Source organism: Saccoglossus kowalevskii, chromosome 18 (assembly GCF_978046115.1).
Source record: "Saccoglossus kowalevskii chromosome 18, keSacKowa6.1, whole genome shotgun sequence".
Classification (NCBI taxonomy): domain Eukaryota; kingdom Metazoa; phylum Hemichordata; class Enteropneusta; family Harrimaniidae; genus Saccoglossus; species Saccoglossus kowalevskii.
The window spans coordinates 29,359,766-29,503,944 of NC_140658.1; the positions used below are offsets into that span (position 1 = coordinate 29,359,766).

The 144,179-nt window shown below is 33.2% G+C and overlaps 7 protein-coding genes and 2 long non-coding RNA genes across 11 annotated transcripts; 4 read left to right on the plus strand and 5 right to left on the minus strand.

Annotated features, from left to right (window-relative positions):
- Positions 1–3,366: 3,366 nt before the first annotated feature.
- Positions 3,367–8,042, minus strand: LOC100369483 (2-iminobutanoate/2-iminopropanoate deaminase-like). The gene is made up of 6 exons (XM_002737532.4): positions 7,942–8,042; positions 7,752–7,854; positions 5,014–5,068; positions 4,129–4,197; positions 3,940–3,995; positions 3,367–3,761 (listed from the first exon to the last, which is right to left on the minus strand). The coding sequence occupies exons 1-6, from the start codon at positions 8,001–8,003 to the stop codon at positions 3,684–3,686; spliced, it is 423 nt and encodes a 140-aa protein (XP_002737578.1). The 5' UTR covers positions 8,004–8,042; the 3' UTR covers positions 3,367–3,683.
- Positions 8,043–9,025: 983 nt separating this feature from the next.
- On the plus strand, positions 9,026–9,603 carry LOC146732019 (uncharacterized). Its single transcript, XR_014926964.1, has 2 exons — positions 9,026–9,200; positions 9,468–9,603. It is a non-coding gene; the product is annotated as an uncharacterized LOC146732019 (long non-coding RNA).
- A 1,095-nt stretch (positions 9,604–10,698) lies between these two features.
- Positions 10,699–16,393, minus strand: LOC144362896 (2-iminobutanoate/2-iminopropanoate deaminase-like). Its single transcript, XM_085492691.1, has 6 exons — positions 16,224–16,393; positions 12,830–12,932; positions 12,240–12,294; positions 11,826–11,894; positions 11,225–11,280; positions 10,699–10,871 (listed from the first exon to the last, which is right to left on the minus strand). Exons 1-6 carry the CDS (start codon positions 16,286–16,288, stop codon positions 10,803–10,805), a joined length of 417 nt encoding a protein of 138 aa, XP_085348817.1. The 5' UTR covers positions 16,289–16,393; the 3' UTR covers positions 10,699–10,802.
- A 624-nt stretch (positions 16,394–17,017) lies between these two features.
- LOC146732020 (2-iminobutanoate/2-iminopropanoate deaminase-like) lies at positions 17,018–25,609 on the minus strand. Its single transcript, XM_085492678.1, has 6 exons — positions 25,429–25,609; positions 23,998–24,100; positions 21,423–21,477; positions 21,027–21,095; positions 19,868–19,923; positions 17,018–18,140 (listed from the first exon to the last, which is right to left on the minus strand). Exons 1-6 carry the CDS (start codon positions 25,491–25,493, stop codon positions 18,072–18,074), a joined length of 417 nt encoding a protein of 138 aa, XP_085348804.1. The 5' UTR covers positions 25,494–25,609; the 3' UTR covers positions 17,018–18,071.
- Positions 25,610–25,764: 155 nt separating this feature from the next.
- Positions 25,765–35,925, plus strand: LOC100369630 (ribonucleases P/MRP protein subunit POP1-like). Of its 3 annotated transcripts, none has more exons than XM_078011625.2 (8): positions 25,765–25,947; positions 27,007–27,174; positions 28,422–28,606; positions 29,137–29,391; positions 30,957–31,044; positions 31,477–32,039; positions 32,752–32,929; positions 33,713–35,925. In XM_078011625.2, exons 2-8 carry the CDS (start codon positions 27,018–27,020, stop codon positions 35,032–35,034), a joined length of 2,748 nt encoding a protein of 915 aa, XP_077867751.1. In that variant the 5' UTR covers positions 25,765–25,947; positions 27,007–27,017; the 3' UTR covers positions 35,035–35,925. The 3 variants fall into 3 exon arrangements, with proteins under 3 accessions (XP_077867751.1, XP_002737579.1, XP_077867750.1); XM_002737533.4 differs by having other exon boundaries at positions 27,012–27,174; XM_078011624.1 differs by having other exon boundaries at positions 25,775–25,839; positions 27,012–27,174.
- Positions 35,926–39,194: 3,269 nt separating this feature from the next.
- On the plus strand, positions 39,195–65,810 carry LOC100369781 (ATP-dependent DNA/RNA helicase DHX36-like). Its single transcript, XM_002737534.4, has 20 exons — positions 39,195–39,692; positions 49,356–49,640; positions 51,406–51,480; positions 52,965–53,060; positions 53,835–53,989; positions 54,630–54,731; positions 55,720–55,866; positions 56,340–56,483; positions 57,808–57,910; positions 58,163–58,306; positions 58,930–59,138; positions 60,351–60,468; positions 60,817–60,915; positions 61,349–61,522; positions 62,312–62,482; positions 62,695–62,794; positions 63,417–63,513; positions 63,710–63,830; positions 64,607–64,759; positions 65,136–65,810. Exons 1-20 carry the CDS (start codon positions 39,363–39,365, stop codon positions 65,355–65,357), a joined length of 3,045 nt encoding a protein of 1,014 aa, XP_002737580.2. The 5' UTR covers positions 39,195–39,362; the 3' UTR covers positions 65,358–65,810.
- Positions 65,811–69,429: 3,619 nt separating this feature from the next.
- On the minus strand, positions 69,430–88,691 carry LOC100369930 (PITH domain-containing protein 1-like). The gene is made up of 6 exons (XM_002737535.4): positions 88,369–88,691; positions 79,462–79,505; positions 78,609–78,686; positions 76,592–76,696; positions 75,794–75,902; positions 69,430–71,918 (listed from the first exon to the last, which is right to left on the minus strand). The coding sequence occupies exons 1-6, from the start codon at positions 88,570–88,572 to the stop codon at positions 71,817–71,819; spliced, it is 642 nt and encodes a 213-aa protein (XP_002737581.2). The 5' UTR covers positions 88,573–88,691; the 3' UTR covers positions 69,430–71,816.
- On the plus strand, positions 77,857–78,457 carry LOC146732021 (uncharacterized). Its single transcript, XR_014926975.1, has 2 exons — positions 77,857–77,944; positions 78,392–78,457. It is a non-coding gene; the product is annotated as an uncharacterized LOC146732021 (long non-coding RNA).
- A 2,063-nt stretch (positions 88,692–90,754) lies between the features above and the next one.
- On the minus strand, positions 90,755–94,471 carry LOC100368338 (large ribosomal subunit protein uL15m-like). The gene is made up of 4 exons (XM_002737524.4): positions 94,332–94,471; positions 92,570–92,724; positions 92,150–92,315; positions 90,755–91,701 (listed from the first exon to the last, which is right to left on the minus strand). The coding sequence occupies exons 1-4, from the start codon at positions 94,431–94,433 to the stop codon at positions 91,240–91,242; spliced, it is 885 nt and encodes a 294-aa protein (XP_002737570.2). The 5' UTR covers positions 94,434–94,471; the 3' UTR covers positions 90,755–91,239.
- Positions 94,472–144,179: the final 49,708 nt, after the last annotated feature.

A 144,179-nucleotide genomic window follows, 5' to 3' on the forward strand; every position in this document is an offset into this window, starting at 1 on the left:
TCACGAGAATATTTATGTACACACGTATGCTTGATATTGTCATTGATGGAGTCTGTTAATTGGAACACAGGATAATGGTCAGATATGTCAGAAAATAAGATCCCTGATGTAATATTGTTGTCAACAACATTCGTGAATATGTTGTTAATAATTGTGGCTGTATTTGATGTTATTCGAGTTGGCTCGGTAACTAAGAGTTCATTACATTCAAGAAATTTTGTGATATAACATTTGTTTCAATTTTTAACAGGTCGATATTGAAATCGACAAGAATGTAGCAAGTTTTATTTTCTTTGCTTAAGTTTTTTAGGTATTTTGTCTAACTGCTTTACAAAATTGTCTGTGTTATTATTTGGTGGTCTAGAAACGAGACCTAATATGACATTTTTGTTTTTAATTTGTGGAATTTCAATGAATAATGATTCTATACTGTATGAAAAATAGATATCATCTCTCCCTTTGTACTGCAAATTTTCTTTCAGGTAAATAGCAACACCACCGCCCTTTTTTATTTTCTCTGTTTATTATTAAATAATTGTATTCTGGGAATTAGGGGGGGGTCAGTTTCACTGAATCCGATAACAGTGAATTTATGTTTTAAAGATGCCAGATAGTCCTGTATATTATTTGCATTCTTATTCAGACTTCTTGAGTTTAAGTGAAATATGGAAAAAGTGTTTTCGTTTAGATTATCACACAACTTATTGAAATCATCTTCTAATAAATAGTTTTTTGAAATTATTGTTACAACCAATATTATCATTATTGTTTATATTGGTAATTAATGGATTGTATTTTAAAGAGTTTAAATGATCTACATTGATATTTAGATCAGTTTTAAATGTTAGTATGTTTAGAAGAAATTCATCATTATCATTAACGTGGTTAAATGGAAATCATTCCTAAATACATACTTTGCAGTACCAGTGACTATTATCTTCAGATAATTAGGATAATCAGTATCATTTATATCGGCACATTTATGGTGAATCCATTTGTGGCATATGTCACAAAATAAACCCTTTTGGCCCGGCCTCACCTGCTTACTACAATTAGAACAAGGATATTTCATTAAACTAAAATTAAACAGACGTTAGGATAAAATTAAACAAATGAATAAACAAACAAACAAACAAACAAACAAACAAAATGAATAAAATAAATAAATTATAGCTGTATTTCAAGTAACTTAAACGAACAAATTTTAATTTGTTCCGGGCTATCGTATTTTAATGTACGTATTTAGGCTCAGTATTAAATTTCATTTATTTGCACCTATACTAACACCAGGGCAGTTTATAATTTGTAGCACAGATATCTATTCTTGAATCTGTGCGCTTTATGTAACATATATGTTTTAAAGTTCGAGTGCACGAGAATTTCAGATGTGAAAATGCGTGACCGCTGAATATATACTTTGTACATTGTGGTCTCATTTGCCCTTGTTTACAGTACGGGCACCTGGTCGCATAGATCACGGGTGTTGTATGGATTGAAATCATTTACAGCTTTGTAGTTTAACGGTAACATTTTGTAACCAATGATTGTGATTACTGATCCGATAAACCGGATATAGCAGTTTATTGAGTTACATAAACAGGTATACAACACAGGTATAAAACAGAAGTTTAAAACATGAGAACAAATAACGGTTTAGCTGGTGTAATTGGTGCAACTGACTTGTATAGGTTTGTTAAATTGAAGATGATGAATAGCTAAACTGGGTTCGAATGAGGAAAACCTATAATTTAAAATAACTCAGCTGATAGGTGTGTTGTGTCATCTATAGCTTTATATCACTACATTGGTTATTACGCACGGTTGTCATGGATAACGTTTCGATAATTAACAAGATGACCGTGGATAGATGTAATAGTAGGATACCAAATTCTGAGATAAAATGAAAATTTCACATGCTGCAAAGTATAGCCACCCACAAATCATTTTGTGACCTTGACAAAAGATGTATTTCGATCTGGGCTTGTTGGAGATCAGGATTGTATTGATACGCAGAAGTTAGTACTTGATCCGAAAAAAAATTAGATAAAATGAATATTCAATTTTGCTCAAACATGTCTGCATACGGCGTAACCAGTATACAGTGTAATTTTTACATCATATATTCATGGCAGAGTGCACGTTATTGTCATAAAAAGTGAAAAACTTTCTGACACTTTGGCAATTTAAAGCAGGTCATCTCGTGAATTTGGGGTTCCGTACTCTATTGACCTTACTTTCAAGATATTCCATCTTCAGTTGAACAACGTAATGTGAAAATGTATGTGGACGTCACAATGTGTGTAGACGACACAATTGACTTTTTCCACCAATCAATGTAGACACTGTTGTCTCTACACCTAATTTAGATGGATTAACTGCTTGTTTGGGTATTAAAACAATATTATGCAGTATTGAATTTTTTTAATATTATTTATCTCATTCGATACTAGTTACACTGTCTTTAACATTAGCTAATTTCGCTGAATTAAGATGTCGCTAATTAGAATAGAGTATATTCTCACATTAAGATTATTGGCACTTTAGTTAAATTAAGATTCAGTTAATTCATGCATTGAGTCAAATTCGCCAAAATGATATGTAGCTATTTCAAAATATATATAGAAATATTTACCGAGCGTTTCATTCAAATCCAATTGAGACAACTGGATTGGCTATAATAATCCGTGCAGTGTTCAACGTTGTGCCACATACCAATCAGATTCTGGTCGATACGTCTACGCACACGCTCTGATTGCGTAGTTCTTTTCAGCAGCGTCTATTCATCCGCGGTGTTTGTTTTCAAATTTATGTTCGACAATTATAATTGTGCTACCAGACAACGCCGAATTATACGCTAATACTCTGATGTGCGTCTTGGGCAATGTATTACTGATGGGAATAACTAACTCTCTGGGTAAGGCAACTATAATTCAGAATATGATAAAATGGTAAATGTGACACGAGGGATACGATTTCATTCTTTGTCTAAAAACTGTACGTGAATTTTTATAACATCATTCAGATGAAATTGTGTATTATTTTGGATGTATAACACACGCATGTTCGAGACCCCTGGATAAATGAAGTGATTACACTTGTGATGCTTTACGCAAATGGGAATGTTATTGATTTGCAATCAACATAGCACGATTAGCGTTGGTAAAATTGGAATCCCAACGTCCATGGTTGAGTACACGACTGTCCCCTGTCGCAATTAATAGTTGTATGACTAATCCCGGCGTGTAGGTGTCTTTATTGGATATTATTTTTAGCTCGCGTACAAAGGGAATGTGCAATAATGTGCAATGGAAGTATATACGGGCAAGTTCGAAGCGATGAGGGCACATGGCACATATATAGTACGCATTTATATTTATATGTTTAATCACATAGCATCAATTGACATGAGTGACAATGGATACAATGCACAAAAAACGAAAAGTTACATGAAAAGGCCAAAAAAATCCCAGCGAGTGTATTTAATCATAGACAGTAAGTATATTGACGAACGTAACATCTATACAGCATTCTGTTCTATAGTTAGAGTCGCATTTCGTAACATGTATATTTCGTCTTAGTGATAGTCACTTATTTGAGCATGTTTTTAATTAATGCACGATATGCAATTCAGGTATATTCAGTCATTCATTCATTCATTCATTCCCGGTCACATTTTGATTGGTCTATAACTTTGACTGTATGGCAGCGGCGTCCACAATCGGTCCTACAATCGCAATGGCTTCTATTTCAACACGGGCGTTCTGAAAAAACAAAAAAAACAAAATACGTGTATTTCAGTACGTACTGAACAACACTCTTTGATAAACTTCTCTCTATAACGATTGACTTGGTACACGACACGATCGACCCCCCCCCCACTCTTCACTAGTATTTCATTGTATAAATAAACAACGACCTAGATATAGTAGCAACACCTACCATTGGTAATACGGAAACTTGAAAAGCAGAACGAGCAGGGAAATCACTGGGAAAATCTAGAGAGATAAAACATTACAAATACTGTAGTGATGTATCGCAATGAAATGTCGTATAATATAAAAAAACATATTCTGATCTGAGCATGCGCATGCAAAGTAGGTAATGTTTAACAAACTAATTCCAACTCACATTTCCTGTACACTTCATTGACCTGTGCAAATTCCTTGATGTCAGCCATAAACACAGTGGTTTTAACGACTAAATAAGATAAAATAAAGTATACACATACATAACACGAATGTGAATCCAAATAAAGATACTTAAGTGGATAGCACTGATTTATAGACAAATTTTAAAAAATATAGTAGTAAATCAGAGCCTGTGTTATCATTCAAGGCAGGTAACATATCAGTGACACATTTAGCGTAATTAACTTATTATAATTTTCCTCTCCATGTAATATATATTAGGAACTTACAGTTTATTTATTTTATTTTTTTCATTTTTGAGAACAGTCACAGTCTTTGGGGTTCTTAGCAACATGAATGTTATATGTTAATGTGTCGTGGTGTGCATTGATTTCATACTAGCCCCATGCGTAACAATGTATTCAAGTTATCCATGATACTGTAGGGCAAACGAAATATTATACTTAACTGTTACATATCACTGGTAATTTTAAACAAAGATACTATTAATTAAAGGTATATTTAGCGGGAAGACCTAAAGATTTAATTGTTTACTTTTTGGTTTTAACTTTGCAATACAGTGACGAATTTTAAATTATTATTTTAAATAAAAAAAACGGTGAAAAATCATATTTTCATATATGAAATGAGTTTATTATATACAGAAGAATTTCAGGAATACATTGCTATAGTAATTAAACATAACACACAAAGCAGATTTAGTCATATCAAGTAAAATACATTTTAGAAACCGTAGTATGATAAAACTATTTTGTTTTGAATCGTATCAGATACAATTCAGTCTGTCATTAACAATATAAATGTTACAACTCTTAAGTATTTAGTAATTAAAGACGTGAATAATGAACTTAGAAATCATTCTTACCATTGGAATAATCACAGCCATGTCTTTTCAATATATCTCTCATATTCCTCAAAACCTAGCAAAAAAATATAATATTGAAACTGTTCGTTATGTATAGTTTGTTTTATTGTGATGAATTTGTTCACGCATAACTGTTAATCGACTTAATTAGCTGATTACTAGTGAATGGCTATGTTATGTCTGTCATCGTTTCGGCCCATTTGAGGTTCTGGACGAAACTTGGTTCAGTGATTTGGAACTAATTACGAGATAACCGTCGCTATTCGAACTACTATTTCTGACAGTTTAGTATTTGTGGTTATTAATGTAGTGAACGATTAATCAAAAGATATGACGTATTCAGTACTTAGTGTGATTGGCTGTATGATTGAAGGTTACGCCCTAGAGTCTTTTTACTGCTTTGTAATTGGTTAAGATTTTGAAAATGAATAAAGTTGTTTTAGTTGGTTTTGGCGAGTACATCAGGACAGATGCAGTCCTGCAGAGTCTTGGAGAATCTAAGGCAGTCTAAGGGCAGTCTTGGGCGAGTCTTGGGTCAGCCTTGCGATAGTCATGGGGACTTTTCCCCAGGGCGCTGTGTCTTATAGAGTGCTCGACTGATCGAATAAGACGAGAGTTGAAACGTATTTCGTTGTGTGTGTCTTATTTGACTGTAAGGTTTAAGTGACTTTCTCGATCCCGCATCTCAAGGGGACGCGATATAGAGAGATGAGACGAGATTTACCCCCGACACGTGTGGAGAACCCAGAGAGAAGAATTTCCCCCTGATATTATCATTATGCGAAATATTTCCAAATATTAAAGTAACTATTGCATGCACGTTGACATAGCAACTTGATAAGAATTTCAAACTATCCGCTTTCATAGAAATAACTGTGACATGTACCTATGGTTTTTCAATTTAACGAAACTAGTATTTTTCAGAATGAACCAAATATATGTAAATTGTATTCCTGGTCAATATAAGGGCAGTGAATATAAAAGTGTTTGTGGCCAAAGGTCGATTTTTGAGAAAATAATGGTTGTATTTTAGTGAATGACGGTTATTTCGTCAGTATTAGTTCCTATGGTGGAGATATTATCTGAAAGTGTAGTTATATTTGGACAAATGTTGCAATATATTAATGTAACATACATTACAATGTAGTTTTATGTTACCATAGAAATAAAGCTTCATGTTTGTACATAATAAACCAATGAATGTTGTCATGCGATTTATGAAAATTTTCTTTTTAGTCCCCGTTCGGACGCAGTCCGAAAACGGGGACTTATGTTTTGCCCTGTGTGCGTCCGTCCGTCCGTGCGTCCGTGATCGCCTTCATCTCGAACATGCATGGACCGATTAAGTTCAAACTTCACTCATACATCACACATTATATGGACATATGCACATGCATTTTTTTCATGATCTGATTAACGATAGCCGAATAGCGGCCATTTTAAGGCCGAAAATGCATTGAAATCGCACATTTTCACCATTCCGGACCCGTATCTCAGTTATGCATGGATGGATTTTGTTCAAATTTGGTACATACATTAAACATAATAGGACCTTGATGCACGTCTTTTTTTTTCGGATCAAGTTCGAAATGGCCGACTGGCGGCCATTTTGTTAAAGAATTCAGTTCTGGATCCGTATCCAAGACATGTCTGGATTGATCAAGTTCAAACTTCACACACACATGGTACATCATGTCACAAATAGATATGTGCATTTGTTTCATGATCTGCTTAACAATAGTGGAATGATGGCCATTTTAAGGCCGAACATGCATCAAAATCACGTATTTTCACAATTCCAGAACCGGATCTCAGTCATGCATGTATGGATTTTGTTCAGATTTAGCACAATGTGTTGTACATATGCAGGTGCATTTCGGTCATGATCTGCTTTGAATGTATATGTCACTCAAATATGAACGGAACGGGGACGTGTCATTGACAATGACTTGTTCAAAATTGATATGTAGGGTTCTCTCATCTTGTAAGGCAATATCATTTACATATAAGTCGCTAGGTATTGAATGTCAAGGTCAAAATATTTGTCATCCTGTAGTAAATATACATAGAACACAGTTTTATACTACTGACCAAAATATATAGGTAGTAAGAAAAAATATGTTCATTTGGTTCAAAATGAAGAAAGAAAATGTTTATGTAAAGAAAAATACATAAATATTTGGACAAAAGGTGCTAAAAAATGTTGTTGGTAAGAACAAATCGAACTGACACTTCATGTAGGGCTCTGTGCATTTTTTGTCTAGTAACTCTGAATTCAGTGCCAACTATATATAATGTTGAGTCGCTAACGGATTCTACACATAAATAATATGTTCATAAGCCTTAGTCTCACTATTTTATGAACGATATATCAATTATGCTGGGTGGTTAGATTATTTGTTTTCATATAGGGGTGGTTCATTTCACGTTATGGCGGCACTGCAACACAGTGCATATGTTATGTATCGTGTACCGCCTCCACCACGTACTTCGTCCTTTTCTGTCCAGCTACTTGTCCACCCCTTACTCATAACGTGTCTTCCTTAGTGTAGAATAATTTCTTTCTATTCATTCGATAGCCTCGGAAAAATGGCCTGTTCCCTTAGCACCTTATCTAGTCCTTTTGTTACAACGTGGCTGTCCCGTAGATATGACCTTTTCCTATACAAATATAACTATAGACAAATATATATATATATATATATGTGTATTACATATGTTATATTATATACATATACCTGATGTGTTTGATCCTTGATATCACTTGAAACCAGTTTTCCGGTGGAATCCTGACCAATTTGACCCGATATATACATTGTTTTGTCAACCACAACAGCGGCACTGAACGGAATGAATACAATCATTTCAATAGTTAGATCAATTCGATATTGTGTAGAATATGTAACAATTACTGTTGTTATCACCTACCTAATTGGAATACTACGTAGTGTCTTTGGTGCTTCCAGTATTTTGCGAACTGTTCCAGCCATGGTTACAACGTTCAACTCGTTACTTGTACCAATGAGTGTACACATACAGAACCCCTGGATGACCTTTGTATGTTACTGTGTGACATTTCGATGACCTTACAATATTCCGTTGTTAAAGGCTGGCCGTTTGAAATCATCATGGGGCATATAATTTTGTGTAATAAAACTATTAAGTATTGATATGACTATTAATTATTGGATAATTATAATATGACTAATAATCATCTACAATTGTGGAAGGCCAGGTTAGGTTTATTTATTACAATAAGGACAACGAGTATTAAATTGAAGACTAACAGCATTATCTACCTGTACCATTTCATTATAATAGCTCACATCACAGTACTGGTGACTTTAATATAATGCTGTGATATGTTCAAAAAATTTTGTGAACGAATTGAACCATTATTGATTTTTTGCATATAATGCTAAATTAGAAAGATATAAAGTGTCTTGCTCATGGTAGAAATTCCTCAATGAGTACATTTTGACTATTTCACTCTGGTTAAAATAACATTGTTCTTATTTTTAAATACTTTTCACATTTATAAATGAAATTCAAAGTCATGTTGAGACAATATCGTATTGTTGTGAAATCTGCATAAAATCGAAACCTCCTGCTTATTTACGACGGATAGTATGATAAGACAGAGAATTCAGTGTGTTTCAAAAATTAATGGGCAGTGCAACAAATGGTACAATCTGATTAAAATCTGATGTAGTGTACGGGCTTTAATTATTTTGGCTATAAACTTATTTTAATTTTATTTTTTATTACTTTTGTTATTAATGCCTTTTTATTTTATTATTTTACTTTGATTTTGATTTTGTGATTCTTTTAATTCCGCCCTACATACATCTGACTCGATGCCTATGTAACGAGATTTCAACGAGACCCACTATCGACGATTTTAGTCAACGAATCACATACCTCCTTCTATAGCGCACATGATGACGTCACCGGGCAGAGTCAGATGGCAAACACACTCAAATAAAATGGCGGATTATATTGTTTATATTGTGGCACGAATGATTCGAGTTTCGATCGTTATTTTGCGTAGTTATTCTGGGAGTGACAATTTTTTTTCCACCGGTTCGACCGAACACCGGTGTTTTTTTCCAGTCGCTTGCCCTGGAGACGGGTGATGTTTTGTTGACGATGGGGCCAAAATAGTCTATGGTATTGAAGGCGTAGATGTAAATATTCATCAAATTGTATCAACATTTTGTACATTATACAATAACTCTTTATTAAAGTAATTGAGGTGATTTGGACTGGAATAAAATATTTTTTATTTGGAACACATCGCAATTGATCAGGAAATATTTTATTGCTCCAGTTTTCTGCGTCGATGCCGTGGGCCGCTGACCGTTATACAATTTAAAATCAGTTTGCATTGTTTACTATAGCTGTTTACAGTGTTCTAATCATTACAATTTACTTATTTTTTGCTTCCATTCTAGATAATTATGCTCAGTGTTTGATGTAAAATTGAAGTGATGACGAATAAACGAACCTTGGCTGGCGAAGATGTATCAGGAAGTGTACACATTTGTTGGAAGTGAAAACAAATATTCAATGTAATGACAAAAATTGTAAAATGCTGTGGAATTTCTTTTGTAAATAGAAATATACTAGCAATTTTCTATTAATGGTTTATTCATGTGGGCAAAATATAATATGCCCGTAGAGTATCGCTACACTGAAAAGTAAGCAACCGACAGCTTGTATAAAAGGAGGGCTGTGATTGGCTGTTACTTACGCGAGATTTGAATGGAACTTACATTGGCGTCGGATCAGTTGTATGTAGGGCGGAATTAAAAAAAAACACAAAGTAAAAGTAAAAAGGCATTAATAACAAAAGTAATAAAAATTAAAATAAGTTTATAGCCAAAATAAATTAAAGCCCGTACACTACATCAGATTGCGAATGGTATGACGTATCGGGAAAATGAGAATCAATCAACGTTCAACTGTGCAAATTATTTTTTTTTGTTTTAAGCTTAATTTTTCAGGACGAGATTGCTGCAAGTGTGTTCTTTCCCCATATGTTATTTCTATAAATATTCATTTCTTCCGGCTAATTCCTCAAAATCTACGCCCCCCCCCCCTTACCGAATTTCTAAAGCCCAGGTGGATATAGGTGTCATTGGATATTTAATATTATTATGCATGGTTCAGTGCTATTCGAAATTTGATTTCGATTACTCTCGATTCTTGTGCGATGCGATTGGTCACGGATTACAATTGATTGTTACACACATCTTCATGTTATTTCGTTCCAGAAAAATTCGTACTGTCAAGATTGTTACTTCAAAATTGAAATCACAAATGTCTACATGTTTACATAATTGGAATATTGCAATTATTTGGCCCGCTTAAAAGATGATACTCCCGAAACTCGTACACCTATCGTTAGTGTACCCAGGGCGTCTCTCTTGATAAATGTTCTCCATTTTGTACCACCAAATATCCAGGATGGGTATTTTATAGCTGTGGCGTATCGTATCTAGTGGCAACCACAGGAACAGTTACATCGCATTCAATTGACACCGAGTTTATAAATGTGTTGAAGATTTGTAAATTAATATCCACAAGTAATCAAAAACGATTTTAGATTTTGGTGATTTCAACAATTTCCCAGGCGAAGATATAAACTATAAACATATTATAAATATATTAATATATAACTACTTTATTTGCCAAACTGGATTTTTATTCAATGATAACAATAACAATCAATTTTACAAAGCAACATACACAAATCCATAACAATGATTGATCAATTCAATGTCGAGTCAATCTTCGAACTGAACATCTTCTACAGGTCCTAATATAGCAATACCTTCTATTTCAATAAGTGCATCCTGCAAACATAAATAACGGTAAATCAACGGATGGCATTGACATGTCAAAGTTTTGATGGTCACTACTTAAAAATTTAATACGAGATAATTTGGAAACCCGCCAGACCAGAAAGTCAAAGATAATCATCAGAAACTTCATTGATTATGATGTGAATAATATGTAATTAATTATTAATTAATTATCTGATCAAGAATCGGACATTACATATTACAAATGAATGTGGGAATGTTATATAGACTTTAAGGGGGCACCAAACATTCATCAATTTGAATTATAACAGTTTTTTGTAAATTCTTAATTTCAGACACGTGGAATGAATGACATTGTGTAAAGGATTCGTAATACTATGTACCTTTGGCAATGCAGTTACTTGATATGCAGCACGTGTTGGGAAATTGCTCGGGAAAACTGAAATAAACAATTACATTTCAAATATGAGAAATTGAAGGTGGACATTGACCGACAACATTTATGAATTGCAAGTTTCAATCCTCTGTTGTGTTGTATTTGATATGTTCGTTTGTCTGTAAATAAATTAATATACATACTATATACTTGCTTGTAATAACGGTTTAATCTTAAACAACGAAGTCTTACACTGATTTGAGAATGGGCTATAAGCACCTAAATATAAAGAAGAGACCCCAAATTCTCCCTAATTGTGAAGATGGTGAATGAATACAATATATTCGTTTTCGAATGTATGTTACATTCGAATGAAGTATTAATTTGAATATTATGCAATCCTGATTGAAAATGATTTCTGAATCAGAACAATTTTTTGGCAACGAAAAGCGTACATAAAAAAGGTTTTCCTAACGTTGTTTGGGTGGGGGTATTATAGCTGACACGATTCACTTATAATGGTTGACCATCTTTTAGTCTGTCCCAGTGTTACGTGACAATTCCCAATTTTTGAATATTACAATTACCACACTTCAAATGTATCTTACATTTCTTGTATACTTCATTGACAGCTGGGTAATTCTTCATATCTGATAATAATACAGTGGTCTTAATAACTAATACAAATTACAAAAAAACATCAATTAGAGTATAATCTGACCCTGGTTGAATCGTATTTTGTTTACTTGTATGCACTAATTTTTTTGAAAACACTACTTTCCCATTGGTACACAACATCTAAACACCCTAATAATTCGGTTAAGCTTCGACAACGCCATACGTAACAAGCGATATAGTTGCAGAGTTCTGTAACACTTAATTCAAATAGTACTTTTGATTTTAATGTCACATTTTGAACTAGCAATGGGTGTAGCCTGTGATTTTGTTCGTAGATTACTATATTTCCTGTGCTAATCAAGGTTCTATAGTCAATAAAACATACTGGGAAATTGTATGCTCACCATTTGAAAAATCAGCACCCTGACTGTTCAGAATACCACCCATATTTTTCAGTGTCTGTACAAATAATCAGAATCATCAATACAATTAATCATACATTTCTCAAACAACACTGATTTTATTTTTTTTAATTTCATTTTATTGTATGTGCCTGGAATATCTTGATTGTTAAAGCGGGAGAGTCGTCACCTGCGCACGCGCGGGAATTGGGTCCCAAGCGATAACAACACACGTAAAAGCTCATGGGCAGACGCTTGTTTGTAAACAATGACACACTATGGCCATCTGATGCATACGCAGGTGACGACTCCCTCGCGTTAACATAAGGGTCCAAATATATACTAGTATTTTAAGGTTGAGTTCTGCACTCACATGGTTATTCCATATACACATGTACATATACATACATTTTCTATTAAAGGTGATTCAACTTATAGAATCTTGAACTGTCGGCAAGCACTCCGGTGGAATGTCTGAGCGGAACAACATCGTGACGGCGGATGATGACTTTTATATTCAGTCTATGCTGAATTGATGTTTTAAAACGATATAGTGTTTTATTCATTTCATAATCAGACAACAATATACATACTTGTTCAGTCTGTTCACGTATGTTATCAGACACAAGCTTTCCACTAAAATCTTGACCAATCTGTCCAGAAATATACATTGTTCTATCGACAACTATGGCTTGACTGAAAGAAAAATTAAACGACCCAGCAATGATTACAGTGTGTGGTAGTCAATATTGCTTTTCAGGAAGTAAACTTCACATTAATTATGTTCATATAAGAATTATTTTAAACCATATCAATTAAACTACTGTAAAATACTTTATTTTCGCTTGGAATATTCGCTATTTTCGCTGCAGGAATGACTCAATGAAAATAAAGCAGGAATGACTCAATGAAAATAAAATCCAGCGAATATACCTTTTTTCCCTATATTTTACACTCATTTCGCCAAAAATCAGTGAAAAAACAAAACACCTAAAATGTCTTTTCGGCGAAAATTAATTCCAGCAAAAATATATACATTTTATGGAAGCTCGTAATTTACATTAATTAAAAATCGATGTTAGATTATAGACAACCTCCATTGTATCTAACGTATGTTAAGTCACTATTTTGCTACTATTGTGAATTATGGGCTTTCATGAAATACATTATAGTTTGTTGATGTTTGAAAATTCAACCATGATATTTATTAATTTTACTTCCTGAAATCCTCAAGTTCAAGCCAAATTCATTGTTTTCACTACTAAGCATGTTACTGCGCATATATATTTATGATTTATTTCACCAATAATAATAACAATTCTAGTAATCTTATTATTATTATTATTATTATTATTATTATTATTATTATTATTATTATAATAATAATAATAATAATAATAATAATAATTTCTTGGTGTGGACCACAGAGGTAGTTCATCCGAACTAATCTAGTCTGTGGCCCAATCCTAACCAATATACATTTCTATGCAGGCCACACATATATACATATATATACATATACATATATATATACATATATATATATATATATATATATATATATATATATATATATATATATATATATATATATATATATATATATATATATATATATATATACACACATACACATGCATACATACGTGCACACACATACATATATACACATACAAACAAAAAACAAAATCTCCAGAAATAAATAAGTAAAATAATAATAATAAAAAAAAATGAGAGAAAAAAAGAAAAAAAAATGGAGCTGTTAATGCGCTACTCTGCACATCATATTATTAGTGGAACAATCGTGGGCAAGTACAAATAAAGTTTAGCTGCAAATAATATTTGTATCATACATATGATAAAGCTAGTATTTAAATATTAAAGTACGGTGTTCAGTATATGTTGTTTTAGGGAACTTTTGAAAGGTATTCTATTAGTAATTTGTTTGATTGGCTCAGGTAGAGAATTCCAATGTTTTACGGCTGTATATTTTAAAGTATGTTGGGAAAGTGAAAGATTCATCCTGGGGACATAGTAGTTATTACCTGACGCAAGTCGTGTTGAATATAAATGAGGTAGAGGGGAGAGATAGTCATTGATAGTATATGGGCATAGCGGTTGCTTTTCAGATCATAAATGAACAGACATATCTTAAATTTACACAACTTGTGAATATCAAGTATGCCCAGTTTTTTAAATAGAGGGGCAGTATGTGCATTGTAAACAGCAAATGAGATAAGCCGTACAACTTTCTTTTGCAAAAGAAGGATAGGCTCTAATAGTGTATGATAGGCGTTTCCCCATACTTCTAAACAATAACTAATATGCGGGAGAATCAGGGAATTGTATAACAAAAGTAAAACTGATTTGGGCACATAATGTCTGATCTGAGAGATAATACCAACTTTGGGGGCAATTATTTTTTTTACTTTTTCAATGTGAGGTTTCCAGTTGAGGTGCTGGTCAATGGACACGCCAAGATAATTGATTGAACAAACGCCCTCTATCTCAAACCCATTTATATCCAAGCTGCCCTCAATGCCCAGGTGTTTATGAGGCGTTTTAATAGTCATGCATTTGGTTTTTTCTACATTGACTGTAAGTTTGTTGGCACTGCACCATTCACAGACTCTTTGAAAATCGTTGTTAGTATGTGCAAGTTTGATTGTGTTACTTTTAATATACTGAAAGAGGTTAGTATCGTCTGCAAATAGGCGAAAGTCAAAAGCATTAGTTGAGTTATTGATATCATTTATGTAAATTAGGAATAAAAGTGGGCCAAGAATCGATCCTTGTGGAACAGCACACTTTATTGGTTTATATGTAGATGTAATATTGTTAATTTTCACTGATTGATAACGGACAGAAAGGTAGTTTTTAAACCAGAGTAGCGGGAGCCCTCTGATCCCATAATATTGTAATTTGTGGAACAGAATATTGTGATCTATAGTATCAAAGGCTTTTTTCACAGTGCATTATGGGAAAGAACATACTCTATGGAAAGAAAGAAATGAACACATTGGGCAATTACTAAATTAAATGCTAATATTATAAAATGTGTCGCTAATATTATGATTTATTGCACTATGCGACTTTTTCATTCAATTTTACCAAGCAAAATTTTGAGCTTTGAAGAAACAGCTTTGCCACAGTAAGCAGTGCAAACCATTTTTACCATTACCATTTTTATGACATTTCATAATCTTCCATTACCATTTTTATGACATTTCATAATCTTCAATTCGGTCCAAGCCGAACACGACTGTTATTTCCAGGATGCCATGATGCTATTAGCTTTATGTGTGTGTGTGTGTGGAAGGGTCTTCTGTCTTTTATTTATACCTTTCCCTGTTATTTAATATTCTTATCTATAGGAATTTAATATTTAATGTCATATCTGATATAAACGCAGTTTTTTTCCAAGGATGTAATCATAATCATGACGTAGAATGTAGCTTGTAAACTTAGTTTCTATATCATGCATGCCTGATTTACTGGTGAGCCATATCCCATCCAAGGTCAAAAGTTCAAACTCAATCATCAATGACTTTTCAGACCTTTGTGATCAGCGACGGGGGTTAGCGAGTTCTACTCCCGTGGTCGGCTGTCCACATATCCAAAACCGCTCCTTAGCTACCGATAAATATGGAAGTTGGGGGTACGTACTGCCCGCTCAGCAGTCAACAAAAAGAATACATACTGATCATTTGGCAGATTCGCGGTATTACATGTAAATACAGAGCTGTAAAAGTCCACTGTCGAATTCTTGGGATTTCCCCGTCCTCGGTGAACTGTGGCACGTGCAAAATCGCTGTATCTTCGTCGCAATGAGTAGCGGACTACAACAGGGTAACTTGAACTAACCCTCTCAGGGCCACGTGAAAGATGTACTTTAAAATTTGGTCTCTCAATAAATAAGGTTTAAAAACATTAAGGTCGATTATGATTATGAGGTCACCAGATAAACAGATTACTCCGGCTACCTACCTGAATGGAGCTGCGCCGGCCGGTGATTTGGACGTTTTGACGAATTTCCGAACTATTCCTGCCATGGTTTGGAGTCGACTTGCAAAACACGTGGGTGTAGTTACTAATAAAGGAAGAACCTCGTCGATGGTGCAAACAGATATTAATAACCTATGACCTAGTCAAAAGTCAGGTGACTATATCAAACCGGTGACGTCAGGTAACACCCGCACTTGCTCAGTGACAGGGATAACCCCGAACTCCGCACAGTTCGATGCGCGTTATCATATTGCGTAAAGCGCAAAGGCCTCTGGGAAGGAGATTGGGATAACCTTCCTTGCGGCTAGAACACCGAAAGTACATATTCATAGAAATAGAACTCTGCTCGGGAGATTGGGATAACCCAATAATTTGTAGTCTGGTCCCCTGCCCCAATTTCAACGCTGAGGTCGGTTAAGAACCTATTTTCTTAACCGCCCTCAGCGTTGAAATTGGGGCAGGGGACCAGACTAGATATTTTGCAGGACAAAAAACGCAAACGTGACCTATAAAAAGTTGTTTTAAAAATTATAAACATTAAATTTTTAAAAATAATATGGTATTTTGATTTTTACCAATTTACCCTAGTTTAGACATTGCTTGCTAGAGCTTTTTTAATACAATAGATATCACAAACCATGATTATCCGTGGAGATGTTCAGTAGTGTGTCATTATTTTTGTAGTTGCCATTCTGGAAAGGGTTGCACACTTGCTGCTGAAAATAAAATGGTATACTAAAATGTTCAGAATTATTAAATAATTCGCACGAACAAAGTGCAGTTAGAAACACCATGATTTATTTTCATAACAGCAGAAATTTCTCAAATTAATAAATATTCAACAAGAAGCTCCAGGTCATTCCAAAACGTACATATAGCGACTTTTTTAAAATTGATTTAATCAAAATAATAAATAATACCCCACAACCGTAAAGATTAAATAATTACACAGTTAATGGGCATGATTTAAGATTGTATTGTCTAATGGTTATACATACTCTATATGTAGGCATTTAGCAATTAATACTACATCTCATGTGCCATTGAATCTCCAATAATTCAATTTCATAAAGCACAGAATGGATTCGTTTATAAAAATCTATGGTACATTATATCAATGTAATATTGTAATATAGGTAATATCAAGGCAGGATGAGTGCATTAAATGGAATGTGGAGGTAAAAGCCTTAAAAAGCTGATAAAGATAACAATTATCAGTAGTAATATATCATTACAACAATAAAAGATTGTTTGAAGACAGTGCCCTTCCTGTTTGCAATGATTTTCACAAGCACAAACAGGTTTATTTAGGGTCAAATCAAGGTTTTTTCTGATATTCAACAATTTTTAGAGGACAGTATTATTTGGTGATTGTCAAATGAATTTAGGCATCACCAATATGGAGTGCATGGTGCTGGGATAACTTGTGAACAGTGATTAAGATATTGACTGGCATTCAAGAAATTAAGCATTCATGGTATAAACATAAAGTAAACATAAATGATAATATGAAATCAAGGCAGTGACAATCCATATTATTCTGAATAGTGAGTGCACCATACCCATAGAATAACCAATGCTATTATTTCAAAACAAAGAGTCATCTTTAAATCTAAAAATAATCCATAATAAAATTTGCTGAAGAAACAAACAATATGTTCACTGGAAATGCTAAGTTACTTCATGCATTTGAATTGAACATATTTCACTCAAAATTATTTACATGTATAACAGAATTATATTCAATTAAACAATTTATTTAGATATGATTATTTGGTAGTCTATATTTATTAGTATATTTTGAATTGTTATTTATAATCTACTGTCCAGTCAATCTTTGTTCTCTGTATCTGTTATTGGTCCAAGTACTGCAATGGCTTCAATTTCAATACGAGCATTCTGAAACGAGAAAGAAAAAAAGACTGTGTTATAAGTATCACAAAGTGATGCTAGTTTCATAATATGTTCATAACATGTTGTCTTTGATGCAGTGATTTTATGGTTAAACATGACACTTGCATAGACATATGCATGAACATGACAAAATACCATATTAAGAGGTACTAGGTGGCAGAATTAGCATACCATATTAACAGGAATAATTCCCATATTAGGAGGTGAAAATACCATATTAGGAGGAAAAATTACTATAATATTAAAAGGTGAAAATACCAGATTAGGAGGTACTAGGTGGCAGAATTAGCATACCATATTAACAGAAATAATTCCCATATTAGGAGGTGAAAATACCATATTAGGAGGTGAAAATACCATATTAGGAGGAAGAATTACTATAATATTAAAAGCTGAAAATACCAGATTAGACGGTACAATTACCATAATATTAGGAAGTAAAAATAGTACATTGTAGAATTGCCACATATTATGAAGAAGAATTACTATGCCCGAAAATTGTCAAGAGAAAAACATTTCGCTCACTGAATGCAGCCATAGCAGGTAATTATACGAAAGATGTCAACTGAAATATGTAAATGAGATCGATGCCAACTAAAATATGTAAATGAAATTGATGCCAACTGAAATATGTAAATGAGATTGATGCCAACTGAAATATGTAAAGGGCCATTCCAGTTTATATCTGCACCCCCCTGTTGATGAGCTTGTGTGTTTACTTCATACAGGGTATAATTTCCATGAATGTATAACCCATACAAAGTTTTATTTTCAAATCACCATTCACCATACAGTAATGGCAATCCAAAACTATAGTTCCTACTTATGGTGTTGATGAGTTTCATTGTGCCACCATACAGAGTAGGATTTCCTAATGTAACTCTCATCATATGCTAATTTACCAAGTTCAAAATTTTATATTTGATAATGGAAATCCAAACTAGTCCTGATTCATGGTGTTGATGAGCTCATTCGTGCCACCATCCTTATTTAATTTCAGTAATAACTATTTTATACTGGCCCAATTTTTTACCATATACAGTCAGAATTCCAAGTTTTTTTAGTCATACTGTTGGAAATCCAACCTCATCAACCGTTATGTGGCGAGATAAACTAGGCCATATTTTATTTAGTAGCCATAACTGCCTGGATTTCCAGGAATTTTTTTCCATACTCGTCTGGATTACCAGATTCTGTTTCTCCATATACAGTTGGAATTCCGGGGTATTTTCCCTATCATACAGTGCTGGAAATCCGACCACATCAACAGGGGGGGGGGGGGGGGGGGGGTGCAGATATAAACTGGAATGGCCCAAATGAGATAGATTGAACCCCTGGTGCAGCTTATATTAGTTGTTATTCCTTCACCATTAGACAATTTACCAAAATAGCTCATCAGGAGTGTGGCCCCTGATTTCTTTTGCATTTCCACTTAATTTGTTAATAAAATATGAATTTTATCAAATTGTATTTTTCATAACTATATTAAGATGTTTTTCAAGATCACTTAATCAAAATATGATTTTCTGTCGCAGCAATGATGCACAATAAATAAGCACAACTATAGTTGCATCACAGCAAATCTTTATGCATTAGTGATGCATAATATAGGCTTAAAGGGCACACTGCTTACCAGATAACAAAGCAAACCCAACAAATGACATCTTGTCACAGTCATTATCTGAAATTTTAGTCTCTAAATAAGTAAATACCTTTGGTAATCCAGCTGCTTGGTAAGCCGCACGGGCTGGCTGATTGGTTGTAAAATCTAACAATAAAACAAAGAATTAATTCCATAATATTAATATGAAAGAGATTACGCTAAACATAAAAACTTTCCTTTATAATCTTAGCGAAAATAAAGATTTTACACACAGTAAATGTATCTTAAACAATCTATGGGTGTCTGATATATCATCATATTTAGCTTCATGAGTTTGTTCGGTTATCATTTGTGGTTGACTGAATACTGCAGGGGATTAAGGAAACAAGGGCTCAAGATCCACACACCTACAGTGCTCTCAAATAATCATCTTGAAATATCTTTTGTTTTACTGCATGCAGAAGTATTAATTTTCACTCATATTAAATTTTATTATTATACATCTGTCACCTTAACGCCATAAGTTACAGCGTGCCGTAATTTTGAGGTATTTTACGGGGTATTTTCATACTACCATATTTGGAAATGCGAATTCCAAATATGGAATGATTACGCACGTAAGCGTCCTCTAATAATAAAAAAACATGGCTGCCACCTGGATTTGACCGGACTCCATACAAAGAAGTTCGCTGATTCTGTTCTAAACTTTTTTGGATTTCGGCATTTCCATGATGTATCCTTGAAGGGAAAAGATGTATAATAATAAGATTATTACGAAGATACCTCAAAGTATGCACTCAGACAGTACGCTGTCGCATCGACCTCCGCTGCGCGTCGGTCGATACTGCCGCTGTACTGTCTTCGTGCATACTTTGAGGTATCTTCGTAATAACCTTATAGTATATTGATAATTTGCATTTTACAGATAATTCACAGATTTTACTGTGAAATAAAATTCTATTATAATTTTATATGTTTACATGGATTTAATTGAGCAGTTTTTATTTTTAAAATGAAAATTAAAACCCAGCAAATACCCAGTATTCACAGTATTTTGTTAAAATACCATAATTGGAATTTTCTTAGTTATTTCTGTGTTAATTTGCATACAAATGCAACTAGATGTTAAAACTATTTTTTTTACTTTCAAATACATTTTGTTTTCAATGAAAAAAAAAAACAAGATTGAAGAGTGATTTGTGAACACATTCGATGTAAAGTTGAGCATTCAATCTTTCAGCTGATTATTAACAATCATTCGTACTTACATTTCCTGTAGACATCATTCACTGCTACAAAGTCAGCCATATCGGCTAATAAAACTGTTGTCTTGACAACTGTATTAACCCAAACAAAAAGCAGTTAGTGTCATTGGAATTCTGCTTCACTACATTGAGGGGAAACAAATGCACAATGAGTCCAATTACAGATTGGCATATTTTTTTTTAGCAGCATGGAATGCAGTAGTACTTTAGTGGCTGCCAGACATTGATAGACAGCTGTTTTTTATACTGAATTTAGTTTTATCACAGTTAACCGTACATATTAGTGTTGTGTGCCTAAATTTTTTTGACATTGGTCACAAGCCTGTTTGATAAACAAAAACATTTGAGAGTACAAAGACTACTACCAACATATTTACTTCATAAGGGAAGTGTACTTACCATTGGAGTAATCACAACCTTGACTGTTCAGAATTGCACCCATGTTTTTTAAAGCCTAAAAATATAAGCATTAGGTATCAACACAAAATAAAATTAATGGTTCTCTTTAATTCCTTTTTCTTAGAAATCTCAAACACTACTTGCAATAAACATAGTTGAACTCTGGTGACCTTGCCCTTTGTTATATAATATAATTCCCTTTATCATAGTTTGTTTCAATATAAATATGCATTGTCATAATTAATTTTGAATACAAACAAGTTTTGGGGTTGAACCAACAGTGGGGAATCAGTCTACCGAATGTCCTTAAAAGATGTAAATATCTTACAAAAACATTGGTGCCTTATTTGTTTAATTATTTTAAGGAACATAATTTCCAGCTTTATTGAAAGTAATTGAGATATTTAGAATAAAAACAAATGTCTCATTGCAAAAAAAAGTGCTGCATTTAGATGTGAATAGATTCATAAAACATGCAAGATAACAGAAAAATTTAGCTGGCTTTAGTTCAAGTATTTTGTACAGGTGTCTGTCAAAAATGAATGATTCACTGAGACAAATATGAACTGCCTCATTGTGTGACTACTGTATTATATGAAAGGTAAAAAAAACACCCTTTATGAATAGCTATCATGTTGCAAGCTCTGCTTTGTATGCAAATCAACTTAAATAGTTGGTGTCCAGTGGAGGGAGAAGTCAACAGTACTGTTGCCTCCTGAGAAACTACATCTTCAAACACTGCAATCTCTGAAGTGCATTTTTAAACTAGTATTATAAAAACTCTATCATTCTGTTCTAATAGCTGAAACATATTCCTGTGAGTTTTCATTTGTCGAATGAACTGTTTGTCAAATACAGAATACATATATTTTAGAATAATTTTCTTTTTAAAATGTGGATGAAATGTTTTGCTTTTAATGTATTTTTTATGTATTGTTTTTGATTTGATAACTTTTGACTAAACAGATTTTCTATTAGCTTCAGATCTTGATCAAAGTTTTGCACCCAGTTCATAGCAGTGCTTATATTGATTTTCTGACATCTTGTTTTCTGTAAAGATTTTATTGGTAGGTTTGCAAATGTGTATCCGACTGTGCAATCTCTCCATGAGTTGGTTTTGAAAAACAGTATGGGATTCTGAGATACATTACCAAGGATATTATTACAAGATAAATCATTTGCTTCATTGAACACATACAACAATGCATATTTCCACTGAGATCAGTGACCTTTGATGTGTATCACCAGTGATCAGTCAAGTAGAAACAGTCAAAATATTTTATCAGATTTTCTCAATTTTTGCATGATATTTTCATACAGGACATCTGTTGTTCAAACTCAGGGAAGACTTTATACTGATGAATAAGGTGACCAAGTTTGATAAAGTTTGGAATAGAATTAGTAAAGTTATTATGCACACAATAACAATTATTAACGACGACAACAACAACGACAACAACGACGACGACGACAACGCCGGACAAAATTTTCCCCTTAATATACCTTTCCCTTCCATCTTTGATGGTACGGGCAAGGTAAAAACCACCTGGGGTAGTATCATATCCTGCTAGCAAACAGGATGTGCTCTTGAAAAGAGATTTAAAAGTTCTGTGCATGGTAAATATCTTTTTTAGTTAACCATCACATTATGGGATGGCATTGTTCAAACTATTTGTTTTTCTTCATTTATTCTGAGCAAGACATTTCTTCATGATGGTGCTGTACTTTTTTTTCAATAAAAATATCTTCCATTAAAAATGTTCCCTGTAGAATATTTCTTTCAAAATTTTCTTTTTCTCAATTGTCACTTAATTTAACTTTTCCAGTTATATCATATGTGCTTTCATTGAAGCAAATTTGCATTTGTGCTGCTTCATTTATTTTGATCATAGTCACTTACATGTACATGAACTAGTGAGTCATTTACATAATGCTCTAGTAATCTAACAAATATGGTGAATCAAAATGTTTTGTAGTCAAACTGTGATTTGAATGTTTTGTTTGTCAAACTGTGACTTGAATGTTTTGTAGTCAGACTTTGATTTGAATGTTCCTGTAGTCAGGCTGTGATTTTATTTGTAGTCAGTGATTTTGTTTGTGGTCAGGCTGTGATTTGAATGTTTTGTTGCAAGACTGTGATTTGAATGTTCCTGTAGCCAGAGTGTGATTTAAATGTTCTGTAGTTACTGTAATTTGAATGTTCATGTAGTCTGACTGATTTGAATGTTCCTATAGTCAGACTATAATTTGAATATTCATGTAGCCTGACTGTGATTTGAATGTTTTTTGTAGTCAGGTTGTGACTTGAATGTTCCTGTGGCCAGGACTGTGATTTGAATGTTCATGTAGTCAGACTGTGATTTTATTTGTAGTCAGCGATGTTATTTGTAGTCAGACTGATTTGAATGTTTCTGTAGTCGGATTTTGATTTGAAATGTTTTGTAGTTGGATTGTGATTTGAATGTTCATGTAGTCAGACTGAGATTTGAATGTTCCTGTAGCTAGACTGTGATTTGAATGTTCATGATATATGGTAGACAGAATATCACTTCTAAGTAATATTATCTGTATTTACCTGTTCTGCTTGAGCCAGAACATCTTCTGCAACAAGGTTACCAGTCAAATCCATACCAATTTGACCAGAGATATACATAGTTCTATCAACAATGACAGCTTGACTAAAAGATTAAAAATAAAATAACATACAAGTACCTAAAAGTTTATACATACCTTAGTAAATTACTATATGGGTTGAGTCACATAGGATCAATTGGCAAGTGGGGAAACGATATCATAAAAAACTGAAATATATAAATATAAATATAAATATATGATCCAGATGTCTATTAATTCTTCCTCTCTGTCAGTGATAACAGTTTGTTTAAATTTTATGATAATTTATTCAGAATATTAAATTTTGAGATTTGCAGTAGCCATCGGTGGCTATAACTTGCTGTAGTCAAATCTTAATTTGTCAACTCTAGCAATGGTGGATTGATTTAATCAGACTGGAAAAATAATAATTTATTCAACACTGAGAAACACTCATGAAATACCATTTAGTATTTTAATGGTTGTGAAAAAAAAAAAACACTGAGAAAACACACAACAAGAAAACAAAAAGACTGATTAGTTATAAAAACAAAAAAGTTACAAAAAATTTAAAAAGAATTGTTTTTATGAAATGGCAATCATACAAATGTGGCTGTTTTTTATGCACGTTTTTATGCATACAAATCTACAAATAAAGCTAGCCATCTATTCATATGTGATTATGCTTTTACATGGAGAAGACACTGATGTCACTCTGTTAACGACATGGACACGGAACGCACATGAGTGGATAACTAACTTTATAGACCTATTAAATATATGGACCATTATTCTCGACCCCGGACAACCGGGTGCACACCTCTACCACAGAGTGAAGTAAATTAGCTAATTGTTGATTTGCCATGTTACTTTTCGTCTTTTTGTTTGCGTGCGTTGTATCCATGATCATCCATTCCAATTGATGTTAAAGGGCAGTGGTCGTCACGCATAGCGCGTCTTATGTAAACAAACAATGTATTTTACACGCGCTGTGTACGTCGCTACGAGTGTTATTACGAACAGGACGCGGCGCGATAACCCCCACCCTTTAAGTCCTTAAATATATCATTTTCGTCGGTATTACTAGCATAATCGAGGAAAAAATAATGAAAAATATAATTGATCGACTTTGGATTTTCAGCCCTGAAGTGACTGTGTATAAAACTGCAGTTCCCCCAGTAGGGCCACAGGCACTCGGTACCACGGGCGCTTGCAACAGGATTCATGGTTAAGGGAGATAGGCTTGGGTAGGGTTATATACTAGTATAGAAATAAAGACTACCCAAGCCTATCTCCCTTAACCATAAATCCTGTTGCAAGCGCCCGTGCTCGGTACTTTTCTTGGATAATAAAAAGGACCCATTGTAAAGTAGTAGAGCGCAATCACAAATAACACACAACAAAATATACATACTTGTACGGTCCAATTGCAGCCGGTGCTTTTGCTGTTTGTACAATTCGTCGAACTATTCCAGCCATGACTGAGAAGGCACGTGCAATAAGCTACAGTATGATTAAGAAGAAGAGATGAGATCTCTGGTGAGCGAGGCTGAAGACGATTCTGTTACACTGTGACCTCACCCCTACGTGTCAAATGTCGGATTTCTAAGTCAGGTGACAGCGTCACGAGCTGTATATGAATACATAATTATATTATCATATTAATACAAATCTGTGATGCAATTATCAAATTGATCAACTTAATTTAAGTCAAAGCAACTTTAAATGATGAATTTTCTACACATTAGCAACAATTACATATGAACTCTCGCGAGAATGCTTTTGAATTTCAAAGATGGCTGCGCCCACGAAAAAACGTGCCCGGGTGAGATTTACTGAGTTTATGATGTTTTCATTTGAGGCACTGTTGAGTGGATGTACTATCGTCATTTAAACTGATAAACTAGTACAGAAATACTAAAGAAGATAGTGCGTGAGTTTTTGCTTTTTTTCAAAGAAGAAATTACTTTGGTTTACAAAGTTACAATCCACAACTTTCATGCATGGTGGTTCCTCCATGTTTCATGTTAGGTGTGTTGACAGTGACGGTGTATATTTTAAGCTCATTTTAAGACCGTCCAAATGTTTGGTCGCTTAAAATGCTGCTAGAGTCGTTGCACTGAGTAATATCCCTATGGGTATTTCCCAAGTGATGTTAGAATCAAATTTAAATAAAGTCTGTATAGCGACTGTAGAGAAAAATTATTAATAAGATTTTTTTATTTTTTGCAACTGAAAAAATGTATTAATATAAAAATGAAACTAGCAAAATAGTGGAATATATATATAACACTTTCTTTTATGATCAGTGCTCTATTAGATTTTACGTATTTTCTAATAAGCAAATTTAGTATACTAGTGTACTACATATTCAGAAAAGTAGTTTCCAAGATTTAAGTTTCATAATCATGCAATATTTGAAAATTGATGTACTTGACCAATCAGAACAATCACCATGATGTTACCATGAATAAATACACACCTCTAAAACGAAGGACTAAGTCTGCACATGTACATGCATTGTAAAGTGAATGTCAATCAATCAGTCAGCGAGCTGACTTGATCAGAATCTGATTGGCGTTGCGGCACATCATGGAACATCATATTATTATAGCAAATCCAATTGTTTCAATTGGATTTGAAAGAAATATTTGATTGACTGTTATAAATTAATATGGAAACTGCTTTTCTGTATCGCTGCTGCAAAACTTTTTTATAAATATTTATTATAAATATTTATAAAATTCAAACTGAGACAAATTTCTATCAGCCGATGAATAACATTGAGAAACATTTTCAAATCTTTCATTGGTTCCCCATGTGATCTGAAGCCATTCATGAGACTGGCTTATCTTGTATGTTAGACTCATTCTTTTATTAATGGCGTAACATCGTTGTGGTCAACTGGTTGGATTCAACTGCCATTGAGGCAAGAAAACAGATTTGTTGTTGTGATTATAAATGTAAACTAATTAATGTGTACTACTTGAAGTATAGGTCGAGATGGAGTCTGAAACTAAATCTAATCCTGGTCAATATATCAGTGAAAAGGCAAAAGAATCAGAAAAAAGAGGACACAAGAGAAAAAGAGCGCAAGACAGTTTTATAAAAATGAAACCAAATGAACAAGAAGATGATTGGTTGTCTCTAGCACCTAGATGTAAGTTGTCATTGACTAATAATTGACTACTAAAAAAAGTTAGTTCCCCGACATTAGGTATTTTAATAAAAAAATGTTGTATATACATTGAATGTTATACGAACTTGATGCACATCATTCTGTTTTTCAGATAAGATTCAAAATGGCCGACTGTCGGCCATTTTGTTTTAATGAATGGGCTTCTAGAGCCATACCTCTGACATGCTTTGACTGATTATGTTCAAATTTTTAATATTCATTATACATCATGTCATAGATATACAGATATATTGGTTTAACAATCCTATTCAAAGTGGCCGAATGGTAGCTATTTTTGTGCTAAAAATATCATCAAATATCAAGCATTTCTGGCATTTATGGATGGATTTTGTTCAAACTTGGAAAATACATTAGACATTACTAGTTCCTGATTTTATTTTTCAGATCGGATTCAAAATTGCTGACTGGCGGCCATTTTGTTTTAATGAATGGGCTTCTAAGGCCATATCTCTGACATGCTTTGACTGATTATGTTGAAATTTTATATATTCATTATACGTCATGTTATAGATATATACATGTATTCAAAATGGCTGATTTTGTTTTAATGAATGCTGTTCCAGAGCAATATCTCCCAATGTGGACAAGTACTCGTTTGACAATCAGATACAAATGTCAATGATTTTAATGTTAAACAATCATCATAATCATATTCCTGACATGGTTATTTTCCAGCTAGGTATATTACTATAAACAAAACTATATATCTTAAATTTGATAGTTAATTATTGCATGATCACATGGCTAATTTGCATAGTTATTTCATTGCCTGTGATAATCTTATTTGTGCAAGAAATGTTTCTGAAAATTGTAATATTCATTAAGGTATAGATGTACAGGTTCATGGCCACTTGGAATGATTTTTTTTTCCATTTAATTATATTAACATTAAACAATATGAACAAATTGTTGAAAAGCACCAAGGCAATTCAAGTTGTACATCAACTGCCAAGAAAACTCAACTTTAGAAAGGACTATTTTTTTCTCATTTGTATATATTTGCAGTCAATACCAATGTTATCGAGCAAGCTTGTAACTACGAGTACCCCAGTGTATATAATAATATCATGTTTACCACAGAAATTTGGTCTGTCACCTCAGTTTTTTCCCCCCATGTATGACTTTCTAAAGCATTCACAAAATTTTAGCAATTTCCAAGAACTGTAATGTAACTGCCAGGATGTTTTTTAACCTGATTCAAATGTTAGGTATCAACGTAGCTGACTTTGCTGAGGCACGGGCCACTGAAATCAACACAATGATGAAAGCAATGAATAATATCTCTGGTGGCAGAAGAATATTCCAAAAACTTCCCAGGCACATGAGAAGACGGGCTATGAGTCACAATGTAAAAAGATTGCCCAGAAGACTACGGGCAAGAGCTGAAGCAGAGGTAAGGTATTGATGAAGTTGTATGGTTGAACAACATAATATTTCTGTAATATTTGCGCATTTTTATTTGTTTTTTACAAATTCAATGTTTATTTTTAACCAATAATTTCTCATAGGGAACAGGTCTTGGTAAAAACATTTTCAATTATTAATGTTTTTTGTTTTGGAATGGTCTGATTTTTGTTACATTTTGCACATATTTATGTATTTTTCTGTAATTAATTTTTGTAGTGAGGTGGCTGACCATTGCTGACAATTTGTGTTTCAAGCCTTGTTTTCATATTGACGGAATGTATAAACAGTGGATGGTATGAAGCATAGCAGAGGACCCGTAAGCGAGGCTTGTAATGCAAATTAGCTAGCAATGGCCACTGCATGATAAAAGTATATTTTCTGTAATTTTTAGTTATTGACCAATTAAACTTAATTTTGCATTGGGTACAGGCCAAAATGTAGAAAAGAATTACAGGTATGTGCATGTCTTTTTTCTTTATGAAAGGTAAAAAAAAATTGAATTTCTCATCTTCACAGGTGCAGAAACACAAACGTGCTAACAAACAAGACAGTGGGGCTGCCAAGCGGTCTAGACGACATCGAAGAAGACCAAAGAATCTATTTGCAGAGTATGAAAGAAGAAAACGGAAACACATATGGTTGGAAACCCATATATGGCATGCTAAACGATTTCACATGTCAGAAAAATGGGGATACAAAATACCTCACCATCCAAATGAAAAGAGTGTAAGAGCCTCGTATCGAGCTTTAGCAAAGCATTGTCTTATTCAGGTATTAGTAGTGTACTGTATAATTACTCCCCTGTTTGAGTGTAGGCTGAAAATGAGGGATTTGTGTATTCAACTCCTCCATACCTGCATGCATCAAGAGTTCCTTTTGTACCCCCTAACCCTAACCCTAACACTCACTTCCAGTTACCAAATTCATTTATATAATATGCCCCCTCTAGATAACTATAGATGTCCTTAGGAGGGGCATGTACAATTAAATGGGGAGTGCTGGAGGGTAGGGTTAGGGATGGGGGTACAAAAGGAACTCTAACCATGTCTCGCACATGTTAGACCAATCAGGTACAACAGTTACTTCACACATACATCAGACATATGCATATGCATTTGTTCCATAATCCGATTCAAGATGGCCAAATTTTAGTCATTTTAAAGTTTTCACCATTCTGGAACCAGATATCCGTCGTGTTTGGACAGATTTGCTTTAAACTTACATTCATTTAACACAATGGGACATTTCTGCATGTCATTTTATTTTTCTGATCAACTTCAAAATCGGCCATTTAGTTTCATATATCTGACATGCCAAGTTTTCAACCTTCACATATACAATGTACATCATATAGGGCACATGCATTTGTTGTATGCTCCTATTTAAGAAGGTCAACCATTTTAATACCAAAAATGAACAGAATCACACATTTTCACCATTTGCATTAAAACTGCATCTTAGTCATGTTTGGACAGATTTGGTTTAAACTTGGGGAAAAATGGGTCCATGATGATGTATGTAGCACATTTTTTGGATCTAGTTGAAAATGGTCAAATTGTGGCCATTTTGTTTTGAGGAATGTAGTTTTGATCGATAAATTTGAACTTCACACATAGTGACCAAATGGCAGTCATTTTAAGGCCAAAAATGTATCAATATCACACATGCTCACATTTTTGTACCATCAAATCCTGAATGGCTAACAGGTGACTGTCTTGTTTAAACGTTTATAGTTTAGCAGAGGCATGTCTCATACATGTTCAGTATGTGAAATACCGTTAGTACTCGTTTGTATTCAAATATTGCTAATAATTTCAACTCGTTCAATCTTTGGGTTTGATCCATTTCTGTTGGCTAGTTTTGGGCTAAACCTCTTCTAGATCTCTAGTGTTCATGGCTAAAACATACTTACATAATAATGTTGTCCAAGCTGGCAGCTTCAGATATTATCTTTGGATCAACAAATATTTTTTAACTTTTGAATCACAATCTTGTAGATTGACTGCTTGATTATATATACTTGTCAATTTTTTTTTAATTTGCATATTCTAAATTAATATCTAATAACTTTTTTATTCATCACTGTACAATAAGATTTCTCGGTCAATGAACTACTGTATAATACTTTATTTTAGCTTGAAATTAATTTTCGCTATTTTCACTGAAGCAATGAATCAGAGAAAATAAAATCCAGCGATTACACCATTTTCCCTATATTTTACATTCAACTCGTCAAAAATCTGTGAAAATAAACTCCATACAAAACACCCAAAAAGTCTTTTTAGCGAAAATTAAATCCAGTATTTTACAGTAATCAACCCTGTATTTTATTTCAGGATATATCTTACTATGGTGTAATAGAAGTTACCGGACCTCAGGGATATTTACTGAAATCACTAGCACATCTCACAAATACAGACTCAGGTGTGTACATTCATTTCTTTTTCATTCACTAAAAAATCTGCAGAATTTAAAACCTGATAAATACATTGTACGATTGAAAATCAAAATAATGAAATTAAAATTAAATCATTAAAAATCATTTTTTTATATGTTCCATGTGATGTATAAAAAAACTTGGATGCAATATAAAGTGGGGATAGCTGTACATGTCACAGGAAATAAAAACTGCATTTTACGTTTTTACAGGAAATAAAATTTAAAGTAAAAAATAGGCTTTTACACTTTACAGATAAAGCAAATTCCTAATTACATTTTACATTTTTATAATATTTTTGATAATTTGTGTTTAACAATCAAAATTGGAAATTGTGTACGAATTACGACATTTAATTTGGAAAATGCTTTTATGCTTACAAAAAATAACACATGACAACATTATTTTATTTTCTGAAGGACTTACATTTGCATCGTTAAGCTACCTTGGAGGTAAACGGCATGGTACTACCATGCTTTACCAGTATGATAAATACCCCTACAGTGCTATATCTGTCGTCAATTTCCTATGGAAGTGTCTATCATGTGAATGTGATGATAGAGTAGCCATTAAAGAAGAAACTAACACTGATGCAGCTGATAAGTTTTCCTCTACGGAATCCAGACAATTATGGATGTGGGTTCATCCATCAAGTTATGAAACTGTACTTAATGAAATAGTGAAAATGTTTCATGCTAAACCAGTGATGGAGAAGATGAAAAAAAAGAGAACGCAAATTGATAAAGGAAGTGATGGAGTGGAGGATACAGGAGATGAGTCATCACTTGATTTTACTAAAACAGACAGACAGTTTAAGAATTCATGTGTTCATATAAGAACATTGAAGTTTGACCTGTTGCGCTTTCGTTTACAAGGCCCATTATCACATTCTGTTCTTCTTGATGTGTTGCAGTCTGCGGAGGTTAAGTGCAGTGACATTGAGGAATGTGAAAAGATGAAATGGTGGGAGTCCTATTATGAGGTTTGTATAAAATATTTGTGTATGTAAGTTAAGACAGCCAAAATAAATAACTCTTGTTTTCTGTTTGTTGAATGTGGTAGTTCATTTTTTAAATGAAAGTCATGCAATAGTATACTTCTACAAAAGAGGAATATTATCAGCTGCAACCTTAAATACCTGGGTATTCTAATTGAGGAACATTTCAATCTAACTATCAATCTTTTTTCTCTAATTTTTATTTTTACTAAAACATTTCCTGTGTCTTTAGTGCCAATTTGTAACGGCCATTGCCATAATGTGGATACTGAAAGCATAGCGTATATGCTACATTGTATATATCAACGTTGTACCGTACATTAAATCACATGCAAGTGAAACAAAATGGTCACTGAGTTGTGTCCAGTTTTCCAAAGGGCGCCATTCAGTTTCGTCACACAAACCACAGGGATTACAAGATGACAATTTATTGAACACCGGGGATGAAATCATGACAAATACTTTGATGACTTCTCACTGATGATTTTATGTGTCACTAATCATAATAGTGTGCATCAAAATTGTTTACAGTTCGTATCACATTATAGAATTTTACAATGGCGTCTACTTGATTTTTTTTTATGTGATATAGTGTCACTTTGTGTCTAAAACAATATTTTCGACAAGATTTTGGTCATCTCTATGTTCAAAGTCACAGCTATTTTCACTTTAACTCCCACTGTTAATTTATTTTCAGGACACCCAGAATGCCGCAGTTCATGATAGACAGAAAGAAGTTTGGAAGAATCTTAAAAACATTCGTACATCCAGTGAGTTGTCTCCAGGGTGTGTATTATCGCTTACCGTCAAGGATCCCCGACTTCTACTGCCTCAGAAAAAGACAAAAGTCATGACCGCAGTTGAAAATACAACAGGTGTGTATATACAACCAATCACTTTTCATATCACAGTGCCTGTATTACATTATTTTTGGTCGTGATTTAGGCTGCTATAGATTCTGTTGACTAAACAACTAGTATTTAGTTCCCATTCAGATGAAGTGTATGTATGTATGTATGTATGTATGTATGTATGTATGCATGCATGTGTGTGTGTCTGTCTACACATGTATTTTGTGTCAATGATTGCCATTCCAGAGACGACTCTGTGATGTTAATCATGGGGATTTTATATACACTCCTATAGAAACTTGTTTTGAAAACGGACAAGGCTCCTGTCAGATCATGACTTCTTAATAATTTAAATGCCAAAGTCAACTTTTGTTACTTTTCACAGAATAAACTACAAATGTACCATTATAATTTGTTTTCCATATTTAATAAAACAATGTTCATCAAGACGTATATGCAATAGGAAATTATGTTCATCAGATCAAAATTAGCAAAGAAAATTATATGAAATGCATACCATATATGTAATATAATTCTTTGTAATGATTTGTGCACTGTCACTGTAATTTTTCTATACTTTTAGCAAATTGTCAAGTCTTGATCAAAATTGTTGAAAATAATAAAAAAGTAGGCACCAACAATACTGACTTTTCACAGAGTATTGGATATTAATTATCACTGAACTTACCCACGATGTCCTTAATTTTTATTAAATTTCTTCATCTTTATAACATCAAATATCACATAATATAAAAATATTAAAAGAAAATCATTCTGACTTTTTAGTAATGTTTTCTTTCTTCACAGAACCCTTAGCAAATGAAAGAATTGATCTGTGTAGACGTTTCCCAGATGGCATCAGCCAGTCACCAATATGGGAAAAGAAAGCTAGAAAGAAAGCATCGGTAGAAAAATTCTCCATCGATGAGCTGAACAAAAAACGTGCCGAACACCTCATTCCTGGTACTGTACTCCAACTGGGAAGAGAAGAATCAAGAATTCCCATACTCCTCTTGCACAATCCTGGAAAACTAGAGGACGTTAAAGAGCAGATGAGTTGTCAGGAGATGCAGAATTCCCTTGGGTTTGGAGGTGGGTGGGATATTGTGATTCCGAGTGGGTGGGGAATGGCTTTCTGGATTGCGTTGATTTATCGTGGAGCCAGAGCAGGAGGGGAGAGAGAAGCGCAAAGTGCATCGGCCCAGCAAGGGTTACCATATTTCCCGTATGATTTCCCAGACACCCTGGCTTACAATGAAACAAGTAACCTGAGAAAAAATGAGTTGGAAAGCAAATACAGTCGATATCCACCCGATAAAAGAACCAATTATGCAAAGTTTGGAGTTGTGGCACCGTTTTGTTCCCCATGGGAGCAATTAGTTGTTGAGTGGAATGATACATCAGTTTCAATTTCTGCGAAGGAACAAACATCATCAATAGATGTGGATGCTAGTGAAATGGTGCTTAACGAGTTGAAGGTAGATGACATGGCAGTCACTGATTCTGTACCCAGGGATGCAGTATATGTACTCAGGTCAAGGTCACGGTTAAGACATCTTGCAAAATCATGTCATAGATATAAAAATATGGGTAAAGATTGCATTACGAGTTCTTTGTCATCAGTTCTCAAAGGGGATAGTCATGCACTGGTATGTGTGTCACTCCGAATGGTGCACAGAGGGGTGCCAGCACTGTTTGGAATGGTCTGTCTGGCAGATTCAGATGATCTCCAGCAGCTTTACAGGGACAAGAATTACGGAGGTCCCTTAGAGACATTGCATAAAGATCCTTCCTTAATTCTGAAAAAGCTAGACAAAAAATGTAAGAAAAGGAAAACCAAGCTGGATACTGAGGTGAAAGCAGCGTTAGTGGCAGAAATAAATGCATCAAACAGTCTAGTATCAAGTGTAAAAAATTCCTGCAATCGTCAGATAATTGGTTACGTTTGTAAAGGCAGCCATACTTTCAGCACAGGGACTGGTTGCGCATTGGCATATTGTACGATTCCTGGTTTAATAAAGATGTTGGGAGACAAACCTGCCAGCTGCCATGCCGTGGTTTTAGTAAGAAACATAAAATCGCTGCAATATAGATTCGCATATTTATCAGTACTTACTAAATGTTGGTAAGAATAATGTAGTTTTCAGAAGTTGTATATAATGAGGTTGTTGCAATTTAATTTGTCCTTCCAAATCACTGAGGGATATCACTTATGTTGTTGACTTTAGTAATCCAGGGTCTGATAGTTTAATAGTCAGAGCCTGAGTAAAATGAGACCAGTCACAAACATTGCTAAACCATTACAGCAGTTCAGAGAATTATTCAGACAGTCAGTTAGCAAGATGGCTTGCAACTTTGAAAAATCCTTTAAATTATCAAATATCAATTATTGAGAGTATTAATTCCAAGTAAATGATTCTGGAGTTTATTAACCCATTGCCTGCTAACACCATTTTTTTCGCATTCATTTTGGCTATTCCCAGTAATAAGGTGGGACCCTTATATTGTGAATTGTTGAGGTCATTCTGCAATGACATTGTATAATTCTGCATTTTTTGTTTATTAATGTAATATATTTTGTCAATAAAACTTAAATTGACTAAAATGACATATTGATATCAAATCATACTTTGATGTTAATCGTACATTACATGTATAAATATGCCATATATTTTTTTTTTTAAATTGCTTTTGTGCCAGGCAACAGTTCTGGACATTGAGTGTCACTGTTGTCTCTCCTGACTTTTTTTTGCATGTGTACATTGCAAATACTAATGCTGACACATAGTGCATTAATATGGCATTATTATGCCATATTAACCCAACAGGAACTGTAAGTGCAGGAATGTCAGTTTTAGCATCAGATACATGTAATTAACTTTCTGATTTTTATATTAATTTTATATATTAAATATAATGACATTTGAATTGCAATGTATGGTCCTTTCATCAAATTGTAAATCTTACACAACCAATAGATGAATATTAATTGTTATTGAATATATATCATCAGTACTGAATATATTCTGATAATTTGTTATTGCATTTTTACAATAGATGCGTTTCAGTTTTTCTGATTGCAACAATACATACTCATGACAGAAGGGGAGGTTGATTTTATAACCAATCAATTGTGAGTCTGTTTGGCTGTTGAAAAGACATCTCTGTCTGTTGTCTCCCTGAGATACCTTACAATAATATGCATGGATACCAGGACAGGATGTTATATAACTTCATTGGTATTACAGTAAAATATCTGTCCAAAATTGCATACTTGTAGTAATTAACATAAATTCAACCCTTTCCTTTTCGTGTGCATGTTAGCTTAGTAACTCGGAACTAGTCAATTCCTAGTAACAGTATTTTTGAATGTTTTTGGAAAGGCGCGGAACACAAATTTGTCTTGCCTGCATTTTTGCAGCTTCTTCCTAGCAAAAAGTGCCTTTCATATTTCAGCACATAAAAATGTGTCAACCAAGTGAGTTTGAATCTCAGGTGATCACCACCAATTGAATTGCATTTGAGATACTGAGAGTTTGATATGAATGTAAGCATTCAAATCATTGTGATTTGTGGTTTGCATTGCATTGCATTTTCGTCGCTACTTCCAAGCTAAAAAATTGACTTTCATATTTCAGAACATTGTGTCACCCTCACTATGTTCATAATTTATTTTAATATTTAATCAAATTTATGTTAAGTTTGCATAGATTAGGTTTAGTAAAGGGGGACAGTATGGTTCAATTTATATTAATATTACCCTGGTAATATAATTGTTACCATACCTACCCCCTTTACTAAATTTGTGTGGGTGCATACATGTGTGTGTTCATCTGTTCCACTGATATCTCAAGAACATTATGTTGGTTTTTGATAAAACTTGATGCTCTAGGCTAATGCACAGATTTGATTAGATTTAGGTTAAAATCCATGCATATTAATTACCTAATTTGCATGATAATTAGCTAATTTTTAGCTGTTACACGTGACGACTGTTCCACTGATTTCTAAAGAATACCACTCATTGGTACATAGATGGTCTGGACTAATGTACAGATTTGAGTATTCTGTGTAACCATCCATGCTTATTAAGTACATAATTTGCATAATGATTAGTCAGTTTTTGGCTTTTGCACTGATATCCTGAGTACAAATCACATTTCACATGAAACTTGGTACACAGATTCTATAGGACAATGCACAGACCTGTTTAGTTTTTTGGTTAAAATCTGTGTGCTTATTACTTAATTTGCATAATAATTCATAATTTGTTGGTTCTAATCGCATTTTAATAAACTTGGTCTCTAACATATTAATTACAAGATTTGCATATAATTAGTCAGCTTTTCCATCAATATTTCAAGTACTTGTCTTACTTCAATGAATCTTGATACATATATACAGTACTCTATGACAATGTGGCGATCTAATGAGTTTTGAGTCTATATATCCATAATTGATTAATTTGCATAATTCATTTGGCTCATTGGGATAATAATTTAATGTTGAAAAACGTGCATATTGATTATCTAATTATTATTAGCTCATTTCTGATTTAAATTGAATTTGTCACAGAGTTGCTCTGGAATCAGACTGAAAACCACAAATGTAAAATCGAATGCATCTCTAAGTATTATAAATTTCAATATTTCATGTTGTAAATGTACATCTTACATAGCAGGCAAATATAAGTTGCCAAGCTTCTTGTTTGAAAAGCTTATGTAAAATTTTGAATTAATTGTAATGTGTCTTCAATACTCTCTCAGTACACGGTTTATTCTAAGCTTTCTTTGATTCAGAATGGATTCAAAATGGTCGCCTGGTGGCTATTTGCTTTTAATGTATGCTATTCCAGGGCCATATCTCTGACACACCTTGACCAATACTCAAACTTTATATACATGTCATACATACGAATGTTTGATGCAAGATGGCCGCCATTTTAATGTTGACAATTTATCAAAATAAAGCATTTCTGCCATTCTAGAGCCAGGTTGTGTACATAATGGGACCTTCAAGTTTCAAATAGCTGCCTGTTGGCCATTTTTTTAACACATTTTGGTTTGTTTAATGTTTAAAATTCATCAAAATCAGATTTTGATCATGTATGGATTGTTCAAACTTGGTTACTAGCATTTGACAATATGGAACCCCGATACATGTCTGTTTTCAGATCCGATTCGAAATGGCTGACTCGTGACAAGTTTGTAATAAATGCAGTTCCATATAGCTATATCTCTGCCATGTTCAAACTTCACTTACACATCACATATACATGGCACATATACATGTTTATTCATTTTGTTATCTGATTCAAGATGGCCAAATTGCATTTGTTTTAATGATAAAAATCATCAAAATCAAACATTTCTGCAATTCCAGATCTGGATCCCTGTTAATTGTGCATTGACACACTGGTGGCCATTTTTTTTAGTGAATGCAGTTTTAGAGCCATATTTCTGATCTTCTCTGACTGTTAAAAGTTTATTTCTTAAACTTGAGAACTGCAATAACTTTTGAATATTATTTGGAGCCCTACTTTTATCGTTCAGTTCCGTTCTTCTTCCACCATTTTGTTTTCATGAGTCTGTTTAAATTGAGTTGAAGCGTTGCATGTAGATTGGGGTTTATGCGAACTGGTGGAGTTTTGATTAGTCATGTGGTTTTGCAGCCATATTGGTTATCAGTAATCTGAAAGTTATGTTGTGGCATCATACCAATATAAATAAAATGAATAAAAACTATATCATGTCACTATAATTAATTTATTGAAAAATTGCTCAACACATTCAGAATTGTTTTGTCTCAAAAACAAGTTGTCCAATTGATCTGAAATTTAGGGTGAAAACATGTCACATATGGCAAAAAAACAACTTTTTTCTTCTCAGAACCACTTTCTCCAATTGCTCTGAAATGTAGTTGAATGAGTACCAATTTAGCAGCTTATTGCGATTCAGAATAATTTCTTGAAAAATTCAATAGGAAAATAGATTTTCCCAGCAGCCTTTTTAATTCCCTTGAGTACACTGACATCTTAATTGGATGCAGCTGATACCATTATTTAAAAATCTCTTGATGGAGATGATTTTGATTTCCACTGCTTGTGCAATTTGCAGAGAAAATGTATTTATAAAGAAAAACACACACTTGATAGAGAAAAGCTAAAATTTAAATATCGTGAACAAAATCTAAAAATAACTAAGTGTAGAAAAAAATAAGTTTTAGTTCTGCACCCAGAGTTTCGAATGGTCAACCCCTTAAGCCCTCGCACGATATTTTTTAGGAAGGTTAGGGGGTCTTACAAAATGGCTGCGCCCACGGAAATCTTGATTCCATAGTTGATTTTCTGACAGTTTTCTAAGATTGCAACGCAATATGTCGTAAGCAGTCAAGCTAAACAACTCGCATGACACACAGTGTTAAATGTGTATGCTAGTTAGTGTGGTTATTGCAACACATGCGTCTATTGACCTGGCGACGTTTTCTCGATCTGTTGTCAGTCAACGCTCGTCCTGCTCAAATTACAATCCCCCTCGCATATTCCTTGGAACAAAACAAGCCAATGTCGTCGTACCAAAACAGACGAGGGAGGCGTTACATGAGAGGCGGCGGAAGGAGAAACTTCGGAAGTAGTACTGGTGCCGGCGGCGACGGCGACGGGGACAAAGGAGGAGAGATTGATCATGCTAGGGGCTACGGACCACCCCCTGGGTTGAAAGGGAGAGATATAGGGATGTGGTATGCCCAAAGAGGTCGGCAAAGAAAAAGACAGCAAGAACTAATAGAGGTGAGGGAAAGGGTTCCTTAAGCCCCGCCCATCTGTAAAAGTTTTTTAGAGCCCGGCCCTCACCTATAACTTTAATCCTAATCCTGCCCCTCCAGTGTCCCTCATCCATTTCAATGTACCTTGTATATACCCCATTTTGGGTCGTTTATAACTATTTCGAGGGACATGCATATGGAATTGCATTTGGGGGCTAGAATGTGAGGGTGAGTGTTATGGTTGAAGGGGGCCTTAAGGAACTCGCACCACATACAAAATGTACCTATGTAATTGTATTTGCCCCTCATATAACTACATTTGTCTTAAAGAGGAACATATAAACATAATTTATTAACATAATTTTACAATGTAATACCTAATAGTTGTTAGTGTTATCTGTTTTAACATTTTATTGTATTTTTAATATCTGTATTTCTTGTTATTGTGTTGTTGTTGTTTTTTTGTGTGTGTATGATTATTGACCATGGTTAATGTATTTCCAATTCATTAATTTGAGTCAAATAAACTATACTATACTATACTATACTATACTATACTATACTATACTATACTATACTATACTATACTATACTATACTATACTATACTATACTATACTATACTATACTATACTATACTATACTATACTATACTATACTATACTATACTATACTATACTATACTATACTATACTATACTATACTATACTATACTATACTATACTATACTATACTATACTATACTATACTATACTATACTATACTATACTATACTATACTATACTATACTATACTATACTATACTATACTATACTATACTATACTATACTATACTATACTATACTATACTATACTATACTATACTATACTATACTATACTATACTATACTATACTATACTATACTATACTATACTATACTATACTATACTATACTATACTATACTATACTATACTATACTATACTATACTATACTATACTATACTATACTATACTATACTATACTATACTATACTATACTATACTATACTATACTATACTATACTATACTATACTATACTATACTATACTATACTATACTATACTATACTATACTATACTATACTATACTATACTATACTATACTATACTATACTATACTATACTATACTATACTATACTATACTATACTATACTATACTATACTATACTATACTATACTATACTATACTATACTATACTATACTATACTATACTATACTATACTATACTATACTATACTATACTATACTATACTATACTATACTATACTATACTATACTATACTATACTATACTATACTATACTATACTATACTATACTATACTATACTATACTATACTATACTATACTATACTATACTATACTATACTATACTATACTATACTATACTATACTATACTATACTATACTATACTATACTATACTATACTATACTATACTATACTATACTATACTATACTATACTATACTATACTATACTATACTATACTATACTATACTATACTATACTATACTATACTATACTATACTATACTATACTATACTATACTATACTATACTATACTATACTATACTATACTATACTATACTATACTATACTATACTATACTATACTATACTATACTATACTATACTATACTATACTATACTATACTATACTATACTATACTATACTATACTATACTATACTATACTATACTATACTATACTATACTATACTATACTATACTATACTATACTATACTATACTATACTATACTATACTATACTATACTATACTATACTATACTATACTATACTATACTATACTATACTATACTATACTATACTATACTATACTATACTATACTATACTATACTATACTATACTATACTATACTATACTATACTATACTATACTATACTATACTATACTATACTATACTATACTATACTATACTATACTATACTATACTATACTATACTATACTATACTATACTATACTATACTATACTATACTATACTATACTATACTATACTATACTATACTATACTATACTATACTATACTATACTATACTATACTATACTATACTATACTATACTATACTATACTATACTATACTATACTATACTATACTATACTATACTATACTATACTATACTATACTATACTATACTATACTATACTATACTATACTATACTATACTATACTATACTATACTATACTATACTATACTATACTATACTATACTATACTATACTATACTATACTATTTTAATGGACGATGACAGTGAATTTAGGCTAACTTCGAAAGTGACCATTTAGCTGAACTTGTCTTCACAACATCTGTTCAGATAAAAGCTTATAAAGTAATAATAATTATATAAAGGAATTTATTTGTTTATACGTTTTGATGCTGTTCTTATACATTTAGGTATTGTTCTCATATTACATGCATTATGCATTTATTCCTGCTGGTAATCAAGTTTTAAAATATATTATCGTTAGCCAATAATGTTTTTTTCATAAACACACTGAAAAGGTGAAATAGTTATAATTTAATTAAGCACATAATTTCATCATGGAATAACATTGATGTGTTATTCGGTTCATCAAGCTGACTGTTCTATCAATCAAAACAAGATTCTCACTTTCAAAACAGTCAGAATATACAAACAGTGTGTATGCTTTTGTTGGGTTCGAAAATTGAACACCTGCATGGCAATGTTTTGGTGGGCATTTTTCAATGTAGTACCACTGTGATGCATTGACCAATCAATGCAGGGATATATTCATAGAGGCAGAACTCGTGGGGATTGGAAACCTTGGTAAAAGCCACTGTGACATCATAGAAGCCCAGTGAAAGTCGCTGAACTTGTACAGAAACCTAGTGAAAGTCGCTGTGAGTTCCTAGAATCCAAATGCAAGTCACTGTGTCTCCCTTTTGGAGTCCCAGTGGTTCTCTAAATGATGTACATTTACTTTGCATAACATACTCAATAAAATGTACACAATAAACAGAAACAAAGCACTGTGTCAGTCCAGATACTGACTATGGTGGTGTCAGGGCAACATGGCAGTAAAACAAAGCACTGTGTCAGTCCAGATACTGACTATGGTGGTGTCAGGGCAACATGACAGTAAACCAAAGCACTGTGGCAGTCCAGATACTGACTATGTGGTGTCAAGGCAACATGGCAGTAAAACAAAACACTGTGTCAGTCCAGATACTGACTATGGTGGTGTCAGGGCAACATGGCAGTAAAACAAAGCACTGTGTCAGTCCAGATACTGACTATGGTGGTGTCAAGGCAACATGACAGTAAAACAAAACACTGTCAGTCCAGATACTGACTATGGTGGTGTCAGGGCAACATGGCAGTAAACCAAAGAACTGTGTCAGTCCAGATGCTGACTATGGTGGTGTCAAGGCAACATGGCAGTAAAACAAAACACTGTCAGTCCAGATACTGACTATGGTGGTGTCAGGGCAGCATGGCAGTAAAACAAAGCACTGTGTCAGTCCAGATACTGACTATGGTGGTGTCAAGGCAACATGACAGTAAAACAAAACACTGTCAGTCCAGATACTGACTATGGTGGTGTCAGGGCAGCATGGCAGTAAAACAAAGCACTATGCCAGTCCAGATACTGACTATGGTGGTGTCAGGGCAACATGGCAGTAAACCAAAGAACTGTGTCAGTCCAGATACTGACTATGGTGGTGTCAAGGCAACATGACAGTAAACCAAAGCACTGTGTCAGTCCAGATACTGACTATGGTGGTGTCAGGGCAACATGACAGTAAACCAAAGCACTGTGTCAGTCCAGATACTGACTATGGTGGTGTCAGGGCAACATGGCAATAAAACAAAGCACTGTGTCAGTCCAGATACTGACTATGGTGGTGTCAGGGCAACATGGCAGTAAACCAAAGCACTGTGTCAGTCCAGATACTGACTATGGTGGTGTCAAGGCAACATGGCTGTAAAACAAAGCACTGTGTCAGTCCAGATACTGACTATGGTGGTGTCGGGGCAACATGGCTGTAAAACAAAGCACTGTGGCAGTCCAGATACTGACTATGGTGGTGTCGGGGCAACATGGCAGTAAAACAAAGCACTATGCCAGTCTAGATACTGACTATGGTGGTGTCAGGGCAACATGGCAGTAAAACAAAGCACTGTGTCAGTCTAGATACTGACTATGGTGGTGTCAATGCAACATGGCTGTAAAACAAAGCACTGTGGCAGTCCAGATACTGACTATGGTGGTGTCAGGGCAACATGGCAGTAAAACAAAGCACTGTGTCAGTCTAGATACTGACTATGGTGGTGTCAGGGCAACATGGCAGTAAAACAAAGCACTGTGTCAGTCCAGATACTGACTATGGTGGTGTCAAGGCAACATGGCTGTAAAACAAAGCACTGTGGCAGTCCAGATACTGACTATGGTGGTGTCGAGGCAACATGGCAGTAAAACAAAGCACTATGCCAGTCTAGATACTGACTATGGTGGTGTCAGGGCAACATGGCAGTAAAACAAAGCACTGTGTCAGTCTAGATACTGACTATGGTGGTGTCAATGCAACATGGCTGTAAAACAAAGCACTGTGGCAGTCCAGATACTGACTATGGTGGTGTCAGGGCAACATGGCAGTAAAACAAAGCACTGTGTCAGTCTAGATACTGACTATGGTGGTGTCAGGGCAACATGGCAGTAAAACAAAGCACTGTGTCAGTCCAGATACTGACTATGGTGGTGTCAGAGCAACATAGCAGTAAAACAAAGCACTATTTCAGTCCAGATACTGACTATGGTGATGTCAGGGCAACATGGCAGTAAAACAAAGCACTGTGGTAGTCCAGATACTGACTATGGTGGTGTCGGGGCAACATAACAGTGAAACAAAGCACTATGGCAGTCCAGATACTGACTTTGGTGGTGTCGGGGCAACATGACAGTGTGTCAGTCCAGATATTGACTATGGTGGTGTCAGGGCAACATGACAGTAAACCAAAGCACTGTGTCAGTCCAGATACTGACTATGGTGGTGTCAGGGCAACATGGCAATAAAACAAAGCACTGTGTCAGTCCAGATACTGACTATGGTGGTGTCAGGGCAACATGGCAGTAAACCAAAGCACTGTGTCAGTCCAGATACTGACTATGGTGGTGTCAAGGCAACATGGCTGTAAAACAAAGCACTGTGTCAGTCCAGATACTGACTATGGTGGTGTCGGGGCAACATGGCTGTAAAACAAAGCACTGTGGCAGTCCAGATACTGACTATGGTGGTGTCGGGGCAACATGGCAGTAAAACAAAGCACTATGCCAGTCTAGATACTGACTATGGTGGTGTCAGGGCAACATGGCAGTAAAACAAAGCACTGTGTCAGTCTAGATACTGACTATGGTGGTGTCAATGCAACATGGCTGTAAAACAAAGCACTGTGGCAGTCCAGATACTGACTATGGTGGTGTCAGGGCAACATGGCAGTAAAACAAAGCACTGTGTCAGTCTAGATACTGACTATGGTGGTGTCAGGGCAACATGGCAATAAAACAAAGCACTGTGTCAGTCCAGATACTGACTATGGTGGTGTCAGGGCAACATGGCAGTAAACCAAAGCACTGTGTCAGTCTAGATACTGACTATGGTGGTGTCAATGCAACATGGCTGTAAAACAAAGCACTGTGGCAGTCCAGATACTGACTATGGTGGTGTCAGGGCAACATGGCAGTAAAACAAAGCACTGTGTCAGTCTAGATACTGACTATGGTGGTGTCAGGGCAACATGGCAGTAAAACAAAGCACTGTGTCAGTCCAGATACTGACTATGGTGGTGTCAGAGCAACATAGCAGTAAAACAAAGCACTATTTCAGTCCAGATACTGACTATGGTGATGTCAGGGCAACATGGCAGTAAAACAAAGCACTGTGGTAGTCCAGATACTGACTATGGTGGTGTCGGGGCAACATAACAGTGAAACAAAGCACTATGGCAGTCCAGATACTGACTTTGGTGGTGTCGGGGCAACATGACAGTGTGTCAGTCCAGATATTGACTATGGTGGTGTCAGGGCAACATGACAGTAAAACAAAGCACTGTGTCAGTCTAGATACTGACTATGGTGGTGTCAGGGCAACATGGCAGTAAAACAAAGCACTGTGTCAGTCCAGATACTGACTATGGTGGTGTCAAGGCAACATGGCTGTAAAACAAAGCACTGTGGCAGTCCAGATACTGACTATGGTGGTGTCGAGGCAACATGGCAGTAAAACAAAGCACTATGCCAGTCTAGATACTGACTATGGTGGTGTCAGGGCAACATGGCAGTAAAACAAAGCACTGTGTCAGTCTAGATACTGACTATGGTGGTGTCAATGCAACATGGCTGTAAAACAAAGCACTGTGGCAGTCCAGATACTGACTATGGTGGTGTCAGGGCAACATGGCAGTAAAACAAAGCACTGTGTCAGTCTAGATACTGACTATGGTGGTGTCAGGGCAACATGGCAGTAAAACAAAGCACTGTGTCAGTCCAGATACTGACTATGGTGGTGTCAGAGCAACATAGCAGTAAAACAAAGCACTATTTCAGTCCAGATACTGACTATGGTGATGTCAGGGCAACATGGCAGTAAAACAAAGCACTGTGGTAGTCCAGATACTGACTATGGTGGTGTCAGGGCAACATAACAGTGAAACAAAGCACTATGGCAGTCCAGATACTGACTTTGGTGGTGTCGGGGCAACATGACAGTGTGTCAGTCCAGATATTGACTATGGTGGTGTCAGGGCAACATGACAGTAAACCAAAGCACTGTGTCAGTCCAGATACTGACTATGGTGGTGTCAGGGCAACATGGCAATAAAACAAAGCACTGTGTCAGTCCAGATACTGACTATGGTGGTGTCAGGGCAACATGGCAGTAAACCAAAGCACTGTGTCAGTCCAGATACTGACTATGGTGGTGTCAAGGCAACATGGCTGTAAAACAAAGCACTGTGTCAGTCCAGATACTGACTATGGTGGTGTCGGGGCAACATGGCTGTAAAACAAAGCACTGTGGCAGTCCAGATACTGACTATGGTGGTGTCGGGGCAACATGGCAGTAAAACAAAGCACTATGCCAGTCTAGATACTGACTATGGTGGTGTCAGGGCAACATGGCAGTAAAACAAAGCACTGTGTCAGTCTAGATACTGACTATGGTGGTGTCAATGCAACATGGCTGTAAAACAAAGCACTGTGGCAGTCCAGATACTGACTATGGTGGTGTCAGGGCAACATGGCAGTAAAACAAAGCACTGTGTCAGTCTAGATACTGACTATGGTGGTGTCAGGGCAACATGGCAGTAAAACAAAGCACTGTGTCAGTCCAGATACTGACTATGGTGGTGTCAAGGCAACATGGCTGTAAAACAAAGCACTGTGGCAGTCCAGATACTGACTATGGTGGTGTCGAGGCAACATGGCAGTAAAACAAAGCACTATGCCAGTCTAGATACTGACTATGGTGGTGTCAGGGCAACATGGCAGTAAAACAAAGCACTGTGTCAGTCTAGATACTGACTATGGTGGTGTCAATGCAACATGGCTGTAAAACAAAGCACTGTGGCAGTCCAGATACTGACTATGGTGGTGTCAGGGCAACATGGCAGTAAAACAAAGCACTGTGTCAGTCTAGATACTGACTATGGTGGTGTCAGGGCAACATGGCAGTAAAACAAAGCACTGTGGCAGTCCAGATACTGACTATGGTGGTGTCAGGGCAACATGGCAGTAAAACAAAGCACTGTGTCAGTCTAGATACTGACTATGGTGGTGTCAGGGCAACATGGCAGTAAAACAAAGCACTGTGTCAGTCTAGATACTGACTATGGTGGTGTCAGGGCAACATGGCAGTAAATCAAAGCACTGTGGCAGTCCCAGATACTGACTATGGTGGTGTCAGGGCAACATGACAGTAAAACAAAACACTGTCAGTCCAGATACTGACTATGGTGGTGTCAGGGCAGCATGGCAGTAAAACAAAGCACTATGGCAGTCCAGATGCTGACTATGGTGGTGTCAGGGCAACATGACAGTAAAACAAAACACTGTGTCAGTCTACTTACTGACTATGGTGATGTCAGGGCAACATGGCAGTGTGTCATTCCAGATATTGACTATGGTGGTGTCAGGGCAACATGGCAGTAAAACAAAACACTGTGTCAGTCTACTTACTGACTATGGTGGTGTTGGGGCAACATGGCAGTAAAACAAAGCACTGTGTCAGTCCAGATACTGACTATGGTGGTGTCAGAGCAACATAGCAGTAAAACAAAGCACTATTTCAGTCCAGATACTGACTATGGTGATGTCAGGGCAACATGGCAGTAAAACAAAGCACTGTGGTAGTCCAGATACTGACTATGGTGGTGTCGGGGCAACATAACAGTGAAACAAAGCACTATGGCAGTCCAGATACTGACTTTGGTGGTGTCGGGGCAACATGACAGTGTGTCAGTCCAGATATTGACTATGGTGGTGTCAGGGCAACATGGCAGTAAAACAAAGCACTGTGTCAGTCCAGATACTGACTATGGTGGTGTCAAGGCAACATGACAGTAAAACAAAACACTGTCAGTCCAGATACTGACTATGGTGGTGTCAGGGCAGCATGGCAGTAAAACAAAGCACTGTGTCAGTCCAGATACTGACTATGGTGGTGTCGGGGCAACATGGCAGTAAAACAAAGCATTGTGTCAGTCTAGATACTGACTATGGTGGTGTCGAGGCAACATGGCAGTAAAACAATACATTGTGTCAGTCCAGATACTGACTATAGTGGTGTCAGGGCAACATGGCAGTAAAACAATACATTGTGTCAGTCCAGATACTGACTATGGTGGTGTCAGGGCAACATGGCAGTAAAACAAAGCACTGTGTCAGTCTAGATACTGACTATGGTGGTGTCAGGGCAACATGGCAGTAAAACAAAACACTGTCAGTCCAGATACTGTCTATGGTGGTGTCAGGGCAACATGGCAGTGTGTCAGTCCAGATATTGACTATGGTGGTGTCAGGGCAACATGGCAGTAAAACAAAGCACTGTGTCAGTCCAGATACTGACTATGGTGGTGTCAGAGCAACATAGCAGTAAAACAAAGCACTATTTCAGTCCAGATACTGACTATGGTGATGTCAGGGCAACATGGCAGTAAAACAAAGCACTGTGGTAGTCCAGATACTGACTATGGTGGTGTCGGGGCAACATGACAGTGAAACAAAGCACTATGGCAGTCCAGATACTGACTATGGTGGTGTCAGGGCAACATGGCAGTGTGTCAGTCCAGATATTGACTATGGTGGTGTCAGGGCAACATGACAGTGAAACAAAGCACTGTGTCAGTCCAGATACTGACTATGGTGGTGTCGGGGCAACATGGCAGTAAAACAATACATTGTGTCAGTCCAGATACTGACTATAGTGGTGTCAGGGCAACATGGCAGTAAAACAATACATTGTGTCAGTCCAGATACTGACTATGGTGGTGTCAGGGCAACATGGCAGTAAAACAAAACATTGTTTGTTTCAGTCTACATACTTTGTGATTTCCCCTGACTTGTGAAATAACGTATAAATACATACAGTATACATGTAATTGATCACATTCTTTTATGTTTCCCAAAGAGACCAACTGTACAAATGGACATGCATAGAGTAGAACATATTGAAAAACTACTACATGATGTACAGACTGAAAAGGATAGAAAGACAAGACCACAGAAATCCATGTCTATTATTCCACCAGCTGAAGATGATATCACCTTTAGTTATTATGGTCGATCCTTGGAAAAAAATGATAGAGTTGATGAAGATTTGAAAGATGCATTGGCTGAAAAGAAACTACGTAATCAACGATATAAGAAAATGATGCAGTTTCGGGAAAAGTTACCAGCATTCAAAAAGAAACAGGTACTTTTTTTAGAAAATATGTTACAAGTCTTAGTAAGATGATGCCATCTTTTTAAAAATGATTTTGAAAATACATAAATTTGAATTTTATAACTTTCCCAATACTTCAGAGTCAGTAATTAATTATTAAAAATTTCACAGAATAAAATTGATTGCATGATTGATTTCCCAAATTCATAATGAAGTAAATATAAGTACATTGGTGGTGATACAGTGTGTTTGCTTCTCATAAGGAAGGTTGGGGTTCGATTCCCAGAGCTGAATAAATCAGAGTAGTCTGCCCTGCTTTCCAAAAATGTAACAAAAACAAAACAAAAAACGTCAAGAGAAACAGCAATGACGTCAATATCAGGAAATGTGACTTGCATGAATGTATATCCAATAAAATAGACCAAATAAAAGAAAAATAGTGTCTTTTTCTGTTACCTGACCTTACCTAGAATTTACATACCAACTCTATATGGCTTAGTCTTTTCCACGAAACGAAATGAAACAAAATAAAACGAAACGAAACCCTAACCCTAACCTTAGATTTTGAACGACCTCAAACATCGTCACGTCCGTATTTCACAGTGTAAAATTTTCTCCGACATTATTGGGTTAATGAAAAAAAAAATGCGAGTTAGGGTTAGGGTTAGGGTTTGGGTTTCGTTTCGTTTTGTTTTGTTTCGTTTCGTGGAAAAGACTAAGCCACTCTATATCTAAAGTTGCCACTAGAGGGTGCTCACTTCCTGTTTCTAGCTAAATATGCATGACTAATTCTTCCCACATGCTTGCAGGGCTCATACCACTAATTTAAACTCCATAGACAACAATGTTAACATATGACGAGATTGCTATATGAAAATGATAAACAAGTTGAAAACATGGCTCAAAATGGGAAATCAACATGACAGTAATCAACCACATGAAAAAAACTAACAAGTTGGCCAGCTCAAACTCTTGCAAATCTCAGGTAAACAAGACACGCCTACTGTATTTAGATTGCACCTAGAGAAATCACTGGAAAAACACCAAGATTAGAACATCCAAATACACACAGAATAAACCCACAGGTACACAGCCGCTAAGTAGTAAACAAAGGACCACATGTTGGTCTCACCTTTGACCCAGGTGATCACGCTCTCAAACAGGGAGCACCTGAGAAAAAAAATATTTAAAAAATTTCATTGGTTCTTGCAAGGCATTTAAATCGGGGGCTACGAGCAGCCATTGGTTGATTAGTGGCAACCATTGCATTATAAGAAAATGAAAAGCTGTACATACCCTATTTTTGTTTTTCAATGTTACCAGAGACACACTATGTTATTTGGTCTAACTATTACTACCGCACTGGTACATGTATATTGCTCCTAAGTGTTGTCTTGGCGATTAAAGCTGCACTTGGGCATCTATTTATAATGCATGATCTTTCAAACTCAGATAAAGTGTCATGTATGTTAATAGGTCTCTAGGTGGTAGTTGAGCGTGGTAACTGAGTGTCTCAGTTTTTATGAAGATACGAGTTGAACGTACACTCACTTTCAAAAGTAAGTGTGGTGCTAAACAACTCAAGTTACCACGCTGAACCACCTAGAGACTCATTTACATACCTCAAAGTGTTGGACAAAATACAAGTGGCTTTGTCATTAACATTGTGTGTGTGTGTGTGTGTGTGTGTGTGTGTGTGTGTGTGATATTTCTACTATTATCAGATACCTGTTATCTGTGCTATATATGTACTCTCTGCTTTTATGCATACAGTTCCATGTCCAATTCATTGTAGGATTTACTTGATCTGATCGAGTCCAGTCAAGTCGTGGTCATTAGTGGTGAGACTGGATGTGGTAAAACTACACAGGTATATTGTCAGTTAATTTGATTTACTACTCGGTCATAACAGGACTAATTTTATTGTCATTCTTAATTAAAATGGAATCTCCAAAAATCAAGTTGAGTCAGCTTGTTGATTGCTGGGATGTATGTATGTGATTGGCTTAGTCTTTTTCATGAAACGAAACGTGAAAAAAAACGAAATGATATTAAACCAAAATTTTGAACGACTTCAAACATCGCCACGTCACAAAAATAAATTTGTCGAGAATATTTAATTTCCACCTCTTTTTCGCCTACTTTGTAGCTCGATTGATTTGTGCTGACATGACGTGACAGCCATTTTGAAATTGTTGAACACTGATGGCGCTATCCATTTTGTGTTTCACAGTGTGAAATTTTCTCAGATATTATTAGGCCAATGAAAAAAATGCGAGTTAGGGTTAACGTTTAGTTTCGTGAAAAAGACTAAGCCTATGTGATCATATAGGCACAAACAAATTTGATGATGAAATTTGATTTGGCATGATTACCATCCATTGTACGCCTACTTTGTTTATAAAATGTGAATTTCATTTCACCAAATTACAAAACTAAGATGTTTTTCAAGATCACTATATCAATGTACAAATTTCTGTTGCATCAATGACATCCCAGTGAATTAGCACTAGTTGCATCACAGAAAATCATTATGCATCAGTGACGCATCATATAATATAAGGTTATTACGAAGATACCTCAAAGTATGCACGAAGACAGTACAGCGGGAGTATCGACCGACGCGCAGCGGAGGTCGATACGACAGCCTACTCTCTGAGTGCATACTTTGAGGTATCTTCGTAATAACATTATTATACGTCTTTTCCTACCAAGGATACATCATGGGAATGCCGAAATCTAAAAAGTTTAGAACAGAATCAGCGAACTTCTTTGTACGGAGTCCGGTCAAACCCTGGTGGCAGCCATGTTTGTTTTTATTATTAGACGACGCTTACGCACGTAATCATTCCATATTTGGAATTCGCATTTCCTAATATGGTAGGATGAAAATACCCCCAAAAAATACCCGAAAATTACGGCACGCTGTAACTTATGGCGTTACCATGACAGATGTATAATAATATCATATCATATAATATCATATTTATCATTGACTCTCAGAATTTCATCCAGTTTTGTAATGTAAAAAAAAACATGTACATGATGAATACTATTGGTTGTCAGGAATTATTAGGAAATATTATTTTTTTTTATAAAATAATATTTAACATCGATTTGTATAGAAATTGTTGCATAAAGGTTTGTATCAGACTTGGTAAATATCTGAATGTTGATGACACATGTTCCAATCAAGAATTATGCAACAATGTTAAAACCAAAAAATGTGATTCAATTTTCATCCATATTTATTATGTAAAACAACCTTACACAAATTAAGTTGAGCATTTGGCATCAACCAGTACTTTAATTCATTGTGAATATAATTTTATTCTTTCATCTTATTATTGTCAGGTGGCTCAGTTTATACTAGATGATTATATTGAAAAAGGAAAAGGTTCTATGTGTCGTGTAGTGTGTACGCAGCCTAGGAGAATTAGTGCTGTATCTGTAAGTGCAAACAACAACAAATAACAATGTCTAAACAGTTTTAGCTTCAAAGTTAGTATTTAGAGTATCATTGATGGGGACTCTAATTTTGATAAATGTCAACTGCGAGTTCTGGTCTAAAAAATAGTGAGATGATCAGTGCTATAAAATGTTATTATTTAGTTTTATACCATACCATAGAATTTGTACCCATCAATGTAATTCTCTTTATTTTGAAAAGAATACCAGAATGTGAAAGCCATTTAGCTTTTAGTTTTGAAATTGCAGATTGATAGATTTGTCTTGTATTCTGAATACCAATTCATTTATGTAGATGCTATTTACTATTGGATGTTAAAAAATGTACAAATCACTATATGGTTTTTTGCTCCACTGTTGACTTTGTCAAGTGAGCTTATCATACGAGCGATTGTCCGTCATCGTACGTGGTCGTTGTCCATGTCAACTTTTTACTTTTTCAACTTCTTCTTGTAAACTACCTGCCTTGTTGTTTTGATACTTGGTGCATACATGGCTGCTTTTTAATTTTTCAAAATGTTTGATACTTAAATCATTGCTTGTATGTGTAAAAAAGTTCTGCGTTTCAAGTTACATTGTTGTTTATGTGGAGTTCAATTATAGTACTTTTATACTAATACATATAATTCATAAAAGTAAGAAATCCATGCAACCATAATATTTGGATAATACATCTGCAAGCTGTCATCCGCCCAGGCGAGTCTTAAATCATGGATCTGAAGCTGATGCCATGCTGTTTTGTTTAATGTCTGTTAGGTAGCTGAGAGAGTTGCTGAAGAGAGAGGGGAAACAGTTGGTAGTGGTATGAGTGTTGGATACCAGATCAGATTAGATTGTAAACTGCCACGAAATCAGGCATCCATACTCTACTGTACAACAGGAATATTGTTAAAATGGCTTCAAGGTGATCCGTAAGTGTGTTAGTAATTATTCCATTGTCAAACTGATCTCTTTCACATTTATTTGACATTTTGTACAGCATTTGCCTCAAACGATATCAACTAGCATTACGTAATATGATTAATTTTATATTAAAATAAGGCAAAAACAAAAAATTTCACAATTCAGTTTATAGTTTACTCAGCATGCAAACTTTAATTACTGCTCACCATTACCTGATTGATGAAGTCAGAAAATATAAAATGTTGAAGCCAAAAATAACATAATTTAAAGCTGGATAACACTTTACTTATGCTTGTAATGTCTTAGAACATTAGCAGCACTGCCAAAGCTTAGTGGTCGAATTTTACACATTTTTTTTGTATCTTTCATAATTCAACAACATTTCTAGAAAATAATCTGGAAAAAATGATGTACTTTTCATTAGTGAATGGTGCAGAAGTTGACTTAGGCTTTCCATGGGTAATTGCTTTTTTCCATATTTCATTAAAATGTTGATCAAAAATGCCAATAAGTCAAAATAAGTAAAAATGTGAGCGAGAAAATTAAAAAATAATAAATAAATCAAACCCTTTTAATGTATGTACCCTACTTGACAGTATATAATATTTCAAACTAACATGGAAAGATTGTGATTATCTTTTTTGACAGGTTATTGAATGGTCTGAGTCATGTAATCTTAGATGAAGTTCATGAGCAAAATATTATTTGTGACTTTCTGATAATTATCTTACGGGATCTGTTACCACTCAGGTTGGTGTATTTTTTTTAGCTCCGCTGTCGACTTTGTCGAGCGGAGCTTATCATATGAGTGATTGTCTGTCGTCCATGTCAATGTTTTACTTTTTCGACTTCTTCTTGAAAACTACAATCCTGAATGCTTTGATACTTGGTGTATATGTACCTTGGGTAGACCTCTCTTAGGTTTGTTCATTTCATGTTGATATCTTCAATTCTCTAATTTTGGTGAATATTTTTGTCATTTTTGGTAAAAAGTGATATTTTCGACTTCTTGTTAAAAACCGCAAGTGCAAATGCTTTGATAATACATATATAGGTACTACATGTGGACCTCTCTCAGATTTGTTCATTTTGTGATAATATCTTCAATTCTCTAATTTCGGTGAATATTTTTGTCATTTTTGGTAGAAAGTGATATTTTCGACTTCTTGTTAAAAACTGTAAGTCCGATTGCTTTGATACTATACATATTGTTCATTTTCTAATGATGTCTTCAGTTCTTTAATTGAAATGTGCATTGCTAACAGCGGAGCTATCTCAGCCAATAGGCTGCTTGTATTACTAAAACTGTAAGAATGTTACTGTTAGCCTTGTGGTTCTTGTACTGTGTGTCTGTGCCACAGACTGATTGACAAGGCCAAAGCCATTGGCTAAGATTCATTCACTAATGGATATGAGCGTCAGCGAATATCTCTATGTGACTGTTTGACTTTGCTGAGATAGTTCATTAAATTGGTATTACCGATATGATTGGCAACACATTCGTGTAGTCGTAAACATGGAATATTTTCATTCTGTGGCAAAATATGCTAATGGCTATAAGCAGTTGCCATTTGCATGTGAAAAAAAAAATAATCAGAAGAGACAACCAAGTGGCAATCAACGTTAGAAACTGTTACCTGGAGCAAAATATTATTTGAAAATAAAAACAAACGTTTTGAGGCTCACATGCATTTCTTCTAATACAATACTGTATGTTTTGTTTCTTTATTATTTCCAGGCCTGACATGAAGTTGATTCTTATGAGTGCAACCGTGAATGCTGAACAGTTTTCTAGTTATTATGGCAATTGTCCTATGGAAACCATTCCAGGATTCACATTCCCAGTAACTGAATACTGGGTGGAAGATGTACTGGAATTCACAAAGTAATATAGATAATATAACCTTGAAAGTACTATTTGGTGGCTTTGTTGCCTAGGAAATAGTTCCTTAAATCTCCCTCCAACTCCTAACCCTAACCCTAACCTGAACCCTAACCTTAACCCTAACCCTAACCCTAACCTGAACCCTAACCCTAACCCTAACCCGAACCCGAACCCGAACCCTAACCCTAACCCTAACCCTAACCCTAACCCTTCAGCCCTCTAATGTAATTCAATATGCTCCTCCAAATAACTATACATATCCTGAAGAGGGGCATAAATAAATAAAATAGGGGAGCAGCCCTGAACTCTTACGATTGCCGATAACAGAAAGTCCAATATTTTTCTCAGTCAAAATTTGCCATTTTTGTTTGACGAAAATGTAATATGTCTATCTTTCCCACAATGCAAATCATGTTTCAATGTTGCATGCTTGCATTTGTATTCATCTTGATCTTATCATTTGTGTTTTGTAGATACCGTCCAGCACCAAAACCAGAGAGATTTAAAAAGAAACACTGGAGGTTTATTCGAGGTAAGAGGAAGCGAGAAGAAGAACTGAAGATGGAGCAAGAGTATGAGGCCAATTTTAATGAATATTTACAGTCAATTGAAGGAAGGTAAGGGAAAGTGAACTAAAATCATGTGATAATTCATTTGTAATTTAATCATTGTCAATTCACTCTCTTAAATTAAAGGGACATAAGCTGCTTTTTTGTTAGTTCCTGTTGACAGTCAATATGAACAAATGTTGTGGTGATGTCTGTATGTTTGTCTGTGCAGCAAATGCGTGAATGCTATCTCAAGAATCAGTGATCAGATGAAACTGAGCAATTGCAAAACCTGATTAGGTTTGGGTACAAGGTTTTTAACAATTATCGGTACAAAAATTTGCATACGAATGGAATTTTCATTTTAATTACCGAGTATATTACAAGAACCAGTGCTCAGATTCACATGAAACTCATGTTATATACTATGAAACAATTGCAAGATATTACAAGTGTTGTTGATAATGTGTGTTATTAATATCTTTAATTAGTATCTGAATTGAATTCTTGTTAACAATGTTCAATACATATTGCACTTAGTGTAAGTTTCAAAGAGTCAGAAATAATTAATATACAGTCATACATTATGAAACAATTGCAAGACGTGTTATTGTTGTTGGTAATATGTGCATAATTAATTAGCTTAATTTAGTATCTGAATCAAATTCTTGTAGGCACATTTCAATATATATTGTAAGTTTTAAAGAGTATCACAGGCAGCTCTGAAACTTTCATTTAGCTTCGTTTTTTGTGTTCCCAGCATCCTTTGCATGCCTTCTTGTCTGTGAGTTTCTTTTTCCACATGTACATTGTACGTACAATTAATGTTTTCCCATAATGCACTTGCATGGCATAAATATTTGATAATGGTCCATCTTTCGTTGGAGTGGGAAGAAATTTGTTTATCATCTCGTACTATTTTTAACAGGAATTGTCAAATTTTTAACTGAATATGATTGTAATTGTAATTGGTTTTTAATTTGATCTCTCATGATCAGGAACCAATGAGAATTTGTGTTACAGGTTGTTTTTTTAGTAAAACAACCCATCTCATTCAGAGAAAAGCTACATGAACGTGACTTGCATAGGTCATCATTCAGATGTAGTTGAAAGTTTTCAATCAGACTGTCAATGACTGATTCCAATCTCTGTATTTACCAATAGTTAGGAAAACAGATTTCGTAATTGTAAAGTTAAATTATTTTGCTATGAAACAATAAATAAGCATGCTCAAAAATCTGTGAGTGCACTCAAGAAAAAAAAAGTGTTTCATGTTTCTGTTAGAGGGCGCTATACTAATGTTGTAATAAACTGATTGTTTGCACAGCAATGAGACCATGATTTGTTGATGTTAACCCCTAAATAAAATCTTGTATGGTCTCTGTATTTGTAGTTATTCACCTGAAGTATTAGAAAAAATACAAAACATGGATGATGAGGAGATCGACTATGATTTAGTTGTTGAAGTCATCAGATATATTGCAATCAACAAGGAGGTGAGTAATGAAATTGCAATTCTTTGCATAGTAAATAGATCATTTGCATAATAAGAATCAAAATCTGGACAAGTATTTTTTTCATTAGCTTTTTGATACTAATGGTTCAGATAATATTAAATTGTACACAGATATTGTACAATGTATGTAATTCGTGGAGGTTAATTAGCTTATATTTACTAATTATCATATTCACCGTTTATTTTTTTGTTACATGTAGCACCATTAATGTTTCATCATTCTGATTTACAGGAAGGTGCTATTTTGGTCTTTGTTCCTGGATGGACTGATATAAGTAAAATAAATGATAAGCTATTGAGACAAACAATGTTTAAATCTGGTCCATTTATTATCATACCGCTTCATTCTCTGATGCCAACAGTCAACCAACGACAGGTGAGGGAGATGTTTTCCTTTTGTACTTACACTCTGATGAAACTAGACATAGTTTGTCATCATTCCATGCATATCCAGCTATATTTCTGTGAATGGTTTTCAACACTGCTGCAGGGCATGTCACTTCACTTGCCTATCACTCACAAATCAAAGCCTACTTGAGTTATTTATCGCCTTTCAAATTCAAACCATTTTGAAGATATTTTAAAAATTTACTGGTAGCTCTCCTAATCAGCCATTTTTAACTTGCCAGTCATTTTCGAAAGCCAAGACACAATGCTTTGAATTCAGTAATCTTATGTATCTTTATAGAAAGTGTTACCTGGCAATCAATATTCATAATAATTATTCCAAATACTTGATGTGTAATCATTCGTATTTGAATCCCAGGAGGTAGTACAATGTGAAAAAACAAAAATACAGACAGTGGTATCTAAATGCAGCAATAGTGTTATTTAGTTGAATTAGTAATAAAACCCAAGTATTTGTCTTTTACTGAAGTGTAATAAACCGCAATAAATTTTGTCTAAACAAGCATTGTTTTACATACGTATAGAACACTGGTTGTGACTGAACACCACTCCTTTGAATATTGTTTTCCTTCCACAATTATTGTACTGTAGATATTCCAGACACCACCCGCTGGTACACGTAAGATCATTATAGCGACTAACATAGCTGAGACTAGTATTACCATTGAGGACGTGGTTCATGTGGTCAATACTGGCAAAGTTAAGGAGAGTAATTATGACGTGAAAAACAATATATGTACATTGAAACCAGAATGGATCAGTAAAGCTGCTGCTAAGCAGAGAAGGGGCAGATCTGGCAGGTAATGATTTTAAGATCATTAGATTCATCGACACAAGTTATTTTCAAATTCAGTTCAAATTTAGTTGAGGTTGTGTCATATCAAGAAAACTTTTTCCCCATAGACTTAGGGAGTCTTTTTTGTTTACCTACCAGTACTCATGAATACATTCAAGTAATTCTCAAGATTTGATTATTTGTTGGCACTAGTTTATGTATCAAGACCGCTCCCCTAGATTAGTGAAAAAGGTTTTTAAAAATAGTTTTTCATCAAACTTATTGCATCATATTTTTTTTAAATCCTTATATTTTAGTAGTTCAGTAGAGTCACAGTGACCCAAGATCAGTTTAGGCTTTATTTGTGATTGTTAATTTACATAATATTCGAAAGATCGATTAAGGTTATTATATCTCAAATAAAACTGTGTTATCAAAAATTATGTTTACTAATACAAAAAGGCTAATCACGTACATGTTAGATTACAGGGACTAGATTGCAATTGTTTTACGTTTTATTTTACAATTTATTTACCAACACAACACAACTCAAAAAATTAAATATCAGATGATCTAATTAGGTCACTTCAAGGTCATTAAAACAAATTAAATTATTTTTGGGTAGTTCCCGGTCAGACACTGTTCGCAAAAGGTGACTTATGGATTGACCTCTGTATCTTATATGCATACATCATACATAATATTATACATATGCACATCAATTTGTTGCATAATCTGATTCAAGATGGCCGGATAGCAACCATTTTTGTGCTGAAAAATCATCAAAATCAAGCATTTATGGCATTCTGGAACCGTATCTCAGTTGTTTATGGATGTATTTCATTCAAACTTGGTACATACATTAGATATTATTGGTTCTTGATGAATGTCATTTTGTTTTTTCAGATCAGGTTCAAAATGGCTGACCAGTGGCCATTTTGTTCTAATTAATGCTGTTCCAGAACAATTTATCATTTTAATGTTAAAAAATCATCTTAATCAAGCATCAGCTTCTGGATCCATATCTCTGATATGTTTATGTTCAAACTATATTACTATAATCAAAACTATATCTTAAATTATATATCTTAAATTTGATAACTAATAGGAACTCTGCCATGCATGGCTTGTTTAAAATGATTTTTTTCTCAGCTTTGTTGGCCCTCCCTAGTGTAGTGAGAATTTCTCACTGAGGTTATTGCTCTGGCCCCATAACTCATTGTTTATTCTTCATCAGAGTGAAGCCAGGTTTCTGTTACCATTTATTTACTCAACTCCGTGCTCACATGATGGCTGACTACCAATTACCAGAGATGCTCAGAACTCCATTAGAGGAAGTCTGTTTACAGATACGTGTAAGTCAATTTTTTCTCTTGTAACAATTGAATTCCCATTTATTTATTTGCAAGGTTCATTACACATCACACTGTTTTTATACCTTCATATTATAAATCCTTGGTATTTTTTGTTAAATTTTCATGTTAATTTGTAGTAAACAATAGTTTTCACATGTCAGCTTTTTAGCTCTGCTGTCATCATAGATGACAGAGTGGAGCTGTTCATATAGTTGATTGTCTGTCGTCTGTCTGTTGTCCATTTGTAACAATTATATTTTCATGACAATAGTACCAAGTATAATTAAAATCAAGAGTGCTATGATGTAAATATTCTCAGTTAAATGTATGTTATCATTTTTGTTCAAGTTATTAAAGCTGGGCCATATTGAAGAGTTTCTGAGTAAAGCAATGAATCCACCACCAGTTCAAACTATCATAACTGCAAAATATAGTCTGAAACAACTGGTAAGTACAATCATATGGGTGCATATTGCTATACATTAGATCAGATCATAACATTTTATTGTTATGAAAATTGAGCAATATTTACTGGCGGTCTATGATACACTGTAACTATAATCTACTGCCCTGTGTGCCATAATAGAATGGAATTGGTTCTGCATTCACCTCCAGCTTACTCAGTATCTCGCATACAATCAACTCTTTTTATTCGCACTGTGGATCATTCATTCATTTAATAAATAAATTATTGATATATTGCTCCAAGTTAAAGATTTGAATTTCTAGTAATACCAGATACTGTCTTGACTAATTTTAAAATGGTGAGTGATTTCTACTGCAGTTGTTCCGTCGCTTCATTACATATTCACATGTTAAATAGCAGTGGTCAGACTCCACGCAGCATTACGTTATGCATCTTAATAATCTACATTCCCAGAATGCCTTGGATGATGAAGAGAACTTGACACCCCTTGGATACCATCTTGCAAAGTTACCTGTGGAACCACGTATTGGTAAAATGATACTGTTTGCTGCAATGTTTTGTTGCTTAGATCCAGTACTCACAATTGCTGCCAGCCTTAGCTTTAAAGATCCATTTATAATTCCTCTGGTTAGTAGTCCATGTATACTTTTATTCCTTATTATCATATTATTCCTTATTATCATACACATACAGGTGTGGTTCTCAAAGTTCCACGAGTTTTTATCACAGCAATATGATAATGTCAGACTGAATAAAAACAATATTTTATAACATGTATTGTAATAAGTTGAAAACCATCATCAGCTGCAATTACGCATCCCCTAGTAAGTCGTATGCAGACTCATCACGCTCAAACTTAAACATTGCATGCATTTGTCTACACCTGTATCTCAAGACATGTCTGACCCAATCACGTTCAAACTTTAATATTGCATGCATTTGTCTACACCTGTATCTCAAGACATGTCTGACCCAATCACGTCTGAACCAATAACATTCAAACTTTAACATTGCATGCATGTGTATACACCTGTATCTCAGAAATGTCTGGACCAATCACGTTTAAACAATCTTGGGATGAATATGCAATTCTAGTTGCATGAAATTGACAGCGATAATGCTAGCCTATAACCTTGTATGTATCAACTAGCTTTACAAACAAGTGATATCAGATGATAAACTTCAATCATTATCAAAGCCATATCTTTTCCAAAGTTTCTACATTTAGCCAGTTTAAAGCCGGGGGGGGGGGGGGTCGACATATGCCTCCGACAGCTGTAGCATGTCATTGTTTACAGATATTTGTTTGCATTTTTTAGTTTGTATTTATTCATGAGCATACATAGGTAATACTTTAAGTGTTTTTACATGCTGTCCAATTACATGTACATGTAGTATTGAAATACGTTATTACAGGGTAAAGAAAAAGAGGCAGATGCAAAGAGGAAATTGTTATCGAGAAATGACCAGAGCGATCACATGATGCTGTCATATACATTCCAAGGATGGGAAGATGCAAAACAGCAAGGTCAAAGGTCACAGCAAAATTACTGCTGGGACTATTTCTTGTCAAGCAATACTCTTAAGGTGGGTGACATTGTAGCAGAAGCTCTTAATTATTCAGTCTTAGTAGTCTTGGTTAATTAACCAAAGCACATGCACTGAAAAGAGTTAACAGTTGATGAAGACAACAAACTACACAACAAACTTGCCCTTGATGTGCATGCAGGACTAGCATTCCTACAATCAGAAAGTTTAATAAACAGACTCTATTCTACCCTATGTTCTAACAATTTCAGATGCTGGACAATATGAAGACTCAGTTCTGTGAATATTTATGCAATATTGGATTTGTATCAAACACACAGAGTAAACAAGCAGCAGCCAATACAAACTCAGGTACATGTTTAAACAAATTTATTTTCACTTGTACATTAAGTTAGATATAGTAAATACAAAGTCGCATGTGTTTTGAGTGAGCCGTGCCTTGATGGTGTCAAATTGTAGGCTGTGATGGTGACAATTATCTTTCCACTCTGTGTTCTTTTTGTCTTTCTTGTCTCCATATTACCACTACTGGTTATGCCAAGACACTACTTAGTTTTCATTGAGTAAAAGTGATCATAACTCATAGTTTAGGTTAGATTAGACAGAGTGTGTACTCTCAGTGTGAATGCACGGAGCTAATTACCGGCATATTAGTACAGTGTGTATGTATGTGTGAATTTTGCTACTAAAGTATGTGTACATGGCAAACTGTAACATCCATACTTTTTACATATCTGTTGAATTACAAGATAAAATATTACACCAATTAATTATCAAATAAATAGTTGAATTGAAGGTAATGGGAGCCAGTAAATAGCAAACATGTATAACGACATCCAGTTTTCCCCCAATCCTGATGTACATACAACTCAATATTGAATATTGTGTGGATGTGTGCATATTAAGTACCTCATTTGCATTAATAACTACTAACTATCATATCTATGTTCCACTATTTTTTCTGGATTAATAGATAATGTAAAACTAATTAAAGCTGTAGTATGTGCGGGGCTTTATCCAAATGTTGCTAAAATAGAAACTCAAATGTCAAGGAAAAAAGCATTTTCCCGGTAAGTATTTAATTTATGTTAAAAAACGATATTTTGTATTTTTTTCCCATGAGGTAACCATTGTATTGTGTATTTCTAACTTTATAACAAATATCAGAATTATATAATATGGTTTTCAACATTCACTACATACTGTATCAGGGACTGCATTTTATTTGTCTGTACTTATTCTAATGTATTATGTTGCCTTTGTAAGAGGACCACGCCTAAGTACTCAGCAAGATGGACGAGTCAATTTGCATCCTAAATCAGTTAATTGTGATCAACAACTGGACGGCAAATGGTTGATATATCATCAGAAAATCAGATCAAATGGAGTGAGTAGTATATGTATATGTATGAAGTTCACTGTCTTGAACATAACAAACAGTAACAAAATGAAAAATCATCTAACATTTCCAGTGTTGCATGATGTTGGAAGTTAATATACTGTGAGATTATTATGAGGATATCGAAAAGTATGCAGGAAGAAAGTACAGCGGGAGTATCGACCGACACACAGTGGAGATCGATGCAATGGTCTACTGTCTGAGTGCATATTTTGAGGTATCCTCGTAATAACATTATTATACATCTTTTCCTTCCAAGGATACTACATCATAGGAATGCCGAAATCCAAAATGTTTAGAACAGAATCAGCGAACTTCTTTGTGTGGAGTCCTGTCAAACCCTGATGGCAGCCATGTTTGTTATAGTTATTAGAGGACGCTTACGCACGTAATCATGCCATATTTGGAATTTATATTTCCTTATATGGTAGGATGAAAATACCCTGTAAATTACCGCAAAATTACGGCACGCTGTAACTTATGGCATTACGGTGACAGATGTATAATAATATAAGTTAATATTACTATATAAATGAAGTATTTATTGCATTTGTACACGTATGATGTGTTTGATAATCAGTGTGTGATTTCGGTTTCGTTTGCATGTTTAAAGAATTCTATGCTATGTACCAGCTGATACAACAGTTTGGATTGGGTGTAGAAAAACAGTCCCAATCATATCAGTGGTGGTATTTTATGCTAAATGTCACAATTGTGCACCATGGTTATGTGATAACTATACACTGTTTTATTTTTCCCCCTAGATTTATCTACATGATAGCAGTGTTATAGAACCATATCCCTTGTTATTCTTTGGTGGTGATATAACAATGGGCAAAGACGACACACAAGATGTTATCAGAGTAGATGACTGGATTGTATTCAAAGCATCTCCCACGATAGCAACTCTTGTCAAGGTAGTTATCAATGATATAGATATGCAAGTTTTCTATCTGTGTACATTAATCTGTGATGAAAATCTAATTCTGCATGTCAATCAAACTCATTTCTGTTGAAACAATCACATATACACAAAATGTATTTAGATGCCCTGAAATTCATTGAATTTCTAACAATTTGTACGTATTCATATTCATACATCAAATTCATTAAACAAAACTACATCAAATAATTAAACACAATAGTTCTGAGACTCCAATAAAGCTTCATGAATGCGCAGTCCCTAAAAAAAAATACAAGAATTTTTTCATAATGGAAGACAATTTGTCTTTCTGTATTTTATGAGAAATTATATTCATACTGTGTTCTGTTTTTTTGTTTTTAACAAATCAGAAACTAAGGATTGAACTTGATGAACTTTTAGAATCTAAAATCACCAGCCCTGGAATAACTCAGTGGTGTCATGACAACAAAGAAGGCAAAATAATGAATGCTATTGTGGATCTGCTTACAATGGAAGAAGATCATGATAGACAAAGTACTGGGTTCCGGGGTCAAAGTTCAACTAATTACAGGGGTCATAGTTCACACCACAAGAAGTGGGGTGGGTACTGAGTTCTTTAAAACAGTCATTGTAAATATTTCAAACTTAAGCTGTGTCTGAGGACACTGATGTTACATATGAGCATGTGTTTATCAGAAACATGATTCCATTTTATAAGAAATTGTCAATAACTTTATTTTTGCCTTGGAATATCTGATGTGTGTATAAAATAGGTAATTTTAACTGATAAGAAATTACAGATTTTAGAATCCACGTATGATGATCTTTTCCTTTGTCTTTTTTTTTCTGAAAATATGTAATAGTTTTAAAAGAAGAATTTTAGATTGTCTGGAGGATTGTGATTATAACCATATTTCGCTGTCCAGTAACAGAATATATCAAATATAAATTATGTTGTTCCAGTCGTATCACAAATGCTAATTTCTTACCGTGATGATTATTTTGTTTCACAAACACCAAACAACTAATAAATTGTTGAATGTCTTGCAGAACAGGAAAACAAATTGGGGATTATGTATTATATTGCATAGTTTATTGTTGGTAACCATTCTGAGTGAGAGATTTAATTTGCATACTATTTTCTTATATTATAAGCTTATATTTGTCTTGTTTAATATGTAAATTATGCCATCCAAATTATACAATTTATGTTGGTATTCTCTATAGTTTTTTCTCATTGTTTTGTTTAAATTTATAGTTTTGTAATGAAGTAACCTGGCCACTGAAAAATGTCTATGTTCAAAACAAACCTCTGAATTAATGTGACTTCTGATGATTTTATTACAAATCATCAAGCAGAACAGTTTGAAAAGTATTAATACCCAAATTCATAGTTAGGGAACAAGTACACCACAAACAATTGATTAATGTATTACAGCACATGCTCAAATCAGTGATAGAACAATATATGGTATATGTGAAGTCCTTCCAGCATATCCACACGTTTATCATGTGATCATAAGAGTGACCATATCCACACGTTTATCATGTGATCATAAGAGTGACCATATCCACACGTTTATCATGTGATCATAAGAGTGAGCATATCCACACGTTTATCATGTGATCATAAGAGTGAGCATATCCACACGTTTATTATGTGATCATAAGAGTGAGCATATCCACACGTTTATCATGTGATCATATGAGTGAGCATATCCACACGTTTATCATGTGATCATATGAGTGAGAATATCCACACGTTTATCATGTGATCATATACTGTTTATCATTCACAAGCGCATAATCTACCAACAACATTTTTCTTCATGCTATTGATACAAAAATTACATCGTTTATTCATAGTAAAGTGACTTTCTTGGACGTGAATGAAATGTTTACAAACATTATGACAGAAACTCTCCAGAACTATGAGGTAGATATCAATTCAAAGCAGTTTTAAAGATTATTTTGTAAAGTACCAGTGAAAAATCAAAAACCAGCAAAAAATGGCTCACAAAAACAGTTTGTTTTAAGGTACACAGGATCTTCTAAGTATTAAAATAAGATTGTTTTATCCTATTTCATGGTTTCTGAAAACATACAGGTGTACAATATATATATTTAGCATCAATTACATATTCAACTGGTAGAAAATGCACTAGTGAAGGAAAATGTCTTGTGTTCATATTGTAGTTGTGCTGATCAAATTATTTTGAAAAACGCTCTTCTCACCAATATTTATTTCTGGTTTCATCATCTTTCAGTATCATCTTTTTTGTTTGTCTGAGTAATCACCTCTCAATACTATTCTGGTAGAAAGTGAATGATTGACTGTAAATGATAATGAATAATGACAACAAGTATATATTAAAATTATTTAAACTATCCATTTTTAGTACTTTGCCAGTGACATCCACTAATTTTGAAAGAAATGCTCGATTTTGAAGATATTTACCACAAAAGTGGGCTCCAATCAGTCACCTTCAGATCAAATTGATGGATGTATCCCGAGAAGCAAGTGTGAAGTTTGAATGTAATCTGTCAAGGCATGCTCAAAATATGGGTGAACACACACACTATAATAATTTAGTCATCCCTTTAACCCGTGTCAAATGAACATCAGAATTAAAGACAACAAGGATTTGTCGGTATTTGTGGCTGAATTGTGTTCAGCCCTACTCTGCCTGGTCTACATGAGTTTGCTACAATTAACTGAATAAAATCTTGATGGCTGTCCGATTCAGAGGAAATTCAGAAGGCTTCTCTCACATGTAAAATGGAATTAGTCTGACACGACTGTCTCGATTATTGAAATCAGGCCATAAACAGATGACGCATGAAATCAGGCCTATTCAGTCAATCAACCTTTATTATTGTTACTTTGGGTCTGGGGGGGATCACGATGTATAGCTTTACGAGTATCAAACTGTCGGGAGAACTGCTATTAACAAATTCTGTTACACTAGACTAATTCAACATGATTACACCTCATTGCATTTCAAGACAATTTATCAAACCGAATAACTTCATAGAGATGTTGGATCAAAAGGATACTTACCTACACATCCCAATGGCATCTTGATAGTACCTGAGATTTGTAGTTGAATGGGTAAGACCAATTCAGAGTTCTCCCCGTTGGCCTGTGTTTGGCACCATTGGTGCTTACATAGGTATGTAGGACAGTATGGTATCATCCTTTACAAAAAGGTCCCTTGCGCATGCCCTTGCCTTTTGGGATCGTTAGGGTTTGTAGTTAACATTAAGAAGTCACAATTACAGATATCATTTTATTTATCTGGGAAATGATATACATGTGGACACATATTTAGTGGTCTTTACAGCAAGTCTCAGAAGTATTGGGGCAGCCAATTTGCAAAATTGCTAGCGAATTAGCTAACTACTTGGGTTTTGACTAAACAGTTGGCTTTTGAATCTCGCTGGCGCCGACTCTGTGCGAGTCTAAGTTGCATTAGGGGACATAGAATGCTTTTACGTAGCCTAGTAGGTACATGTCTAGATTCCCCTGAATGATTTACTTTGTTAGGAGGCATGATCATGTAAAAGTAGTTTCTCTGGTAAGCCTGAGAATGGCCAAAATCAGCTGGCGTAAAGCAATGATATGCGATTAATCTGCCGATATTTACTATATGGGGGTTGCCATCTTGAAGATTGCTTGAAACTAAATAAAAAGACGCGTTGATAAACAGTTTCTCACAAATCAGGAAGAAAATGACAAACTTTCATATCTAAATGATCTGTCGGGGTAACATTAGACAACCGCTAAAAAAATCGACCTCATTACACATAGAACACTTTCCCTGGTATATTTGAAAGCGAAATCGTCATCCAACTGTGGCTGATTAGCTCTTAAAGTATAACGACCGTCCCCTGCTGTTATATAGATTCTCCCAGAGTGGGCGTGACCACAAGAGGCACCAGCGAGATTCGAAAGCCAACTGTTTAGCCAAAACCCGAGCAGTTAGCTAATTCGCTAGCAAGTTTGCAAATTGGCTGCCACAATACTTCTGAGACTTGCTGTAATAATCCCTAGCCACTCGCATGTACAAATTATGCTATATATCTAGAAGCAAAACTGAAACATATTTTTGACTGCCCGTAACTAATGTGGTGGGAATGTTCGTCTAAGAAGAGATGCACACCAACTGCAGTTGATACAGAAGTGCTCTTTGGAAGGCATCCACCTCTGAGGTCCTACAAGCTGACCAACTAGTATTGGGAGCTGGAGGCCCTATAATGGTGGAATGAAGCAGGAAATCTTGCACAACTGACAGTGTCAATTAATACATCGTCATCAGTCGGATAGACTAATAGTGGTTAAGCTCACTATTGAAGATTGTCTGCCGTCCATCCAGGGCAGAACAGTTTTCCTGCGATAACACCATGACCCTGCAGAGGAGGGAGAGACAAATTGGCAGTGAACCTCTTTTCCTGGTGATCAGAATGCAATGCAAGCACATCAGGATAATTTACAACTGAACATGCTATCGCAAACAAGCAATGCATTTACAACACGTTTTAAATGTGTTTTGGTATATGTCACAGTGTAAGACCTGTTTATTGATGTTGCGAGGAACACTCACAGAACTTGCACTCGATAGGAGGTTCTGAGGTAGACTAGACAATAGTACTGGACATGAAATACACACACACACCAAAATATCAAGTTAAATTAAGCTCCCGGCTTTAATACTTCTCAAAAATAACAAAACACAGAATAATACAATGAATAAATTAACTAAAATAGAGGATTGTCTAGGGAAGTGTGCATTGGCGATAACTTCCAGGATGTGGAAATTGACGAGTCAATGGTTTCTGCAACACAACGACGAAGAAATACAAATGTACATGAGTCTTGCTTGCAGAGGAATGCTGTTATTCTGGAGGGCAGTTCATACAAGTCTCGCAGAATGATGATTAAACCTGTATCGCTCGTCTCACAATATCGCAGCAGCAGCAACACACAGGGTACTCAGTTGAAATGGTAGTCCCCAACTGTCCTCAGTCTAGCCTATTTTAGGGCATAAATGGCCCAGATTCAGGTACACCACCTGGGTTTCCACAGGAGCCAATCAGAATGTGGTCTTGCTAGCAGCTGTCTCACGTAGGCAAGTCAGTAGATCATAAACATACTTTGTTATGTAAATCACAAGCACACCTGGTAGATGCCAATTATTAGTTGTAAACAAGTATGACCCGAGTTTCGCATTGAAGAATTACAGTAAAATATTGGCGTCTCATAATGATTTGATTTTATCCAAGAATGTGTTCTAGTTCATTTAGCCATGGTAATTCATCGTATTATTCCTTTTCGCTCCTGCATGTGGATCATCACACATCGGTGTTAGCTCAGCCTTTGCTTCTGGGTGGTTGCCCAACATTCACGCAATGGTGTGCTTTCCTCTTTTCTGTTGTTTCTTTTGCATTCAGCCAGTTCTAGCTACAACACTACACAATTTTCTGGCTGCTCGTTTTCATGCAGGACATCTATTCGGGACTACCTCAACGGCATCTGTTTGTTGCATCTTTTTTTAACAGCAACAACACCTTCACGTTCCTTTAATTGCTCTTTGTTTGGGGATACAGCATCAACGTCTTTGCAAGTTACCAATCACACCTGCTGTGTATTCATCAACTGTTGCACACCCACTGCATGTTACGTTGTGGTCTCCATTCCACATTGCGTTTTTTATCATTCTAGCACAAATCTAATCTGATTGCTACTGTCTAATACAGCTTTTGACACACACATTCATCTCTCATGTTGGTTATGACGTAATAGCTTGTATCACATGGTTTATAACCATAGGATTCGGAGACCATGTGCTGCACATTCCAACCCCGAAGCAATTAAAGCACAGGGCGACTGGCGTTCACAATCTTACCTGCTCTTCATAGAATCTAGTGTCATGCATTCATACTGCTATCATGTTTGGTCAAGTCGATCTGACACTTTTAAACATTTGCTTTTGATGGCTTTTCTTTTTGGCCTTTTTAGTGCTGTATTTTTCTGTATGTCAGTCCTGTCATTTAGGTTCAACAAAACAAAACTAATTTTTCATTTTCTTTCACCATTAATTCGCTTGCATGTGGTTTTGTTACCAATAAAAAAACTTTTTTCATGCTATGTGGTTAGATATAGCCCTTCTTGGAGGATCTGGTAGTCCTGAAATTAGTTTTGTTTCATTACTGTGCAACAAGGCACATAGACAGTAAAAGTGAGAGCTGTTTACTGCTCCAGCTGTGACTGCATGTGTGAATCCTTCAAACCAAACTAGGTTCAATGACAGACAGTGTGTGACAGTGCATTGCATCTATGGTAATCAGGATTTGCATGTCTTGATACTGGACTGAAGGCTCAAATAAGAATGTGTTCATCTAATTGCATGCTGTACAACACAACCCCCACCTTGTCTTCTATCACCTAATTGTTTTCATGCAGCAATGTCATCATGAAAGTCATGGTGTAGTTAGTCTGGCAACCTTGGTGGAGACAGACCATTGTTAGTTTGTTCAGTTGGTGGTGGACTGATATTACATTCCAACCAAGGTTTGGCCTGCCAACTGAATGTATTTTTTCATGTAACAAACACAGTTGCATGATACATCAATAGCAGGAACTTTATTTGTAACTTTAACAAAATACTAGTCGATTTTCTTTCATGGTGATTTTGGTGTGTACGTGAAACAAAGAAATTGAAAGGAAAGCAGACAGACAAGCAAGCTAAATGATTGAAGTATTTTTTCAGGAATGGAGAATGTGAAACACTTATTGCTCAAATTACACAAGATTTTCCATGGTGCTCGAAATTTTAATCTATTTTCCACCAAGGATACATAGCTTTAATTTGTTACAGCATTTGTTAATTTAATTAATTTGTTAATTTGTCCAATGCATAGTCATCGAACAGAACAATTAGGAAAGAATGTGAACTTCAGTCAAAAAGTGCTTGAAGGAATGCATCTCGCCCTTGGAAGTGATAAGCTCAACATAAGATGTGCAATGCAATGTTTTCATATCAAATGTGTCTGATTTATTGTTTGATTCATCACTGTATTTGTTGCTGAACATGGTCCTCGAGATGAGACTTGTGATCTGCTGGATTGGGAGCCAACTCGTAGTTCACAATCACTATTTCCTGCCTCTGTGCCTAATAATTACAAAATAATTATATATTGTATCAAGGTTATATGTTACTGCACTGGCTGAATATGTGTCTTTGTGCCCAAAGCACAGGAGATTATTTGCCTGAGGTTAAGAAGGCAAATGTTCTTGTGTAAGGAGGCTGTGATATCTTTAGTATACGACTCTCAGAGCCTATACATGAATTTTATTCGCAAAATCAATTCTGTATCCAGCCAAGCTTTTGTGAGCACCACCATCTTGAAGTGGCATCTGTCAATAACACTTACTGAAACACTAAACACCATGGATCTTCCTCTTCTAAGCCATGTATTGATTTTGTGTGAAAGCGAAGACTTGTAATGGTGTGTGCCTGATGCGATGCAAGATAACTAACATTTTTAGAAATACTATTGCAATTGTGCGAGCTGGTTATTATTTCTGTTTTTTCTTTGTGCGTTTCAGGGGTTTCTCAAAGAGTACAATTTAGACACCTTCTTTCTTGATTAAGCCTTGCATATTCAAAGAGCATGACAAACTTGCCAATCGCTGTATATAGTGTGATAACCTTTCTAATTTCTATTTATAGGATAATAACGTTGATAAGTTTTGTTTATAGTGTGATAACCGTGCCAATTTTCACTTTCAGGGTGGTAACCTTGCTAATTGCTATTTATATGGTGATAACTTTTTACTAATTTCCTTCTCACACTCAAACCTTTCTAAGCATCTATTGTGATTGGCACACACTTGCACGTAATGAGGTATATATCACATATATACCATGTATATTTATATAATTTGCTCACAATTATTGTCTATATGTTTGACCACACAGTAAATAGTGTATGCATTACAACCATTCATGATGGTATGGGATGAAAATGGCTCCATTGAAATCACATAATATGATCTTATGTGAAACTCAATTTTTGTATGATTTCCAAAAATAAAATTCTGTTCAAAATGTAATACACTTCCAACATGAAGGATACAGGTAAAAAACATTTTGCGAACTGTAATTTTTTCTTTCACAGACTTTATATGTATTTCTAACAAGCAGCCTGTCGGCTGAAATAGCTCCGCTGTTAGCAATGCACATTACAATTAAAGAACTGAAGATATCATTTTAAAATGAACAATATATATATATATAAAGCAACAAGACAAATCTGAGAGAAGTCCACATGTAGTACCTACATATGTAATAAAAAAGCAATTGGACTTGCGGTTTTCAACAAGAAGTTGAAAATATCACTTTTTACCAAAAATTACAAAAATATTCACTAAAATAAGGAATTGAAGATATCAACAAGTCTGAGGGAGGACCACATGTAGTACCTATATATGTACCGGTAATATCAAAGCAATTGGACTTGCGGTTTTCAACAAGAAGTCGAAAATATCACTTTTTACCAAAAACGACAAAAATATTCACCATAGATATCATTACAAAATGAACAAATCTGAGAGAGATCCACATGTAGTACCTATTTATGTAATATCAAAGCAATTGGACTTGCGGTTTTTAACAAGAAGTCGAAAATATCACTTTTTACCAAAAATGACAAAAATATTCACCAAAATTAGAGAATTGAATATATCATCATGAAATGAACAAATCTGAGAGAGGTCTACCCAAGGTACATATACACTAAGTATCAAAGCATTCAGGCTTGTAGTTTTCAAGAAGAAGTTGAAAAAGTAATACATTGACACGGACGACGACAAGCAATCACTCATATGATAAGCTCCGCTCGACAAAGTCGACAGCGGAGCTAAAAAGGGGCTTGACATAATTTCTTATGAACATTAAAATCTTCAGCATATATTCTATCTGTATCTCTTTATTTACCTTTGATAATTGAAGTAAAATACACATGGGAATATATCGTACTCGTCTGACTTAACTCCCAAGCTCGGCTAAGTGCTCATCCCACTTTTGGGTCATTTCTATTTCCAGAGTCATTTCAATCCCCATCAAAATGACCTATGCAGGTCAAACCAACTAACAATTTACATTTTTATGCTAATAATAATTTTAACCTTGTAACCTCTGGTTGTACGTAATTATTATTGTAATGAAATTTGAGTATATTTTGTGACTATTCTTCATTGTAAAAGTGTTTTTGAAATCAATGACAACGCAACTAACTTAACAATTTTATTTTCATCCGAACAGACGTAATATTTTCCTCAATCTGTCACCTGGTCAACTAGAATTGTCATTTGCACACTTTTTCAAGCTGTGTGATCGGGTAAGCACCCATCCCCCTAATACAAGTGATTTTTGGAGCAGAGTACCCTGGGCACTCGGTTGAACGAGTACGGTATTGACAGATGGTTTAGAATAGAAACATCCATCTGAAGCTTGTATTGACCCTTAATTCACAGAAATTTGGCTGGATTTTGTTTGTATTGTTTTGGACAATAAAATTCATGTATATCATAATGTATAATATTGCGCGAATAATCATCTGTGTTTGGGAGTAAATGCTCCTATTTTATCAGTGTTATATAAACAAGTACTGCAGTCACTACCATAATGACCATAGAGGGCAGTGTTAAAGAAAACAATTTTTAAATCAAGCCATAGAGGGCATAGTTAATTTTTCCAAATCTCACAAAAGCACCGCCAATGTTATTTGCCACATTATGCATTCCAAATCAAAACCCCTAAAAATCTAAATTAAAGGGTGGTAGTCCTCGCGCTGCTCATGTGTGTTGATAAACATTGATTTTTCCCACAATTCAATGCACAAGTATGAGGTTTGACCTGGGCACTAATTACCACCGATGACTCCTTCGATACCTTTCAATCACCTAAAAAAATACCTAATTAAAGCTTGGTAACCTCTCAGTTTGTACTCGTTTGTATCGTTTTTTGATGGAATTTATTTTCACTGATTTTTGATGAGTTGAATGGGAAATATAAGAAAAAAGGAATATTCATTGGATCACACCTTCAGCGAAAATAGCAAAAATAAATATCAAGCGAAAATAAAGTATTTTACAGTATATGAGACCCATAAATCTCGCACATGCATGGTGCGACGACTACTACCCTTTAAATTGTTAGCTTTAGTTGACAATAAACTGACTTGAACTCAATATTATACTCACCTCAGTGAAGTCACCGCGAAGTCCTATATAGTAGCTTTAGTTGACAATAAACTGACTTGAACTCAATATTATACTCACCTCAGTGAAGTCACCGCGGAGTCCTATATAGTAGCTTTAGTTGACAATAAACTGACTTCAACTCAATATTATACTCACCTCAGTGAAGTCACCTCGGAGTCCTATATAGTAGCTTTAGTTGACAATAAACTGACTTGAACTCAATATTATACTCTCCTCAGTGAAGTCACCGCGGAGTCCTATATAGTAGCTTTAGTTGACAATAAACTGACTTGAACTCAATATTATACTCACCTCAGTGAAGTCACCTCGGAGTCCTATATAGTAGCTTTAGTTGACAATAAACTGACTTGAACTCAATATTATACTCTCCTCAGTGAAGTCACCGCGGAGTCCTATATAGTAGCTTTAGTTGACAATAAACTGACTTGAACTCAATTTTATACTCACCTCAGTGAAGTCACTTCGGAGTCCTATATAGTAGCTTTAGTTGACAATAAACTGACTTGAACTCAATATTATACTCACCTCAGTGAAGTCACCTCGGAGTCCTATATAGTAGCTTTAGTTGACAATAAACTGACTTGAACTCAATATTATACTCTCCTCAGTGAAGTCACCGCGGAGTCCTATATAGTAGCTTTAGTTGACAATAAACTGACTTGAACTCAATATTATACTCACCTCAGTGAAGTCACCTCGGAGTCCTATATAGTAGCTTTAGTTGACAATAAACTGACTTGAACTCAATATTATACTCACCTCAGTGAAGTCACCTCGGAGTCCTATATAGTAAACTTTTGTTGTGTCAGCACCAAAGTTTTTCGAAAAATAAATTGAAAGATGATGAACACCAGAAAACTTGGTGATTCTGTAATGGCAAGTAAGAGGCAGTAGAGATGTTGAAAATAACAGTAACAAGCTAGTCTCATTTGCAAACCAGTAAACCACCATAGTGAGAATCTATTTCACAGATAATAAATATATCAATACCTTACTTAATCTAAATCTTGACTGTTACAGTAAGCAAGGTTAGGCCAATCAAAATAAATGATGTGTGAAGTTTGGTAATATGAGATTATTACGAAGATACCTTAAAGTATGCACAAAGACAGTACAGCGGGAGTATCGACCAACACGCAACGGAGGTTGATGCAACGGCGTACTGTCTGAGTGCATACTTGAGGTATCCTCATAATAACCTTATTATTATACATCTTATACATGTAATCATTCCATATTTGGAATTGGCATTTCCTAATATGGTATGATGAAACTACCCAGTGCAAAACCGCAAAATTACGGCATGCTGTAACTTATGGCGTTACAATGACAGATGTATAATAATATATATAAGTTTATTCCAGGCATACCAACAGATGTATGCATACATATTCATTAATCTAGGTCTCCCTGCTTTGGAAAATGTAAATGAATATAAGTATATTGAGGGAAAAAATCAAACTACACATGTCCAGTATCTTATACAAAGGACCCACACATACATGTAACATGACAATTGTATAAGCCAGTAGAGTATATGTGACTGCCCGTACTTACTTTGTAGCATATTCCAGTTGTCCTGTATTGTCTGGATGCATTTCAAATACTTGATCAGGTTCACCTCCAGCATCATCAAAGGTCATCTTTGGTCTGTTCTTGAACCTGGCATAAAGAGAAAAATCGGACATGGTTACAAACTATGTAATTTTTGTAGGTAAAGTTGAATACAACAGATGTTAAAGTAACAAATGACATTACTTGTTTAGTATTGAGTGATGAGTAATCAGAGTAGTTATGGTGTGTATCTCATGGTAATGAATGATATTACGTTTATAGCAAGAACACAAATGTCAACAGCATAACACAAATTAATTGTATAAATGATTCACAATCATTGTAACTCATAAAATGATCAAAGCAATTGCCAAATACTTCATTTGTGTTCAGTCTCAAAACTATTCACATTCATCCATTTTTTACATTGCCATTTTACAACTTCAAGAACAATGCACATTTAAAAATAATTTAGCTCCCAGTCCTGCGCATGGTGAACATTTTTTACAATGTTATTTTAATGGTTCAAGAATTGCACATATGCAAAAAGCATATGATGTCACAGTGCTTGAGTGACCTGATAGATGGATTGAGTCAGACCTCTTGAGTAGACTTTACAAATCAAAGTGATGTGCATCAACCTACAGTATTAGTTACTCCTTTGAAGAGAATCAAACAACCCAAGATCTGGGAGTAATATGTTGTTTGCTTGGTCTTCTACTTTAACATAAGTCATTTTAGTGGTCTTGTGCCGAATACTGCATCATTGAAACTCTTTTTTATCAGTTTGTAAGCTAAAAAGCTTTGATGAATTCATTGATCACTAATAGTTAAAAAGAAAAAAACAAAAGCTTGTACATGATGAACATATGTGCTTTCAAGTGACACAGTTCATTTAAAAAAATCTTTCTCGCTTCTCATCAAGCCCTGAACTAAGCTAATTCATTGATTTCCTTATCATTTTGTGAGTACTTATTTCATTTTGAGTACTGATATTTTTTCCGTATTTCTATAACTATCTGTAGCTGACGAGGTGCACTAAGACTTCACGGCATTTTTTGTTTAACAGCGCCCTCTAGTGTTAGTCGTGAACGGAACAAAGACTAAGTAGTTTTATTAAATAGTTTCTTATTTCATGTAATTATTTCATGTTAAATTATTATTATTTGTAGGAATAGATATTTTATATTTATAGGGCAGATTTATTGTCTGCACGAGTTTTTTGTTGCGTATTACCGTGGATTGTTTGTCCCATGATGCAACAGTAGCCATGTTTCCATTGTTCATAACGTTGATCGCTAGGACGCAATTTCGTCGATAATCACTCTCGGAGTACCAACTAAATAGGCCCACGAGGTAATATACAGCTGTATTATTTGTACTTTGAGTGTTCAGAGAGCAGTGTTGTTGTAGTATGGATCAACATAGAGCTTTTTTGATGTTATACTGACTTGTGTTTTCTAGCTTTACATTACTATGTGTACGATTTCGTCATCACCGTGTTTGGCATAGTATCAATCATTGTTAGTAAGTTATTATATGGACTCGTGAAAGAACTGAAGTGTATCCATATTCATTGTAGTGGAAGAATTACTTGTTGTATTGTTGAAGAATCGGTTTTATAATGTTTGCTGAAATACTGTAATTATTATTTGTTATGTTGTGACCTTCAGCGATAGCGCCATCTATGGTGAAATAGTGAAGTACTGAACTGTAGTATTTAGAGATATTTTTAGTACTGTATATTTTACACCGTACTTGTATTAAGATTTAGTGATTTGTTATGTTTTTGTTAATTGCTAGATCTTACGGTGTTGGTATATTTAAGTTGAAGATGCGATTAAAGAGATATGCCACATCAGTCAAGAACGTGATCACCTGTCTTTAGTGTATTAGTTGGTGCTGCCACACTATTACCATTACTATGAATTGCGCAATTGAATTGAATTGTTTTTTTAAATAAATAAATAAATAAATCAATCAATAAATAAATAAATAAATAAACAGTATGGATACTCACAGTTTCATCTGTGATGGATGAGAGTCATCTTCCCCACCAATAACAATAACACCTTTTAACTTAACATTCCCTGTAAATCTACAATGAGAAGCAGAATTTTTGATAATAATTCGGCATTCCACATAGATGAGGAGTTCACTCTACCCAAAGATCGGATTGCAGGATTCAGGCATCTACCATAAAATTAACTGAAAGATATTGCCAATGCCTTGGATATAACGAATGGAATCATTTTGTACTATGAAAAAGTGCATATTTACATTAGTTAGTTGGTGACAGGATTGGATACAGCACAACACAACTTAAAACCCACCTAATGCTTCTTGACCAATCAGAATGTACTTAGGACTTTTACAAAGATCACATGACATCAGGAAGGAAACACTGACCCAGTCTTACTATAAACTTAACGGGAGATGTGGCAGACATGCTGCCATTGGGCCATCTAGAACATGATGGTGGTCATTGCCTTTTGGTCTACATGATGTTTCGAGTCAGATCATAAATATTCATTGTAGTTGATGATTTAGATTATAGGGTTTACCTGCTGCAATTTCAGAATGCAAACTGTTATCAATGACTTGAGACTAATACTCACACAAGCGTGCAATGCATTGACACATTTCATACCAAACATGCCAGCATGGTCACCATTTCCCATTGTGTATTTTGTGCAAAATTATTGACAGGACTCTCAAAAATACATCTATAGATGGTTTTAAATCAGATAAAGCACTAGAAGTCAAGACTCAAGAGATATAAAGTCCTCCCACAGAAAAATTTCTAGTCCTATAGCCTCAACATTATATCATGGGTCAGACTTTATATCTCAAGGGCTTTATTCTTTACTTACGGTATGTTGAATAGAAGCTCCTCGTCAGCATCACTTACAACATACTGCAACAAAACATATTAAGAACTTACAAAGTATCAAGGAATAGATGTCGGCATTTCAAAGGATAATTCTTGCTACTGTACTAACATATGATAATATTATGAGGTTATTACGAGGATACCTCAAAGTACGCATAAAAACAGTACAGTAGGAGTATCGACTGACACGCAGCGGAGGTTGATGCGACCATGTACTGTCTGAGTGCATACTTTGCAGTATCCTTGTAATAACCTTATCATTATACATCTTTTCTTCCCAGGAACACATCATGGAAGTGCCGAAATCCAAAACATTTAGAACAGATTTAGCAAACTTCTTTGTGTGGAGTCCGGTCAAACCCTTGGGGCAGCCATTATTATTAGAGGACACTATTTGCATTTCCTAATATGGTAGAATGAAAATACACAGTGCAATACCACAAAATTACGGCACGCTGTAACTTGTAGCGTTATGGTGACAGATGTATAATAATATTTATTAATGTTTAATTGTCATAACTAAATTTATTTGTGGAGTCTTGATTGCCATATTCGCATCTAAAATTAATACATCTCAAGGAGGTTAGGGCCATGTTTATATGTCATCTCCTTTTATTATCATGAACTATTATGCAGTTGAATTAAAAAAAATGTGGGTCACTGATTTCTGTGGGGAAATTATTTCTTCCTATCTTTGATTTCTTCTTGGTTACATGGGATTAAAAAGCCATATAATTTAATATGAATCTTGTTAACACATTTAACTATAGTGAGTTTCTAGTACAAGTGATAATAGTTTTCTATTGTATTTATGGAGAGTTCTCTTTTATGCGCACTGTAACCAGCTCTATTTTTGCAAGACACCTATTTACGCAAATTTTGAGAGTCAGTGGAACTTTTATCTTCATTTATGCTTTAAAATATCCTGAAATCAAGAAAATGTAGCAGTGAAAATTGCCTTAATTTGAATCAATTGAAAACTAGGTTCAGGGTACACCTCAGGGCTATATGAACACAAATGAAATGAGAGTTTGGTAACAATTTGTGCCTTGTGTGATCTTGGCATCTACTGTTGCATTCATCAAATTCAATAAACACAGTTTGGTAACACAGTTTGGTGATTCTGGTAATGTAAATCGTCCTCTGAATGTCAATGTCAACATTTACATATCACATGATGGCTGGAGGGATAACAGCAATCCATCTTTGTATTCGACTATGTACTACATTTACCTGTGATTATATACCCATATGTACATTAATAATTAAATAAAATAAATAAATAAAATATTAGGATGAAAAATATTAACAGCTTACTTTGTCAGTGGAGTGCTCTATTAGTATGAGAAATGTTTTGATTTTGAATAGTATATTTCTATATCTGTTTTGTTTTTTCAAATAATGAGCCATTGACATATCAGAAAGTAAATATGGGTACCAAAATAATTTAAATTTATTGGAAAATATTTTAGTTTAATACATTGCATAGTATGTTAATAAATAACAAGTTGTCAAAAAAAATCACGAAAATAAATCACGATAATCATGCTTATCTAATTTCACCATCATGTTACAACACAGCACCAATACATCTTAAGCTTAATACAATAATCCACCAATAAAACAATTTAATATTGATCTTGTTCAAGTAATTTATGAGCCCGTCAGACCATAATTTGTACTTAAGCAGAACAGATTGTATATAAAGTTTTTAAGGTCACATTTCACATAAAGATTATCACCCTAATTAATCAAAAAGTAACACAGGTATATTCACACACAAAATGCAAAGACTCATGGGAGCAATGCCATAAGGTCAAGGCCAGCAAGGTGGTTATTCTTAAGAATGAAACATCGGTAGCGCCAATGCACTGATTAATGAGGACCACAAATTGACCCCCTGTGGGACACAATGTTTGATATTATTGTGACGAGAATAAGAAATTAAGACGAAATGAGTAATGATAACTTAAATCAATTGATGATATCCATTGCTGTTGGCAGCATCAACTTAGGATTAAACCACTTGTAAGTTAGGAAGGGCTGCATGCCATGCATGGAGGGGGCCGCACTAAAATTAATTTTTAGAATAAATTTCCATACTATGAGGTGGTCAAATATATCAACATGCAAAATAGAATAACAAATTATATTTTCTGATTAAAATTTTAGTTAAGAAATTTCCATTAAATTGATTTCATTTTTACAAGATATTTTATGAAAATAACTAACTTGAGTTTGGTAGTATCTTGAGATTCCTTTTGGTGCCGAGTTTGTTGCTGACTTGGAAATTTGAATTTCATACAACTGTAATTTTGCATAATTATGATCCCCCATATATTATTCTGTGAACAAAATATAGTTTTCACAGTTTTAATAAAACACATAAAGATAATATGATAAAAATAAACAAATGCATGTAGTCACAAATAAAATGATAGAAACATACACTAACATCTATCTACTAAAAATTATAATTTTGAGCCGAGTTGTTTTCCCATTGTGATCTATTATTTAAATGTTTTTTTTATCAAAAAAAGATAAGATAACACACTTGATGATTACGAGTCATAGAGTCATACGTACATAAAACAAAATGTTATTCTGCTAAAACAGAGATTTAAAAATAAATAACTGTTGCAGTAATGGATACTAACAAGAAGAAATTTCATTTCAAGTGTGGCTGTCATGCATATCATCATTCATACAGAGAGGTCAAAATATAAAATCATTTTCACAAACAAAGGCATAAAACACACAAAAAATGACTTACGATGCTTACCACAGATAACAGAAGATAAACTGATTGTTTTGTTTTGTTGAAAGATGGGGATATTGCAATTATAAATAGCAAGAACAGCAACCATGCATTTAAAGAAAAAATTCACCCATATGTTCTTGATATAATCGTAGAACAAGATTTGACACATCTACATATTCAACAGACATCTGTACGACATTCGCTTCCCCTTGTGCTCTGCTGCACACGGGAGACAAAAACAATATGTACTTGCACTTTCGAAACAGTCAGGCACATTGTGACTAATTAGTTTTCTTTTCAGGTGAAATTTATTTATTTGATCACAGTCCTTCCACAACTGTGATTTGATCAAGTTGTTGCAAAATATGGTAAACTAATTATAATTAAAATAATTTTTTGATGAAGGTGAACTATAAAGGTTGACTGACCAGTCCAAAATTATATTACCTAACAGGGGTTGAAATACTCTGGTGCACACTGCACATAGATTATTAGCTAGTGCAAGTAAAATCAAAATATAATGTGCACACTGTGCATGTAGAAATTAACACAACATTTTCTCATTATATTCACTAAGCCTAAATTAAGTTCAACCAATATTGTAAGGCAACTAAAAAAAAATTGATTTGAACTTTAAAAGTGGTGCATTTCACAAGTTAGTGCAGGTAAATTTCAAATTCAACATGCACACTGTGCATGCAGAGAACAAATTCTATTTCAATCCCTGTCTAACACTGACTACAAATCACATATTTTTCAGAATAATTATGTATACCCGGTACATTCATGTACCCAGCTTATCTCAGTAATATTTTCCTCAGGAACCTGTGTCCACCATTTTTACTTACATGTAAATATTTGTTACAGATATATACTCACACATGCAACAAGCTTAACTGTAATAATGTAATAACTAAAGGTTGCAATTGTGACACTGTCAAGTTTTACCACACAGATGTGGTGTGTCATAATTTTGTTTTCAAAGTTTACATTTTCTGTAATTTTTAACTACTTTCTACATAATGTTGCAACAGAAATCAGTACAAGTATCCAAATGCTGTAATAAACGCCCTGGTTTATTGGACTTGCAGTTTTTAACAAGAAGTCGAAAATATCACTTTTTACCAAAAATGACAAAAATAATCACCAAATTTAGAGAATTGAAGATATGATCATGAAATGAACAAATCTGAGAGAGGTCTACCCAAGGTACATATACACCAAGTATCAAAGCATTCAGGCTTGTAGTTTTGAAGAAGAAGTCAAAAAAGTAAAACATTGACACGGACGACGGACAATCACTCATATGATAAGCTTCGCTCGACAAAGTCGACAGCGGAGCTAAAAAGTCAGCAGGTTATGATGGTTATTGTTCAGAACTAATAAAATACAGTTCAGATTATCTAATTAAACCATTGCATAAGTTATATAATCTAATCTTGAATACAGGAATTTACCCAGAGATCTGGAACATTAGTACATGTATAGTTTCACATATATTTAAACATAGTTGAACTCTGGTGACCTTGCCCTTTGTTATATAATATAATTCTTTTTATCATAGTTTGTTTCAATATAAATATGCATTGTCATAATTAATTTTGAATACAAAAAGTTTTGGGGTTGAACCAACAGTGGGGAATCAGTCCACCGAATGTCCTTAAAAGATGTAAATATCTTACAAAAACATTGGTGCCTTATTTGTTTAATTATTTTAAGGGACATAATTTCCAGCTTTATTCAAAGTAATTCAGATATTTTAGTATAAAAACAAATGTCTCATTGCAAAAAAAAAAGTGCTGCATTTAGATGTGAATAGATTCATAAAACATGCAAGATAACAGAAAATTTTTGCTGGCTTTAGTCCAAGTATTTTGTACAGGTGTCTGTCAAAAATTAATGATTCACTGAGACAAATATGAACTGCCTCATTGTGTGACTACTGTATTATATGAAAAGTAAAAAAAACACCCTTTATGAATAGCTATCATGTTGCAAGCTCTGCTTTGTATGCAAATCAACTTAAATAGTTAGTTGGTGTCCAGTGGAGGGAGAAGTCAACAGTACTGTTGCCTCCTGAGAATCTACATCTTCAAACACTGCAATCTTTGAAGTGCGTTTTTAAACTAGTATTATAAAAACTCTATCATTCTGTTCTAATAGCTGAAACATATTCCTGTTTGTCAAATACAGAATACATATATTTTAGAATATTTTTTTTTTTTAAATGTGAATGAAATGTTTTGCTTTTAATGTATTTTTTATGTATTGTTTTTAATTTTGATAACTTTGAACTAAACAGATTTTCTATTAGCTTCAGATCTTGATCAAAGTTAGGCACCCAGTTCATAGGAGTGCTTATATTGATTTTCTGACATCTTGTTTTCTGTAAAGATTTTATTGGTAGGTTTGCAAATGTGTATCAGACTGTGCAATCTCTCCATGAGTTGGTTTTCAAACCCAGTATGGGATTCTGAGATACAATACCAAGGATATTATTACAAGATAAATCATTTGCTTCATTGAACACATACAACAATGCATATTTCCACTGAGATCAGTGACCTTTGATGTGTATCACCAGTGATCAGTCAAGTAGAAACAGTCAAAATATTTTATCAGATTTTCTCAATTTTTGCATGATATTTTCATACAGGACATCTGTTGTTCAAACTCAGGGAAGACTTTATACTGCTGAATAAGGTGACCAAGTTTGATAAAGTTTGGAATAGAATTAGTAAAGTTATTATGCACACAATAACAATTATTAACGACGACGACGACGACGACAACGACAACAACAACGCCGGACAAAATTTTTCCCTTAATATACCTTTCCCTTCCATCTTTGATGGTACGGGCAAGGTAAAAAGGGGGACTGAGATGATCCAAGTAATTACAGAGGGATAGCAGTTTCCAGTTGTGCGGCTGATCTGCACTGGCTCAGAAGATGAATTCTGATTGGCTAAAAAAACAAAAAAACTTGTGGCGTTGAATGCACGTTCATTGTCAGTATTGTTATGCAAATTCAAACTAGCTAATCATTTACAACCTTCCGAGCCAGTGCAGATTAGCCCCAGTTGTGTAGGTAAAGTACTATGTAGCATAATTAATAACAGAATATATAAATTTACAGAAACAAATAATATAATAAATAATAATCAAGCTGGTTTTAGGAAAGGATACCGTACCACTGATCAAATCGTTGTTTTAAAAACAATTGTTAATAAATATCTTAAACAAAATGGGAAACTATATACTTGCTTTGTTGACTTCCAAAAAGCATTTGATAGTGTTTGGAGGAACGGCTTATTTTATAAATTACTAACCAATGGTATTGATGGAAAAATATACAATTTAGTTAAGAACTTGTATGACATTACAAAAACATGCATTCGTTTCGGAAATAAAATTACACCTATATTTGAGACAAGTAAAGGTGTAAGGCAGGGGTGTGTGATCAGTCCAATACTTTTTAATCTGTATGTAAATGATTTAAATAGTACATTAGAAGATGATACTTCAGTAGACCAGGTTACATTAAATAATAATAAGATTAGTTCATTATTCTATGCAGATGATTTGGTATTAATTTCAAAAACAAATACAGGATTGCAAAACGCATTAAACAAGTTAAATGACTACTGCTATGAATGGAATCTCCATGTTAATCTCACAAAAACAAAAGTAATAATTTTCAGAAAATGATCAATGAAGAGCAGAGATGCATTTTATTACCAAGGTCACAACATAAGTTGTGTTAATACCTACATATATCTTGGTATCTCTATTCAATCTAATGGTAAATTTAATGAAACCAGAAATTACCTATCAGATAAAGCTACTAGAGCTATGTATGTGTTATTAAAATCATTACCCAAAGAAGCTAACTGTAGAACATATCTACACTTATTTCAAGCATGTATAAAACCAATACTGTTATGACATTTGGGGTGGTGACATTTTGGAAAACTCAAAATGAGACAAAACAAGTATTGGACAAATACATATAAAATTTTGCAAAAAGTTATTGGGGGTAAATAAGCTCTCTTCAAATGCAGCAAGTAGAGCTGAACTTGGTGAATTCCCACTGTTGATTGATATTAAGGGAAATCTTATAAAATACTGGTCTCGTATCAAAGAGCTTCCAGAACACAATCTCACAAAACAAGCCTTTCATGAACAGAAGAAGTTAAACTTGCCATGGATGAATTCTGTTAAAAAATTGATAAAAGAAAATATCTCGATGAATAACCAGTCAGACTTATCACCCAGGGATATTAAACTAATTACCAACAACATCAAAGAAAAATTCATGGATTGGTGGAAAATAACCATAAGCAACCAAAATGACAAACTCAGGACATATGCAAAACTAAAACAAACATACACCCATGAAAAATATTTAGACACTCTTAATTTAAAACAAAGACATTGCATGTCCAGATTTAGAATTAGCAACCATCCATTAGCAATAGAGAAAGGTGGACATACTCAACCAAAAACACCCCTAGAAAACAGATTATGTATACATTGTTCAGAGAACAAAATAGAAAATGAGGTACATTTTTTCATGGAATGTCCAAAATATTACAATAACAGACAAAAACTATTGAGAGATGTAATAATTCCAAACACAGCCCACAACATTAATCAGAAATGTATATACCTGATGAGTTGCAATGATGTTGAAATTATAAGACAAGTGGGTGAATATGTATATGCCATATTTGATATTAGAACAGAACATCCAATTAAAAGATAATTCTTACTTTTATCATTTTTTTTTTTCCTTTTCTTTTGAGCATTTTACATTTTTTGTTTATGTATTTCTTTGTTATTGCTTTTAACTGATGAAAAATTTATTTCAAGGATGCATTAAAATTTGTTATTATTATTGTTATTATTATATGGAAGTCTGAATCAGTTAGACCCTGAAGTATTCCATTAATGAACGAAATTCACATAACAATCTTATGCTTAAAAATAATCCGATAATTATTGACAAGTTGACAGATCCAGAAAATGTATCTTTCTAGCAAGGAAAAATTTTGATTTCTTTTGTCTAGGTAATATAATAAATTTTGAAAATTTCATTTTTGTTTGTACATACATGTATACTTTTATGTATTAAAATATGTACACGTTATATCTAATTTGTGGTGGGAATTGCCAAGACAGTTTATTGAATATGTGAACAAATATTTTCGTAAATAACACTGACTGTGAAATACACCCTCGAGAAGTATTACTTTGTGTAGCTCGTTGCTACAAAGTAAACTTAATTCCGTGAAAATTCATGTATCAGAATAAAAAAGGAGACACACACACACACAAGTTAGCGGGTTGTAGGTTAGCGCTGAAGTTTCACTTTTTATTGCGTAACACATGATCAGCTTAGCGGTGAAGTTTCACTTTTTATTGCGTAACACATGATCAGCTCATAACAACATACATGGCGAAATGTGATTAGCTAATAAGGTCATGGTCATCACACGTGATTATGTAACCCTAACTCAATGAATAAAAGTACAAGAAACCATAGCAAAGTCAAAGACACAACATTACTGATTGAATATTTTATATTGCGATTTTTTTCAATTTTAATTAGTTGTATTGCAATGCATTAGTAATAATTTAAATATATATACATTTCGTATTTCACTGTTGTAAATGAGTTATTTGTTTCATACTATAATTTATCTATATTGGAAAATTTGTATGGGGATTATTAATTCCAATAAACAATATTCAACTATCCTTTGCAACACCAATAAGATCATTAATTACAGTATCTCACTAAGCATTATGAAAAATACATGATGCAAAGCCCATTATAAATTGTCAAATGTTTATTGGTCTTAAAAACTAGGAGCATTATCAGAGCATGGGCTTTATTTTCGAACTCCTGCTAGAGCAATTGCACAAATTATAAGGGCAAATTAACAACTTTTAAGGACGGTATTCTCAGAATAGCACCAGTTGTTAAAAAAACATAAAACTTTAATTCTCAACAACGATGAAATGACCAGTTACTGCATTTATCGCGAAGGTGCTAGTTAAATAAATAAATTAAATTAAACAAATAAAATAATAAATGAAATTAAGACTGCGGAGATTAGTTACCTTTTCTCGGTCCAGTCTATTTTCCCAGGACTTGAAGACATCTTTTCCGGATCCGTCACGTTCCTCATTCAGACATTCGACGTTCATAAGGTCGATCTTGAGATACAGACTGTACTGGATCCCCCGTTCAGGATCGTCGTCGTGATCGTGTTCGTCTCCACAACGTCTGTGATGGTGATGACCACCGTGACCTCTATCGGCCATTTGAGTTCAAATCACCCTACAAAAGGGTTAAATTCAACGATAACAGCAATTTTTATACAACAGTAAGCTTTTCAATAATATTAACTCCAGTCGTCGTCTGATGCACGGTAGTAAGGTCAGTCTACAGGTCAAACGAATCGCGCATGCGCGGCAGAAAAAAACTCACGAAAACTGGAGTTGTTTAGATTTTAAAGTAAAATGTTTCCGATCCAATGTGTCACCGAGGGCTGGATATTCCAAACTATCAATTTCGAATAGAAATTGCGAGACATGGCTCAATCGTATCCCCAAATGCTTATGGAAAAGAGCGCCACCAGCCGGCGACCATAGTCAAAGAAAGAAATGAATGGGGAAAAAATGAAATCAATAGGTGGTGTGTTAAAGCCTGTTACTGACCAACTCAGCAATCATGAAATGGATCAGCTCAATCGTAATTTCAGGGTAAAAAACACAATTTTAGCTCAATTTCTCATATGTAAATGGGAGTTTTGAATTCTTTTTATAGAATCCAAAAATAAGCATTAGAACATGAAATAAGAAAGGCTTTAAGCACTTATGGCAATGTAACACTTTCCAGTACTTTCTTTTACACCTTTGTGATCTTTCGGTAGCATGCACTTCACCCAATTGTAATAACGACCATGAATATTTCCAGATCATTAAAAGGGAAGATGTTTAGCCCAGGGATTCCAAGGACAGCATTGTTTACGGTGTTTACACTATTAATCTCACTTTTGTAACCTATTATTTGTTTTTTTCAATCCATTAGGTGAAATTGCTGTGAAAGTGACAGCAGGTGCTTCTTCAAGGCAATCTGCACCTTGGATTTAATTTGAATAAATTTGCATGTTGGCTACCAGGGATGTTATATGTTTTTAGTTTATTACTTTGCACTCGCAGTCATCCAGACATTCCAATGACCATGCAGGTGTATCAAAAATCAGTTATAACCAACAAAATAAAATTTCTTGTTTGAAAATTGAGCAACCAATATCTGTATTCCATAAACTTGTGTGTCTTCCACAGTATGCCCTCAATGCACCGGGGGGGGGGGGGGGGGTATCTCCTACCAAAAACAAGTCATTGTTGACACAGTCCCCGTCCCAAATTTTGTGATCTGACATATCAATTTGATGCTGATGAAGTCATTGAGATTAGATTGAAACCATTAATAGGAGATGAATTTGTAAAAAATTATGATTTAGTGCTTTTACACAAGAATTGGACATTGGGCAGTCATATTGAATCAAATTACAAAAAACAAGTGGCGTATACAACAGATTGTTTATTTACATCAAAACATGTGTTCCATGTAGTAGTAATATGGCCAAAAATAAAAACAGCCGTTATTTGGCCATCTTTGATCTGATTATGAAACACACTGATATGTATGATGTATGTGCAAAATACGAATGAAAATGCTACATAAATTGTGGAAATATAGTAGTAAGGCCAAAAAGTCAGATTGCTGTCAATCGGCCATCCTTGACCAGATTTTGAAACAAATTGTTATGGACATGCATCCTAACATGTATAAAGTACATGTATGTGCCAAATTTTAATGAAAACTGACAGAGCACTTCCAAGATACCGCATAAAAAAAAACACAAGATGCCTGCCAGTCGACCATCTTTGATTCAATTGCGAAATAAATTGTACTGGACATGTAACCTAACATGTATAATCTATGTACCAAGTTTGAATGACAACTGACAAAGCATGTCGAAAATACAACATTTTCAAAAAATGGCTGCCAGTCGGCCATTTTGAATCGAATCGCTAAACCACTGCATGTGCTTATATCCCAGATAAAGTACTAGGCACATGCAAAGAATGAACGGAATCGGTCCAAGGGATTCTGAGATATGACTCCGGACAGACACACAGACACACGGACGGAGACCGAATTATAAGTCCCCGTTTTCGGACTTTGTTCAAACGGGGACTAAAAATGACAAAATCTGCCGGGAAATCGCCTGTATTTGCACCACTGCATATCTGTAGTTAAACAATGCATGATAAAAAGGTTATTACAAGACAACCCATGATATCGCACTCTTTACAGGACAATATCACAGGTCTGTCAAGTAATAATCTCAAACTTGCAGCTTTTTTAACAATTTTCTGTGAGATGAGATAAGATTATACAAAACATACTTTTGAAAAAGAAAATAGAACAGACTACTAGTACTTGGATCTTTAATATAATATTAACTGTTACAGTTGTAGGATTACCCTATAAGATATGCAGTGTTTTACTCATTAAATGTCATGCCACTAATGCCTAGCTACAATGCTAGCAATATCTCATCATGGTTTGCTATTGACCATAAATTTGATTGGTTGAATGAAAATGCTGTCTCTGTAAACATTGTCAATCATCTCAATCATAGATTTAATTGGTTGTAAACAGTTTTAATCATCTGAAATCATGTGTTTATGGGACATTCCTCAATATGCAGTATTTAGGCTGTCATCCTTCAAAGACGGGAATGCCACATAGAAGCGTGTGTAAAGGATGCATAAATCTGCATGGATAAAATAAGATATATCTGCCTTGTACATAGGCATTAGTGGAGTGGCTTATCACAAGTGGAACACCACATGGATACTAGGCTAAAAGGAAGACTCTCACACTCTTGGTAAATTACAATGCTGTATAATTCATCATGAACGGTAATACTGGAGTACATCTTCATCAACAGTCTTTAAGATAACCTTATCTTTAAGATTAACAATCCAGCCTGGTTCAAGTCCAAAAAAGATCTGTCTTGGATCTTTCCGCTCCATTAACATCTCGTACAATGGATTTTTACTGATGTCAGGCAGGACATAACCATATTTTTGTGCTAGTTTATATCTCTCCTCAGAAATCTTCTCTGGATCGGCTAAGTACCCTCGATTTTCGGCAGCAGTGTAGTAAGGAACAGCGTCTTCAGGTGGAAGCAATCGTCGGGGAATCGGTTTGCCAGTTTGGAAAAAACGGAGTGGATATGCAAGAGCATTGACACTCAATAAATCATAGAATGCTGTGGTTATAACACCTCCTCTTCTTTCTACGGCAGCTATACTAGTTTCGGAAGCCCACTGAACTTCAATATTGACCTTAGCATCAAATATATCGGCACCCTGAAAAATTTCAAATTTTACATTAATTAAAAAATACATGTTATGAGCATCAAATACTGTAAGCACAATAATAATTTGCTGGTATTGTGGATATAATTTAGCATATTTCATCTATCATCAAAAATGATATTGAAAACCTAATTAATAATTAATGCATTTACAGTACTTGGTAATGATGAAGCAGGCTTTTAATCGTTTGAATACTAAAGTCAGCTTTTTCACATTTCACAACCAAACCCGCATAATTTTTCAAATATTTTGATAAAGACCCGCAGCCAAGGGGGAAATTATGTACATCTGGCCCAAAATAAAAAGAAAAATTAAAGGAAAAAAAATTTAAAATGTGCTTAAAGTCGCACAAAGATTTGCAGAAATATGAAGACATTTAAATAGTTAAAGGTCCACGTCATTTTTCAGATTAAATAAGAAGACAATATACACACAGCACCTCTTCTCGTAACTGTATTCCATACTGCTTTTTGTATATGTCAATATCAATAGCTCTGGCATTACAAAGTGAGGTTACATCTATCGGTTTGGATGGGTCCAATCTGCCAACATCTATCAGGTGTTGGATCTTCTCCAGACTAATTGGCTGATACTCTCGTTTCCTCCTGACAACAACAAAAACACATGCAGTAGATAATATTTATTCAATCTGATACAAAATGATTATTAAAATCTTTTCAAACATGAATAATTTGATCATTAGATTGTGCAACCCTGTCTGTCTATTTCATGGTTCAGTGCAATCTTTCATGTTGTACTAAGCGGCGTTAATGTGAACACCAGTTTGACGAGATAAAATATACAGAGTCTGCATGCACAATAGGCAAAGCTTGGTTACTGGAAACAGTGATTTACTTACGAGTGCCCTTCGTTGTATGGATACTTTGGAATCAATAAATAGAATGGTGTGGCTCCTCCCTCAAATCCAATTCTTGGTAATGTTCCTCTTTGGTGCTGACCTTTATGACCTTTTCCACACTTTTTGCCCTTTGCACCACCACGTCGACGGAGAGGCTGCAGAGAAACCAATATTATACGTATATTAGCGTTAGACTGTTGACAGTTCTCAAGCCTAATAAAGAGTGAATTATTCGATTATTCAACGCTGTAGGTGTTTTAACGAAATGTCGAAGGCATTTCAAGTGAGGACCGTAAGGCCTGAGAGACTGTTATAGCATATAACGCCCTCATGCGACATTACGTGGAAATTAAAATACTACTACTTCCCGTTTATTGGTGACCCGTTTCGCTCATGATTGGTTGATCGGTGTATGACATAGTTTGAGGAACGTCACCGGGCAATTTCCACATAATGCCGCATGAGGGCATTACATGCTATAATAGTCTCTCGGGCCTTACATCTCGCGCTTGAAATGCTTTTGGCATTTCGTTAAAACTCTTTATTAGGCCAGAGAACTGTCGACAGTCTAATTAGCGTAAACAAGGATCTATAAGGTAAGTGTATGCAACCAGTTTGATATGCATTGATCCTAATTGCAAGACGATAACAAAATCACAAGACAGACAGATATCTCTGAAAATACAATGTAACAAATGGGTAAGTCTGTGGTTAGTGTTCATTTCAGACTGTGATTTTAATATCCCTGCATATTTGCAGTGTATGTATTGGATGAGAAAGACAAACTTGCTCATTTTAGTTTCAAACTAGAATGCAGTTGACAGTTGGGTTGATGTATATATACAACTTGACATGTGTGGAATAGAAGTCACTATACTGTACTGTCAGTATCGTCCAGACCAATACTACTCCTTCTGACGTTGGTATTTGTATGGTACAAACCATTTTTCCACTGAAATAGCAATTTTTTTACTCTTAAATAACCCATTTGGTTGATTTAATTCCCCTGAAGGAATAGTGTTGGTTTAAGTTTTTATGTTTTTTGCTTGCGTTGATTTGTTGATATGGATCACATGCGATGTATAAAATGTGTAAAGTACACTGTTTTGTTTTTTGCTTGCGTTGATTTGTTGATATGGATCACACGCGATGTATAAAATGTGTAAAGTACACTGTTTTGTTTTTTTACACAAAATATGAGTACGGACTGCAGAACCACCACCTCCGTTTATAGACGACTTATCAATGAGTATTCTGGTTCAACCACACAAACTATATATGTACATAGCTTGTATTGTGTGTATATTGGAAACAAAACGACAGCAAGGCATTTTTCCCCAAAACAGAGAATCTCCAAAAAGTAAGAATTTACCAGATCGAAACAAATCTACCGGTAGGTCTCATTCCGGAGACATTTATTAATTATCAAAGGATACAGAGTTTATAAGATCCGTGCTTATTTTAGAACAATCAAAATGGATATATTTTTTTCATACAAGGGAAGAAAATAAGGGAAAATGTTATTTTAACCTACTTTGCTCACACCTAGATTTTTTTATGGATACTAATGTCTCCTGATTCAGGAATAATCATAGCCCGGAATCAGCCATTCAGAGTTCCCTTCCCGTTGCTCTCAAGATTAGATTGTTTCACCATGATAGACGGCATCTAGTCTAAGACAATCTAATTTTTAGTGAAACACGCTCAACTCACATCAAAACGCCAAATGCTCTATTTGAGCGATAAATTATGTTTTCCCTACCTCTCGATTTGCACCTTTGTTATCGCGGATATTTGTGAGTGCCACACGGGGCATGCTGCGAATAATCTCAAAAGCACGTCGACTGCCACTGCACGCCGCCATGTTTACTGATGACCTCTCCACCCTAGTTAACAACGATAGTTTTTCAATTCTCCACACAAGATGGCGCTCGTATAAAGATGGGTAGACCGTCTAAAAACACCCACCGTAGCGATGCCTGTCCTGTGATTATCAATGTGGTTTGTACTAACAAATATTGTTTGGTGAAATTAAAATTTGGTCAATGTTACCAGTACACAGACGTCTGTGCGTATGCTCCATGCATTCTGAAAACGTACATTTTTTTATTAAATGTTTTTCTTTTCTTCTTATTTTCAAATTGCTGAACAGTTTGGTGTTTTGCTGGGTTGGTAGTCTAAAGTCTAAAGTAAACTCAACTTTGGATATACACCTACTATAGCACAGCACCTACTTATGTGTATGAATGGTTGAAACAAGGAAATAAGCAAATTTATCAACCAGGTGATGACAGCGACTACTTAAGTCGGTGAATATTTTTGTAACATAGTTGTCCATATGTATAGAAATTGTCGTTCACCAGACTCGGACATATTTGACATATTTGGCATTCTGATCACACAAAAGGTACTTTTCAAAAGAAAATACAGCATACTCTTTGAGAATTTCATAGGGTCCAAAATAATAAGCCCAAATGTGTTAGCAAAGGTCATTGTTTGTTTTCTCCGAGGTAGAAGAAAAAACATTCACCGATTATTTATTTATTTATTTATTTATTTATTTATTTATTTATTTATTTATTTATTTATTTATTTATTTATTTATTTATTTATTTATTTATTTATTTATTTATTTATTTATTTTATTGTGTGTTTATTAATTTGTTCATTTTCAAAAGATATGCTTCGCATAGTGCAAAGCGTTACTATTGTTATTTCTATTAGCGAGCTAACGCCACTTTTAGACCAGTTCTCACCAGTTCCTAAGAACAACGCTTTATCAAAATCGTCCTGATATCCCCTTGAGCAGGTTCATTGTCACAGAAACGGCGGTGTGATTAAAGGGTGGCTTTACAGCCTACGGTTGCTATGCGGTATCATGTTTTCCGTCAAGGCGTCAAGTCTTTAATTTTGTCGCAACGTGGCCAATCTTTGCAGAATAATTGCAACGACTGTTGTCCAACAGAGCTGAAACTTTTGTCCCAGGCCGCCATTAAAACAAAACAAATGTATCTAATGTGCCAATGGGCTTAGCAAGCGTGGCCTCGGCGCCAAAAAAAGAAGTGGTTTGGTACACATGTACATATTATTGGTACTAATAATTAAAATAGAGTAGACAAGATCTGGTGTATACGCCATTGTCATATATATACAAATTCATAACATATATTTTTTTTTTAATTTACAGAAGTATTAATTTTGTAATAATATATAATAGCATTAAAGGGCGCTGTTAAAGGGCGGTGGTCGTCGTGCCGCGTCCTGTTCGATATGGAACTCATAGCGACGTATACAACGCGTGTAAAATACATTGTTTATTTACATGAAATTCGAACACGCGCTGCGCAACGACCACCGCGTTTTAAACTTGAACATCAGAAATACTACTATTTTGAGAACATAAGTAAACTTCACATATCGCTATAGTAATCATAAATGTGATATTTATCGTTTATCTGTTTTGAAAGTATTACTCATTACATAAACACATTGAAATTTGTACAATTCAATATTTATCAGACCTCAAATATGAAATACAAATATAATTTATTAACATTTATACTATGGGGAAGAAATAAGTTTTATAGTACAGTTACCTGTGTAAAGTTGATATATTGAGTTATATAGTACACCTACCATTGTAATGAGTCGTTTTATTAATACAGGTTTACGTGAAGAAAGAACAATACTTCCAGCATATCGGTCTTTTTCTCATATATTTTAGGGTCATATATTCCACATATTCTAGAAAGTTGTCGAATTTTAGGAATATTTAAGTTCTCTTCAAGTTTGTCTAATTTGTGAATGGTGACTGTTGTTGAACTTGCCAGATATGAATCACTGAACCTACAATTAACTGACATACAGGGTCGCGGTGTGACACAATTGAAAGAAATAAGTAACGCCCGGAGCCAACAAAACAAAATGGCGACTATCGATGCCGGGCCCCATTAGAGTGACACAATAGAAACGACGTGATATTACTCCCCGTTGGTGTCGTCAAGTCCCATGTTGTTTTGTTTCCTTGACAGACGACGGTTGCTGAAACAATGATGTGATTTTTACGAATCAGTCCGACACGTATTAATTTCAGAATGTTTTAAATCACGTTTGTGTATGTGTATACCATTACTGATGGATAGCGCTTGATTAGAGGTGACATTTGATACGCATAGCACTCACATTTCCACTACAACCAAGTCGTTTTACCATTTTAATTTCCCCTTCGCTGGAAATATCGGTAACCCAATAGTTACACGAAAAATGATTTGACAGACAAAAGCAAGTAAATTCATCACTTCTCGTCCGTTTCTAAGGTAGCTACTTCCTGAAATTTGGGATGTTTTTCAGGTCCAGGTTTTTCAAGTGCGCATATTATTTTCACATTGACCATTTTCAATTTGTATGTGTTCTGTTTTGTTGAACATTAACGCAACCGAAGAACAGAAATACATTTTGCCAGCATTTTAGCGGGGAGAAATCATTCTGTGAAAGTCTACACCCGGATCAGGCGAACTTTGTCACATGACGTCAACGCCGGTTTCATAATCGCACTAAATTTGGACATGCGCAACAATTTCACCCAAACAGCGCGTCAGGGTGACGTCATATTACACCTTTACCGTCAAACTGGTGGTATACGTGGTACACGCGTTTCTCACGAAGCTCAACATGGCTGACACGCGTACAACATACTCACATAACATACTCAGAGCATTCGATCTCACGTCTTCAAATTATTCGCCGCTGTTGCTTCAAGGGGCAAAAATACGAACACCGTTTATAGTGCATACGAGTCGAAAGCGGCGTTTATAAACTCGATTCTCAAAAAATGTATACAGCTCTGGGTATTAAATTGACAAAAAAAAAAAAAAAACACGTAAACTGAAGCAAAGTTCCCGAAGCTATTTAATTTGTAGCTATTTAATTTGCCGAGCGCTATAGAACTACTATACCGGTGTTTGACAGGGAAAATGTTTTATTTTTTGTGGATATTATGATCAATCAGCTTTTGGCAATATACCCGAATAATACAAAAATGAAGCTAATGAGGAGTGGAATTAGAAAATCTGAGAGGGGTGGTGGCAGAAAATCTGCGAGGAGTGGTGGCAGAAAATTTGTGAGGGGTGATGGCAGAAAATCTGCACGAATTAATATTGATTTTCACCTAGTTTTATAAGTTCGATTTTTATTTAACTCGAGGATTATGTTTATTTTTGCTTTCCTATATGTGAGTGTTTTTTTCTGTTTTTTTTTTACTTCTTCGCAGATAGATTTGTTTTTCAAATTTGTAACTGGGTATTCTTTTAAATCCTGCTAGAATTCCTAATGGAGTTGTTTACAGTTCCTGTTGGTACAATCACACTGTGTAGCGAAGCAGTGATATCCCGTGGCTTGCGAGGGGATCATAGTACTTGTTGGCTTACAATACAACTTCGGGTCCAATACAAACAATTTCAGAAATTTTGTAAAAGTCGTTTAAAATACGTGCAGTAAGGTAAGAATCCCGTAAAGTCGAAATTTCCCGTGTTATTGTTGTTGTAAACGTGTCGGCAATAAAAAAAAACTGATTTACTTGTTACAATATCGTAACATAGTCACATTCACAAACCCGGATTCATTTTTTTCTTAACGAGTACGCGTAAGTGTAAGATTGTTGTTTCCACAAGGACGAAGATTTTTCTGGATTCCAGCAAAGGTAAACGTTTGACTATTCAAGCAAAGAACCTATGAAACATATGACATTTTATGATTTAAGTGGAAGGTCGGCTGGTCACTCATTCCCCTCCCCCGACAAACTGGTGCAGTTGAGTCGAAGCATTTGTACAAGGCAGAATTTGATACGACGAAAAAAATAACCGTGTATCAAAAAAAAAGTTACTAGTTGGCCGAAGGCCAAGTTTGCGAGCGCCGATGGCTTCGCGCCCTGTTGGTTGTTAAAAATAGGGGGCGCGGCCCCCTTCGACCCCTGTAAATCCGCCCATGCTTAACTTACCAACAAATATTAATCGATCGACTGACTCACATTCAGTTTACCAAAAGATAATTTATAGTTTACCAAGTGATAATTTGTAGTATAACAATTGATAATTTGTAGTTCACAAGTGATAATTTGTAGTTTACCAAATGATAATTTGTAGTTCACCGAGTGGTAATTTATAGTTTACCAAGTGATAATTTATAGTTTAAAAGTGATAATTTGTAGTTTATCAAATGATAATTTGTTGTTTAACAATTGATAATTTGTAGTTTACCAAGTGATAATTTGTAGTTTACCAAATGATAAATTGTAGTTCACAAGTGATAATTTGTAGTTTACCAAATGATAATTTGTAGTTTACCAGGCGATAATTTATAGTTTACCGAGTGATAATTTATAGCTTACCAAGTGATAATTTATAGTTTACCAAGTGATAATTTATAGTTTACCGAGTGGTAATTTATGGTTTACCAATTAATAATTTGTAGTTTACCAATTGATAATTTGTAGTTTAACAAATGATAAATTTTGGTTCACAAGTGATAATTTGTAGTGTACCAAGTGATAATTTGTAGTTTAACAAATGATAATTTGTAGTTTACCAAATGATAATTTGTAGTTCACAAGTGATAATTTGTAGTTTACCAAATGATAATTTGTAGTTCACAAGTGATAATTTGAAGTTTACCAAATGATAATTTGCAGTTCACAAGTGATAATTTGTAGTTTACCAAGTGATAATTTGTAGTTTACCAAATGATGATTTGCAGTTTACCAAGTGGTAATTTATAGTTTACCAAATGATAATTTGTAGTTTACCAATTGATTATTTGTAGTTTAACAAATGATAATTTGTAGTTTACCAAATGATAAATTTTGGTATACCAAGTGATAATTTGTAGTTTAACAAATGATAATTTGTAGTTTACCGAGTGGTAATTTATAGTTTACCAAATGATAATTTGTAGTTCACCGAGTGGTAATTTATAGTTTACCAAGTGATAATTTATAGTTTAAAAGTGATAATTTGTAGTTTATCAAATGATAATTTGTTGTTTAACAATTGATAATTTGTAGTTTACCAAGTGATAATTTGTAGTTTACCAAATGATAATTTGTAGTTCACAAGTGATAATTTGTAGTTTACCAAATGATAATTTGTAGTTTACCAGTCGATAATTTATAGTTTACCGAGTGATAATTTATAGCTTACCAAGTGATAATTTATAGTTTACCAAGTGATAATTTATAGTTTACCGAGTGGTAATTTATAGTTTACCAATTAATAATTTGTAGTTTACCAATTGATAAATTTTGGTTCACAAGTGATAATTTGTAGTGTACCAAGTGATAATTTGTAGTTTACCAAGTGATAATTTGTAGTTCACAAGTGATAATTTGTAGTTTACCAAGTGATAATTTGTAGTTTACCAAATGATAAATTTTGGTTTACCAAGTGATAATTTGTAGTTTACCAAGTGATAATTTGTAGTTTACCAAATGATAATTTGTAGTTTACCAATTGATTATTTGTAGTTTAACAAATGATAATTTGTAGTTTACCAAATGATAAATTTTGGTATACCAAGTGATAATTTGTAGTTTAACAAATGATAATTTGTAGTTTACCGAGTGGTAATTTATAGTTTACCAAATTATAATTTGTAGTTCACAAGTGATAATTTGTAGTTTACCAAATGATAATTTGTATTTTAACAAGTGATAGTTTGTAGTTTACCAAATGATAATTTGCAGTTTACCAAGTGATAATTTGTAGTTTACCAAATGATAATTTGTAGTTTACCAAGTGATAATTTGTAGTTTACCAAGTGATAATTTGTAGTTTAATAAATGATAATTTGTAGTTCACAAGTGATAATTGGTAGTTCACAAGTGATAATTTGTTGTTTACCAAGTGATAATTTGTAGTTTACCAAATGATAATTTGTAGTTTGCCGAGTAATAATTTGTAGTTTACCAAATGATAATTTGTAGTTTACCAAGTGATAATTGGTAGTTCACAAGTGATAATTTGTAGTTTACCAAGTGATAATTTGTATTTCACCAAGTGATAATGTGTAGTTTACAAGAGACAATTTGTAGTTTAACAAATGATAATTTGTAGTTTACCAAGTGATAATTTGTAGTTTACCAAGAAATAATTTGTAGTTTACCAAATGATAATTTGTAGTTTACCAAGTGATAATTTGTAGTTCACAAGTGATAATTTGCAGTTTACCAAGTGATAATTTGTAGTTCACCAAGTGACAATGTGTAGTTTACAAGTAACAATTTATAGTTTAACAAATGATAATGTGTAGTTTACCAAATGATAATTTGTAGTTTACCAAGTAATAATTTGAAGTTTACCAAGTGATAATTTGTAGTTTACCAAGTGATAATTGGTAGTTCACAAGTGATAATTTGTAGTTTACCAAGTGATAATTTGTAGTTCACCAAGTGATAATGTGTAGTTTACAAGTGGCAATTTGTAGTTTAACAAATGATAATTTGTAGTTCACCAAGTGATAATGTGTAGTTTACAAGTGACAATTTGTAGTTTACAAGTGATGACTAGTTGTTTATCAAATGATAATTCGTAGTTTACCAATTGATAATTTGTAGTTTACCAAGAAATAATTTGTAGTTTACCAAATGATAAATTTTGGTTTACCAAGTGATAATTTGTAGTTTAACAAATGATAAGTTTTGGTTAACCAAGTGATAATTTGTAGTTTACCAAATGATAATTTGTAGTTCACAAGTGATAATTTGTAGTTTACCAAATGACAATTTGTAGTTTACAAGTGGTGACTAGTTGTTTATCAAATGATAATTTGTAGTTTATCAATTGATAATTTGTAGTTTACCAAGTGATAATTTGTAGTTTAACAAATGATAAATTTTGGTTTACCAAGTGATAATTTGTAGTTTAACAAATGATAAAATTTATTTTACCAAGTGATAATTTGTAGTTTAACAAATGATAATTTGTAGTTTACCAAGTGATAATTTGTAGTTTACCAAATGATAATTTGTAGTTTACCAAGTGATAATTTGTAGTTTACCAAATGATAATTTCTAGTTTACCAAGTGATAATTTGTAGTTTACCAAGTGATAATTGGTAGTTCACAAGTGATAATTTGTAGTTTACCAAGTGATAATTGGTAGTTCACAAGTGATAATTTGTAGTTTACCAAGTGATAATTTGTAGTTTACCAAGAGATAATGTGTAGTTTAATAAATGATAATTTGTAGTTCACAAGTGATAATTGGTAGTTCACAAGTGATAACTTGTAGTTTACCAAGTGATAATTTGTAGTTTACCAAGTGATAATTGGTAGTTCACTCGTGATAATTTGTAGTTTACCAAGTGATAATTTGTAGTTCACCAAGTGATAATGTGTAGTTTACAAGTGACAATTTGTAGTTTACAAGTGATGACTAGTTGTTTATCAAATGATAATTCGTAGTTTACCAATTGATAATTTGTAGTTTACCAAGAAATAATTTGTAGTTTACCAAATGATAATTTGTAGTTCACAAGTGATAATTGGTAGTTCACAAGTGATAATTTGTAGTTTACCAAGTGATAATTTGTAGTTTACCAAATGATAATTTGTAGTTTACCAAGTGATAATTGGTAGTTCACTCGTGATAATTTGTAGTTTACCAAGTGATAATTTGTAGTTCACCAAGTGATAATGTGTAGTTTACAAGTGACAATTTGTAGTTTACAAGTGATGACTAGTTGTTTATCAAATGATAATTCGTAGTTTACCAATTGATAATTTGTAGTTTACCAAGAAATAATTTGTAGTTTACCAAATGATAAATTTTGGTTTACCAAGTGATAATTTGTAGTTTAACAAATGATAATTTGTAGTTTACCAAGTGATAATTTGTAGTTTACCAAGTGATAATTTGTAGTTTAATAAATGATAATTTGTAGTTCACAAGTGATATTTGGTAGTTCACAAGTGATAATTTGTAATTTACCATATGATAATTCGTAGTTTACCAAATGATAATTTGTAGTTTACCGAGTAATAATTTGTAGTTTACCAAATGATAATTTGTAGTTTACCAAGTGATAATTTTTAGTTCACCAAGTGATAATGTGTAGTTTACAAGTGACAATTTGTAGTTTAACAAATGATAATGTGTAGTTTACCAAATGATAATTTGTAGTTTACCAAGTAATAATTTGTAGTTTACCAAATGATAATTTGTAGTTTACCAAGTGATAATTGGTAGTTCACAAGTGATAATTTGTAGTTTACCAAGTGATAATGTGTAGTTTACCAAGTAATAATTTGTAGTTTACCAATTGATAATTGGTAGTTCACTCGTGATAATTTGTAGTTTACCAAGTGATAATTTGTAGTTCACCAAGTGATAATGTGTAGTTTACAAGTGACAATTTGTAGTTTACAAGTGATGACTAGTTGTTTATCAAATGATAATTCGTAGTTTACCAATTGATAATTTGTAGTTTACCAAGAAATAATTTGTAGTTTACCAAATGATAATTTGTAGTTCACAAGTGATAATTGGTAGTTCACAAGTGATAATTTGTAGTTTACCAAGTGATAATTTGTAGTTTACCAAGAAATAATTTGTAGTTTACCAAATGATAAATTTTGGTTTACCAAGTGATAATTTGTAGTTTACAAGTGATAATTTGTAGTTTACAAGTGATGACTAGTTGTTTATCAAATGATAATTCGGAGTTTACCAATTGATAATTTGTAGTTTACCAAATGATAAATTTTGGTTTACCAAGTGATAATTTGTAGTTTACCAAGTGATAATTTGTAGTTTACCAATTGATAATCTGTAGTTTAACAAATGATAATTTGCAGTTTACCAAATGATACATTTTGGTTTACCAAGTGATAATTTGTAGTTTACCAAATGATAAATTTTGGTTTACCAAGTGATAATTTGTAGTTTACCAAATGATGATTTGTAGTTCACAAGTAATAATTTGTAGTTTACCAAATCACAATTTGTAGTTTACAAGTGGTGATTAGTTGTTTACCAATTGATAATTTGTAGTTTACCAAGTGATGACTAGTTTTTTATCAAATGAAAATTCGTAGTTTACCAATTGATAATTTGTAGTTTACCAAGAAATAATTTGTAGTTTACCAAATGATAAATTTTGGTTTACCAAGTGATAATTTGTAGTTTACAAGTGATAATTTGTAGTTTACAAGTGATGACTAGTTGTTTATCAAATGATAATTCGGAGTTTACCAATTGATAATTTGTAGTTTACCAAATGATAAATTTTGGTTTACCAAGTGATAATTTGTAGTTTACCAAGTGATAATTTGTAGTTTACCAATTGATAATCTGTAGTTTAACAAATGATAATTTGCAGTTTACCAAATGATACATTTTGGTTTACCAAGTGATAATTTGTAGTTTACCAAATGATAAATTTTGGTTTACCAAGTGATAATTTGTAGTTTACCAAATGATGATTTGTAGTTCACAAGTAATAATTTGTAGTTTACCAAATCACAATTTGTAGTTTACAAGTGGTGATTAGTTGTTTACCAATTGATAATTTGTAGTTTACCAAGTGATGACTAGTTTTTTATCAAATGAAAATTCGTAGTTTACCAATTGATAATTTGTAGTTTACCAAGAAATAATTTGTAGTTTACCAAATGATAAATTTTGGTTTACCAAGTGATAATTTGTAGTTTAACAAATGATAATTTGTAGTTCACAAGTGATAATTGGTAGTTCACAAGTGATAATTTGTAGTTTACCAAGTGATAATGTGTAGTTTACCAAATGATAATTTGTAGTTTACCAAGTGATAATTGGTAGTTCACTCGTGATAATTTGTAGTTTACCAAGTGATAATATGTAGTTCACCAAGTGATAATGTGTAGTTTACAAGTGACAATTTGTAGTTTACAAGTGATGACTAGTTGTTTATCAAATGATAATTCGTAGTTTACCAATTGATAATTTGTAGTTTACCAAGAAATAATTTGTAGTTTACCAAATGATAAATTTTGGTTTACAAAGTGATAATTTTTAGTTTACCAAATGATAATTTGTAGTTCACAAGTGATAATTTGTAGTTTACCAAATGACAATTTGTAGTTTACAAGTGGTGATTAGTTGTTTATCAAATGATAATTAGTTGTTTATCAAATGATAATTTGTAGTTTACCAATTGATAATTTGTAGTTTACCAATTGATAATTTGTAGTTTAACAAATGATAAATTTTGGTTTACCAAGTGATAATTTGTAGTTCACAAGTGATAATTTGTAGTTTACCAAATGACAATTTGTAGTTTACAAGTGGTGATTAGTTGTTTATCAAATGATAATTAGTTGTTTATCAAATGATAATTTGTAGTTTACCAATTGATAATTTGTAGTTTACCAATTGATAATTTGTAGTTTAACAAATGATAAATTTTGGTTTACCAAGTGATAATTTGTAGTTTAACAAATGATAAATTTTGGTTTAACAAATGATAATTTGTAGTTTACCAAATGATAAATTTTGGTTTACCAAGTGATAATTTGTAGTTTACCAAATGATAATTTGAAATTTAACAAATGATAATTTGTAATTTACAAAATGATAATTTGTAGTTCACTAGTGATAATTTATAGTTTAACAAATGATAAATTTTGGTTTTCCAAGTGATAATTTGTAGTTTACAAGTGATGACTAGTTGTTTACCAAATGATAATTTGTAGATTACCGAGCGATAATTTGTAGTTTTCAATCATCCTTCAGTTGAGCTTCTCTGGGCTGATGATAAACCTAGAAGGAAGTCGAACATTAATGGGGGAAACTATTATCAAGAGAACGAGGTTGTATTTTCCTATTTGTATGTTTTTTCTTCAAAGTTCGCTCATCTTCCGGTGCTGTGAGTCAAATTTCCTGTTGCCACGATACTAATTCCGCCATTGTTTTGTCCTCCATGAATTCGAATTGAATGTGTCATATTATATTTGGAATTTTATATTTGTTTAACATTTCCTATCCGTAGTTCATAATACTAACAGCCAGGCAAGTTAAATATGACGTCATGTTAAGTAAAAAAAATGGACAACTCGTAAATGTTACTGAGATTGGCGATGACATGCTGCTAGACTTTCGTATTCAGTGATACATGTCCCCTTATTGAATGCATTATGTATTTTTTCATCACGTATTTTGTTGCGATGTGGCTCTCAACAGCTCACTAGGGTGTGAACACCTCGTCACAAATTTCCCGATTTTAACAGGAAATCCACGTATTAGAGTGCTCATCTACACTTATCGGTGAGGCAGAAACTATTACAGACGGTCCCGGGGATTAAAACTTTATTTTAATCGCAGTAACGAGCTGTATACCCCCGAAGTGTATACAGTTTGTCGCTTTTTAGCCCTGGAGTCTGGCACTTAACGAGAATAATGCCTACCACGGTGGGTATAATTGCAAACTGGAGGTACGCATACATGTAGACTGTCTTAGAGGCTTAATTAATTTAAGACTTCAAATTAATTATTCATTAGACTGAAGCGAAATGTTGAAAACCAGTCAAAAAGGCACGAACACAACAGTAAATTTAATCAATGTTTTATCTCAATCCATTGAACCCTTGAAAAAAATGTACAACTTCAATAAAGCGCAACAACACGGGGGGGGGGGGTTATATGCGAATTGGTGAATAACAATTAACAAATCAATGAAGAAAATTAATTACAACTATGATATGACTATACATAATGCCAATAAGTACACTGTATGCAAAGATTGTATTGGTGATAAAGATGCATCTTGAATGACGAACACCAATATCTTTACCACGTGTCGTAGCAGAACAAACATGATTGTACGCCATCGTTTTGTACTAGGTCTGCCTTTTTGCCAGTCTTGGTTACATGAATAATGCACAGGCCACATATGTATTTCTATCAATTTACACGAGACCATATATTATCATATGGCGATTACACATTTGTATTATTGAATTCATATGAAGATTATAATTTGCTACACGTGTATTTATGTGGAGAATGCAAACAACACACTTGTATTCATATGAAGATTTAATGCCACATGCAGACTTATGTCCATATGGGGAATAGTTATGTTCAGAGGGAACACCATATATGTTGGAGCTGGAGCACACCGGCCAAAAAGTAAAGGCGAATCACACCGCCTGATCACCAGTGACTATCAAATTGGACTGTTGGCACAAATGGATCTTATTTGGATTCCACTTACCCAAAGAACAAATATTAAACTGACGTGTCCAATCTAAGATTATTGAGGTCTAATATATTTCCGTGTTTTGAACATTATTCCATCATTATGGAAAGATACTTTCTGTGAGTGACTTACTAAGATAGTCATATACTTGTTCGAAACCAAGAATACCTGAGGCAGCTGGTAGGTTGATATATAATGACAGTCAAGCACATCTAAAGACATATGCGTGGTAGATACTTATTGCAATCGAAGAATAAATATGGCAGTTTTAAGGCAGATACTTGCTCAGAGACACGTGTTTTATTTGCGCTATGCCATTAATTTGACGCAACCTTTTGTAACAATAGTAATAGTGTAGATATTATAATGTATTTAGTGTCTTTGTGTATGTATTCTTCATTAGGCGGCCATCTGAACTATCGTTATACTAATATGCGTAAACATGTGACAAATACATATTTAACACAGTCGCCAGAGTTTGACCAGTGTAAATGTGCCCTGTATCTGAATCTAACTAGCCCCGGTATTTTTTTTAATAGCTGTCTGCCTAGTGAGGGACATGGTTCGATACATTTTTTTAAATACCCCGCGGGAATGTTTGTAATATGTTTGAAAAAAGCTTTCAATTGTTTTCTGCTACAGTACGTATGTCAACGAAACGAGTTCAAACGAACCCGTGTGTATACGTAGATACGTACCAGCCTTATATTGTATTTGTTCACTTCATCGGGAAAATATTAATCATATGGTGACAGCAGAGCGTAACAATGTACCCAACGTACACACAATCCCTTAAATGCGCTGTAAGATGAAATTGAGTGCTAGAATGCCGTGAGCAAATTAAATAATGCGATGGGTATTTTTACTTGTTATGTTGGAGGCAATGGGCGTTTAGTAATTAAGGATACATGGAATAATCAGCTGCAAACGGCGCGAACAACCTTACACAGATTATTCTAGAATTATTAAAAATGTTAAGATTGCATATTAAAAAGTCACATCGTAGAAGTAATATTCCTGCTGCGTGTACTGTGCGCAACTCGAGTCACAGCGTGAGAAACTTGTTCTCTGCAGTATGCATAGCCTAGAATGAACCACATGTAATACGTTTTAATATGTTAGTGAAGAATATAATCACAAAAAACGGGACTTATTTCAATATTGTGCTTGCTTTCACCACTTTTACGAAAATGACAAGAAGATTCATCTTATTCCATTAAGTTTGTTCTTGGACGAACGAAGCATGAGTTCAAACACCATGTTGAGGCAGCAACAACCCTAAAACTGTTTTTTTATTGAATCCCAGTTGTACACTCTAAAATGCGACTTACCAAAATATATTCTCCCATTAATTGCCGAGAGGTTCATGGTGCAGTCTTTCTATTGGACTCTCGGGTAATAACAGCTACAAGACATGTCGTTAGTTTTTGGAGTAATATATATATATATGTATATAATGCGCCTCTTCCTCGCAAAGCTAATTGTCAGTGAACTGCATTCTAGCCAAATGACTGCTTCGCAAAAGCAGATATCATCAAAGAAGTGACTATTTTCATTATCAAAGGAAAACTCTCGTATCTCGCGGCCATTCCTGTGCTCATTAAACGAGTCGTATTAGTAAAATTGAAATGCAATTAACGTTTATGATAATTGTAATCATAAAACATTCTGAATTAAATAAAGTCATTTAGAAATGTGGATAACATACATCTACCAGACTAACGAGTTAGAATGTACTTAAATAGCGATGTGTATTGCTTTCTTTTTATCTCGACTATGATTATATAATATCACATGTCATCGTTTATAAACCGTCTCATACGTTTCCAAAAATATCAAATGAACGGTTGTCATGGTTTTCCTCGAGGCAGTACAGTGAGAGTGTACATGTGAGGAGGGAAAGTCGAAGACCATACGAATTAGGAACGCAAACCTATATGTAATTTAGTCATACAAGTAATTGAAGGAGCAATATAAATGAGAACATGTAATTTTTAGTATTGTTGTATAATAATGTATATTGATAGATACATTGGCTATGATTTATCAGGACCCGAAAACGTTGTATTTGTAGCACACGTCTGAGTATCCGTTAGACAGAACAATGACATTTTTTTTCTATTCGTATGTTCACTGGCTGTTTTGATATTACAATAACAACCATTGCACAAGTATATTGGTGTTTGTTCATCTAATAAATACTGATGTGTGCCCTTTATACAGAACCAGGTTAATTTATGGTATGTCATGGTCCGGTTTGGTATATATATTATATATGTATAGAATATTGTCCTTGGATTTAAGAAACGTGATGATTTATTGAAATAGTCTTTTATATTACCTCACAATTATTATTTTTCTTTTGTGTTTGTGAACGTTTTGGGCCAGAAGCAAAAAAAAAATATTATTGTTGTTGTTGATGAACAACGTACATTTTAATTCGATAAGGAGAATTATTCATGCCAGAATAACAATTTGAAACATGTTATAGTACGTATTTAATTTCGTTTTCTTGTTCGACTAGGAGTAAAATATTATTATAAATTAATATTTTAAACATTTCAATGCCTTTAGGATATTCTATCGTGCATGCAGCTAATAAACACATAACTATATTTTCACATATACTGGCCAATATATTATTAAACATCTGACTGCCAAATAATGCCAATAACCCACGGCAACGCTTGAAGCGACCCAAGTGAGTACCCATGGTAACGCCGCGAAGCCAGAAATAAAAGAGTTTCCTTGACATGTACATTTCTCGTGGCGTAGTTGAGAGCGCGTCTGTTTACATTGACGAGTCGCTTACCGTGACCTAAGCTAGAATCCCACGTTGAATATTTGTTTGCCTGAAATTATATTCACAATGTTGCAATAATACTGCTGTAAGTGTATTACTTTGGATGTGTCACTAGTCTTTTACATTTAGGGTCTTCTGCTAACCACTCCCATTGTCTACAAATCTACATTTTCATATTCCTAACACGAGTGATATCAAATATCTCGTATATAAAGATAACCATAGACACAGTTTCATGGGTTGCCCCAATGACAAACATTTTAAACTCAACTATATACTTTTCTCAGGCTTCTCGACTAATAAGAATGCATCGTTGCCAGCCGAAATGCAAGAATATTGTTTGGAGTTCGACCGAAGATAAAATGGGAATACATTTTATCACGGGGAGGATTTAAATTCAGATAAGTCCAATTATGATGGTTTTATCTTACTTAATCTACCCCCCAAACCATCTATATATATATATATGGTTTGGGGGTATATATATATATATATATATATATATATATATATATATATATATATATATATATGGTCACTCAAAGAAAAAGATATTGAATATAAAATACAATGGAAAATTCTTGCTCGCGGTAGCCCGTATAATAGCTCCAGCAAACGATGTATTTTATGTTTGAAAGAAAAATTCATCATAATTTTTAGACCCCACCACTCCACACTAAACAAAAGAAATGAACTTGTGTCATCATGCCGACACAGATCAAAAGCTCTAATATGTAACAATTAAACTTTCTATTTAATTTTAATTAATATGTTAATTTGCGAAGCTTATAATGTATGTTCTTTGGTGCAGTGAATGATTAAACATAAAGCTCCTGATGAGTGAGGTACTTGTATCTTACGAAACAGTGCTGTCGAGTTTCAATATTCATGTAGTTGTGTATTAATTCACCTATCACCGTATATATATATATATATATATATATATACGGTGAAAGTCCCAGTCCTTCAATGATTCCTGTCAAAATTCAGCACGAAAGGAAGATCATGCCCCCAGTTTTCTAATGGAACCCAAAAAAACATTTATTTCACATTTATTCCACGGCATGGTTGTCGCATACGACCTATTTACCACTTCCGTGTCACTGGGAATGTTCTAGAACCGTACTGTGTCTGGGTGGAATATTCTAGATTTTTTTTTAGAAACTGGTTGAATAGGTAATAGAACACTGTAGGAGGCAATAGAAGGTTATGGAACGTTCTAGAAATTTGTAGTAAGTTCCAGACTCATTATGTATGCTGATGCAATGGTCTATTTATAGACAGTGGGGGTATATATAGGGGAGTTATTCAGCACTGAGTTCAGATCGGAGATCTTGATGAATTGTGTTGGAGTTTAAGTATCTAGTTATTAGAATGGTGGAGTTTTATCGCGTTATTGTACTTGATGTTTGCAGAGTATAATAATACCAGTACCAGTTGAAACCTCATCTATTGACTCCGTGTCCGTATGTTATCATCGCCGCCAGGGAAGTCTTTATGTTACTGTTGCCATTTTGGTATTTGAATCATCACACCTGTACTATACCAATTACGGTAATATTACGTTGCGTGTGACAATGATCATGACTTCAGTAAACTTGAACACTAACGTTGACCTTTCGGGATGTGTTGTCACTGTTCTCATAACATTCAAACTGCAGTAGATGAATCATATACAGCATGGTGGTCAATTTATGAATATTCATAAACTAACTCGAAAACTTCATATAGCCTAAAAGCCATAACTCAAACGACAAACGAAGCGTGTTGGTCATATTGGTTATTGTCTGACCTCTGGGTTCGAACTAAACATTGACTTTCGTTTTTGAAGTCACGTGAACAACAATTGATGAGAACAACGATTTAACTATCTAATTGCAGCCAGAAGCACTAGGTATACACCAAGTGCCATTCTGATTGGTCGAGAACCACTAGGTAGTTATAGTTTACTCCAAATGTTTCCATGTCTTTACACAACTTGAAGTCAAATTGTAGTTTTATATATGTGCAGTACCTATGGGTGCTATAAGCCCAGTGACTATTATCTAGATCATGTGACACTATTGGCTTTAATTCAAAATTTTCACTTTTTAGAACAAATGTCTTTAGCTGAGTTCTAATCTTAGAACGAGTGTTACTCAGATCCTGGAATTCAATGTCGGTTATTACATTTCGCGTTAGATCATTCGTACATTCTTTATAACATTTGTCGATCCGTATCAAATCAAATTTAATTCAACACAAGCACACTGTTTTACGTTTCGCTTCATAGCTCTATTGACAACAACAAACCAACAAGTCCATCTGTTTATTTGCATGTGTATGTTCCTCCATATATAGTTGGCCTTACTATATGACCCACTGAACGCCTTTCTACTGTAAATTTAGACTTCTAACAATCTTGTCATATATTCCAGAGTGCAAAAGTCCGAAAGTCTATCAAGTTCACTTCCATCATCGAACAAAAAAAACATGGACATAGGTATCTAAGAATAATATAAGTGTAATCATACATAAAGCAGACCCTCCCCCAAACTAGACTAATCGTGATAAATAAAATGCTTTTGATCAAAATAATATCTGTCTAAACAAAATACATAAAAAACACAGGAGGGCAAACAAAGTACTTCAAATAATATTTAAGAGTTAAGCATAGGGTATTACCTGAGAGCTGAGAGTGTTATAGTATTGTAAGTCTGACTCCAAGATAAAATATCGCAGGGAGGATTTGATATGCCAAAAACCCCGAGCATGAGGGTATTATCCGACTTAAAGTCTGCCGCCCGTAACCATCTATTTATATATCGCATTCTATCTGATGCATTCAGTGACTCTTGCCAGCAGTCATGTACTAATTTTGTTCTGGAGAAAGGGCCCTAATTTTAAGTGTCGAATGTTCTATTCTCGATCGCTGTAATTTATATTCCGCTGTATTCCGAACGTACCATGACAACTGATTTCACAATGACATCATTTGGAGGCAGACTTTTGAATATTCATGATTAATTCTCTAGGAAATATAACCAACCATTGTATTTATGTTCGTTTTTAAGAAATTGGGTTTTAAAAAAAGTAGAAACAAGCTAATTTCGTCACTTGCATCGGATATATCGCTGATGTATATTCAATTCTTAATCTCAGATTGTGTGGTTATATTCCAATGATATATACAAATGATAGTTTAATCTAATCTTCTAATGACTTTTCTATACCTTAACCTTGACTTTGTGAATGCGTTTTTGAAATTTGAATTTATTTGAGCGCATTTATCAGAATTTAATGTAAAAACCCACCAACAAATGAATTGTTTCAGCATTAAACAGGCAGACTTTCTTTGCCATTGTAAATCGCAAATCAAATAAACATTTTAATAGCATTTTAAATGACATTTTAACATTAACACATTTTTTTCATCAAAACATTGACTTTAAGTCACCCCATATGCAAATTAATTATTTAAAAGTCGCCGTAGGCCAATAGCAGCAGCATTAAATAGAGCTAAATCGTCTTCAATAACAAACAGTAGATTTCTATATGGTTGTTATATGAACCCACGAGAATGTGCTGTAATAATGTGCATTATGTGTGTTTGTATATGGAATAACATTGGTACACACTGCATCAAATCACATATAGATACATCGTTTTATTTATAACAACAATACAGTAGCAATATACTTTGAAGACACATGTCTTCTAACTGAATAACGAGAATTGTTGTCTTCTTGAACGTGTAACTAAAATCGAACTAGAGTTCCAGTGAGTTCCAACATCGAACTAGAGTTCCAATGAGTTCCAACTTCAAGTGTTCAGCTCCTAACTCACAGCTGGCAAACTCAATGACGTAATTCCAATGTTACAATGAATGTAAATACAACTGCTCTGCCATCTATATCGCGCGTACAAATACTCATGCTACGATATGGTAATTCGTAACTGTTTCGTCTCTGTTTATTCAAACCTATAATAACACCTGTCTATATTAATGACTTATTGTCTTTTCTAATTTGTTTTCTTTTATTACTAATATGTAACGACAAGACCATTGAGATAAATCTACCCAAACATCTGTCTCACGATAAAATGTATCCCCAAATCACCGATGAATAACGTAGGAAGTGTTGTTTAAGGTAGCGGGACTATTATTTGCATACTTGTTTTCATCTTCTAATTGTGACTAAATGACTACAAATAGACCCGGGAAAGTATATATTTTTAGAATCGCCAGACTTCAAGTTTTTCACAGGTGTATTTTGCATGCCCGTATCTGCAATCTACGACGCGTTACTCAATCAAAGGTGAAAAATTACTTTTTCTGTAAAAAAAAATAATTACGCATTTATGCTGGCGATAAGAAGTATTTTTTTCACTTTTCCTAGTTGTTCAATAGTCTGGTAAATTGAATGTGTCTGGTTAGTGTTATTTAAGCAACGCGTTTTAAAAAATAGTGTCCTGAATTTCAATTACTGTTTTAGTCGCATTGCCCCCAACTCAAACCACAACTCGTCGGTAAATAATCGATGAAATAGTTTGTCTGGACACATTCAAGTTCCTCTCATTGTCACCTTAAAGCTGTGAAAATTTGGTGTTAATCCGACGACAATAAGTATACGTTATTTTTTGTTAAAGACCTTGTATTTTGAAAAACATAAACTCCTAGAAAACGTCCATGAAGTAACAGCAAAGATTTTCAAGCTTGTTTATCGGCACAATCAATTTGTTTTCCCATCAAGGTCTGTTTTACCATGTGTAGGGACATCCAAATGTGTAAGGCTATTGGAAACCAAAAAATAAAGGAATGGGATAGCTATGATTGGATAAATTCGGCATATGAAAACACTAAAATCAATGATTTTTTTCAGTGGCTGTGTGACCTTGTGTCTGACACATTCATATGCAAATGACTAATCTGTGAAACAAACGGGGGCGGAGACAAACCACTCAAATGTTTGGAAACACTCATTGTGTGTCAGATAGCTACTGATAATACATCCTAACATTGCTTTGTCTTGAGTTTATCTTTGAAACTTATAGGCACACAGATTAAACCTGTGTTGTTGATTTTGGAAAACACTACTGAGGCTGCCTTGCTTCCCTTCTGAAAATCTATATTTTAACCAACTTACATGACATTCTATGTTATATTGACTTTATCATATGAAAGTTTATGGTGCATTTCATCAATTAATAAATAAATGTGAAAATCGTAATTTTCAACACAAATAATAGTCTCGCTACCTTAACTGATGTGGCTAATTTGTATTTCAAGGTGTTTCTTTTTTCAAATTAAAACTAATGACATATTTAAACAAGGATTCATCTCTACTATATGCAGCCAGTATTTGCTCATTCGTATTAAGATTCGGGCGTTGAAAACACTTATAACAGAATAGCAATGAACACACACACAAACAAACAGACACATCTCAATACTCGGTAAAACCAGTAAGGCATGCATCCAAGGAATGATTCCAATCATCTCAATAAAACATAAGCACATATACTACAGCTGGGTGGATAAACAATGTGAAATAGGTTCCCAAATGATTCAAGTAATAATCGTCTCGCTCGTCTTCAAGACAATTCCTTTCTGTGTCACTCTCAAGCCATGTCATTTACTTGTGGTAACTTGCAACGTAAAATGAGCTCGACAAATAATTCACTAGATTGCTATTTTTTTCTGGATCTGCCAGCGTATATACAACTGAGCACACAATCTAATGAAATTAGAATATTTTGGACATTTCAGGACATGGGTGAACATCGTTATCTCGTTATTTTGACATCCCTCAGTAAGCTGAAAACTTTTGCTTCATAACATATACTGGAGGGTAGAGGTTATCCTTCAATTGGTACCAAGATGTGTACTTAAACCGTCAATATTATCATAGTATAGTATGTTGTAGAGCTGGAATTATGCAATTTGAATCCACCTTTCAGAGACCTGCGTGGAGGCAGCCATTTGAAAGTAGTGATGACCTTTAGTGATCTCAGTAAGGCATTGTCCAATAATCTGAGTTAGCGTACTTGTTCTCGGCGCCAAATATAGCAGACGATAAACTTCACTATTGTACGTGACGCACGATGCCAGCATTATATCTGTCATAACGCACGTGCCACGCCTACAGTTACTACGTATACTAATAGGTCTTAGACGCTATTGACGTAAATGTTGTATGTCATATTCGAATTCTTACCAGCCATGTAATTTTGTCTACTGTGTTCTAATTATATTTGTCGAGTAAAGGCCTGATTTGAAAGACAGAATTTGAATATTCTTGATGTTACGTCATGAAATTATTGACCAATCAAATATGTTTAAATATGGGAACGAGAAAGAGAAAAACACGAAAAGTATATGTGTACTAACAATTTGACATGAAATTAATATTTCTTAATCAAATTTATTTTCACAGTAAAACAGTTAACAGGTGTAAAGCTATATCAAAATAAAAGAACATTGTATATTTTAGTCAATCTTTTTTTTTCGATAGAGTTTAGTTTAATTTAGTTATATTTATGTTCATTTGTTGTTTCTTCATGAACCTTTTGTTAATGTGTGAGTAGTTTGCGTCGTGATTGTGACAACCAGACATGTTTACTTGGTTGTATTTGTTTATTTGTGTACTGTACTTCGCGCCAATAAAGTGTTAAGCAGACGTCAGCAACTGAAAAAGACATTGAAAATATATGCATGGCTTCGTTGACTGTTTTTAATTACTTATTACTAGGTAGTTCATGCCAAAAGTTAATATCTTTCACCGATATTGTTTGTTATCGGGAGAATGTTCACCGAAGAAAATCTAACTGCCCACGTGGTATCACAAACGTCGATCATCCCCAATCACAAGACAACACCGTTGATGCTTAATAACAATAACTATAGTTTGAATTACCATGACCATTGCCAATCAAGTTAGCTAGAATGATTTTAAATGGCACATCATTATAGATCAATTTTAGTCATGATATTTCCCCATATGTGAAAACAAATATATTTATAAAAGAATAGTTTATACATATATACTGCAGACTACTGATACATTTGCCATTTTATATATAAATAGAGGTTATGTTAAAGGAATGAAATGATTGATTGTGATGATGATGATAATGGTCGTGGAATAACTGACGCCAAATGAAGATAATTACATAAATGATATAGTTCAGGGTCATTGTGATGAAAACTAGCACAGTATTTATGTAAATGTGGTTTATTAAACGAAAATTGTGTCGTGATCGGATTTCGACGAGTAGAACGTTCAGTATATTCCATTTAGACTATTTTTTCTACTAAAAAAGTTATTTCTTGTAGAAACACCACCTTCGATATATTTTTCTGAAAAGTTATACACAACAGTAATACATGAAATAGTAAGTGAATTATTTACTAAACTTGTGAGCAAATTGGTATCTTTTAAAATGTAGGATCAGAATTTTAAATGTTTAGTTCAATTAAATTCAATTCGTTTATTTAAGGTCAGTTTGAAATACCTAGCCAAAGGCTAATATCACTGACTACTAAAAATTACATCAAACAAAAGCAAAAATTTCAAACATCGAACACAGAGAAAAACAACAATAAGATTTCACAAATAATCAATCTTAAAATGATGGTGACCACAATGACACCATTTGCTTAAAAGAATACAAATCTTTGCACTCCTTCATTGGATTAGGAAGCGAGTTCCACATTTTAGCACCATAATAAAACAATGACTCCAGTCCATAATAAAACAATGACTCCAGTCCATAATAAAACAATGACTCCAGTCCATAGCGTTTTGTCCTTGGTCGTTTTAACTGTAATTGAGGAGAATTTCTTAAATTGTACATTACATTTTTCTCCTTGTATAAATCCCACATAAAAAATGGGGAGAGTTTGTTCACACTTTTATAAACTCCAACAAGTATGTCACGATTCCTGGACATCTCTAGTGTTTGTAGTCCAGCACGTTCCAATAAAGTTTGATAGCTGGACTGAAAATCATTGTACACAAATTTCAGAGCTCTATCTTAGCAATGTTTGCTTTACCACAAAAATTCCAAACTAAAGAGCAATAAGTAAAATGTGATAAAAATAAAACATCTAAATATACAGTCTTGTGGCTTGATCTAAATAACCCGATATTCTTTGCAAAACTTTCAATTGAACACAGAACACTAACATGATGATGAAAATTTTAATTCTGATCAATATTAATCCCGAGCAATTTAACACTAGTTGAAATAATTTATTCTTTCAATGAATATAAAACTGAGTGTTGATATAAAATAGATTACAATTGTATTGTTATCAAATGATAGTTTATGATTTCAATGAAAATATATTTTAAATTGTTTCTAATAAAAAGTTATTTTAAAACTGATATTTTAAATTGTTGCCATGGGGATATGATTCCATTTGCAATAGAATGTCATTTTGTGTATATACATATACTGTATTACGATCAATGTCCATCACAAAAAAATATAACACGAATTCCTATTAAAGCATATATCATATCTAATTTAAATTTGGCAAGAAAATACTTGCCAAATTCAGAAAAAAATGTTCTCAGTGATATTACGTCATTGTTATTTCTACATACCTAATACGAAATACTTTGATTAATGGGTGATTCACATACAGCTTTTGATTAAAGCGGGGGAATCGTCTCCTGCGCATGCGTCAGATGGCCATAGCGTGTCAATTGTTTACAAACAAGCGTCTACCCATGAGCCTTTGCGTTTCTAGCGTGTGTTGTTATCGTCGGTTGGGACTCAATTCCCGTGCGTGCGCAGGTGACGACACTCCAGCTTTAAATGAAACTTTGCGTTTTGAGGAAAAATACTAGTCAACGTTTTGGCGGGGAGAATATATTGTACTTGTCACTTATTTGAGCATATATGAGTTATAGTACATGAGAAATATATATCCGCTTATTATCATATCAATAATATCACTATCACATTAGCACCAGTATAAATTTCTAGAGAGTGTTTTTACTAAATTTTAACTCATGTCTTGAAAAGAATATCTATTAATCACATCGCAATTTACAATGGTTAACATTTTATAGTGACTGATAAATTCAAAATTTGAATTATCGTAATCACAAGCAGAAAAGTGAGATAACACCAATATCGGGAAGATACATAGAACATTTGACCAAGACTCTGGTTAATAACATATCTATGTTTGAAAGATACTGATTAAAAACTGTTCTTGAAACACTAAGAGAACTATTTGTGGCACAGTCAACTACGACAACAACAGCATCAAAGACACATACCAAATACATATCATATTCCTTTCTCTTCTTCTAATATTTCAAATAGTTTTAAATACATTTGGTTTGAGTAGTATTTTAATTATTTAAAACATAACAATTTAGTATTTGATTTCAATTTGATGCTAATTTAATAAACTTTCTAAATATGGTCTGAATGACTTCCTATATACTACATATACTGCTCCACTATTTTCTCACAGTTGCTCCTCGTGATGAAAATGAAACATCAGGTTAAATATGGCATCAGTGTTCATTCATTTAACCAGGTTTTCTAATGTATGTTCTATATACTATGAGTGTAGTTGCATTGTGGTAAAAAAAATCCCTATGCATTTAATGATGAGATAAGATGATGATAAGATATTATTTCAAGTTATCTACTTCTATTATCTACTGAATAAGTTATATCTCTTTATTAGACTAAGCTGTGGTTGGTAATAATTGCTTTGGTCAATTTGAAAGTTTCATTCAAGATGGCTGTGCTTGAGTACGTATAGTACACTGTACATGTTTTACCTGAGTTTTCACTTAAGATGATTTTCTCTGATGGTCTGTAATCTTCATCTCATTGGGAAGATTTATAATTGCCTTACTTTTTTTTATTTCTTACCTATGTTATTTTCAGAAATATTGTTAACTTTATTTTGCTGTATATTTATTTATCGGGCCTCAATTTATGAGACGTTTTCGCTCATTTCATTGAGAATATACCAGAATGTCTTTGTTCAGACACATACACAGTGAGATAACATCAAAGTATTATCCGCAACTTTCTATGATGAACTGCATAAATGTTTAGTCACAAATAAGCAAACAATAGTCACGGTCAGCAAGCAAGTACTCAATAGTTGATAATCGATAATCGGACAATAATAAATTAAGAACTGACTTCATAGCCAAACGAGATAATAGTAGATTAGGAATTAAACTGATCTCATAGCCATACGTGACAATAATAAATTAAGAACTAAACTGACTTCATAGCCATACGAGATAATAGTAGATTAGAAACCAAATTTGATCTCATAGCCATATGTGATAATAGTGAATTACAAACTATACTGATCTCATAGCCATGCGAGATAATAGTAAATTAGAAAACCAAACTGATCTCATATTCATACATGATAATAGAAAATTAAGAACCAAACTTATATAATAGCCATACGTGATAATAGTAAATTAGTAACCAAACTGATCTTATAGCAATACGTGATAAGATTGCTACAATATTGGTTAATAATATATTATTATCACTTTGGCTACAAGATAAGTTTGGTTACATAATATATTAGTATCACATATGGCTACAAGATTAGTTTCGTAAAATAATGTATTATTATCACATATGGATAAAAGATTAGTTTGGTTACATAATATATTAATATCACATAAAGCTACAAGATTAGTTTTGTTAAATAGCGTATTATTATCACATTTGACTACAAGATTAGTTTGGTTACATAATGTATTATTATCACATATGGCTACAAGATTAGTTTGGTTACATAATGTATTATTATCACATATGGCTACAAGATTAGTTTGGTTACATAATGTATTATTATCACATATGGCTACAAGACAAGTTTGGTTACATAATGTATTATTATCACATATGGCTACAAGATTAGTTTGGTTACATAATGTATTATTATCACATATGGCTACAAGATTAGTTTGGTTACATAATGTATTATTATCACATATGGCTACAAGATCAGTTTGGTTACATAATGTATTATTATCACATATGGCTACAAAATTAGTTTGGTTACATAATGTATTATTATCACATATGGCTACAAGATTAGGTTCGTTAAATAATGTATTATTATCACATATGGCTACAAGATTAGTTTGGTTACATAATGTATTATTATCACATATGGCTACAAGATTAGTTTGGTTACATAATGTATTATTATCACATATGGCTACAATGTTAGTTTGGTTACATAATGTATTATTATCACATATGGCTACAAGATTAGTTTAGTTACATAATGTATTATTATCACATATGGCTACAATGTTAGTTTGGTTACATAATGTATTATTATCACATATGGCTACAAGATTAGTTTGGTTACATAATGTATTATTATCACATATGGCTACAAGATTAGTTTGGTTACATAATGTATTATTATCACATATGGCTACAAGATTAGTTTGGTTACATAATGTATTATTATCACATATGGCTACAGGATTAGTTTGGTTACATAATGTATTATTATCACATATGGCTACAAGATTAGGTTCGTTAAATAATGTATTATTATCACATATGGCTACAAGATTAGCTTGGTTACATAATGTATTATTATCACATATGGCTACAAGATTAGTTTGGTTACATAATGTATTATTATCACATATGGCTACAAGATTAGTTTGGTTACATAATGTATTATTATCACATATGGCTACAAGATTAGTTTGGTTACATAATGTATTATTATCACATATGGCTACAAGATTAGTTTGGTTACATAATGTATTGTTATCACATATGGCTACAAGGTTAGTTTGGTTACATAATGTATTATTACCACATATGGCTACAAGATTAGTTTGGTTACATATTGTAATATTATCGCATATCGCTGCAAAATTAGTTTGATTACATAATGTATTATTATCACATATGGCTACAAGATTAGGTTCGTTAAATAATGTATTATTATCACATATGGCTACAAGATTAATTTGGTTACATAATGTATTATTATCACATATGGCTACAAGATTAGTTTGGTTACATAATGTATTATTATCACATATGGCTACAAGATTAGTTTGGTTACATAATGTATTATTATCACATATGGCTACAAGATCAGTTTGGTTACATAATGTATTATTATCACATATGGCTACAAGATTAGTTTGGTTACATAATGTATTATTATCACATAAGCCTACAAGATTAGTTTGGTTACATAATGTATTATTATCACATCTGGCTACAAGATTATTTTCGTAAAATAATGTATTATTATCACATATGGCTATAAGATTAGTTTGGTTACATAATGTAATATCACATATGGCTACAAGATCACTTTGGTTACATATTATATTATTATCACATATGGCTACAAGATTAGTTTCCTTAAATAATGTATTATTATCGCATATGGCTACAAAATTATTTTGGTTTCATAATGTAATGTTATCACATATGGCTACAAGATTAGTTTGGCTACATAATGTATTATTATTACACATGGCTACAAGATTAGTTTCGTTACATAATGTAATATCACATATGGCTACAAGATCTGTTTGGTTACATAATATATTATTATCACTTATGGCTACAAGATTAGTTTGGTTACATAATGTATTATTATCACATATGGCTACAAGATTAGTTTAGTTACATAATGTAATATCACATATGGCTACAAGATCTGTTTGGTTACATAATATAGTATTATCACATATGGCTACAAGATTAGTTTGGCTACATAATGTATTATTATCACATAAGGCTACAAGATTAGTTTGGTTACATAATGTATTAATATCACATCTGGCTACACGATTAGATTCGTTACATAATGTAATAATGTCACTTATAGCTACAAGATTAGTTTGGTTACATAATGTATTATTATCACATCTGGCTACACGATTAGATTCGTTACATAATGTAATAATGTCACTTATAGCTACAAGATTAGTTTGGTTACATAATGTATTATTATCACATATGGCTACAAGATTAGTTTGGTTACATAATGTATTATTATCACATATGGCTACAAGATTAGTTTGGTTACATAATGTATTATTATCACATATGGCTACAAGATCAGTTTGGTTACATAATGTATTATTATCACATATGGCTACAAGATTAGTTTGGTTACATAATGTATTATTATCACATATGGCTACAAGATTAGGTTCGTTAAATAATGTATTATTATCACATATGGCTACAAGATTAGTTTGGTTACATAATGTATTATTATCACATATGGCTACAAGATTAGTTTGGTTACATAATGTATTATTATCACATATGGCTACAATGTTAGTTTGGTTACATAATGTATTATTATCACATATGGCTACAAGATTAGTTTAGTTACATAATGTATTATTATCACATATGGCTACAATGTTAGTTTGGTTACATAATGTATTATTATCACATATGGCTACAAGATTAGTTTGGTTACATAATGTATTATTATCACATATGGCTACAAGATTAGTTTGGTTACATAATGTATTATTATCACATATGGCTACAAGATTAGTTTGGTTACATAATGTATTATTATCACATATGGCTACAGGATTAGTTTGGTTACATAATGTATTATTATCACATATGGCTACAAGATTAGGTTCGTTAAATAATGTATTATTATCACATATGGCTACAAGATTAGCTTGGTTACATAATGTATTATTATCACATATGGCTACAAGATTACTTTGGTTACATAATGTATTATTATCACATATGGCTACAAGATTAGTTTGGTTACATAATGTATTGTTATCACATATGGCTACAAGGTTAGTTTGGTTACATAATGTATTATTACCACATATGGCTACAAGATTAGTTTGGTTACATATTGTAATATTATCGCATATCGCTGCAAAATTAGTTTGATTACATAATGTATTATTATCACATATGGCTACAAGATTAGGTTCGTTAAATAATGTATTATTATCACATATGGCTACAAGATTAATTTGGTTACATAATGTATTATTATCACATATGGCTACAAGATTAGTTTGGTTACATAATGTATTATTATCACATATGGCTACAAGATTAGTTTGGTTACATAATGTATTATTATCACATATGGCTACAAGATCAGTTTGGTTACATAATGTATTATTATCACATATGGCTACAAGATTAGTTTGGTTACATAATGTATTATTATCACATAAGCCTACAAGATTAGTTTGGTTACATAATGTATTATTATCACATCTGGCTACAAGATTATTTTCGTAAAATAATGTATTATTATCACATATGGCTATAAGATTAGTTTGGTTACATAATGTAATATCACATATGGCTACAAGATCACTTTGGTTACATATTATATTATTATCACATATGGCTACAAGATTAGTTTCCTTAAATAATGTATTATTATCGCATATGGCTACAAAATTATTTTGGTTTCATAATGTAATGTTATCACATATGGCTACAAGATTAGTTTGGCTACATAATGTATTATTATTACACATGGCTACAAGATTAGTTTCGTTACATAATGTAATATCACATATGGCTACAAGATCTGTTTGGTTACATAATATATTATTATCACTTATGGCTACAAGATTAGTTTGGTTACATAATGTATTATTATCACATATGGCTACAAGATTAGTTTAGTTACATAATGTAATATCACATATGGCTACAAGATCTGTTTGGTTACATAATATAGTATTATCACATATGGCTGCAAGATTAGTTTGGCTACATAATGTATTATTATCACATAAGGCTACAAGATTAGTTTGGTTACATAATGTATTAATATCACATCTGGCTACACGATTAGATTCGTTACATAATGTAATAATGTCACTTATAGCTACAAGATTAGTTTGGTTACATAATGTATTATTATCACATCTGGCTACACGATTAGATTCGTTACATAATGTAATAATGTCACTTATAGCTACAAGATTAGTTTGGTTACATAATGTATTATTATCACATATGGCTACAAGATTAGTTTGGTTACATAATGTATTATTATCACATATGGCTACAAGATTAGTTTGGTTACATAATGTATTATTATCACATATGGCTACAAGATTAGGTTCGTTAAATAATGTAATATTATCACATATGGCTACAAGATTAGTTTGGTTACATAATGTATTATTATCACATATGGCTACAAGATTAGTTTGGTTACATAATGTATTATTATCACATATGGCTACAAGATTAGTTTGGTTACATAATGTATTATTATCACATATGGCTACAAGACAAGTTTGGTTACATAATGTATTATTATCACATATGGCTACAAGATTAGTTTGGTTACATAATGTATTATTATCACATATGGCTACAAGATTAGTTTGGTTACATAATGTATTATTATCACATATGGCTACAAGATTAGTTTGGTTACATAATGTATTATTATCACATATGGCTACAAGATTAGTTTGGTTACATAATGTATTATTATCACATATGGCAACAAGATTAGGTTCGTTAAATAATGTATTATTATCACATATGGCTACAAGATTAGTTTGGTTACATAATGTATTATTATCACATATGGCTACAAGATTAGTTTGGTTACATAATGTATTATTATCACATATGGCTACAATGTTAGTTTGGTTACATAATGTATTATTATCATATATGGCTACAAGATTAGTTTGGTTACATAATGTATTATTATCACATATGGCTACAATGTTAGTTTGGTTACATAATGTATTATTATCACATATGGCTACAAGATTAGTTTGGTTACATAATGTATTATTATCACATATGGCTACAGGATTAGTTTGGTTACATAATGTATTATTATCACATATGGCTACAAGATTAGGTTCGTTAAATAATGTATTATTATCACATATGGCTACAAGATTAGCTTGGTTATATAATGTATTATTATCACATATGGCTACAAGATTAGTTTGGTTACATAATGTATTATTATCACATATGGCTACAAGATTAGTTTGGTTACATAATGTATTATTATCACATATGGCTACAAGGTTAGTTTGGTTACACAATGTATTATTACCACATATGGCTAGAAGATTAGTTTGGTTACATATTGTAATATTATCGCATATCGCTGCAAAATTAGTTTGATTACATAATGTATTATTATCACATATGGCTACAAGATTAGGTTCGTTAAATAATGTATTATTATCACATATGGCTACAAGATTAATTTGGTTACATAATGTATTATTATCACATATGGCTACTAGATTAGTTTGGTTACATAATGTATTATTATCACATATGGCTACAAGATTAGTTTGGTTACATAATGTATTATTATCACATATGGCTACAAGATCAGTTTGGTTACATAATGTATTATTATCACATATGGCTACAAGATTAGTTTGGTTACATAATGTATTATTATCACATAAGCCTACAAAATTAGTTTGGTTACATAATGTATTATTATCACATATGGCTACAAGATTAGTTTGGTTACATAATGTATTATTATCACATATGGTTACAAGATTAGTTTGGTTACATAATGTATTATTATCACATATGGCTACAAGATTAGTTTGGTTACATAATGTATTATTATCACATATGGCTACAAGATTAGTTTGGTTACATAATGTATTATTATCACATATGGCTACAAGATTAGGTTCGTTAAATAATGTATTATTATCACATATGGCTACAAGATTAGTTTGGTTACATAATGTATTATTATCACATATGGCTACAAGATTAGTTTGGTTACATAATGTATTATTATCACATATGGCTACAATGTTTGTTTGGTTACATAATGTATTATTATCATATATGGCTACAATGTTAGTTTGGTTACATAATGTATTATTATCACATATGGCTACAAGATTAGTTTGGTTACATAATGTATTATTATTACATATGGCTACAAGATTAGTTTGGTTACATAATGTATTATTATCACATATGGCTACAAGATTAGTTTGGTTACATAATGTATTATTATCACATATGGCTACAGGATTAGTTTGGTTACATAATGTATTATTATCACATATGGCTACAAGATTAGGTTCGTTAAATAATGTATTATTATCACATATGGCTACAAGATTAGCTTGGTTACATAATGTATTATTATCACATATGGCTACAAGATTAGTTTGGTTACATAATGTATTATTATCACATATGGCTACAAGATTAGTTTGGTTACATAATGTATTATTATCACATATGGATAAAAGATTAGTTTGGTTACATAATATATTAATATCACATAAAGCTACAAGATTAGTTTTGTTAAATAGCGTATTATTATCACATTTGACTACAAGATTAGTTTGGTTACATAATGTATTATTATCACATATGGCTACAAGATTAGTTTGGTTACATAATGTATTATTATCACATATGGCTACAAGATTAGTTTGATTACATAATGTATTATTATCACATATGGCTACAAGACAAGTTTGGTTACATAATGTATTATTATCACATATGGCTACAAGATTAGTTTGGTTACATAATGTATTATTATCACATACGGCTACAAGATTAGTTTGGTTACATAATGTATTATTATCACATATGGCTACAAGATTAGTTTAGTTACATAATGTATTATTATCACATATGGCTACAAGATTAGTTTGGTTACATAATGTATTATTATCACATATGGCTACAAGAATAGGTTCGTTAAATAATGTATTATTAACACATATGGCTACAAGATTAGTTTGGTTACATAATGTATTATTATCACATATGGCTACAAGATTAGTTTGGTTACATAATGTATTATTATCACATATGGCTACAATGTTAGTTTGGTTACATAATGTATTATTATCACATATGGCTACAAGATTAGTTTGGTTACATAATGTATTATTATCACATATGGCTACAATGTTAGTTTGGTTACATAATGTATTATTATCACATATGGCTACAAGATTAGTTTGGTTACATAATGTATTATTATCACATATGGCTACAAGGTTAGTTTGGTTACATAATGTATTATTACCACATATGGCTACAAGATTAGTTTGGTTACATATTGTAATATTATCGCATATCGCTGCAAAATTAGTTTGATTACATAATGTATTATTATCACATATGGCTACAAGATTAGGTTCGTTAAATAATGTATTATTATCACATATGGCTACAAGATTAATTTGGTTACATAATGTATTATTATCACATATGGCTACAAGATCAGTTTGGTTACATAATGTATTATTATCACATATGGCTACAAGATTAGTTTGGTTACATAATGTATTATTATCACATAAGCCTACAAGATTAGTTTGGTTATATAATGTATTATTATCACATCTGGCTACAAGATTAGTTTCGTAAAATAATGTATTATTATCACATATGGCTATAAGATTAGTTTGGTTACATAATGTAATATCACATATGGACACAAGATCACTTTGGTTACATATTATATTATTATCACATATGGCTACAAGATTAGTTTCGTTAAATAATGTATTATTATCGCATATGGCTACAAAATTATTTTGGTTTCATAATGTAATGTTATCACATATGGCTACAAGATTAGTTTGGCTACATAATGTATTATTATTACACATGGCTACAAGATTAGTTTCGTTACATAATGTAATATCACATATGGCTACAAGATCTGTTTGGTTACATAATATATTATTATCACTTATGGCTACAAGATTAGTTTGGTTACATAATGTATTATTATCACATATGGCTACAAGATTAGTTTAGTTACATAATGTAATATCACATATGGCTACAAGATCTGTTTGGTTACATAATATAGTATTATCACATATGGCTACAAGATTAGTTTGGCTACATAATGTATTATTATCACATAAGGCTACAAGATTAGTTTGGTTACATAATGTATTAATATCACATCTGGCTACACGATTAGATTCGTTACATAATGTAATAATGTCACTTATAGCTACAAGATTAGTTTGGTTACATAATGTATTATTATCACATATGGCTACAAGATTAGTTTGGTTACATAATGTATTATTATCACATATGGCTACAAGATTAGTTTGGTTACATAATGTATTATTATCACATATGTCTACAAGAATAGGTTCGTTAAATAATGTATTATTAACACATATGGCTACAAGATTAGTTTGGTTACATAATGTATTATTATCACATATGGCTACAAGATTAGTTTGGTTACATAATGTATTATTATCACATATGGCTACAATGTTAGTTTGGTTACATAATGTATTATTATCACATATGGCTACAAGATTAGTTTGGTTACATAATGTATTATTATCACATATGGCTACAATGTTAGTTTGGTTACATAATGTATTTTTATCACATATGGCTACAAGATTAGTTTGGTTACATAATGTATTATTATCACATATGGCTACAAGGTTAGTTTGGTTACATAATGTATTATTACCACATATGGCTACAAGATTAGTTTGGTTACATATTGTAATATTGTCGCATATCGCTGCAAAATTAGTTTGATTACATAATGTATTATTATCACATATGGCTACAAGATTAGGTTCGTTAAATAATGTATTATTATCACATATGGCTACAAGATTAATTTGGTTACATGATGTATTATTATCACATATGGCTACAAGATTAGTTTGGTTACATAATGTATTATTATCACATATGGCTACAAGATTAGTTTGGTTACATAATGTATTATTATCACATATGGCTACAAGATCAGTTTGGTTACATAATGTATTATTATCACATATGGCTACAAGATTAGTTTGGTTACATAATGTATTATTATCACATAAGCCTACAAGATTAGTTTGGTTATATAATGTATTATTATCACATCTGGCTACAAGATTAGTTTCGTAAAATAATGTATTATTATCACATATGGCTATAAGATTAGTTTGGTTACATAATGTAATATCACATATGGCCACAAGATCACTTTGGTTACATATTATATTATTATCACATATGGCTACAAGATTAGTTTCGTTAAATAATGTATTATTATCGCATATGGCTACAAAATTATTTTGGTTTCATAATGTAATGTTATCACATATGGCTACAAGATTAGTTTGGCTACATAACGTATTATTATTACACATGGCTACAAGATTAGTTTCGTTACATAATGTAATATCACATATGGCTACAAGATCTGTTTGGTTACATAATATATTATTATCACTTATGGCTACAAGATTAGTTTGGTTACATAATGTATTATTATCACATATGGCTACAAGATTAGTTTAGTTACATAATGTAATATCACATATGGCTACAAGATCTGTTTGGTTACATAATATAGTATTATCACATATGACTACAAGATTAGTTTGGCTACATAATGTATTATTATCACATAAGGCTACAAGATTAGTTTGGTTACATAATGTATTAATATCACATCTGGCTACACGATTAGATTCGTTACATAATGTAATAATGTCACTTATAGCTACAAGATTAGTTTGGTTACATAATGTATTATTATCACATATGGCTACAAGATTAGTTTGGTTACATAATGTATTATTATCACATATGGCTACAAGATTAGTTTGGTTACATAATGTATTATTATCACATATGTCTACAAGATTAGGTTCGTTAAATATTGTATTATTATCACATATGGCTACAAGATTAGTTTGGTTACATAATGTATTATTATCACATATGGCTACAAGATTAGTTTGGTTACATAATGTATTATTATTACATATGGCTACAAGATTAGTTTGGTTACATAATGTATTATTATCACATATGGCTACAAGACAAGTTTGGTTATATAATGTATTATTATCACATATGGCTACAAGATTAGTTTGGTTACATAATGTATTATTATCACATATGGCTACAAGATTAGTTTGGTTACATAATGTATTATTATCACATATGGCTACAAGATTAGTTTGGTTACATAATGTATTATTATCACATATGGCTACAAGATTAGTTTGGTTACATAATGTATTATTATCACATATGGCAACAAGATTAGGTTCGTTAAATAATGTATTATTATCACATATGGCTACAAGATTAGTTTGGTTACATAATGTATTATTATCACATATGGCTACAAGATTAGTTTGGTTACATAATGTATTATTATCACATATGGCTACAAGATTAGTTTGGTTACATAATGTATTATTATCACATATGGCTACAATGTTAGTTTGGTTACATAATGTATTATTATCACATATGGCTACAAGATTAGTTTGGTTACATAATGTATTATTATCACATATGGCTACAAGATTAGTTTGGTTACATAATGTATTGTTATCACATATGGCTACAAGATTAGTTGGGTTACATAATGTATTATTATCACATATGGCTACAGGATTAGTTTGGTTACATAATGTATTATTATCACATATGGCTACAAGATTAGGTTCGTTAAATAATGTATTATTATCACATATGGCTACAAGATTAGCTTGGTTACATAATGTATTATTATCACATATGGCTACAAGATTAGTTTGGTTACATAATGTATTATTATCACATATGGCTACAAGATTAGTTTGGTTACATAATGTATTATTATCACATATGGCTACAAGGTTAGTTTGGTTACATAATGTATTATTACCACATATGGCTACAAGATTAGTTTGGTTACATATTGTAATATTATCGCATATCGCTGCAAAATTAGTTTGATTATATAATGTATTATTATCACATATGGCTACAAGATTAGGTTCGTTAAATAATGTATTATTATCACATATGGCTACAAGATTAATTTGGTTACATAATGTATTATTATCACATATGGCTACAAGATTAGTTTGGTTACATAATGTATTATTATCACATATGGCTACAAGATTAGTTTGGTTACATAATGTATTATTATCACATATGGCTACAAGATCAGTTTGGTTACATAATGTATTATTATCACATATGGCTACAAGATTAGTTTGGTTACATAATGTATTATTATCACATTTGGCTACAAGATTAGTTTGGTTACATAATGTATTATTATCACATATGGCTACAATGTTAGTTTGGTTACATAATGTATTATTATCATATATGGCTACAAGATTAGTTTGGTTACATAATGTATTATTATCACATATGGCTACAATGTTAGTTTGGTTACATAATGTATTATTATCACACATGGCTACAAGATTAGTTTGGTTACATAATGTATTATTATCACATATGGCTACAAGATTAGTTTGGTTACATAATGTATTATTATCACATATGGCTACAAGATTGGTTTGGTTACATAATGTATTATTATCACATATGGCTACAGGATTAGTTTGGTTACATAATGTATTATTATCACATATGGCTACAAGATTAGGTTCGTTAAATAATGTATTATTATCACATATGGCTACAAGATTAGCTTGGTTAAATAATGTATTATTATCACATATGGCTACAAGATTAGCTTGGTTACATAATGTATTATTATCACATATGGCTACAAGATTAGTTTGGTTACATAATGTATTATTATCACATATGGCTACAAGATTAGTTTGGTTACATAATGTATTATTATCACATATGGCTACAAGGTTAGTTTGGTTACATAATGTATTATTACCACATATGGCTACAAGATTAGTTTGGTTACATATTGTAATATTATCGCATATCGCTGCAAAATTAGTTTGATTATATAATGTATTATTATCACATATGGCTACAAGATTAGGTTCGTTAAATAATGTATTATTATCACATATGGCTACAAGATTAATTTGGTTACATAATGTATTATTATCACATATGGCTACAAGATTAGTTTGGTTACATAATGTATTATTATCACATATGGCTACAAGATTAGTTTGGTTACATAATGTATTATTATCACATATGGCTACAAGATCAGTTTGGTTACATAATGTATTATTATCACATATGGCTACAAGATTAGTTTGGTTACATAATGTATTATTATCACATATGGCTACAAGATTAGTTTGGTTACATAATGTATTATTATCACATATGGCTACAATGTTAGTTTGGTTACATAATGTATTATTATCATATATGGCTACAAGATTAGTTTGGTTACATAATGTATTATTATCACATATGGCTACAATGTTAGTTTGGTTACATAATGTATTATTATCACACATGGCTACAAGATTAGTTTGGTTACATAATGTATTATTATCACATATGGCTACAAGATTAGTTTGGATACATAATGTATTATTATCACATATGGCTACAAGATTGGTTTGGTTACATAATGTATTATTATCACATATGGCTACAGGATTAGTTTGGTTACATAATGTATTATTATCACATATGGCTACAAGATTAGGTTCGTTAAATAATGTATTATTATCACATATGGCTACAAGATTAGCTTGGTTACATAATGTATTATTATCACATATGGCTACAAGATTAGTTTGGTTACATAATGTATTATTATCACATATGGCTACAAGATTAGTTTGGTTACATAATGTATTATTATCACATATGGCTACAAGATTAGTTTGGTTACATAATGTATTATTATCACATATGGCTACAAGATTAGTTTGGTTACATAATGTATTATTATCACATATGGCTACAAGATTAGTTTGGTTACATAATGTATTATTATCACATATGGCTACAAGATTAGTTTGGTTACATAATGTATTATTATCACAAAAGCCTACAAGTTTAGTTTGGTTACATAATGTATTATTATCACATCTGGCTACAAGATTAGTTTCGTAAAATAATGTATTATTATCACATATGGCTATAAGATTAGTTTGGTTACATAATGTAATATCACATATGGCTACAAGATCACTTTGGTTACATATTATATTATTATCACATATGGCTACAAGATTAGTTTCGTTAAATAATGTATTATTATCGCATATGGCTACAAAATTATTTTGGTTTCATAATGTAATGTTATCACATATGGCTACAAGATTAGTTTGGCTACATAATGTATTATTATTACACATGGCTACAAGATTAGTTTCGTTACATAATGTAATATCACATATGGCTACAAGATCTGTTTGGTTACATAATATATTATTATCACTTATGGCTACAAGATTAGTTTGGTTACATAATGTATTATTATCACATATGGCTACAAGATTAGTTTAGTTACATAATGTAATATCACATATGGCTACAAGATCTGTTTGGTTACATAATATAGTATTATCACATATGGCTACAAGATTAGTTTGGCTACATAATGTATTATTATCACATAAGGCTACAAGATCTGTTTGGTTACATAATATAGTATTATCACATATGGCTACAAGATTAGTTTGGTTACATAATGTATTATTATCACATATGGCTACAAGATTAGTTTGGTTACATAATATATTATTATCATCACACATTGCTACAAGATTAATTTCGTTACATAATGTATTATTATCACACATGGCTACAAGATTAGTTTCGTTACATAATGTAATATCACATATGGCTACAAGATCTGTTTGGTTACATAATATATTATTATCACTTATGGCTACAAGATTAGTTTGGTTACACAATGTAATATTATCACACATGGCTACAAGATTAGTTTGGTTACATAATATATTATTATCACATATGGCTACAGGATTATTTTGGTTACATAATATATTATTATCACATATGGCTACAAGATTAGTTTCGTTAAATAATGTATTATTATCACATATGGCTACAAGATTAGTTTGGTTACATAATGTAATATCACATATGGCTACAAGATTAATTTGGTTACATAATATAGTATTATCACATATGGCTACAAGATTAGTTTGGTTACATAATGCAACATCACATATGGCTACAACATCTGTTTGGTTACATAATGTATTATTATCACATATGGCTACAAGATTAATTTCGTTACATAATGTAATATTATCACACATGGCTACAAGATTAGTTTCGTTCCATAATATATTATTATCACATGTGGCTACAAGATTAGTTTCGTTACATAATGTATTATTATCACACATGGCTACAAGATTAGTTTCGTTACATAATGTAATATCACATATGGCTACAAGATCTGTTTGGTTACATAATATATTATTATCACTTATGGCTACAAGATTAGTTTGGTTACACAATGTAATATTATCACACATGGCTACAAGATTAGTTTGGTTACATAATATATTATTATCACATATGGCTACAGGATTATTTTGGTTACATAATATATTATTATCACATATGGCTACAAGATTAGTTTCGTTAAATAATGTATTATTATCACATATGGCTACAAGATTAGTTTGGTTACATAATGTAATATCACATATGGCTACAAGATTAATTTGGTTACATAATATAGTATTATCACATATGGCTACAAGATTAGTTTGGTTACATAATGCAACATCACATATGGCTACAACATCTGTTTGGTTACATAATGTATTATTATCACATATGGCTACAAGATTAATTTCGTTACATAATGTAATATTATCACACATGGCTACAAGATTAGTTTCGTTCCATAATATATTATTATCACATGTGGCTACAAGATTAGTTTCGTTACATAATGTATTATTATCACACATGGCTACAAGATTAGTTTCGTTACATAATGTAATATCACATATGGCTACAAGATCTGTTTGGTTACATAATATATTATTATCACTTATGGCTACAAGATTAGTTTGGTTACACAATGTAATATTATCACACATGGCTACAAGATTAGTTTGGTTACATAATATATTATTATCACATATGGCTACAGGATTATTTTGGTTACATAATATATTATTATCACATATGGTTACAAGATTAATTTGGTTACATAATATATTATTATCACATATGACTACAAGATTAGTTTTATTACATAATTTAATATTATCACATATGGCTACAAGGTTAGTTTCGTTACATAATGTATTATTATATATAGGTCTATAGTGTAATATTAACGTGGACAAAAATAAGTAATACTGTATAGCTAGAAATTCAACTGGTCCATAGTGTAATGTTAGCATGTATAGATAGGAATCTGACTGTTCTGTAGTGTAATATCGAGGACTGAAAGAAATATTATTGGTCCGCAGTGTGATTTTAGCATGTATAGCTAGAAATATAACTGGTCTATAGTGTAATATTAGCGAGGAAAGAGATAAATGTAACTGGTCTATAATGTAATATTAGCATATATAAATAGAAATACGACTGGTCTATAGTGTAATATTAGCGTGGACTGAAAGAAATGTGACTGGTTTATAGAGTAATACTAGCATGTATAGCTAGAAATATGACTAGTCTATAGTGTAATACTAGCATGTGTAGCTCGAAATATGACTGGTCTATAGTGTAGCATGTATAGCTAAAAATATGACTAGTCTATAGTGTAATACTAGCGTGTATAGCTAGAAATATGACTGGTCTATAGTGTAGTATTAGCATGTATAGCTAGAAATATGTCTAGTCTATAGTTTAATACTAGTGTGTATAGCTAGAAATATGACTGGTCTATAGTGTAGTATTAGCATGTATAGCTAGAAATATGACTAGTCTATAGTGTAATACTAGCGTGTATAGCTAGAAATATAACTGGTCTATAGTGTAGTATTGGCATGTATAGCTAGAAATATAACTAGTCTATAGTGTAATACTAGCGTGTATAGCTAGAAATATGACTGGTCTATAGTGTAGTATTAGCATGTATAGCTAGAAATATGACTAGTCTATAGTGTAATACTAGCGTGTATAGCTAGAAATATAACTGCTCTATAGTGTAGTATTAGCATGTATAGCTAGAAATATGACGAGTCTATAGTGTAATACTAGCATGTATAGCTAGAAATATGACTGATCTATAGTGTAATACTAGCATGTATAGCTAGAAATATGACTGGTCTATAGTGTAATATTAGCGTGGACTGAAAGAAATGTGATTGGTTGATAGAGTAATACTAGCGTGTATAGCTAGAAATATGACTGGTCTATAGTGTAATACTAGCGTGTATAGCTAGAAATATAACTGGTCTATAGTGTAGTATTAGCATGTATATCTAGAAATATGACGAGTCTATAGTGTAATACTAGCATGTATAGCTACAAATATGACTGATCTATAGTGTAATACTAGCATGTATAGCTAGAAATATGACTGGTCTATAGTGTAATATTAGCGTGGACTGAAAGAAATGTGACTGGTTTATAGAGTAATACTAGCGTGTATAGCTAGAAATATGACTGGTCTATAGTGTAATACTAGCAAGTATAGCTAGAAATATAACTGTTCAATGTGTAATATTAGCATGTATAGTTAGAAATATAACTGGTCTATAGTGTAATATTAGCGAGGAAAGAGATAAATGTAACTGGTCTATAATGTAATATTAGCATATATAAATAGAAATACGACTGGTCTATAGTGTAATATTAGCGTGGACTGAAAGAAATGTGACTGGTTTATAGAGTAATACTAGCATGTATAGCTAGAAATATGACTAGTCTATAGTGTAATACTAGCATGTGTAGCTCGAAATATGACTGGTCTATAGTGTAGCATGTATAGCTAAAAATATGACTAGTCTATAGTGTAATACTAGCGTGTATAGCTAGAAATATGACTGGTCTATAGTGTAGTATTAGCATGTATAGCTAGAAATATGTCTAGTCTATAGTTTAATACTAGTGTGTATAGCTAGAAATATGACTGGTCTATAGTGTAGTATTAGCATGTATAGCTAGAAATATGACTAGTCTATAGTGTAATACTAGCGTGTATAGCTAGAAATATAACTGGTCTATAGTGTAGTATTAGCATGTATAGCTAGAAATATAACTAGTCTATAGTGTAATACTAGCGTGTATAGCTAGAAATATGACTGGTCTATAGTGTAGTATTAGCATGTATAGCTAGAAATATGACTAGTCTATAGTGTAATACTAGCGTGTATAGCTAGAAATATAACTGCTCTATAGTGTAGTATTAGCATGTATAGCTAGAAATATGACGAGTCTATAGTGTAATACTAGCATGTATAGCTAGAAATATGACTGATCTATAGTGTAATACTAGCATGTATAGCTAGAAATATGACTGGTCTATAGTGTAATATTAGCGTGGACTGAAAGAAATGTGATTGGTTGATAGAGTAATACTAGCGTGTATAGCTAGAAATATGACTGGTCTATAGTGTAATACTAGCGTGTATAGCTAGAAATATAACTGGTCTATAGTGTAGTATTAGCATGTATATCTAGAAATATGACGAGTCTATAGTGTAATACTAGCATGTATAGCTACAAATATGACTGATCTATAGTGTAATACTAGCATGTATAGCTAGAAATATGACTGGTCTATAGTGTAATATTAGCGTGGACTGAAAGAAATGTGACTGGTTTATAGAGTAATACTAGCGTGTATAGCTAGAAATATGACTGGTCTATAGTGTAATACTAGCAAGTATAGCTAGAAATATAACTGTTCAATGTGTAATATTAGCATGTATAGTTAGAAATATAACTGGTCTATAGTGTAATATTAGCGTGGACAGTAAGAAATTTGATTGGTCTATAGTGTAATATTAGTATGTATATCTCGAAATATAACTGGTCCATAGTATAATATTAGCATGTATATCTCGAAATATAACTGGTCCATAGTATAATATTAGCATGTATAGTTAGAAATATAACTGGTCCATTGTGTAATATTAGCATGTATAGCTAGAAATACAACTGGTCCATAGTGTAATAGTGGCCTGTATAGCTAGAAATATAACTAGTCTATAGTGTAATATTAGCAACAATAGCTAGAAATATAACTGGTCCATAGTGTAATGTTAGCATGTATACCTAGAAATATAACTGTTCAATAGCGTAATATTAGCATGTATAGTTAGAAATATAACTTGTCTAAAGTGTAATATTAGCATGTATAGCTAGAAATATAACTGGTCTATAATGTAGTATTAGCGTGTATAGCTAGAAATATAACTGGTATAAATAGAAATACGACTGGTCTATAGTGTAATATTAGCGTGGAAAGAAAATTTATAACTGGTCCATAATGTAATATTAGCAGTATGTAGCTAGAAATATAACTAGTCCATAGTGTAATATTAGCATGTATAGTTAGAAATATAACTGGTCTATAGTGTAATATTAGCATGTATAGCTAGAAATATAACTCGTCCAGTGTATTATTAGCATGTATAGCTAGAAATATAACTGGTCTATTGTGTAATATTAGCATGTATAGCTAGAAATACAACTGGTCTATAGTGCAATGTTATCATGTATAGATAGCAATCTGACTATTCTGTAGTGTTATATTAGCGTGGACTGCAAGACATTTTACTTGTCCGTAGTGTGATTTTAGCTTGTATAGCTAGAAATATAACTGGTCTATAGTGTAATATTAGCTTTTATAGCTAGAAATATGACAAGTCTATAGTGTAATATTTGGAAGGAAAAATAAATGTAACTGGTCTATAATGTAATATTAGCATGTATAAATAGAAGCACGACTGGTCTATAGTATAATATTAGCATAGACAAACGAAATATGACTGATCCATAGTGTAATATTAGCATAGACAAAAAGAAATATGACTGGTCCATAGTGTAATATTAGCGTAGACAAAAAGAAATATGACTGGTCCATAGTGTAATATTAGCGTAGACAAAAATAATATGACTGGTCCATAGTGTAATATTAGCGTAGACAAAAAGAAATATGACTGGTCCATAGTGTAATATTAGCATAGACAAAACGAAATATGACTGGTCCATAGTGTAATATTGGCGTAGACAAAAAAAATATGACTGATCCATAGTGTAATATTAGCGTAGACAAAAAGAAATATGACTGTCCATAGTGTAATATTAGCGTAGACAAAAAGAAATATGACTGGTCCATAGTGTAATATTAGCATAGACAAAACGAAATATGACTGGTCCATAGTGTAATATTGGCGTAGACAAAAAAAATATGACTGATCCATAGTGTAATATTAGCGTAGACAAAAAGAAATATGACTGGTCCATAGTGTAATATTGGCGTGGACAAAAAGAAATATGACTGGTCCATAGTGTAATATTGGCGTGGACAAAAAGAAATATGACTGGTCCATAGTGTAATATTGGCGTGGACAAAAAGAAATATGACTGGTCCATAGTGTAATATTGGCGTAGACAAAAAGAAATGTGACTGGTCCATAGTGTAATATTAGCGTGGACAAAAAGAAGTATGACTGGTCTATAGTGTAATATTAGCATGTATAGATAGAAATATTAGCGTAGACAGAAAGAAGTATGACTGGTCTATAGTGTAATATTAGCATGTATAGATAGAAATATTAGCGTAGACAGAAAGAAGTATGACTGGTCTATAGTGTAATATTAGCATGTATAGATAGAAATATTAGCGTAGACAGAAAAAAGTATGACTTGTCTATAGTGTAATATTAGCATGTATAGATAGAAATATTAGCGTAGACAGAAAGAAGTATGGCTGGTCTATAGTGTAATATTAGCATGTATAGATAGAAATATTATCGTAGACAGAAAGAAGTATGACTGGTCTATAGTGTAATAGTGGACGGCTAGAACGTCAGTCTGGACTGGAGTACAAACTTGGCGTGTATGGCTTGAAATAAGACTAGTCTATAGAATGATACTAGCGTGTATAGATATGCTTTTATGTATATTTATGTATGTATCTAAGTAACTTTCCATGGATTCATTAGACCACATACTAACATAGTTTTTTTTTTTTTTTGTTTTTAGTAATATTTTATTGGGGTATCTCATATGAATTACAATACTTGAAATACACACTAAAATAGGATTACATTTCTTGTATTTTTTTTTTGCTCATTTATAAGTTCCAATACTTGGTTTATAACTAGCTTCAATGACCTCAGGTACATTTATTACATCAGTCTAACCCATAACTTTCAGAAAATTTCCCCATTTTTTAAGGTGTCCTTTTAATTTATTTTTTCTGATTGCAATATGAAATTCTATACTTTGAACATTTTGCATGTATTTTCTATAAGCCATTAAATCCGGCTTCTGTTTTTTACACCTTGCACTGTATATGTAATATCTGGCTGCCAATAATGTAAAATTTAAGAGAATGGAAAAATCTTCATCTCCAAGGATAACCTGTATGGGATTAAGTGTATTTACCAATCCCATTTTCCTTCCCCACAGCATGTAAAAACCATCCCAGAATTCCCTAATAAAAATACAATCGTAAAATAGATGTAACAAAGTTTCATCCTGTTCTCCGCAAAAGGAACACTTTGAAGATTCAACAATACATGGTTTGAATTTCGCCAATAATACATTTGTTGGCAGTATATTGTGTAAAATCTTAAACTGAAAAGTTCTCAATTTTGTGTCAATTGTTGTTATAAATGGTAGTGAATATAATGCTAACCAGCAATCTATTTGTGCATTCAATGTCAAGGTGAAATACAGTTCAGATCTTGGTGGTATAAAATAAAATTCTACAAGTTTTTTCGTGATATTTCTAGTGTTACAATCATTTAAATGAACATTTATATTACCTATTTGCACCTGTATAATTTCTTCAGTTATTTCAAAATTTTGTAGTTTCTTTCTGTTTACATTAGTTTTCCATTCATGTGGAATGGCATTGATAATGCCAAACCATCGTAACATTGAATTCTGTGGGATTCCATTCTGTAATAAGTCCTTCCATGTCCTTAATTCTACAGGAGTTTTAAAAAGTTGTCCCACATATATAATTTCCCTTTCTACAAATTCTTTGAAAAATATTGATTTTCCTGCAAATAGGATTTTTTCATTATTCCATATTATCTGCTGTAATTCATTCGGTTCTTGTTCGATTGACATTTTTGTTTTAATTTTAGTCCATTCATTTAGCATTGATTCAAGGCTTCTCGACACCCTTATATTCAATTTTTTCAGGTTGAAATTACATCTCAAAAGAAAGTGAATGCCTCCAACTTTTTCAAGCTGCTTGTTGAAAATTGTTTTCCAAGGATGACCTATATTTTTATCACACATCCTCCTTAACCAATTAATACGCTGAGCTGTATAAATGGCGTTAACATCTGGCATTGAAATTCCCCCTTTTTCAGTTCTACCAATCATTGTTTGTCTAGCTATTTTTTCTGGACCCTTCCATATAAATTTATAAATCATTTTGTTTATTTCTTTAATTTTATTAGCAGGGAGGTTTACCAAATTCATTACATATTGTATTCTAGATATGGCCAATGTTTTGATGATCTGTACCTTCCCCATAAGTGTTAAATCTCTGGATTTCCAAAATTGCAATGTTTTTCTTATTTTTTCTAGTGGTTCGGCCAGATTTAGTTCTCTTGCTTTGTTTTTATCATAGGATACAAAAATTCCAACAATTTTTATTGGATCAGTTGGCCACTTTAAGTTGAGTGGTCTTTCTTTGCACATTTTATTTTTTCCTATCCACAGGGCTTCACTTTTACTCTTATTTATTGATAGACCTGAAATTTCTTTGAATTTTTCCAGTAATTCAAACATGTTTTGTGCTGATTCAATATCTCTGAAAAAACACGTCAAGTCATCAGCAAAAGATGCATTTTTTATCTCATTTTCCCCTACCAAAATTCCATTAATGTTTTGTTGTGTTCTCAATTTCACCAGAAATATTTCTAATGCCAATATGAAAAGTATTGGTGAGATACAATCACCCTGTCTGACACCACGATGAAGTTGGAAGTAGCCTGTAGATGTTCCCTTATTCATAACACAGCTGTAAATATTGTTATAAATAATTTTCACCCATTTTATAAATCCCTGGCCAAAATTAAAAGCTCTCAATGCCTTAAACAGGTACTGCCACTCAATACAGTCAAAGGCTTTTTCCAAGTCTATCGTTACCAACAGACCAGGCAATTCCATCTCCTCCGTGTAGTCCATTACTCCTTCAATCAACTTTATTACATCACCAATAAAGCGATTTTTGACAAATGCACTCTGTGTAACATGTATCAAGCTAGGGAGAACTTCTTTCACTCTATTTGCTAAACATTTTGTAACAATCTTGTAGTCAACGTTTAGGAGCGTCACTGGTCTCCAGTTACGTATATATCTTTTATCTTTCCCTCTTTTTTCAAGTAAGGAGATCACACCCTGTCGCTGAGACTGAGAGAATTCCCCCTTTTCAAAGGAAGTACTAAATGAGTCTAGCATATATATTTTCAATAGATCCCAAAAATGTTTATAAAATTCACTTGTTAGGCCATCATTTCCTGGTGTTTTGTTTGGGGGCATTGATTTTAAAGCATCAAGAGCTTCCTTTTCAGTTATTAGTCCTTCACATTTTTCAGCCTGATGATTTTCAAGTTTTGGAACATAAGGATTATTTAAGAATAATTCTTCATTATCAACAAATACTGTATTTTTATTTAGTTTAGATGTGTACAAACCTTTATAAAACTCTTTTATTTCTTTTCTGATATTTTCTTGGCCATTTATCTCTGTGCCATCTTCTCTGAGCACTCTATTTATCTGACTCTTATTATTATTTTGCTTCCCAATTTGAAAGAAATATTTTGTATTTTTCTCCCCATATTCCATCCAATTGCATCTTGCCCGTATCATCATTCCTTCTACCCTGTGATCATATTCCTGTTGTAATTCTACTTTTACGGTTTCTATTTCAGTTTTTATATTTTCATCTGTGTTGGCATTTAACTCTATTTCCATTTTAGCTAATTTATGTTCTAACTCTACTATTTTGGCCTTACGTTCTTTTGCTCTTTTCTTACTATAAGTCAACGTGGTTTGTTTTATTTTATACTTTATCCAATCCCATTTAGCTCTTGGATCTTTCATATCTGTACCTTCTAGTAACCAATCATCAAATTTTTCCTTTATTAATTCTATATATTCCCCTTCCCTTAACAGACTATTGTTTATCTTCCAATAGGATGGTCCTCTTTTACTTTCCTCCCATTCTAGCTCTAAAGTTATGGCTGAGTGATCTGATAGAAAACATGGTATGATATCAGCCTTATGTATATCTATCTGCAGGTTGTCACTAACTATAAAATAATCTAGTCTACTTTGTATTATTTCAGGTCTAAATCTTCTCCATGTAAAAACTTTTTTATTTGGATTTCTCAATCTCCATATATCTATTAAATCGAAAGTTTCCATTGTATCCTTCACTATCTTACTAGATTCTGTCCAGCCCCTGGGGTTGCCGCCTTCCCTATCCATCCCAATATCAAGCACCAGGTTGTGATCTCCTCCCCATATAATTTTGGTTTCTGAATCCGTTACATATTCCTTTAGATGTGTTACAATTTGTTTTATAAAGGTTACATGACTACCTTCCTCGTTAGGGCCGTATGCATTCACTAAGATAAAGTTTTTCTGTTCTATGTTTACATCTATAATCATAAAACGTCCCAAGGGATCCCTACAAATTTTGTTAAT

Bases quoted from the DNA above. Each gene is read 5' to 3' on its own strand.
- LOC144362896 (XM_085492691.1), bottom strand. From the start codon at position 16,288: ATGGCAGGAATAGTTCGGAAATTCGTCAAAACGTCCAAATCACCGGCC. The intron at 11,895-12,239 runs GTGAGCATACAA...AATTTGTATTAG, and splicing joins GGGTGCTGATTTTTCAAATG to TTATTAAGACCACTGTATTA. The intron at 11,281-11,825 runs GTAAGATACATT...TGTTTATTTCAG, and splicing joins CAATGAAGTATACAAGAAAT to TTTTCCCGAGCAATTTCCCA.
- LOC100368338 (XM_002737524.4), bottom strand. From the start codon at position 94,433: ATGGCGGCGTGCAGTGGCAGTCGACGTGCTTTTGAGATTATTCGCAGC. The intron at 92,725-94,331 runs GTAGGGAAAACA...GTTTCTCTGCAG, and splicing joins ACAAAGGTGCAAATCGAGAG to CCTCTCCGTCGACGTGGTGG. The intron at 91,702-92,149 runs GTGCTGTGTGTA...GAAATTTTTCAG, and splicing joins GAATACAGTTACGAGAAGAG to GGTGCCGATATATTTGATGC.
- LOC100369781 (XM_002737534.4), top strand. From the start codon at position 39,363: ATGCGTCTATTGACCTGGCGACGTTTTCTCGATCTGTTGTCAGTCAAC. The intron at 39,693-49,355 runs GTGAGGGAAAGG...TGTTTCCCAAAG, and splicing joins GACAGCAAGAACTAATAGAG to AGACCAACTGTACAAATGGA. The intron at 62,483-62,694 runs GTGGGTGACATT...TAACAATTTCAG, and splicing joins TGTCAAGCAATACTCTTAAG to ATGCTGGACAATATGAAGAC.
- LOC146732020 (XM_085492678.1), bottom strand. From the start codon at position 25,493: ATGGCTGGAATAGTTCGACGAATTGTACAAACAGCAAAAGCACCGGCT. The intron at 21,096-21,422 runs GTAAGTACACTT...GGGTTAATACAG, and splicing joins AGGTTGTGATTACTCCAATG to TTGTCAAGACAACAGTTTTA. The intron at 18,141-19,867 runs GTATTTACTTAT...TTCTCGTTTCAG, and splicing joins AAGCAGCTGGATTACCAAAG to AATGCTCGTATTGAAATTGA.
- LOC100369483 (XM_002737532.4), bottom strand. From the start codon at position 8,003: ATGGCTGGAACAGTTCGCAAAATACTGGAAGCACCAAAGACACTACGT. The intron at 4,198-5,013 runs GTAAGAATGATT...TATCTTATTTAG, and splicing joins TGGCTGTGATTATTCCAATG to TCGTTAAAACCACTGTGTTT. The intron at 3,762-3,939 runs GTAGGTGTTGCT...TTGTTTTTTCAG, and splicing joins AAGTTTCCGTATTACCAATG to AACGCCCGTGTTGAAATAGA.
- LOC100369930 (XM_002737535.4), bottom strand. From the start codon at position 88,572: ATGGCCGATAGAGGTCACGGTGGTCATCACCATCACAGACGTTGTGGA. The intron at 79,506-88,368 runs GTAACTAATCTC...GTTTTGTTGCAG, and splicing joins ATAGACTGGACCGAGAAAAG to TATGTTGTAAGTGATGCTGA. The intron at 71,919-75,793 runs GTGAGTATAATA...TGTAATTATTAG, and splicing joins TCCGAGGTGACTTCACTGAG to GCACAGAGGCAGGAAATAGT.
- LOC100369630 (XM_078011624.1), top strand. From the start codon at position 25,810: ATGGCTGCGCCCACGAAAAAACGTGCCCGG. The intron at 28,607-29,136 runs GTAAGGTATTGA...TCATCTTCACAG, and splicing joins GGGCAAGAGCTGAAGCAGAG to GTGCAGAAACACAAACGTGC. The intron at 31,045-31,476 runs GTGTGTACATTC...TATTTTCTGAAG, and splicing joins TCTCACAAATACAGACTCAG to GACTTACATTTGCATCGTTA.